Source organism: Scomber scombrus, chromosome 11, assembly GCF_963691925.1.
Source record: "Scomber scombrus chromosome 11, fScoSco1.1, whole genome shotgun sequence".
In the NCBI taxonomy this organism is placed as follows: domain Eukaryota; kingdom Metazoa; phylum Chordata; class Actinopteri; order Scombriformes; family Scombridae; genus Scomber; species Scomber scombrus.
Window position 1 is genome coordinate 15,324,091 of NC_084980.1, and position 119,360 is coordinate 15,443,450.

The window sequence follows — 119,360 nt, forward strand, 5'->3', positions numbered from 1 at the left end:
GCTCTTTGTACCCAGTGACACACTACATGGTGCAGAGCACCGCCTGGAGAATGCCACACAAGGGCACTCCTGCTGCTGATTTACAGGTTTAAATCTCAAGCTTGGAAGGGTTTTCTTAATGCTGAGATGAAGTTACACACAGAATCACAAGATGGATATATGGAAAGCGGGTCAGGAGCATTGTTATCCCAGTTTTAAGTCACAAATTAGGGTTTTTAGTTAGCCAAACAATCTTCTTTCTCTATCTTCTCCAGATCATATACACCGCAACATTTTTTGTTTCCTTGAAGAGATAAACTTCCCGCCCCTGGGGGAGAAAACAAATCTTTATGACAGGCTTTATTTCTGTCCAAGCCAAAAGACAAGACAGAGCTATTTACTACCTGCTCAGAAGTAACAGCTTTATACTGAGGACTTTAGACAAGGACTCTGACTTTTACTGTGGGCCCTTTAAATAGCAGAGATTTTAGTCATAACAGGCTAATCATATCTCTTGGCAGTGGAGGGACAGAAACAGAAAGAGGGAGGGTTGCAGATGCTATCCTGCTTCTGCATAATCCACATTTTCACTCCAAAAAATTCAAAGTAGAACACATGACAGCTGAATGGGTCAAGAAATGGGTGCAATCAAAGCACAACAGGAACTGATCGTTGTGCAGTGTGGTGGCCATTGGCCTCAGGCCTCACATTATCTGATTAGACCTAAAAGTCTATTAGCCCAATGAATTGGTATTGAACTGCACATAGTGTGTGTCCCCAATAATCTGTCTGGATCTTTCACCCTACATAATTAAACACACATACACACACACACACACACACACACACACACACATTCTCGTCATGTTTCAGATGCTGCATATTCTTAAAGAGGATCTTTTAAAAAGCATGCAGACACTGTGTCTGTGTGGGCGGCTCTCACACGGAGGCGACTGGTCAGCAAAGTGGAACATGTTTGCATTTCCCCTTCAGATCCACACTTGTGAAGCACCACAGTCCCCACCTTTTCAAAAGTCTGCTCATGTCATTTAACACCAACTCACTACTTCCTCTACTCCCTCTGTGTGTGTGTGTGTGTGTGTGTGTGTGTGTGTGTGTGTGTGTGTGTGTGTGTGTGTGTGTGTGTGTGTGTGTGTGTGTGTGTGTGTGTGTGTGTGTGTGTGTGTGTGTGTGTGTGTGTGTGTGTGTGTGTGTGTGTGTGTGTGTGTGTTTGTGCACCCTTATCCTAGTCTCTACTGGTGGACAACGCCTCTGGCCATGTTGTCCTCCATTGTACCACACTTCCTGTGAACTTCCAAAGGAATGCAAGGCTGACCCTTTGAGAAATTATGGACGCTTTGAAAAAGTCATTACAGGAGATGAACATGTAAAATGGCACGCCACAAAAATTCCTCATTGTCTGTACGTAGACCCCGGACCAGACAAAACTTACATTTCACAAGTTATTCCTTGTTTGTGCACAGAAGAGTGGCATGGAGGAATACTTGAGGACACCCAGCAAAAGAAAACCCAATGTTGTGTTGCTATACACAGTAAAAGCTGATTGCTTTTGAGGTTTTGGTGGAAACATGAGCACAAATGAGGCAACATTGAGTGTAGTCAAACTACCAGTTACACAACTGGAAACAGTCTGATTCTAAATTTGTCCTTCCGAGCTATGTGTTAAAGTCAGTATAAAATGTCTTTGTCAAAGTGAGGGATGCAGGAAGACAAATGTCTGTATGTGTGTGTGAACAGAGGGGGGGCCCTTAAAGGTACAAACTACTATTTCTGTAATACGCTCTTTAATTAAATTACTTTATCAACATGTATTGATTTTAAATTCATCAATGCGCCTCCAGTACAAAGGTCAATTAAATTACACACACACATCATAAGTTTATTTCAGTAATGTGTTAAAAATGATTAAATGAATCTTTTTTGCAACTAACAGGACAAGAAATTAGGTAACCCAATAGTAGATATGTACATACTGTAAATCACTTGCATTTACTTTAGTAAGGGGAGATTATTAAACTACATGTTATGTAATATTTAGTTATAGTTGGATAAGAAAATGAGGAGGTGATTTTCATAATATGTTGTTGACAGAGGTTAAAACATAGGTGACGTTATATCTGATCAGATAAGATCAATGTAACATCAATTATATGGCGTTTTAACAACACAGAGGCTATCAAGCAAAGATGCAGAGAACAAAACAAAGTTTTCATGATTATTATGCTATTCTTACTTTATTTTCATGTGAATTTGTGAATTATGTATTTTGTGAATAAAACAAGTTCATGACCTGAAGTTTCAGTGCCATTCAGTTTAGTATTTGAAGGTTACAATCAATCACACATTTGACAGTTTTCCCCAGGTTTATCTCCATATCATGAAAAATGATTAGTCACTCTGGTTCGGACTTGCAAAATGTGCATTTCCTTGTTCCTCACTTTCAAAGTACATCTCACAGCCCGACTAAATCTGTATTCACTTATCAGATGCAAAGGGGTCAACACGTCATGCCCTCGGGTGGGCTACAGTTCAGAAGCCAAAACATTGTGCTTCACTAACTGCAGCAATGACCTTCATGAGTTAATCAGCTTTGGAACATTGGAACATTACAACATAAACTGAAGGCAGAACCAGTCACTTCTGCAGTGGTTTCAGTTTCTGGCATTGATTTGAAACATCACAGCGTGTTCACACAGTAAATCTGTAAAGTATTTAATTAAACGTTGTTTATCTTACCTCAAAATTATAACCCACAAGCTCTGCTGCTGCTGATATGGCAAATAATCAGACCTGTTCAAACACTGTCAGGTTAAATGTTAGAAGGTGGTACTCAGTGTGTAGATCTGATGTTGGTCTATATGAAACACAGCAAACATCTCTTGTGTGTCTGTGAACTTACACTCAGTGGGATGAAATATGGGTAAACATTGCAAATGAGCATAACACAGAAAAAAAGAACACAATGCTCATTTAAAGAAATAGAAAGTTGCTGGCAAACACACAGCATGAGTTTCTAAATGAACTTTGATACTAGTGTTTCCCAACTTGGGAGTTTAGACCCCCACAAGGCCTCTTGAGATACATTTGAGGGGTTGAAAGAAGGTCACTGGGGTGGGAAAGCTGAAAAACATTTTTAAAACACAAAATTCATTCCTTTTTTTCAGATTTTGTATTCTTATCTTTGCTTTTGGTTAGTTAAATACTTGAGGACCTTTTCTTCTTCAGACCTATGTTCAAATAAAACAAAGGAAAAAAGGCCAATTGGATGGATTTATCGTTTCTCTGTCTTTCAAGAGTGACATTTGAGTGACAGATCCAAACAGAGAGGACATAATATTCAACAGACGTGCATTGCTTTGTAAGCCAAGTCAATTTTATTCACATAGTGCCAAATCACAACCGAAGTTATCGCAGGGCACTTATCACATACAGGTCTAGACTGTACTCTTTAATTTACAGAGAGCCAACATTCCCCAATGAGCAAGCACTTGGCGACAGCGGCAGCGAAAAAACTCCCTTTTAACAAGAAGAGACCTGGAGGAGAATCTAGGTTGGGTGTAACTGAAATCTATTTTTGATGTATTTTACTCTGGTATGGTATAAAATTAGCTGGAATTATTTTGGCTACTCCATTAGGAAACACAGAGGCTGAAGGCTGTTTCAGTTGTCATGCTTTTAGATAAGTGATTATCTGAAGAGAAATGTGTCTTATTGTCAAACTGAAGACCAAACAACAAGATGTTTGACTCTCCGTCTATTGCTCTGTCGCTCTCCTTCTATCTCTCCCAGGTTTGTTTTGTTCCCTCCTGCAAGTTAAAATCTGTAGATTACTTTGGACTCAGGGATTATCTAGGTCTTTGATGACTGGTGTGGGTTTGAGATATAGTTAAAGAGGATGGATTGAACAGGATGCATGTTACAGTGATGGACTGTGTGGGAAAGAGTGAGACAGAATAGAAGACAAGGTCACCTGATATGGCAGGATTGGTGACGAATGTAACTGATAGTGTTGGAAGGAGTGGGATGGATTCCTCTCCTTGGCTCTCATATCTATAGTCAGCTTCCTTATTCACACAATACACAATACACAATAGACAAGGTGCGCTGCACTGAAGTGGTGTCCTGTTCTCAGGAAAACGCTGACGAAAAACTTCCCAAGTATTCGTATGTCACAACAGCTCAGATTGTGAAGTTATGTCAGGGTTGGCTACCACATGAAATTATGCTGAGGCATGCAGATCTGCTGAACTCTTTGACACCTGTTAAGAGTAAAAGGAACGATTGGTTTATTATTTGTCTGATGAGCAAAGAGTCGAGAAATCACTGCGTGTCGCAGCAAGTCGAGCTGCATTAAAGGGAATTTCCAGACGTTCAACAGACTTCAGATGTGAGTCACAAGAGTCGAATCTGTAAAGTTTGCGAAGATGTGTAGCACAGTCATAGGTGGGACAGGTTTTGCTATGTCATCTCATATAAGTAATTGAAAGGAGGTGAGAGAAATCAGTGCCATTCTGTGGGCAACATGAGGCCAAAAACGGTTGGTTGAAAATTGGTTGGTTCAAAATTAATGACAAATACACTTTCACTTCCTTCCTGAGAGTTAGAGGAGAAGATATCGCTTTGAAAACTCACAAACCAAGATATGAGAGATACCACTCCTATGTCTGAGAGTTGTATCATCTAACTCTAATCTAACTCTGTCAAATGTCAAACTATTCTTTTAACTTGACTCAATGTGTATATGGCTACACATCAGAGCAGCAGATTTAACACTGAGAAAGTTTTACATTTCTAGTATACAAAAATAATTATTTCAGTCTGTCTTCTGCTTAAACTGACTGCAACCGTAATGTTCAGGTGTGCTTTCAAACGGACCCCATGCACCCAACCCTTTCTGCCAAACTGGAAAATCCACATTTTTCTCCTCAGTCATGATATCTGAGAAGTCTTCTTGTGTATTGTGCTATCTACACTGTGTGGAAGTCACTGTTACCAGAATTCAAAAATGAAAGGATGACTATAATAAGATATGCTATGTGTTTCATTTCTTAAAAGCATTTACAGCACAATGTTTTAATGGCTGTAACAATAACCAGCAAAACATACTGGAGTCAGTAATTTTGGTTAAGTAATAGTCAGGAGTCATAACAGAGAGGTAAAAGCAAGCTAATTAGAGCAGATATTTAATAGAAATGCCTGGCAGAAAAATGTCAGATACAAGGCAAAGCATGTCTTCAGATAAAACACTTTCCTTCATCTATTTTTGAGTAGGTAAATTTTTCGGGCAGCAGAGATACAAATTGGTATGTGACTTTTCAAAGCCAGTAATCTCAGTGATCAACCAATTTTGTGCTACTGGGTGTTAAATCGCTTACATGTTTCACTTTTAAACCATGCTGTTTACATGTTGACATCACCATGGCAACTTTACTGTTTCTTTTTGTCTCAGCGTTCTGAGTATGTGGCCTCAGCTCTCAGACGTATTACTCATGCAGCGCTGAAGGCAAATAGTTGAGTGTCACCGTAATCATTTTCTTCCCATCCTGTATTTCTCCTCTTTTCTTCCAGTTCTCTTTGAGTTCAAAACTACATTTGCAGCTTCTCTTGAGTTCATAGTATTTCTGCTATTTGACAGAAATTTTGACAGGTCAAGTGTCAAGATGGAAAATGAGTCGTAAAGTTGCACGATAAAACATTCTTGTGGGTCATAATGCACCAGAACTTAGTCTGTGCTGATTGGTCACATTTATCCAGCCTTTGAGAATAGAAAAGCTGGACTTGAATCAAAGAAGAGATCATGTTTTTTCATTCCCCTCTTCAGGGCAAAACTGAACTAAAATGAGAACCGTTACTCCAAGAGATAGCTCTGAAGCCCTTTATAAATACCAGACCTAACTGCCCTTTTGAGGTGTGAAAGCTTTTTGCAGTCATCTGCCCTGGAGATAACACGCCTGCCGCAGACGAATGACACAGCAACGAGCAATGACACCCTGTCCTAAAACAGCCTTCCACCCCAGCGGTCCGCTGCCATCCTGGGAGGTCACCAGAATGCCAGTCATTCATTCGGGCCCCAGCATGTGTTCCCCACAGCAAATAGCTGCGCTCCTCTGCTGCTGAGGCTGCACATAGCATGTGATCTGATGGCTGGCTTTGGCCGGTGGCATGGTGGAAAGACAGAGAGAGAGAGAGAGAGAGAGAGAGAGAGAGAGAGAGAGAGAGATAGAGAGAGAGAGAGAGAGAGAGAGAGTTATAGAGAGGGGGGCTCTCTGTCTGTATATGAGCTCAGCAGCTCTGAAAATGTACCAGGGGCTTTCCATGGTCCAGAAGCAATGAAGGGAATGTGGGCTGGGGTAGTGAGTGGGGGGTGTGGTGCATGTGTGAGGGTTCAGAGAGGGGTGAAAAGAGAGGATGAGCAGGTAGGTGATGGACATGAAAGGCTAGAGGGGGTCGGGATGTGATGGAAAGATGAAAAGAGTGGATGTGAGCATTTTACTTTAAATGAAGTCGGAAAAGTAATTATGAATTATTTAAAATATAAGTGCAGATTCTCAAAGTGTTTTCGTATCAAGGGTGTTTACATCCAATCTGCGGGTTGAAACATGATCTGTTGTTGATCATAATCTGTATTGTGACTCTTTACATAGTCACTACTCAGCTATTTGCTCTCCCTCATTCATTATATTGTGCAACAATTAATGCAATGCAGTGAGTATTTTTTGCCATTGTGCAATACTCCATTGTCATTGTGCAACACTACATGCTATGCCATCAAACATTTTACACTCACCGGAGAAACTCCACATACAGAGTTTAAAGTAGATTATTTCAAACTTCTTTTTTAACTATTTTTAATCACATTTAAACTATAACTATAAGTTATTTGCTTTTGCCATTTGCTCTTTTTTATTTTGTTATCTGTGCTTAGTTTTCTTTTTTGTGTGTGTTATGTTGCTTTTTGTGAAGTATTTTGGAATCCCTTATTCTAATAATGGTAAATAATAGTAGTAATAATAGTTTTCTGTACTTAAGTTTCACATCTGCCTCTTAAATATCTGCTGCCATCCCAATGTAAAAGATAGAAATGGTAAATGCAATATCTTTTTTTTCATGTTATTAAAGCTCAAAAAAGATATGTCTTTTCAGTGAGTAACGTGTCCCCATTACTCACTGTAATTGCTATCTACACTTTTCACAGGGACTATTTCTTTGGTAGGAAGCACTTTTATACATAAAATAAATATATGCAAGACCAAATAGTACCAGGGGCAAATAAAAAAATTAAGCCAATTAAACAGACTTTAACAATGAATTTGTTCAAACTTTTAAACACTGACTAGGTAGTGTGGTGTCTGTCAAGTTACCACAACTTCTATGGCTGTGATAGGGGAGCAGATATCACCCTGAGATGACACCTTCAACACTAACACATAGTTTAACCAACATGTTTCAAATTGTTAACTCCCACTGCGTGTCTCGTTGTATGCCTATTGTGTACATCAAACAATTTCTAAAAGTGTCAACTGGAAAAATCTATTATCTTCCAGCTTTGGTGTAACTTTCAGTAACTGATGGTGATTCAGCTGTGAGATATGTTAATGGTCGCTGTTCTAGGCCTGAATGTGTCTGCTGATACACAAGGACGGTATTGTTTTGACTAAAAGAAGATCATTGTCTTATTTTACACAGACTGTCTATTTTTAAAGCTGGGGGGAATAAGCCAGGGGGAAAATTACTATTCTGAGATTAATTCAAAGGCCAATAATATGAAATGGAAAGAAAAAAAAAATGAAGAGAAATCAAAGAAAAGTCACATTGTGCATTGACCCAGATAGATAAAGCAGTCAGTGGATCTGCTGTGTCTGCACTGTGTAGTTAGTGTCCTTGGAAAAACAGCAGAATCAGCAACATGTTTTTGATATTGACTAAATTTCACGACATATTTCTCCACTATCTCCTTGTTTACTGATTCCAGATTTGTCATAATTGTCTGTCTTAATCTTCACCCAAATTACATCTGAGCACAAATGACCCCAGTTTTGTTCAGATGTGGAGAAAATGTCAAGATCCCTCCCACCCTGATCAAGATGAAAATAAACCTTAATGTTTTGAATGTTTTGTACTAATCCCAATGATAACTTAGCTGGAATAAGGATCTACAGCTGTAACATCTGATTATTTTTAATTCTGAGAGAAGAATTGTTTTTTATGATCAACTTCTGAGTGATCTGATCTTCAGTTTAAAATCCCCCACGTGTCAAGTGTAGTGACATGGCTTCAGTTTATGTTTGCTTGAATTTACTCAAAACAAATCCTTTTGAATGAGAACATATTATGTCAATATTACACAATGTTCCAAATGCACCATGACACTGAGGTCAACTTTGTACCAACATGGCCTCATTTCAACTTACAATAGAGACATACACGCTCATGTTTAAACAGTCAAACAAATTCTGACTTTTAAAATATGATGTTTTGACTTGATTTCTCCACTCCCATATTTACTGAATAAGTTTTTGATTCAGAGCCATACTGACAAATGATTATCCCCTCATAAGTTGATACTGTGAGGCCTATACTATACACATCGAGCTACATTAGCATTAATTTGGAGGGATGTTTCTGTCCTCCTGAGGAAATAGGCCTACAAGCCCAGTGTTCTTTCTCCTATTAGTTCTGTTTTGTTCGCCAACAACTAATGAGACAAATCTGACTCTTCTGCTCCACTGTGTTTACCAGTTAGTCGCTAACTTTGTCTGTTTGTCTGCTGGTCATGTAGCATACAGCTGGTTTATCATAGCTTTTTTTCCTCTGAAAACTGCTAGAAACCAGATTGACCTGAAAGATGCTAAAACACTCCAGAGTGGGGAACTGTACAATGATAATCTTCCCTGGGTTTGTATCTACAGGCATTTTTCCTTTCACAATACATAATTTGATCCATTGTTGATATCAAGACTAAGAAACTACAGCCATGCTAACAGCTCTGTGAGGCTGCACTTAAGCACAGTAGTGCTTTGAGGTAAATGCTGAGTCAGCATGCTAAAATGTTCACTTTGACAATGCTAATATGTTCATTTTTACCATCTTACTTTAGCATTTTAGCATGCTAACATTTGTTATTTCCCACAAAATAACAAAAGTACACCTGAAAATGATGTGAACGTCTTTAGTTTTGCAGACATGTGTTGGATTAACTGTAATTGTGACCTGAAGACGGCACTTGATGAAAAGAAAAGGCATAACCAAGTCTTTATTATTCACCCTGAGGGGAACTTATTGTCTGTGCCACATTTCATGCCAATCCATGTAATAGCTGTAAGCCATAAAAGAAGGAGGAGGTTACATCATGAGGGAACCATGCATGTCATGTAAAAATAAGGTGTAAAATAAAGATGCTGAGATATTTCACCAGATAAATGCACCACATAAAAGTAGCAGATTAACCATTTTATACCACCGATTTATACTCTCAGCGCTTTTGATATATGCCCTACATCTCATGGCAATTCATTCAATTGTTGTTGAAATATTATAGTCTGAATTAAAGTGGTGGACTGACCAACTAGCCAACACTGACATCCCTAAAAATATTGATTTATGCAGCTTTAAAGACTTCGTTGGAGGAAACTTTACAACCTTAATCTTGTAAAACCCTGTAAAATTATATGATCGACCCTGCCATGTATGAATTGCTGTCCGAAGTTTTTATCTGTATACCTGTGCTCATCACCACTGCCCAGTTCATGATGTGCAGAGGAATGTTCAACATCTGCGAGCCCTCCTTACCCCTTATATAATTCTCACTCGGGACAGGGCAGCGATCACAAGCAACTCTGTTAGCGCTGCTGTCCCAAAGCAAGAATGCAAACACCCAAGAGGCTCTTCCAAGAATCCCAAGTTGAGGACCTTTCTGGAATGTCCTAACGAGCCTTCTCCGCTGTGTTTACAGTTCCAGGCCGATGGCAACCCTGCAATTTGTCCTGCCAGCGTATCATTATCTGGCCTCCTCAGGGGACACAGAGAGCACCAGAGAGAGTTAGAGGAGTTTTCTTCACCAGCGGTTTAGATGTTAGTCTTCATTGCTGACCATGTTAAACAGAAGGAGACAGAGACGAGAGGCAACCACAGACAGTGACTTCATGAATTTTAATAAATTGCAGCAAACCACTTAAGATTACGGAGATGTCTAGACAAATAGCAAGATGCTGGTGAGCCGTCTTGTCACATTAATCTCATTGTATTGTGGTTACTGAGTGTGTTGGGTCATGGCTGCTTAGTGCAAAAGAAAAGGCCTTCATTCATTGTAAAGCCGAGCAAAATGATTTTTGTTTTTGACTTCAGTCCGGTGTCAGATTATAGATGGAGCATCAATCAAAGCAGGAAAGAAAACTAACCTAAAACTAAAGGACATCACAAAGGTGAAACAACTCCATTCTGTCCATCTTTGTCAATCCTCAAACTTTTCGCCTATTTTAAAAGAGGAAAACTTGTGTTTTTGGGCCATATTGTGTAGGACATGGAAGTAACTGTGTTATTATGTGTGTGTGTGTGTGTGTGTGTGTGTGTGTGTGTGTGTGTGTGTGTGTGTGTGTGTGTGTGTGTGTGTGTGTGTGTGTGTGTGTGTGTGTGTGTGTGTGTGTGTGTGTGTGTGTGTGTGTGTGTGTGTGTGTACCAGGTATTCCTGTGAGGACTCGCCTCACTTATGGAGACAAAAAGCAAGGTAACATAATGTAAATCATTAATTTTGGTATTAAGATTTGGTTTAAAGTTAAGGTTAGTATGGATAATTAATAAGGATAATTATTTTTTAATTAATGTAAATCAATGTAATGTCCTCTGAAACCATCGAAACACAACTGTGTGTGTGTGTGTGTGTGTGTGTGTGTGTGTGTGTGTGTGTGTGTGTGTGTGTGTGTGTGTGTGTGTGTGTGTGTGTGTGTGTGTTGACCTCTTGCAAACAGTATGTTCTGATCTACTTCAGTGAAAATCAAAAACACAAATAAGAACTCAGACCTTATTGACTGCAGACCTCTCTTATGTAACACTGAAATGTTGGAACTGGACCATATCAATAAAAAAAACAAGTAAAAAAGAAGCAGAGGTTACAATCTAAAAAATGCTGTCGTGTCTCTTTTCAAATACAATTGCGCAAAAAATATTGTGAACAAACAGACTTTCAATACATAATCAGTGTGTAACATTCTGGTTTCATTCAGAAAATCATATAGATGTTGAGTAAATTTCAGGAGGCCACAGGTTGTGTCTTCATTGTATTGGATGTTATGTTTTTTTCATAATAATGTTGTTATTACATCTCCCTTTGTTTGTTTGTTTGTGTCTGTGTGTGTGTGTGTGTGTGTGTGTGTGTGTGTGTGTGTGTGTGTGTGTGTGTGTGTGTGTGTGTGTGTGTGTGTGTGTGTGTGTGTGTGTGTGTGTGTGTGTGTGTGTGTGTGTTTGTTTGTTTGTTTAGATAATCCTTTTTCAGTGGTGAAAGAAGTAGTTGAATCCACAGTCAAGTACAAGCAGCAATCAAACAGTGTAGAAATACTCTGCAAGTATTAACAATTAAAAGCCACACATGAAAACTTTTAATAAGTAAAACTACAAAAGCATTATCTGTCAAATATATCAAAAGCAACAATAAATCATATTTTATAACTTAATGAAATACGTATATGTTTATAATATGATCAATTTGCAAGTTGACTTGTAAACTAACCAGTAACTGTAGATGAATGTAGTGGGGTAAAAAGCACAATATTTCTTTCTATGTAGTGAAGCTTACATGGAAATGTTGTAGAGACACTTAAGTGAAGTACATGTACACCTCAGATTTGTACTAGGTAGATGTACTTAGGTCTACCACTACAAATTAGCTCATCTTTAGTATTGAAGATAGCTCAGATAACTTACTTTTATTCTACTTTCTTGCAGTAAGAAAAATCACACCACACTTGTTAAATTGCTTACTGTTCTCTGTACATGTGGGCAATAAAAAGATGCCTGCCTTATAAAATATAGATTGTCTGACTGCACAGAATGATTGGTGTTATAGAATATGTGCAGGGTTTTAGTTATATGATTTGATAGGGTTTTTTTTTTATCAGATATGGTAGTGAGCAGAAGTTGGAAGGACACTCAACCCAACTGATTTAACCCAGTAAAAACATATTTTTTAACTTTGAAATCCTCAACCATGAAAAAAAGAATCTCACTCATATATATATATATATACTCGTATAATGACTTTTATTGGATACACTTCAAATAAACAACCAGCACAGCACCACATGTGTATATAAAATCAACCATCAGAGCAGACCAACTATCCCCACAAGTTCAGATCATCATTCAATTATTTAAAAGAAATCATGTCACTGGGGTCTTCAAATTGTAAACTTCACCACATTTACAAAAGTAACTAATTTAAATCATCAGACTCAACAACTTAATATAGAAGTACGAGCTAGATCTCATACAATATCATATAATAGTAAAACAGTGTCGAAGTAGCTGAATTTGACAATAGTATGAAAAGTGATTTATTAGTTCAGGCTAAAATTTAAAAAAGAGCGTAGCATAAAGCCTTCTGGTAACTGTAAGCAAAACCTCAAAAGAACCTAATCCTTTGAGTAAACAACTAAACTGTATTTACACTGAACACAACATACAAAGTTTCCTTTAGTGCTTTAAGCTGAAGTATGTGCTTCTTTTACTCAGTGGTTCAGACAGTTTCTACTCTGAGACCTCATGCCAAGACAATGTGGGGCCAATTTCCTGACCACAACAATACTATAAAGAGAGACTGAGGAGTGACTAGAAGTCACAGAGGCTTCACCTCCTCAGATACCCCGTAGCCGTGGCCAAGCAGGAACACAGACTGGAAAGCTGCCCACGATTATAAAGTGCCAAAAAATGTGAGGAGCGGATGCCCAAAGCGTGGGAATTTCACCTATCATATTTTTCCAGTCATGACAGGATGTGTGAGTGTGTGTGTGTGTGTGTGTTTGAGGAATTCGGACTTGTGATTTCACTCTGACACAGAAAATGGGGTTTGTACGTAAAGTATGTGTTTTACTGTTATGATTTTGATTAACTCTTGCTCAGTAACTTCCTAAACATTAAACTGTCATCTGAGAAACACAAAGGTCCGCCAGAATAAGCACAACAATATTTTCTTATCAGCCTCATGAAACTGTGAGAAATGTGCAGGGAAAGAGACACAAAATATGTGTTTTATGTGTGAAATTTCTCTGTCATAATTACCACATAAAAATGTTGTGCATTCTAGTCTTTAAATCAACATTAGGCCCAAAAAACATAGCATGCTTTATACAGTACACTTCTAATACTCTTGACATTTTCTGACATTTCTGCTTGGTTAGACATCATACAGGAATGCAGTGTGGCAGGAAATCAGATATGTAAGATTAGGGAGAAGATATGATGCAAAAGAGGTGTTGACCAAGAATCAAGCCTATCCAATATGGCACTACATGGGAAACATCTATAAATACAATAGTTTAAAATATTTGTATGCCTTTTGAAGACTGCAAACCAGTGTACAGAATACCAACTAGAAGAAAAAATAGGCATGTACAATGCTGTATGGTATCTGTCAGTGGTGGAGCCTCCAGTAAAGTAGAAGTCAGGGTACAGTAATGTAGAATAATTCCTTCATTCAGAGGTAGAGTTAGGGACCTACAGAAATCAAAGGAGTAAAAGGTATAAAAAGTGTCAATAGTGCTCATTGACAGCAGAAAGGCCCTCATCAGTGTCTCTTTGACATTGGATTAGTGTCACTGATGTACCAAAATGTAAGAAGCATTTTAATGTCAATGTCTGATTAACGAGACATTGTATTTTAATCTGTAACAATACATTAAAAAAATATGATGCAATATTTCCTTCTGAAATGTATTGAAGTAGACGGATGAAGTAGGATAAAATTAAGATTTTCACACACTAAATAAATTGCCCCAAAACTGTAATTAAGTGCAGAAATTTCCAACACTGGTTTGTTTATACACTCCTTCCATTAAACATATTTTCCTCATACTCTTCATACAATTTATTTGTGTTGGAAATAGTTGTGACAGATGCCCTTTGTTGTGATGAAATGTGGGTAATTCCCACTTCTGCGAACACAAACACTGTTTTGTGAAAGTAACGACATCCTCTTTTCATATTGTTATGATTACTTGACCGTGTAACTGAGTGTTGAACTGCATCACTCTCAGATGGGTGCCACCTAGTGGAGAGAGGTCATCCACCTTCTTTTTTTTTAATACAAAAGAGGAAGTTCTTGGGATATTTGATTAGTTTCTGGTGTGGTATGCAGTTTCAAACAGGTGAAACCTGAGTGATGACAGAGTAGGAGTCATGATAAAAACAAACACAATAAAAGAAGTAATGCAAGCAGCTTTTTTAAATGCAAATATTCACTCAGCTGGAATGAAGAAAATCATTAAGGATGCTACTTGAACACAAATTCTGAGTGGAGCTGTGCCAACACAAACTTTGACAATACTTCATGATTTGTTTTAGTGATTGTTCTCCCTCATAGTTTTAAAAAAAGATTCAAAGAAAACATTTAGTCTCTCTGTCAGTGATGTTGCTTCCTCTGCAAGGATACAGATCCCTCAAGTATGCAGGATGTTTCATGAGCCATTTAGAAAGTGGATTCATAAATAAACACATGCACAGATACACACTCTGGAGCGAACATGTTTCACATCCTCTGTTTGGGGCCTGTAGGAGCAGGGAGCCATGACAACCAAATACCGAGGGGAGAAAAATCTGTGTGCTGCCTGGCGGCGCTCCATCCCTCTGGCAGTCATGCTAAAACTCCTGAATCCCATGACAAAAACAACATTCCACATCTAAGTGATAGTCTTCAAGGAATTCCTGTTAAACAGAGGCATTTCTCAGTGTGCATACCTCATCGTATTGAAACCATCTGCTCTAATGTGTGAATGTGAATTTCCCTCCAGATCTGCACAGAGACAATGAGAAACTGTCTTTGTGTACACAAGTGGAAGTTTGCATCGTCTCTTTTATACCACTCAATATGTGTGCGTGCATGGGTATGTTTATTTGCCATGATGAGACACTGATCTTGTCCAACACACACACACACACACACACACACACACACACACACACACACACACACACACACACACACACACACACACACACACACACACACACACACACACACACACACACATAATAACACAGTTACCTCCATGTCCTACACAATATGGCCCAAAAACACAAGTTTTCCTCTTTTAAAATAGGCAAAAAGGTTTGAGGATAATTGACAAAGATGGACAGAAAAACCTGGAGTTGTTTCACCTTCGTGATGTCCTTTGTTCAAACCAGCTTCATAAACAGTACAGGCACAAAGCAACCATGGCTCAGGAGGTAGAGCTTGTTGTCCACTAATTGGAAGATCGGCAGTTGGATTTCCGACTCCTTTAGTCCACAAGTCAAAGTGTCCCTGGGCAAGATACTGAATCCCATAATTGCTCCCAAATGTGGGCAGGTTGGCACCTTGAAAGTCAGCCTCTGCCATCAGCATATGTGTGTGTGTGAATGGGTGAATGTAGCTTGTAGTGTGGCTTGTAGTGTAAAGGCACTTTCAATGCTCGGAAGAGTAGAAAGGCGCAATACAAATGCTGTCAATTAGCCATGGTTAACCAGCAACGTTACTAGGAATACCTGGTACACACACACACACACACACACACACACACACACACACACAAACACACACACACACATAATAACGCAGTTACTTCCATGTCCTACACAATATGGCCCAAAAACACAAGTTTTCCTCTTTTAAAATAGGCGAAAAGTTTGAGGATTGACAAAGATGGACAGTCAGTTGGTTTTGATTAATTGCAAATTATTTCCTCAAAATGTCAATTTATTATTATAGTTTATACATTTCTCACATGGTGTATTTTCTTAAATAAAAGTATGTTTTATAAAACATCTATAAACTAAAGCAAATTCAGTGGCCTATTAATCCAACATAGACTTGCTTCACTGGATTCGATGGGAACTGAGAGGCATACACGTTGCATGCAGGGCAGGAAGGTCAGTCCATAACATGTCAATCCAGGCCTGCATTACAGTAAAATTGACAGTTTTGACACTCCAAAAACACATTTACTTTGATTTGGAGATTTGATTCCAGTGTACTGCTAGAAATGCTGCCAAGAAACTGGATGAAAAAGTGGACATTTTATATTACTTATATGTAGATGAGTTTCCAAATTTATTAAAAGCCTCTGTCAATATTGACTGCTTCCTTGTTTGTAAATCAACTGACAATCATCTTAGCACCCTTTGTTTGAAAGCTGTTGCACACAAAATATAAAAAACATTAAAATATTAAAACAAAAAATAAGAAGTCTAAAATAAACCATTGGATTGTTACTTGTATTCAGTAGGACCACTTTAATGAGCTCCTCAGTGTCACCTTACAATATTACTTCAAAATGTGTGAATGCAGGCACGGTATTCAGTCACTGGTAGCATCCTTGAGAGTCTGGAAGAGGGCAAGAGATGTTGTGAAAGGCCCACTGCAAGATGCCATCGATGGAGCCCTGCTGAGAGACAAAGAACAATAAAAATCACACACATACACACGTAGACACACAGAGGACACAAAAGGCCGAGCCCTTGGTGACATCATCTGGTAAGCATGCATATGATATCATGGACAACAATCTTTAGAAGTTTATTATTGCAGTTATCAAGTGATCTGAGGTTATGTTTTCAGTTTTGGAGATAAATGTCCCCCCGCCCCCTTTTTTTTTGTTTTGTTTTGTCATCCACACTGCATTTCACCACGACAGCTCATCTTGGTGTGCATGATAAGAAGTGCAGTCATCTCGTGTCTGTCATGTAACTGAGCCCCACTCACGTCTCCCAGGATGGAGTCCAGGTCATCTTTGTGGAGGACGGTCTCAGTGACAGAGGAGCTCTGTTCAGGACTCTGTGTATTTTGTTCCACCGGGGCGAGCTGAAAGAACACACAAACAAACGCATTAAAACTCAATCATATCCACATAATCTGTTCAAATTTACTGTGTGCACATGTGCAGACGTACCTGCAAACTTCTGGATTCAGGCTCCTTCTCTGCAGAGCTTCCCCAGGGCCTGGAGCAGGACCAGCAGATGGATCTCCCTCTAGAGCAAACACAGGGACACTGTGAGAGTCTTTTCTGTGCTGTATAATGTTACTGTCAATCAATATCTGATCCCCAAACAAATTACAGATTGCAGAGGAAGAGGTTGAGACCCTTACAGACGGGAACCTAAATTAATAACATTTTATATCGTGTAACTCGTAAATAACATTGAAATAAATGAAAATATTTGAAGTAATGATTTTTATTCTAATAAAATGAACTATTGCACAGAAGCACTTGGGAATCCAGTTGAATAAATGGTGTGATCTTAACATAGATTGAGCTTTCATTCATCATCCGTATCATTTTTTTAAAGTCATTGATCCTCTTTACAGTATACATTATACTGCACACTTTGCTTCAGGGGTCCATTTAAAGTCCATTAGGCACCATTAGCTGGATAATGGTTGTTGTAAGCGCACACCCTTAATGCATGTTGTTGATCAATACTAACATCAGTAGGAATCCACAGGAAGTCTTTTGCCAGGAGGAAGTATGTTCACACTGTGTTGTATATACGATGAGGCTAAAATTAGGGTTTGAGATGAATAGATGTCTTACTTGGAAAAGTTGCAGTGTACATGGTAGTGCTTCAAACACTGCAGGCAGTGTGTCAGGTCTCCTCCCCTGAGGTGACAAACAGCACACACCTCCCTCACACTGACCGGCTCTCCACCTGAGCACTGGTTACACGTTTTATACGTTCAAGCAAACAAGAAAATAGAAAAAAAAGAATGAAATAACAGAGGGAGAGGCTGCCATTCAACCAGAATTAATGGCAACATGGTTTAAATAATTAAAATGAAGTTTACCTGGTTTCTGCCATTGGTGAGAGAGGAGGACGACAGTGAGGAGAAGAAGGAGACATCTATGGTGGAGTTACTGGAGCTCGTGTTTGTCTGCTGAGGCTGAGGAACGAGTGGCTGTCATAGAAAATATTATAACTGGGGTCAATATTAGAGCTTGTAGAGTATCAATGTCATCTAAGACCCTGCAGGAATTTTACATATGGTGGGGATGATTACATTTTATTGCACAACCATGATGCTTTGAAGCACTGCAACCATCATTTTTACTGTACATATGACAATTACTGGAAATGTGAGGGATTCTTTTTCAGGAAGCAGATGGTCCATAGAGTTAATTACATCACCTTTTCCATTCATTAAGTCATGAGTCAATCAATATGATCAAAATTGTAGTTGTGATAAATCAATATTTTTTATTAAAAAAGAAAATAAGTAATTCTAATGTTCTTATTAATAATTTTCCTTCATATACTTACTTGTAAAGGTTGTTGGGCTTTCTCTTTTTTCACTATGTTGCAACGGCACCACTCACACTGCCAAGAGCCACTGCAGATAAAAAATGGATATGACATTAAAGCTTTTTCTCAGACCAAGAAAAAACACCCCTGATTGATTGAAAAATATTGTGTGTGTAGTCAGAGGTTTCACAGCCTTTGCATATAGATAGATAGATAGATAGATAGATAGATAGATAGATAGATAGATAGATAGATAGATAGATAGATAGATAGATAGATAGATAGATAGATAGATAGATAGATAGATAGATAGATAGATAGATAGATAGATAGATAGATAGATAGATAGATACCTTGGTATACATATGAGTGGGGGGTCCAGGCAGGTCAGATGATAAGCTCGAGGACAACCATCACAACATATCAACTCCCCTCCATCCTTACACAACGTACACTCGTCGTCATTATAATGAACCTACACACACACACACACACACACACACAATACGTTTGAGATACAAAATCAAATACACAGAGTCAGATCAAGTTTATGTGACCATTGTGGAGATTGAGTGGCTGTTGGGACTTCTACCTCTGTGTTTGTCTCCCCCCTGTGGTGATATGTGGTCTTAGCAGCTTTGGATGCTCCCGTCATATCTTCTGATGTACCACATGAGTAAAACTCCCCTCCAACTTTAATGGACTTTCTCGCATCACCTGAAGAATGAGACTTTTAAAGGAATTTGCATAAAGAGCAATCACTGTTATACTTATTATGTATATTAAGTGCTGGGAAAAAACGTCAACACAATGGCCCATCTAAGGTCTGTTTTGGCCTAATTTAACAAACATTAGTGTTTCAGTCGAGTTTAATTCAAACATTCAGATTCAGTTTTGCCAGTATTTGTGACCATAAACTCAGGAATGCAGATATTTAGCCAGTGGCTCACCGTCTGAGCCAAACATTTGCTTGATATGGATCTTCTCTCTGGACTCATGGCTGACTGGTGGCTCACTGGAGGAGGACAGGGTGACTCCTCTCTGGACTGAGGAGGACGCCGTCACACCTGAGGCAGAATTTTGACTCAATTGGTAATTACTATTTCCAGATGGTAACTGCAGGGCTGGAGCTTCACTCTTCACTCTGTACAGCTTCACTTTACCCCCTGCGGCAAACACAGAAATACAATTTAATGTTTCTTTTATTTCTACAGACAGTCAGGCTAATTGTTCATGAATGCACAACCATGTGATTGCAAAAGTAACTGTTGCATTGTCTCCAAAAGAAACTATTTTAAGAAGTTAAATGTCATTCTTACTGGCCAGCAGGGAGGGAAATTTCATTTTTCATTTTTCTTTCTTTTCTGTCTGTTTTTTAATCTATATTGTTGGACAGTGGTGTCAGAGCAGATGTATTATGAGAGAAAACCTGGTTCATCGCTTGTCTTGGCATGATACTGTGAAAGTTGATCACTGGAGTTAGTCCCTCTATCCTCGTGGCTCCTCTTCTTGCTGTGAGGTGTTTTGTGATCTCTGGAGGATTTCTTCTCACTTCGGAGACCTGCAGCATCCCTTTCTGTCAGCAATAATACATAAAAATAAAAATTCAACTTAAAATACAAATTATTATGAATGTCCTAAATAGTTGTAGATAGATTAGTCTGTCCTAGGGCAGATTTTCAATAAATAATTATTGCAGCCAAAGGAATTGTAAATACCGGTATATCATGACACCCGTTAAAGTTTCTGTTTAGATCCTCATTTGGGCAAAACCATACAAATGAGATTTTAATGCCAATGAGCTGATTTGAATGAAAATTGGGTTATGTAAGAGAATATGTGCTCGGAGTTTGAGTAAAGTCCTGCTATATACAGTTCAATCAATTAATGATTAAACAGAAAGAAAAAGTCAAAAAGTTTGACAAATATTTTGATGAGACTTTACATACTAGACGTTACATACTAGTATGCAGGTTAGTGAGCAGTGTCTGCAACTTGGGGTAGCTGTCCAGGTTGTAGTCTTTGGTCAAGTTGCTCCAGAAGGTCTGGACAATGGATCTGCTCTGCTCCAAGACCCAGGACAGGAGGGTGTACATGGCCTTGTGGATTCCTTCTCTGCTCTCCTTCTCCAGAGTGTCCTACAGATCCACACAAACAGAAAGAGGTTTATAACTCGTGTAAAAATCCAAATGCATGTCATAATTTATTATTGTTATATTGGAGACAAGCAAATTACCTTTAGGTGGCACAACTCTTGATAGTAAAAATATTAATTTATTTGAGGGCTATGAAGGATTAATGAAAAAAGGTGACTATACTAAAAATAATTAATTTCCTCACTGTTTTGTGCATGTGTATGCTTATAAAGAGAACTGAGAAACAAGTTACATACAGTAACTTAAACACTGATCTTAAGTTGAGCTCTCAAAAGTGTTTCTATGACTCACCTTGAGCAGTTGGTCAGTGATGATGTTTTTGTCCGCCAAACCAAAGACAAGAGGAAAAGGGTCATCTACAGCCATTGCAATATCAGTACGCAACTCCTTCAGCAGAGAGCGAAGGTTTGTGTCCCTAAAAGCCTCCACTCTGGACATGATCCACTTTGAGAGCAAATGAGATCCAAAGAGACATGGACTTGAGAGCATACAAGTGGTGTTTTGGATGGAAGAGGTGTGTCCTTCTCATATACGGAAATATTGTACAGGCACATTGTTTTATACTGACTGGGTATGTGGAAAATCCTGAATCATTTGTATCTGAAAAATCTTGTTTAACATGATCCAGTGATTCTAGTTTCAATTCATGCTCACCAACACATTTAGACATAATCATACTAAGAGTGGAGTTCAACTCTGATGCCACTCATTTTTACTGGATTTTAGCTACACACAGTGAAGTTTTCATACTTGAGAAAATCCAAGCAAGGCCACCTCACCATCTCTTGTCTCTGTGGAGTTCATCTGTCCAGGATTAATTGCCTCTGTCCGCCCGTTGACCCCCAGGGGGATCAAATGACGTGGTGTCTGTCCAGGGGAATACCTGTCCTCTTACATCAGGAGAGCTGAGTGTAAGAGAACTGACACACAGTGTCACAGTGACAGTTTTCTTCATAAAAGGTTCTTTCCAACTCAACTTCCCCTTACCGATCAGGCTTTCGAACAGTGACTCAGCACAGAACACGATAATTATGACTTTACAATAGCAAGGGGGAAATTAACACAGTAAACAATTGATTTATTGACTGCTATGCTCTCGGTTGGTGTTACTGCATCACTTTTTTCTCATTAAGTAAAGGGTTCAATGCGGAACACTAGAGTTCCCAAACCAAAGAATATTTTGCCTCAAAATGGGTCAATGTTAGATTTGTACAGAACCCTTTTATGTTCCCTGTCTTTCGGCCTACTGAGCTGCAGTGCTGTGCCTCTGCATTCCCAATTTATACCAACCTAGGTCGTTTGCTTTTTTTGATTCGGGTATTTGTCTTGCACTTAAAAGGAATAGTTTGGGAAAATGTGTTTTATTACCAAGAGTTAGACTAGAAGATGGATACCACTCTAATGTTAAGAAATATATTTAAGCAGCTTGGATTATGAAGAATAAACCAAAATTAAAAAAAAAAAAAAAAAAGTATATATTACCAGTTATGTTACTTTTTGAATAGAAAACGTGTTGCTTGTTATTTACAAAAAGATAAAGGACAAGAGGAAAATCTTCAGAACAGCGGTGAATATTGTTATGTGAATCTGCTGCTTTTTTTTTCAAATGAATGAGTATATTGGGTTTTTTTTTAGAAAATTGCATAACTCTGTGACTCTGGTGTAATGCTAATTTAAAGCTAACCACAACTTACCTTTTTCTCTTTCAGTTTGTTGGTTTCTATATGCTACAGGGATGTGAAACTTTGTGTAAGGAGGATCAACATTCTTTATATTAAAACAGTATAACCAGAGATAAAGTGCATTAAATAGAGTAGACCATTTTGCTACCAGGTAAATGTTGATGGTTAGGAGAGTGAAGCCCTTTAATCTGTAATTTATTAATCATTAAACATTATTACATTATTCATACTGGTGAACAAGGACCACTTCTACAGAGGGACGTTCACAACATACATATTACATTATTATATACAGTGCAGTGCATTACAGTGGATCGTTATATGTGTATTACCGGGATGAAGGGATGGGGACATTGGAGGAAGAGAGGGATAGAAGGAGAAGGGGGAGAAAGAGAGGAGTGGTTGGAGGGAGGGGGAGTTGTGAGAGTAAGTTGTCTTTTTATTACTTCTTTTTTTTAACCACAGTACAGTTTGTTCTATAAAAGTTAAAGCCATAGAGAGAGAGAGAGAGAGAGAGAGAGAGAGAGAGAGAGAGAGAGAGAGAGAGAGAGAGAGAGAGAGAGAGTGCCACGTTTTCACAGCTACTGTTAGGTGAACCTACTGGAAGTTGAATCTTGTGGGAATATCAAATGAAATAACGTTTGTCATGAGATGCTATAGAGAGATGCTATAAAACATTCTAAGATAGTCAACCTCCTTCCAGAGCGGGAAGACCCTGGATGGCAGGCCAAAGGTCAAAGGTCAAAGGTCAAAGATCAGATCAGCGTGCATGCGTGCTGCAGACATTCAGATGTGTTCGGCCATTTTGAAAAATGGCTGATCACCCCACACTATTTCTCCTTCTATGTTTAGGCATCATTTTTGGTGCTTTCCCTTTTTATATATAAAAAATACAAAACATAACAGCGAAAAGAACTCCATTGGTTGTCCCATTATTCTCCCTTTTTCCATTTTTCCAAAACTGTTTTGTTCGTTTTCGTTTCGACGTTTGTTTTTTGTTTTTGTTTTTTTTGTTTTTCCCTTCTCTCCTCCAGTCAGTTACATATTGACAAAGTATACAATATTTTACAACTGAACAAGACTGAAAGATAACATTTGATTTGTCCAATCAGATACAAGGCCCGGATGCTATATCCAATTAGAGAAGTCAACTGGAAGCTAACCAGTAATAAGCAACACAACAAGCCTATGGTGTGAAGGGAGCTGTCCAATCACAGCTCTGCATTAACATGAGCATCCGCCTTCGGGGACAGTCGGCTCTGCTGGTTTGTCGAGCTTGATGTCAATCACTGGGAGTTGTCCAGTTAAGGAAAAAGTCAAATATCCTGACCTGACATGCCATCAACTGTTTTATGACTTATACGAAACATAATTTCACATTCTTGCATGAATTAATTCACCTTCATCAATAAGTTATTAAACATCCATCCTCTATCATACATTCTTGGCATGTGTCACTGCCCAGACAACCACTATGTGGTGCTGCACCAGTACATCCACACAACCTTCCTGGCTCTGTGCATTTCTTCTTTATTAAGCAAAAAAGATTAATTGGCTGATGCTTGTGTAGACAGTCAGTAGGCTGGGCTGTCTGTCTGTACTTATGCCAACAAGCACTAAGAGATTAAAAATAAGCTGCCTATTTCACGTCTGTTTGGCTCCTGGCACAGTGAGTCACAGCGGATGTAAAGGATACTGCCTTCAGGATTTGCATCGTCCAAGCTTTCCATTCCAGGAAGGGCTGCTGCAACCCGACGAAACAGCTAGGAGATGAGAAGAGGGATGGAAGAGAGATAGAGTGGAGGATGAGAAGAGGAAAAAAGAGAGGGAGGGAAAGAGGACAGCATGAGTAAGAAGGTTAAAAAATATGCAAACATATGTATTACATATGTCCTGCATAGACCACAGAATATTCTGTGTTTTATGAACACAGTTTGGTTTTTTAAAAATCCATAATGGGTGTAATTTTGTATCATTTCCTAGTATTGATCTCCTAGTTGTAAATGGATCTGTCATTATTTTGCCCGAATATAAGTCATGTTTGCCTGACACAGACTTTGAGTGTCGTGTTGTTGCATCACTAAATTTCTGAGCAGTGAAGGACGAATTCAAATACTTTACTTAAGTAAAAGTAGCAGCACTGCCAAGTAAAAGTATGGAAGTGTTATCTACAAAATGCATTTAAAGTATCAGAAGTTCTCAATGCAGGAAAATGTTTTACTCAATTATTTATTAGAGTATAAGATTATTGTAATGTGTAAGTAGCATTTTACAGTGGTAATAGGTCGAGGTGCCCTTAATTTCAGTTTCATTTCAGAGTAGTTTTATCTGTAACTATTCAGTATATTTTATACGCTGATCAAATGTTTTTTCATGTAAAATCTTAATTTGTGAAATAAATAGTAATTTTAGCTGTAAGATTAATGTAGTGCAGTAAAAAGTACAATATTTCCCTCTAATTGTAATGGAGTAGAAGTAGTAGTATTATTAAGAACAAGTACCTCCAATTTTTATTAAGTGCAGCATTTGAGTAAATGCACTCAGGCACCCCGGTAGCCTGTGCTTAAGACACACACTACATAACCATAATTGCGATGTCAGAGGCTTGATTGATGCCAAATGAAGGCAAAATGCCCAAAAAATCATCTTAAAAACGCACTTAGTCATTTTCCAGCACTGCACTTTGTCAGCATTCAATGTTCAGTCCTTTGTATGCTATTCTTGTTCTGCACTTGTACCAAACTGGGCTTGAATGTGATCTCTGTTACTCATATTTACACACAGAAATTTAATTTCTTCTTTTAGTCACTCGATCACCTTGGAGACACACAAAAATGGCAGAGAATCTCAGAGCAACTGAAGCCCACAATGCTGTGAAATATGGCGAAACTGCAGGAATCACCTGTTTGACATTGCAGCCTGTCTTGGCACTGGTCTCGATGAACATGACGTTCAGTTCTTTGGCTCTCTGCTCTCCTTCCTCAATCGTGATTTGCCTACAGGAAAATTGAACCAGTATCAGCATCTTGATGTTTAAAGGGCTAATTTATTCATACTGACATTTTTCATTTACTGCAACAAGACCACATTAACTGTAACTGTATCTTAGAGTCAACCATAAACTATGTCTATGTATAGTAAGTCTATACATCCTCACCTCTTCTCCTCCAGATCTGTTTTGTTGCCAACTAGCATGATTATGACATCACTTCCTCTCTCTGTCCTAACATCATCAATCCATTTGCAGGTCTGCTGGAAAGAGTTAACATCTGTGGAGGCAGACAACTGCTTTATATCCAGGGTTTTGTTTTTTATTGCACTTTTACTGTATTTTAGGCAGAAAACTAACTGATAAACACTTTAACACAACATGGATACATAAATACAGTATATTCATGCATGTACATGCAGCCAGGTTTCTGCTCACTTGTAATGTCATAGACGACCACAGCTACTGTAGAGTCTCGTATGTAGCTAGGGATGAGGCTCCGGAAACGCTCTTGTCCTGCAGTATCCCACAGCTGCAGCCTTACCTGTATTTACGCACAAAAACACACACCTTTAGCATCTGAACATGATACTACACATACACACAGACCATAGAGATGTAAGGCTCTGTAAGCACACAACCGAAAGGATAAGCCAGTATCACCTTGTGTGCAGGCTGGCTGACAGAGCATAATATTCTGACAAAGAAATAGTATTAATACTAGCTAAAGTAGATGATCCAGGGAAAGGCTTTGACGAGTTAGGGCTAGAAAAGCCAAAGCACCCAAGCTATTACTTGCAGAAATAACCTTTGGATAATCATGTTAGTCTGTGAAGAGAGCAGTAATTAAGCAAATCAAATCAAGGATTAGTCAAAACAGGGTGGAAATTGGAAGGTTCCCTGCTCAGGATTTTGACTAGTGAAAAAGACAAAAGTAGGCTACACTATAATTCATCTTTACATGTGAATCTACATGTGAATTTTAAATGACAATCAAGGCTTCCTACTGTTCGGTCTTCCAGGTACATCGTCTTTGATAGGAAGTCTATTCCGATGGTCGCCTGTTGTAAATAAAGAATAAAAGAGGGGGAAAAATATTCAGTAGAGTCCAGACCTTAAAAACTAAATGTCTCTCTGCACCATCAGTAGTTACCAGAAGTGTTTAAGAGGTGAAAAATAAACCAAAAAGCTATTACGAAAAAAAACCAATAAGCACAAAAAATTGAATCAGACTGAAAAACTAATTTCATTTGTATTGCCCTAGGGGCTCAGTCATTAAGACGTGTTACCTAACTTCTGTGAAAGGAAAGAAAGAAGAATCTATATACTGTTTTTAAGATAATATTGAAACAATAACATTTACTTTTGCACTGACAACATTGTCTTACATGGACCCTGACAGTAATTCTTTTGATCTGATCTTTTGGCCCAAAAACACTCATTGTAATGTTATTCAGTTGTTGATCAGTCACTCTTATACCATACAAGGCCTAACATGTTGTAGATGTACAGTGTGATTGTTCTTATTATTCCATTTATTCAGACATCGGAGACAGTGTAGTTTTCATAAAATATGGCTTCAATCAAGGACAAGTGGTAACAGAGACTCAACCATTGCTTCTCAAGTACATTTATTGAATATATTTGTATTCAGGCATTACATGCTTCTAAATATCTTCTTTTTTTATCATTTGGTTCTGGATCTGGTCTGAGTCTCACCTGATATGTGTTGTCGAAACTGTCATACATGAATCTAGTGATGAGAGATGTTTTCCCCACTGGAACAGAGCACACAGATGTCTATTAATTGGTGAAGCTTTAGTTCAGATTGACAACCTGAACACACAAATACACAATCACATTTTAAATTCAACATAATGATACAGCATATGTGTCACAAAATGGACAGACAAGAACGTGCTCTCCAACATTCATCCACTACTACCATAAGCATTGTTATCAAACTGATCAAAAAATCAAATAAAAATCAAAAAGTGAAGGCAAAAAATCAATAGTAAGATCTGAAAGTCTGTGGTGTTATCTTAAAATGTCTTGTTTCATCTCAAATAAACATCCAAAATCCCAAAGATGTTTAGTCGACACAAATTATACAAAGCCAAGCCTGTGAATTTAGAGAGTTTTGGTTGATTAAAACAAATTAATCAGTTATTAAATGTATTATCGATCAGCTATCAACACTCTTTTATTCTTGGGAGGATCAGTAAGAGAAATGCTGTCACTGCACAGTTGAGAAAACAGAGGTCTGGTCCAAAAAATGCCCCATGATTTAAAGAAACAGACACAAAATACATAAAGATTTGAGATATTTAGTGGTTCTAACAAGCCAGATCTGTGACATCTCAGAGTATCAAGGTGAGCCTTCAGTAGCGAGCCCCATTTTTAAAATTTACATCCCACCCAGCACCATCTTTAGCACCATTTTATATCAGATCCACAACACAGGTGAGGACTGGACTTTTCCAGCAAGGCCCCGGGCTCTCATGCAGACAGCAGCAGTTCTGAAGCCAGCAATGGGCAGTGGCCACACCAGGCCTCGATTCAGCACCATAGACAGCAACATTGCAGTACAGGCCACACAAACACGGAGGGAGGATTTCACTCAGCCAACACAGTCTCCACTCACTCACTCTCTCTCTCTCTCTCTCTCTCTCTCTCTCTCTCTCTCTCTCTCTCTCTCTCTCTCTCTCTCTCTGTCACACACACACACACACACACACACACACACACACACACACACACACACACACACACACACAAACATAAGCATCACAATATAAGACACAAGCACCAGTTTGCCACATAAGACTTCAATTATGTGCATTCTGATCTTTGCGGCTGTATTTTACGGGTTATGGGATCCTCTGCTGCCACTCTGGATGTCTGATGTCTGAACACGTATTCAGGCAGCCTTACAGCGCTAAACCGTTATCGATCAGCACCTCCTGAATTTGTGCCATCACATCAAACCACATACACAGCCATTCCCACCAAGAATAAATGGATTATTGAATATATAGTATAATGTTATGGCGCTGTCAAGCCGTTTTTATTTGATGATTTATGGGACCGAACCGGAGACTGCGAGGTTCAGAAACGCTACAGACAACGCCAGCCTAGGGTGTGTCCCGAACTGACACATGGGGGACTGTTTATTATCTTTTCTCGCAGGGAAAAAAGAAAACAAGTGGTGGAAAAAAAACACAGTAGACACTGTCATGCAATAAAATAAAGGATTGTTCGTGTCAGAAATGACCGATGAAGTGTTATAAACGCGTTTTGTGGAGACAAGCTGAGCGTATTTGTCGGTCACTGCAGCACATGAAAATATCCTAATTCATATCGCCTGCTATGATGCGAATTATGGCAATTTGCTATAATAATATATGTGTTGTAATTAGCGTTCATTTTTAATTGATCACAATGGTCGTTATGTGTAATCCAAGGGTGCAGTTTATGTGTATGCGGCTTTTTTTTTTTTTCTTTTCTGTTTTTTTTCTCCTCCGGCTAATCAAATTTTCAGCCACATATTGTGCCAAGAGCTGCATGGGCGTCAAATAAACAAAAAACAGCCAGCACATCCTCGGGATTCAGCTCAAACTTTCAAAATCAACAAAGATTACATACATGGCCTTCAACATATACGCATGTTTGTCATTGGAGGAGGATAACCAAACCTCCCCGAGCTCTGACTCACCGCTCTGCTCTCCCAAAAATACGAGTTTAAATTTCCTCAGGGGGTTCCCCAAATCTCCTCCAGCTGACATGGTCGCAGATAAAGAGCTCAACTTGGATTATTTCTATATGTTCTTATCGTACGGCGTCTCCTCCGTTGTGGGTGCGCAGGGGATCCTCTTCTCCTCACAGACTGATGTGAATGCAGTTCAGCGTCCTCCTGTCAATTTAGGGAGCTTCTGCGCCTGCGCGACCTCACCTTTTTCAATCCTTCACCTTTCTATTTCTATATTTTTATGACATTGATATAAGCTAATAAAGACATGTATGAATGTTACATTGAGGTAAACAATATGTCTATTAAGGTAAGTTAAGTAGATACATCTACTGACATATGTACAATTTTGAGGTATTTGTACTTATTTGATGCTAAGTCTGCAACTTGAAAGCTGTAGTTACTTTATAGGTTAGATTATAGATAAATCATTATCTTCTAAAATGATGATGATTTTTTATAAATTAAAGTTCCCACATATGAACTTGTTCAAAATTACAGCTGAAATTATTTTTGGCTAAATTGTTTAGTCAGTCAACAAAACCAAGTTGCTCCTTAACAATCAGCAACATGACTACACTAATTTCATTAATAACAATCTGTTAATACTGTGTGTAGTATAAATATATAATATACTTCTGATCCTTGAAATACATTTTACTGCTCATGCTGGAGTTTAAACAAACCACAAGAATCCTCTAAGATCTTCATCTTTTCTGTGACCCTGCTGTCAGATTAGAAAAAGTACTTCCTTTTGAAGCTACAGGTCTCTCTGGTGCACCATGAGACCTGGGAGGTGTGGGTGTGGGTTGAAGGTATTACAAGATTGGACACATAAGTTAGAGGACAAAAAAAGGACAAAACTTTTTCGTAAACAACCATCAATTAATTTTGCAATAATACTACATTAAAAAAGCATTCACAATAAAATTTTATTAAGCTCCTGTCAATTTGCCAAATTAAGCACACCAACACCATCATCATTTTGTGCAAAAATGTCAAATTTAACACTGTGACTATTGTTCAAAATCAAACAGCTCTGCCTCCTTCTCTTTCCAGAAAACAAAGCTGCGGTCAATATATTTACAAATGTCTTCATTGTTGAAACAGGAGACGTCTGTGTCACTGCTGCCCTCATCTGGAGTAGCAGTTTGAACTATAACCTTAGGTACAAGTCTGGAATCTGGCAACAGTGATGATGGCGATGATGATGATGGTGGACAGCGACACGGTCTCGAGTCCCCAAAGAAGCAAACTTTGATGTCCTCGAAGCCGTCACACCACTGTCGCCTCCCAGCCTGGATTTCCTGAAGAACAGCCTTGTGGAAGTCCCGCACCTCCTCCCAGGGGAAACTGCCCACATGGTCAAAGACTTCAAAGCAGAGGAGATGCCTCATCTTCCTCTCCTCAGGTGATAGCTCTTGTTCTAAGATGTGGAAATATCCCAACATGAATAAATCAAGGGTCAAGCTATCATGGGCCATTTCAACGCCATCCACATCTGGCAGGAATTGCTCAGGGGAATAGGTTGTCTGAGTGGTTGGATTATGCGAGGCATTATTGGATGACAAACAAGACATTTGTGCATCTTTGAGTTCTAATTTATTCCTCCAAGAGTTTAGCATCTTGTCCACAGCACCTCGCTGTTGGCAGAACTGAAACATGGAGGTGATCCTCTGCTGAGGCGGTGCTGCTGTCACTCTCTCTGACACTGCCTCCTGTCCCTGTCTCTGCATCGCTGCTCTCACTGAAATAGCATATGCAGACTTCTTCCAGTGACTAAGGAACAGCACTACAATCCGCTCCTTCCTTAAGCTGGTAGTCTCCATCACCGGTACAAGTTTTTTAGGAGAATCAATGTTACTAACCTCACAGCTGAGGCCTGTGTTGGCATTCTGATTGTTTATTCCTGAAGCTCCAACCGTTAATTGGTTCTTGAACCCCTGGCCTCCTTTCATAACTCCAGCAAAGGGATAAATACTTCCAATCTGACCTTCAAAGTTGGATCTGAGGTTTCTCACTGAGACCCCAGACTGTTGGATCTCCCTCTGCACCCTCTCTCTCCGTGTTTTGCTGTAGCTGTTGCTCTCCAAACGATGGCTAAAAGCTGACGCCATCCCTATGTGAGGTATCCGACATCCAGTAGAAGTCTCCCCATGTACTGGCACTGTCTCTTGACCCTGGCCCAGGTCGATTCCTAAGCTGTCCCTTACCCCCTGCAACCCCTTCATCCCCTCCATCATGCCTTCCATTATGCTCCTCTCACCCTCTCCCTCTGTGGTTTGGCTCAGATTAGCCACCAGCACTGACATACTCTTGACAATCTCTGAGACACGACTGCACCACACTGGGAGGGTCAGGCGACCTTCTGTGTCCATCTGCTTGAGGACGTCTTTGTTAAGGGAAATGTTTACGATGGGGTCGGGTAGAATCGCTCTCAGTTCCTCGGTCAGCCTGGTCAGCTCCAGCTCATAGGCCTGGTAGCGCTTCTGCAGTGACACATTCTCGATCTGTTGCTGCAGGTACACCAGGTCATCTTCTGTTAGGAGCTCACCAAAGGGCCCCAAGACTGCGTTGTGGGCTTGGGAGTACTTCCAGTCATCCACAGGTGTGTAGCAATTAGTCATGTCCTGTTAGAGAGAGATTAGAGAGCAGATTGTAGTGAACAATCCTGAGAGGAGAAATCATCTAGACCAGAACATCATGCTTTTTCTATATTTGAGCTAATTTTACTGCATGTCTCGTAAAAGGAGGCAGGTTTCCTTTACAGTATCCTTAATTTCTGTTTTAGCCATGCTAGCTGTGTGGCTCAGGATATGGCAATTTGACACTGTCGGTCATTCAATTGAAATCTTGTATGCACATTCATGGTTAGGATGAAACCTAACTTAATAATGGACAGTTGTCTCCCCTGCAGGACTTGTGATCCCCTGAGTTATCCTCATGTGCTATTGCCAGGTAAAATTTAATAATTTAGTTTATGACTAAATACTTTATAAAGTAATGACACTTCCATCAGCCTCAGGTAAGTAACACCACTTTGAGCTGATTACTGCTAATTAGCAAATGTTAACTTCCCTAACTAAGGTGAACGTATTAGACATTGTACCTGCAAAGCATCAGCATTATAATCATGAACATTTTAGGTGATATTAGCAGTTTTTCCTTAAAAGCCCCACTGTGCAGTAAGTACATAGCTGCTAGCATGGCTGTATATTCTTAGTCTTGTTTTTATGTTTTGTTTGAGACTTTTCTAATTACTGGGTTAAAACATGTAAAATGTACAAGCTCTCCAATGTGATTTAGACTGTATCTTCTTCTCCTAATCCTGCCAAAGATGATCATGCACACACATTTGTGTTCATTCATACATATATTACACATTACAGGTTACTTGTATGTACAGTGCAAATGTATAGCTGAGGAGTACCTGTCTCCTCTGCTCCTCCTCATCCTGCAGCCTAATCTGCAGCTGCCGCACCATCACCTGTCGTTTCCATTCTGCTATGGGGCGACCAGCTTCATCGTGAGTAGGCACCAGGGAGTCGATGTCGGCTAGGATCACATCGACGATTGGTACCTCCTCCAACATTTCCTCACTGTCAAGCTTCTGTCAGCATTCAACAATGTAAGACAGCCTGTCAGAGTGTCACTGCTGAGCTCGGCACCATGGCACATGACACTTTTTCACTAATAACATGATTATCATATCATGCAAACCCCATAAGGCTCAACATTTTCTAATACTCTTTATGTCGTCTGAGGGATTACATAAACGATTATCAGCTATGCTAGTGTCATTACCCAAACACTATGACATGACAAAATGAGGCAGAATAATGCAAATGAAGCTCCATCCAACTACAACCTGAGCAGAGACCATTTAGCCATTTTTTCAAAACCAAACACACAAGAGCAAAATTGTCAGGAATGGATTAAAACAGTGTCGTTGTCTGGATTTACATAAACTGCAAATGTAAACATAAGTCTGTTAACTGGCTTACTACCTGGCCTATCATTACCATATTAACAATAGTAGCTCTGCAGTGAGTGCTGCTTTAGGTTTAGTGATTACTAAGAAGTCTGAAACCTCCATTTTTATGCTAAACAGAGATTTTATGAATTTGGTAATAACCCAGGTCATCTCCTGTCACTGCTGGCCAAATAGAGCAGGGAAATTAATGTTATTCCATCCATTAGGGCAGCATAGATCTCCAATATTAATAGAAATCTGAAAATATTTTACCAAAAATTGTATTCATCTGAATGTATTGCTTCAGATGAAAAAATGAATACTTCCCTGGATGAAATTACCCTTCCCACAATGTCTGGGGACCAGAAAGAGAATTAGTGCAGGCCTGTTACAGAGAAAGAAGTTGCGGAGACTATTAATCAATTGAAGGGAGATAAAGCCCTGGTCTAGATGGATTTTGCTTGAAGTTATAAGACGTTTAGTAAAATAATTGTAAGAACACTAAAAAATATGTACCAATATTCCTTTGATCAGGGTTATTTACCACATTCTCTTAATATGGCCAACACATTGCTTGAAAGGGCAAAGTATCTGATTAATGTGGCTCATACCACCGAGTCAGCTTAATTGGGGTTGATAACAAATTATCATTCAAGGTACTGGCCAAAATACTAGAAAGGCTGACCAAAGCTCATAAATCCAGATCGAACCGGATTTATCCACGACTGAATCTCAGCATCCAACGTCAGAAGGCTTATCAATATTATTCATTTTGCTAAGTAGAAAGGAAGTATACCTTGCTGTATCACTGAATGCCAGAACATCTTTGTTAGGGTGAAATGGCATTATTTGTTTAATTTGTTATAGAGGTTTGGGCATGGAGGTAATTTTTTTTTAATTATGTCCCAGTGGCTGGAGTAAATACTAGAGGTCTGCTAGCTGAACCTTTTCCACTTTCCAGGAGCACAAGACAAGACAAAAATGAAAGCATTTGAGAAGAGACACTGAACTGTGATAAATGATGAACTGATGATGGGCCTAAAAGCTAAAGTCTTCTTAGACAACAATATTTATGGTGGGGCTGGACTTTTCTGGACAGATTTGTATCTATTGTTATGTTTTCTGTTGATATGGGTTTGTTTTATATAAAAATCTATACAATTACTGTATGTTATAGCCACTGCCAACCCCCTGCGTTATGTCAATATGTATACAACTTTGTGCAGCCTGTATGGTCCCAAGGTTCGGCTGCTCATCCCACTTCCTGACTTCCTGAACCTGTGTGCCTTGATGTGAGGAGCTCGTTGCTGTGTCTCTCAAACTACCTTTCCTAGAAAGTGTTGACTCTGTATAGGTTCGGTATCAGTATTAATTGAGGCACCAGATAATTACCTGAGGACTGAGGCAGGTATAGACTTCACTGATTACTGATAACTCACACTGAGCATCCTCTTTTCAGACACACAAGTCAAGTAAGGTCTTGGTCAAGTAAGAGTTAGACAGTGAGGTATTATTTTCACTTTGGTTTCTTTTAAATAAAGATTGTTGAAGCTCTTTTTTTAAAGCCCTCTTTTGGTTGTATTTGGTTACTGATTTGAACAGCACTCACAGGCACTTCTCCTTGTGTTTTTGTATTAAACTTTTTAAGTTTGTTGTTAATAAATCACCTTGTTTTACCAAATACATTTTGTTTTATGTTGCTTCCCTTTCCCATAACGAGCAATCAGTCGTAGCAATTGTCATAAAAAAACAGCAGTAGCTCTGTCCTGCTTATCATTTGGTCTGTGGTTAAGTTAATACTGTACGTTATTCAGCATACTAAGGTTGCAATACATTTAACGCTCATTGGTTATTTCTCATCCTCAATTCCCCTTTTCTTGAAAAAGAGAAAAAGAATGTTGAAAATATGAACAATGGCGCAAAAACCTAGAAAATGTTCCCTACCCAAGTTTATTCATCTATTGTAAGCATCCAAGCAAGGTTATTTGGGACATTTTTTACATTTTACCTTATAATATTGTTGTACAACACTGGAAACTAAGCACTTGGGCCTGGCCTCAATCTTTTCATATTGAATCATGTATGTAGTCATCAGGAGCACAACACTTACAAGGTTCTAGCTTTAAAACTGCTGGAAACCTCAAGTTCTCAACCATTTCACAGAGCTAGCATGAAAAACCTTGTAGTTACTATTTTAGTTATGAGCATGAAACAAACTTAACATGATAACAAAAAACATATCACCCATGTACAGTGCATTTGTCTGTGAACTGGCAACCTCAAGGCAATATCAGCTGTCTTTATTGCATCAAAGGGATTTTTTGCAGCTTTTACAGGCTGTTTGTTGGGCTTGAAGGCTATAACTGGCTCACTGTTTGTCCTGTGAAGACCGCAGTGAAGCCCGCCTGCCTCAGGGACTTGATAGACTTCATATGGGACATCAGGGTGAGATCCCTTTCTGGCAGCTTCAGATGGTTAAACGATGTCACCACTGTAAACATAATGTATCAACAAAGGTCAAAAGTCAAAACATTTATGTTACAAATGAGTGAATATTTCTCTATATTTAAACAGACAGTACAAGTTATTTTAAGATCTTTAGTCTTTAGCTAATTTCCATCTGCAGTCTCTGGGCAGATACACACAGCAATCATCAGATATTAACAACATTAATTTATATACAACCATTACATAGTGACACGTGTACAGACAAATCTAAAAAAAAACACATCAACATATTAGGCTACATTCATCCAATACAACTGACAATAGAATGACAATTTAAAATCTGAATCACCATGAAATTAATGTTGACAACTGGTTGCTCAAAAACCTTTTTTTCCACCATCAGAAAAAGAATGAAAGTCCGTGTAAGTTTTAAGCTCAGCTGGAAGCATATTCCTGTGTTTGATGGTCGTAAATGAGAAAGCAGACAGTGTAAAGTCAGTCCGCCACACAGGAATGTTTGAGTCTGAGTTTGGAGCAGATCGAGAGGTTCTGCTCATTTGCTCAGAGCGGAGCCGAAAAAAGCTCTTCAGTGGTGGAACATTGTGAAATATCTTGAATACTAATAAAACTTCTAAAAAGCAGAATGAGATTTAATGATTTCAATAATAAATTTCAAGGCTTGTTTAAAAAGACTCTCCATTGAATCTAAATGCAACCATGAATAAAAAATGTTCACTTTTCACAATCCCTTTTGAAACATTTAGATAATATTACAAAGTATACTGTTAATCACCTGAGGAGGCAACCTGTACGTGCTGCATGGAGCCTGTTGTTTTTGAAGTGGCAGCCAGAGTCTCACAGAAGGGGGTCATGGCAGGAAGTGGGACAGGGTGGCGAGGCAGGGGGAGCACCTCCTTCACTGGCTGCTGGGAACATACATACAGCAGGGGTGAGCCATGCTTAAAGGGACAGTTCACACAAATCACACAGAATACAACATCCTTTACTACCTACTCCAAAAACATACAAATTGTTTTTGATTTTATGCAGATGTTTTGTGATTCGGTCTGATCATTTCCGGAACACCCGTTCCTTCAAGGATCCAGTATTTTATTTTAATTTTGGTGCTTAATTGTTATGTAAACATTTTTATTTACCATGGAGGAAAGGGGTATACAACAGTATTTTTTATTCAGGAGGCTCGGTTTTGAATAAGTTTGAATTATATTAGTGGTTATTTAATTAAATCAGCTGATCAGCCAGAGGTCTTTTTTTTTGTCTTTTGTTATAAGCATTTCCTGTTAGTTTAGCACTGTACAGTGTGAAATCATTTCAGCAGATGATATTATAAAACTGTAAGCACTGGTTCACAACCTTTACTTTCATGTTCCCCTCTCATAGTAAACTTTTTGGTTTATCATAGTAGGAGAAGCATATGTGTAGCTGGTAACATTAATGATGACTCCTTGCCATTAATTACTTTAATGCAACCAAGCAATTAGTGATGTTATTAATAACACCTGTGTTTGATGGGTCAAAGTGTCTGCTGTGGAAAAGGTCTATTCACTTTTCTGGACAAAATGGATTAAACTTAATTTTTGTGTTTGTTTAATTTACACAAATTCAAATTTTCAAAATTATCCAAAAGTCTTAAGTTACTAAAGTTACTTTCTCAGTAAGAGAAAGAGAATGAATTAACAACCTTTTTCATGACCTTCTTTTCTAACAATTTCCACACTTAATACACCATTTAATATTTAATGATATTATTGTATTTGTTTTTTATTTGTTTCTTTTAGCTTTATCTTTTCCTCTTTTTCCTGTGTCATATTTCCTCAGTTGTCCATACTCTAACACTAATCTTGTTCCCTGTCATGATTGTACATTTTGATATTATGCAGTAAGAAAAGAGTGTTATTCAGTCACTGCACTGATGTTTGGTCACCTTGCTGTTCTCCATCTTGATTCTGCTCATTCACTGATGAATCAAAGCAGTTCCTCTTTCTGAAAATGACAACAATAAAGTGATATATATATATATATATATATATATATATATATATATATATATATATATATATACTGTATATATATATAACAACAACAACATGACATGTAAAGTGAGCACCACCAGGAGGGCAATGGGTCACAGAGCATCAGCCAGCAGCAATAGCCACTGTATAAATGCTTTGAAAGTAATCTTCTAAGAGACTGAGACCCCCCCTGATGACACACACACAAACACACACACACACACACACACACACACACACACACACACACACACACACACACACACACATGCTTAACGTAAAGAACACAGGCCATGGTTACACTTGGAGAAGAAACAAGGAGTGGTGAAACAGGATCTTGGTCAGTGAATGCAGCGTATCCCACACGGAGTGCGGGAGAAAGCGTGTTAGAGTTTGGAGAGATATGATATCCCGCTTCAAGGTAACCTTACTGATTCACAGTATTTTTACACAAGCGCCATGCCATTCAATAGCCCAAATACTTCAAATACTACAAGGACAAATGCAGTGTTTAGCCCAATTACATGGGTACCCAAAAAGTCCGATGTCTTCTCAGTGGTAACTTTGTAAATGTCTATACATAAAAATAGTTACAACAATGTGGATCAACCTAATTAATTTAGTACACTGGCATCTACTATCCTGAGTTGACCTACAATTAGGAACAGCTTGCAATATATCTTATATATTCTTATATATTTATATGCTTAATATGCTGTTTTTAATCCAGTTACGCCTTTTTATTCCAACCGTTACTGACAATTATATGTAACATAGTTTCAAACAATCCTACAAGTAATCTTTGTCTTTTTTTTTTGGCATAAAAAAAGTAGCTGTTATGGCAAAAAACTCCACTTTACAATACAATATGTGTGTGTATGTATATAGTATATAATATACAGCATGTTCCCTACATTGTAGGACTTTTTAATTTAAACAAATCATCATTACAGCTGGCATATTCATCTCATTATAAAGACATGCGATACTTACAATATGGTAAAACGCAGCAGTAACAATAGATGAATCCTGATAGGTTTAAAAAAAACAAAACAATGATAATTTAAAAAAACCCTGAAGCTGTTTGTCTCTTCACTCCAGAGCAGCCAATAATCACCAAGACCAAGGAGCAGCATCGCCTGGACCCAAACCTCAGATGGGGGGCGTTCTTACTGTGCATAATTAAAGAGGTGGGATAGGGTGACCTGCACCTGGAAGTATAGAACAGTAGCTCTGTGAATGTATGTAGGAGATATAACGTATAACGTACTGTAAACTGGTGTGTGTGTGTGTGTGTGTGTGTGTGTGTGTGTGTGTGTGTGTGCGTGTGTGTGTGTGTGTGTGTGTGTGTGTGTGTGTGTGTGTGTGTGTGTGTGTGTGTGTGCGTGTGTGTGTGTGCGTGTGTGTGTGTGCGTGTGTGTGTGTGTGTGTGTGTGTGTGTGTGTGCACTCATGTACACCTTCTCACATGTTCAGATCTGTGGCGTTAGTGTGTTCACACTTACGACACCACTCGACACTTTCACACTACACGTGTGGCTTTTGGGCAAAACAGAGTTTTGTATGAGAATATCATTGCTAAAAAATGGTTTAGTTTGTTACATAAAATGGGTAATATAGAGTTGAATAAAAAAGGACAAACATTGATCTCGTATAAACCAGACCTATTATACCAAATGTACCGTCTGTCATGAAGGGCACCACACTGCTGAATGGTTGGCTGTAACCCCAGTCCAGGGCCTTTGTATCAAGTCCAGTATTTCTGCCTCTGTTATTAGGGGATTAGTCTGACTGGCTCTGCTGCAGCTGAGCACATGGTGAGTACATAATCAATAATGGAAGGCTGCACGAACGCAGCAGAACAACCTCACACAAGCATAGCACATGTGTTCACCCGTTACGCAACAGACATGAGAGGACCATTATGTTACTTGCATTGGTGGAAATTCATCCATTATGTTGCTCTGTCAGCAAAAAACCCTGTCTAGTTGGTTTCATGTTCTAACAGATTTTTTTTAATCTTTGTTTATATCAAGAGAAAGGTTAGAACTGGTGACTTTGGACAGAGCAAGCTTTATTTACAATGCACAGCACAAGACATTTGGGCAACATGGAAATACACAATCGGGTTTTTCTGCCTCAACCTGTAACAAAAAGACTCCAAAAAGACAACTTTTTAAAAAATGACATCAGGGGTTGTACTTATGCTGCAGATAAAATCTGTGAAAATCATGATTTGAGGAGAAGTGATATTACTTTAAGGGTATAACTTATCGAGGGTATGATCAAAAGATACCACAGTTGATGATAGTTTAATAAATTTAACAGTAACATATCAGGAAACTTTCCAAAATATGGAATCACAGATCCATACTTTCTGTGACTAATTTGGTTTGACATTGAACACTAATTATCATCAGTTAATACATTTCAGGATAAACTATGGGACAAATAGTTTACTACAAGAGGTATCCAAGGAGCTAGATTGCTTCATCTTAATTTTTCATGTTAGTTTATATACCTGTATATCTGGAAAATCAAAACAAAACAAAAAAATTCAGAGACCAAGAGTCAATATTATACCATATTAGTCACCTCTTGGGTTCAACAACAATAACATTGGGATTATAGCCTTGTTTATAGAAAAGGGCAAGAAACCAATTATTTATTTAATTAGTGACTTAACAGTGCCCAGGATTGCAGTTATATTAATAACGCTGATACATTAATTGTGGGTGATGTAGCCCAGTGGCAACATGAACAAACATGCACATGGGACCAGAAATTGATCCCTGGGGAACTCCACACATAATTTCAACCATCCCAGAGAAAAATGACTACCATAAGACATAAAAACATTTTAAAAACGTTTTTTCAATTAAAAATTCTTTGTAGATTTAATCCAGTATTTATAGGCCTAGTATGTTTACATTTGACTACTTTTAAGCCAAAAAATATAAAAAAGATAACAAATTGCAATATTTCCCCATCAGAACTTAATTCTTGGCAGTGTGCTTAAGGGCTAGCAGGGCTTAAAACTGCATTTAGTTAGATCTTCAAGTTGGAAGAAAAAAAACCTAACAGTAAATATAAGAGAACATCTATTCTAGAAGTTCTATTTAATAGGATGCCTATTGTGGAGACCAGAAATCTATAGGTGATCATCTTTGAGAAATATGACATACATATGACTGACACACTTGTAGCTTATATTAAATATGAATGCATTATAGCACTTTTTCTTGTAGATGTCAAGGTACAGTATATCTGCAGTTAGGTGGGTCATTGGGACAATTTGATTATAAGTCACACCTACAAGATGATTAACAAGATGACAAGTACAACAAATCTGTAATTACCACAGACCACATGGACTGGCCCATACCATAATATTAAGTTTTACATAGTGCATCACCTCAAGCCTTGTGAATAACAAACATGAATAAAAACAACAAATAAACACACAACACTAAAATGTTGCATAAGTTTCAACACTCATTTATTTATTCGCCTTATTTTTTTCTTGACAACTTTTGTTATGTGTCCACAGACATGGGAAAGAACTCCAGAACACTCAAAAGATAAACGTGAGCACTGATATTAAGACTTCATCACAGGCTGGGACCTGTTTTCTGTTTCTGTCAAGCAACTCGGAGCAAGAGTGCAGACCTGGGGTCATCTACCTGGTCCTTGTCAACCACCTCACCCATACTGAGCTGAAATGTGCAAAACGGATCCCTGATCAGCACTCTGAACTCTGGGGTGACTCTTGACAAAGCAGCAGGTCAATTATTCTTATTCATTGTGGTATACAGAGGAAGAGAGAGTTAATATCATCTGTGTGATGAGACCCAACACAGAAATCTCCATTTATATACAAGACAGAGCCAAGAGGAAGGTTTCCAGTTAGTCATTACAAGGATCGTGAATGACAATACTTTACAAGCAGCACTTCAGGGGGGGAAAGCTGTTGTCATTAGCAAGCAATAAGTCAGGAGAGAGGGACGGAGTATAGCAGAAGATAAGTGGACCTGCATGCTTTGATCCAGAGCTATGACAGTTAAAAAGCAGCCAAATATAAATTAACTCATTTACCTTCCAACAATTACTGGCCAATGAACTAAAACTGTTTACAACTTGTTTTTAACATTATATCCTTGAACTATAAGGGTTGGAAGTCATCTGCATGCTGTAAACTTAAAAATAAATAAATGTAATTTTGGTGCAGTGTTAGCATTTTGATTGCTAAAGCGAAAATGGCACAGTTTCAGAAAATAGTCTTCTTGTTCTTCCAGGACAGGGCCATAACATCTTAAAACACAAATATTTTCAGTACAATGTAAAAACATCTTATGAAATCATATTAAATAAAGATGCTTTGTGCAATATATATTTTAACAACTTTAAAAATAAAACTTTCCATGTCTTCTCTTCCAGTAGGCAACATAGAGTTACAACATACAGTACAAACAAACCCCCCCCAAAAAACAAACTGATTATACCAAGATGACCCAAAACATTCAGAAATAACAAATGGTGCCATCCCTTTTAATTTACTCCAGACAACAACAAAAACGTGCCTAAATCAAAGCAAATTAAACAAAGAAATAAAGTGAAATAAAATACACTTTGTTACATGTTAGATTTAATATATGCAATAACTGTGTTGTAATGAAATGAAAACATATGTTAAAAGGACATTTATTTAGCTGCTGATTGAAGTGAAGACGTGTAGTTTTGTATCTACTTTGTTTTCTGTGTTGTGATTTGATTTTAAAGTAGCATGGAAAATTAAGGTCACAATGAAAAACAGTTCATTCAGTTATTAATTACAAAAAACTAAATAATTGTCCTTTTAAAATGTTCATTTAAATATGACAGTGAGTGCCTACATAAAAAGAAAATACACATTCCACTGTGTATTGTGTTTCACTTTTTTCTTTGTTTGATTTGTTTTAATCTTGGCATTTTAAATCTTCCATAAAAAGCACAACAAATCTAGAATTCAATGTAAAATACAACCTTCTTGTTACTGTAGATTATGTAAAATGGGGTCAAATTTAAGGTGAGGTTTCACAGTATGAGGCTGTATTGCTCAACAGGTTGTCTGGCCTGTGGCGTTTACAGAGTCCTCAATGCTTTCTGTTGACTGATTGTAACTCAGATTTGATTTTTTTTAAAGCTGAAATGGGAAAAACTGAACGGTTGGCAGACCATGTCTATGGTATAATATGTAAAAACTAAAAAAAAATTGAAAAAGGTGTACTTTGCCAGCGTGGACAGATGTAGAAAATAATACAATACAAACATAACATTCTATCACTGATAAGGTGAAGATTTGTTTTTTGGGTTGTTTTTTTTTTTTGGTTAAACACTAATTTTAAAACTGAAATGTGGGGTCATCTTGGCACAGTGCAGGCAGACAAAAGCAACTATAAACCATCCCTGGATATGAAGGTCATAACAACACCAAGCTGATCTCACTGTACTGGGTTCTGACAGAAGTATCAGACTGTCAAATTTCTAGCAGCTACAGTACAAAAGCTAAGAGGAGAATTGGCTTTTAAATGCAACATTTACAGTAAATGGTACAGTAGTGCTGTACTGTACTGTTACAGACTATACCAACATACTATAGAGCATCATTGATAATATTCACTCTCCAAAACATTGACATTGATAATCGATATAAAAAAGATCCATAGCATTTACTATTACTCTACATAAAAGCTTCATCTTGGAGACATGTAACTAATTTCTGTGTTGATGTCACAGACAATGAGAAATGAGACAAAGGAAGGAAAAGAGGTGAAGAAAGGGAGGCACTAGCTGGTGCATGGACAACACACTTTCCCACTCAAAGCAACTGCCCTCAACAGATTACAGGTCCATGGTTAATTAAAACTTTCCATTCAGCTACAAAAGACTTAAATAGTCTTAAACGTATTTAATGTAGCAACTCTACTGGCCCATAACAAACAGAATAAGTGCTCATTTGATTAAAAAAAATATAGCAACCACATACAGTACAGTTGTCCTGGTGTATTTACCATATAAGTTATCTTAGGTCAATTTAGGCGCATTGATTAGTTTAAAGGAATAGTTGTTATTTGCTTTCTTGCTGAGAGTTAGATGAGAAGATCAATTGAAACTTGGCAAGCTTAGCATAAAGACTGAAAACAGGAGAAAATAGCTACCCTGGCTCTGTCTAAAGGTTAAAAGAAATCACTGTCAGTACAAGTTACATGTCTTTGTATCTTTGTTTATCCTGTAAGTCACTGCGCCTGGCTAAGAAATACTTCAGCACATAACTCCCCATAAAATCGTAACTTCTTTTTTTTACATTTTGGGGTTTTTTTATCAACGTGTTAATTAGTGAGCTTTACAGGTGTTGGTAGTTGGATTTTATTGTTTCCAGACTTTATGCTAAGCTATGCTAACCAACTGCTAGCTTCGGCTTTAGTATCAATCTTGTCTTCTGGCAAGAACCCAAATCAGAGCATTTCCTAAAATGTCGACCTATTCCTTTAAAATCATATTCTTCTCAGGAAATGTCAGCTAATATAACTGCACAGTGGAAATTGTTTGCAACATTTAAAACTACAAAACATCGCTTTGGTCAAAACAACTGAGTAAATGATACAAGACATTAACTCAAAAAAGACAATAAAGTGCAATGCAACAAAACTGGTCAGTGGTCCCGTCACAAATAAATAACAGTGCAGAGAACATACAAGAGCAACAATAAATAATATTGTTATTTATAGTAATATGCACAAGGGATTATTAAAAAAAAAAAAGCACATGCCGAAAACAAGGCAAGGACATAATCTCTCCTGATATTCTTTTGCTTCAGTCTAGCCAACAGACTCAGTATTCAAAGATCCAGTTAAACAACTTTTAAATAAACTGACACAGAAACGACAACTTATCCTTTCGTCCTAACAAATCCCTCATGCTACTTCAGTGTTTTAAGTGATAAGCAACAGCAATCTACCTGTTTGCTATCTGAAATGTCTGCAGGGAAACAAATACTCTATATGCTGTAGAGCACCAAGCCATTCCAAACTCAGGTAATGTACAGTATATGGATGTATGTGACGCTATCATCCCTGCACTTACCACACTTTTGCACAGAGAAACATCAGGTTTGATGGCTACAAACGAGATGTTTTAATCCCCCCCACAGACACACACACACCTGATGGTGATAACTAGAAATACATGAATGGTTGGTTTTCAGTGAAGATGAATAAATTAGGGGCTGATCACAAAGTAAACAGTTGTTTACATCTATCTTTTTACACAGGAACTGGTAGCCTCACAGGTTACAGCTCTACATGTATATGAAAACCTAAAACTAATCTGAACTAGTCCCAATGCCCAGCAGAGGTAAGTTAATCGGCTGGTTTGGGTCGTTAGTTTGTCTCATGTTTTCATCTAAAGGTCAGGAGGGAGCACACCATGCAGGGTTCGAGGGGGCTACTGGGAGGAACTGCAAAAAGAGAGAAGGACAGCTTTGTTGGGTTTCAGTATGAACGATCGACTGATGTTTCAGACTGGGGTGGTCGTTGTATAGGAAGTTATTTAAATGGTTTATGTATAAGTTTGTTTATATGGTCTATGTTCAATAGAGCAGGATAATGAGTGGAGCTTTTAGATTGTAATTTTGTGTTGGTTTGTTGTTTTTAACCGGGCTGGTTCCCTTCTCACATCCTCTGAGCAGTTGGGATCGGCGGCATGGACTGGACCGACTTTCTCCGGGAAAGCTTTGATCTGAGGAAATCAAAGGAGAAGTTACATTTCCAAATAATTTCCGGGGACGTTTCCTGAAAAAAAGTTTTGTAAATTGGTACTAAATATAGAGAAAATGGAGACAATAATCTGAGACTATTATTTAACCATTTTTAACACTTTTACAAGTTATTTTAGGGTGACATTTCCGTCATTATCACACACTGTTTGCACCACTCACCTAATGGTGCCGGCTAACAGAGGATTAAATGCGTACAGCCAGTCGTGCATCTCTTTATCATTGGTGGCCTGAAGCAGTATCCCACGATGCTCAGTGCACACAGCAAACGTGTTGGGAGTCTGGAGACATGAAATACTCTGAGGTTAATGTTTATTTAAATACTCAGGATTCAGTTTTAATATTGAACTGAAGCTCAGTCGTACCCGTAGTAAGGTCTGTTTGTCTTCGCTGTATTCCACCTTTGCAGAGGACAGATTGATGACAGCTCGCTCCACGCTGTCCCTCTCATTGCGGTACAGGTAGACATAGGGCCTGCGCACCACCACATAGCGCTTTACCCAGCCACTGGTGTGAGGCTCCAGAAAGTGCAGGTAGCCCTTCTTTGACACAATGGGGCTGCACACCATCAAAAGAAAAGTAATGTGAGACAGCAACTAATAAAACCAGACCACCACCTTCATTAAATAACAAATATAAGATGAGCTTCTTAATCTAAAGTACTCAATCAGAGAAGTAATCAATGTTATGATGAGTAGCGCCTGACCTGACGCGGATCTCCTGTATGTCAGGAACAAAGGTGCATCCTCTGAAAGCTTTCTTTCTGTCCACCGGGCTGTATGGGTCCAGATCTGGGGTGGACGCTCCTGAACTGGGATCAGTGTGTCTACACAACATTAACAACAAGTTTTTATTAACCAAATGTACTGGGCCTGTCAATCACCCACCATTTTTAAAGTCTCCGTCTCGAAATGAATGATACCACATCAAGTAGAGATTTTACATATATAAAGTGGAGATTTTGTACTTGTCAAATGTGCATTTTAGACTATAATGTACATTATTTTGTACTGTACTGCTGTTATATTGTTTATATGAATCAGGTAAGGCAAGTTATCTACAATTAATTGAGAGATAAATGAAAGAGAGAGATATAACTGATCAAAACAGATCAATTACAAAGGATATTAATGCATTCCTTGCATTTTTCACCTCCCTTTACTCCCCCATGGCTCCTGAAATAGGAGTTTTTTTTTACTTGAATTAGCTGAGGAGAAGTCTGCAAGAACCTCATTAGAAAATCAAAGAGGGCCAGCAGCAGCCGCGTATGCAATATTATAAGTATGCTAGCATGTGAATGTTTAGGAAATAAACAGAGCATGGGGAGAAGCTCAGTTTCATGTTATGCTTCTTTTCTTTTTACATTTATTTGACAATTATAATTACTGGTTACTTCGCAGTTTAAGATTTTAACAGTTTGTAAAATATGATAAATTGAGGTCAAAACTCAACACTATGAGGAGTAACAGTATGTACAGTGGTTGCATACCTGATGTCATAGTTTCCCTCGACCAGTGAGGGGCAGGTAGAGGATGGAGTGAGCGTGCTCAGTCCAGAAGACGATGACTCTCTCATTAGCGATGCAGACATCTCAGAAAGCTAAAACACACACACACACACAGAAATACATTCACAACAAATCATGCACAGAGAAGCACAGAAAAGACAAAAAAAGGACAAATACATACACAGACGAAACGTACCAGCAAACGATTAAGCACGTACAACACGGACATGCATTCAGAAAACACTTCAATCAGACAATTTGTCACTTTTTCTACAGTAGAACCATTACTGTACGATTGTGACACAAATCCTCTTTATGTCTAAGAGCCCCTCGCTGGTTAGCATGTTAAATAGGACATGCAGGATTAATATCAGGTTAGTGGAAGCCTCGCAGTCTCTACAGAGGGAGGAAGTAGGATAAAGAAGGAGGAGTAACTAAAATATTTCAGGGGTTAAAATATGGATGCATGCGTTTTGGAAGAGAGTTAAGCTGCAGGCCTGAGCCCAACATTAATCGGAAATCATCAAGCTGGTTCAAACAAACTTACTGTTATTTGTAAAAGGAATTATTTGTTAAACAGGGTGCATAAATTTACTTACTTTACTTTTAATATATATCACATTTTTGTTTGTACTTCAAAGCTGTACATAGCAGTAATTCCTTGTAATATCAATGATCAACTAACATGATCTGGACCCAGTTTATTGGCAGAAAATGGATAGAGGTATTAACCAATAGCAAAAATAATCAATTGATTTGAGCTAGTATTTTTTACTTGTCCATTATGATTGTATGAGCGTCCTAGCTATTGTAGCTAGCAGTAGCTACTGACAGTGTTAGCTACAGGTCTGATTGTGCTGAATAGGGTTAGGGTTAGGGTTAGCCCAGGTCTGCTGAGTAAAAAGGGGGAGAAAGTATACGGTTAAATATAAGATAATTGAAATCAGATAAGGAATGAAAACAAAAATTTGAAAACAGACAGGAATATTTTGTGTACGAATAAAAATGATGAATGGATGCAATGGCAGAGAGTAGGCTGAGAGCGGGGCTTTATGACTTTGTTAAGGTAAAACAGCTCTAAAGGTTCAGAAGGATTAACGGGCCGGGTTAGAGGGCCTAGGCTGGGGCTCACCTTGCTCTCACTGGCACTGCTGCTCACCTGGCTGTACTCCCTGTTGAAGGTGTGCATCAGCAGACGCAGACACTGGAAGCAGGAAGAGTGCAAAACAGTCTTTTTAAAAAATTAAATAAAAGCTAAAAATAATGAGTAAGTTAAGATGAAAGCCATGAAATTAAGAACTTCTGGGGGTGTCAAAGACATCAAGTCACCTTGGCAGCCAGCTCCCTTTGCCTCTGGTTGGGGCTGTCAAAGGCCGGGCTGCTGCCGGGACTGTGGCTGAGGATGGGACTCTTTGCAAAGTTGCTGATGTCGCTGCTCTTGTAGAGCGCTTCCTGTCCTGCCTGCAGGGTCGCCTCCAGCTTCTCCCTCAGCAGCAGGTAGTGCCTGGTCTTCTCCACCTGAAACACACGCAAATTTTACTTCACTAGTTGTTACCTGTAAAGGCTCAAAGGGTGTTTGACTAAGACATGCAATATTTTAAGTAAGTTGTAAGGAAGATGATTCACAAAAGCTTTGTCTTTTGTCTTTGCTTCCAATTCTCAGATCAATATATTACAGTTGTTCTGGAAGTGTCTCACAGAGTATTTACAAAATGTTGTTTCTGCATAAAGTAAATTGATATTAGGACACACAACTACAGCTATAACTGCTTTAAAAACAGTAGATGTTCATAGGTTTGGATAGGCAGCAATTTCTGTTTTAGGTGTCGGCTATCCTACCAACTCTTTCAATATACAAACTCACCTCCTGCAGTAAACTGAGTTTTTCCAGCTCCCACTGGTGATCGAGGATGAGGCTGTCACTGCGAGGCCTCCATCCAGCCAGGTTCTCCTCTCCTCGGACGTAAGCTACCGAGGTGTCCAGCACACGTCTGCGACGACGCTGCATGCCTGGAGAACAGGATGAAAACATGTTTTAGTCATAAAACAAAATATAAAATACTTTGTTTCTGAATGTTTTCATGAATTAACCTGATCTAACCTGGACTTCCATTGTCCGCCACATGGCAGAGAGTCACTTCATAGACCCCGGTTACACGGTTACTGAGAAGGAAAGGGACAAAATTTGCATTTTAGGGAAGGGCAACTGGTTCAACTAACAATTTAACATAAAATTACATTTAAGTCTTCTAGTCCAGAATCAGTGTAAGATTCAGACGATTCATTCTTGTGTGAATCCATAAATCTGTACCTCTCAGAGGGCCTTAGGCAACCAGTGCTGAAGAGGTTTCTTATGGAGCGGGAGGCCGGCAACTTCGTGTCGCGGGAGTAAAACACCATGCAGAAGTCTTTGGTGATCACTGTCGGCTGAGTACAGTTCTCCATCTAGTTTAAATATACAAAACATTGACACGTTATAATCCATTAGAATAAAGTAAAGTGCCTTTATTTTAAATAAATCATTGACAAAAACCTCTAATACCTCTAGATAAGCAGAGAGGGTGATGTAGATCTTCTCTCCATAAGGAGTTACTCTGTTCAGAAGCAGAGAGTTGTGCATGGAGCTGTCCCACGCTGCCTCAAATCGGTAGAAAGTTCTGGTGTGAGAAAAATAAACGTTATCATCTATCTACATGCTGTTGAAAGAAGAAAAGTGTGAACCTCTTGAGAAGCCTGTGAGCAAATTGACATTTTGTTAGCAGAAACAAATTGAAAGGATAAAGAAAAATGATTTTCATTATACCTATGATCAACTCCCAAGGAGACGCTGCCATTAACAAAGAATACAGAGAAACAGGACACGAGTTAGAAACTTTTAACTGTAGCTGTTAAAAGTTTGAACTCAGCAAACTATATTGATCCATGCAAACTGAAAACTGCACTGAAGCAAAATGATATTACATTATAAAAGATATGTTCAAGCAATGTTAAAAGAACAGCAAACAAAGCATATAATCTGTTTAGATAATACAGGTCTGTAAACAAATGAAAGAATGTAACTATTGCTGACGAGCTAAAACATCAAAAAGGTAAATATAGAGAGAGGAAAAATAATAATATTTTTCAATTAATGAAAAAATCTGCCTAAAATGCATACTTGTCATCATGTTTTGGCCAGAAATATCCAGAGGACAGGATGTTGAGGGAAAGGATGTTGGGGTCTATGATGGTTTCATCAGCCTCCGGTGTGTTTCGAATACGACCTGAGGTCAAACAAGTCATGATGAGATCGTTTTGATTTCTGATTTTCTGCCACTAAAATCTGACAGACTAAAGATTGGTGTTTTTTGGACATTGTCTCATCACTCACCGATAACCAGCTCTTTCACCTCTTTCCATTCAATATAATTTCCTGTTTCATGAGCGATGGTAACTGTGATCCTCCTCTGGATGCCCTGTGGAGTCCAGAAAAGCAGAAGGTTGACCAGCTTGTTTAGTTGTGAAGACAGGTGGAGGTCAAAGAGCTGAATACACATCACCCAGGGGAGCAACAGCTGGGTTACCCTTCAATTTAATTGTCATTTCTTTCATGCTTTATGCTTTATCACTACAATTCTGAAGACATTTTAAATATACTGTATATCTGTTAGTTTATGATATTGAACGTCTTTGAATACATAATAAGGACATAAGAATCATGATGTGAGATGTGGTCAGACCTGATGTAACAGGTATGTGCCGTGGCAGGGCATCCCGCCTCTGTGGTCAACAACAGCAGGGATGTAGCTAGAGACAAGAAAATAATCAGCACATTACAAGATTAGAAGATACTTTACCTTGTGGCTGATATGACCTGCACTAAACAGCTTGTATTCAAAAGATATTCATTGTGTATGTAATTTACTGTGTCCTGTGTTTTACAGTATCCAAAGTGGATGCAACTCACTCTCCGTTCGCTTCCAGCTCACAGATCTCAAAGAAGACCATGAGGTCGTATTTGGCGTGACAAGGTCCTGCAGTGGAACGACTCAGCGTGCTGAGCTTGGTGGCTGGCACTGAGCGAACAGACAGAGAGCAGATGAAAGTGTGACGGACTGGATCAGAGTATACCTGACTGAACAGAATATCAAATGATTCAATCATTCAACTTAGACAAGGATTCAGTGTTTGAACCAATGCTGAAATTATCAATGGACTGACTGACTGACTGATCCTGACATTGATGGATGACAGTTCTGATGATCCTTTGAGTCATTTTTCAAGTGAAAAAACAAGATTGTTCCACTAATCTGGGTGGTCATGATTAACTTTAGGTATTATGACTTTTAGGAATCATAAAACTCTGATCTTGTGCTTAGCAAAGGGCCATTTGTCACCCTTATTCACATGTTATAAACTAAATAATTTGCTAACCTGGTTTGGATAAGGGCATCACTCTGGGGAACTGCCTCCTGGAAGGTCTCAGTGGACTAAAAGACAAAAACATCAAATGTTGTGAAACTTTATTTCCATCTAAAAAATACAGACTCATAATTAGCTATCAGCTGATGGGAAGCACTTCCTGACCTGATCAGGTCTTTGCAGAGCGGAGGGAAAGGCTGTTTCTGATAGTGGCCAAACACCTCGAAGACGATGGGCTGAGTCTTGATGTACTCCACAAAGGACTTGGTCACCTCCACTGTGATCTAACAGAAGAGAGAAAATGTCATCAAAGTCATCCCAACCTTCAGACAACATCATAATTAACCAGTATGACATAGAAACAACATTATCACAGCCTAAATATTGTGGGAACAGACATGTATGTAGAAATCAGTAATATTAACTGATGAATAGGACTGAATGTGTTGTTCAGTTCTTACATTTTGTACGTGGTAGAAGCCCAGCGGTGGTCCTCTGCCGGTGTTCTTCAGAGGTTCAGTGGAGAAAGCTTCATCATGGCGGTGGATGAAGCTGGGGGAAAAAGCACTATATGTCACTCAAAAACCTCAAACTGTCCAAATCACAAACATTTAAGATCAGTAAACATTGAATACCAAAAATATAAACATAGTCTGTTATTTTATTGTGGTCATTTAATTGTCAGTTATCTTTCTGGTGTACAATGTGGTGAAATTATGTTTCTTTGTGCCTTCAGTGGATTGTTCACAGAATAAGGTGAGATTTGTGAAAAAAAAGACAGATATACAGCTTATACTGCACATTAATATTGAATACACCGTATCTGTGTGACAGGCTGTGATAAAGACATGCAGTGCTCCAGTGCTGCTGCTCACTCACTTGAACTGGCAGAAGATGTCGGCGTACTCGGCTGAGATGCTGGATGCCTGCAAGACGGTGACTCTGAAAGTGAAGGTGCTGCCAATCTTCAGGTGGGACAGAGCCTTCTCTGGAGAGAGGTCCAGAGGAAGATCTAGACCCAGACCTAAACTCTTCACTGGGCTCTGGGGAGGATCCTGGGTGGCTACATGGGACAAAGGATGTTCTTTTTAAGATGGTTTCTTATTAAATAGAGACCTAATTAGAAGAGGCTGTGCATAGCAGGGCAGATTATACAGTTTGTTTTGGTTTTCATCAAACCTATGTCAAAGGTGATGTATAATAAAAACACAATTTAATCAGCATTAAAGCATTAAATATCAAATTAGCAGCATTATAACAACAAAGTATAATTTACAAAACATAAATAACATCAGTTTTAAAAAAAAAAAAAGCAAGGGAATGAAAATCCACAGTAAATTTTAGAATTCCCACCTCCCTCACCTTCACAGGTGTTGTTGTTGACTTCGTCTGCAGAGATTCCTATCTCCACGTTCTGTCCTTCTCCCTCGACAATTCGCAGCTCCTCCTGGGAGGTGTTGGAGTGGGGGAGAACACCAGGAGAGGTCTCTGTCTGGAACTAGACATGAAATCAAAAGCTTAACCCTGCATCAACATTCGAGTGCAAGAAACAGTTGCATCTCAGTTATGTATATAGTAGTCCTTCCAAAAGAGGAAATTCATATCATGAGCCTCTTCTTTTTGCCTCTGCAACAGTGTTTCAATGACATGTCTGATTTTATGGCTCACATTATCTATACTTAGTCACTGTAAAAACAGCAATCAGAATATACCAAAACATATCCCTATCCATAAGCACCTTTTCAAACTGTTTGTCTTCAAATGAGATCTTGGCAGTGCCTGACTGCCTCACACCAGAGCCGTAATCAGGGGCCTCCTCGTCAGCTGGAGAGAGACAAACAGAGAACGAGATTTTACATCAAAGTGTCACAATCATTTTCAAATACATAACAACCTCAAACTAACAGCCTGAGGGCTCTTTTCTTGAGCAACAACACAATATTTTTTGACGTAATTATACCCTCACCTGAGATGGCCTGCACAGCCACTCTGAGGAAGCCCTTCACCTCTCCTTTTTCGCTGACGATGGCCACACGATGTACCAGGGGCACCGGATACAACAGGTTACTCAGGTACACAAAAGCCCTGAGGAGGACGGTTGGAGGGGAGAGATGAGGGGTTATACAGAGCTATAAAAGGATTCAAATCATTTGTGGCTGCAAGAGGGGAACAGCGTCTGCAGGCGACTGACCTGCCAACCAGACGGAACCAGGGGAAGCGGTCGTAGAAGGGGTCGCCTCCGGTCAGGGCGTGGTCACAGTCCTCTACAGCACTGCTGGGGAGCTCGGCAGCGCGGTCGTACATTTCTCTCATCAGGTCCAGCCTCTGCCTGCAGAGGGCAGTATAAAATTAGCAAACATATTGAGGGCCTGCTTGACCATATAGCAGCAGCAAGAAAGTATTAAAAAATTAAAACTAAAGCCATGACAATTTTGTTTTCCAGGTTGGATTACAAACCAGACAAAGCAGATCACAAAAGCCCAGATTTACTCAATATCATTTGGGTTTACTACATAATTTAATTAAGTGAAAACTTGTACCACTATATCAGGTATCATGGGTCCATCATCTTCTATCTTATGGTCCTGGTCTTGAAGAGAGACTGCATGTGCTGTATCTATATTTGTACGTTTTATCTAATATATAGCAATATATTATAACCAGTGATGTATGACAAGAATTTGAGATGTTCTTATGGACAAATAACTATAAACTTGACAATGCATTCAGCTTTAACCCACAAATCCACTTTCTTAAAGACAAAACCAAAGTACCTGAGTTTCTCCAGAGTCCAGTAATGTGTGGCTCCGTTTTTCTGATCCTGCACTTCAACTGCTACAATGGTCCGAGGGAAAGGTCGTCTCTCCCTCTCTTTGGACACGCTGGGAGGCAGCAGATCAGGAGGCAGAGGAGAGTACAGAGTGTCTGTCAACAGGACAAACTGGAACTGGACCTGCAGATAACATCATTTAAAACATTGGTGAGTGATTGATTAACGTCCCACTGAACCATACCTGCAACATCAAGTTAGCATTTCACTATTCTTAAAAGATTATTTAAAAAAAAAAGCTCATCATATTCATATCCCTAATCACTAACTGAACTATACTTGATATAGAGCATTGTGATGGCCCACAGAACCAAATCACTGTGGTGAGTCTAGACAGTCAATTACTTTTCAAGAGACTCGTACTGATGCAAATCCAATTAAATTCACAGCAGTCGACACTTCATATTCTGCACTCTGCTTCCAGTCTTGACTGAAGAGAAAACTCTTTATGCAATGGTCAACCAGCATCACATTTATATAAAATTGACTTTAAAAATGATTACTCTTAACTAGTGCAATGATTACATGATTTTAGAGTGGGCTGATACCAAAGTAAAACGTCTGATTTTAGTCACTCAAATCAAGAAAGTTAACTAGATCTAGTTACTTTAATAAAAAACTCTTCTTCTGTGCTTTAAAAAAAAATTAGATCTAAAAAGATATAAAATCTGTTGTAAATGCTTCAAGTTCTTATGTTTTCACACCTTCTTCTTCAGCTCCACACTGATAGCATTAGCCTCCTTGAGAAAGATGGCGTTGCCCCAAAGCAGATCCCTGAGAGACGTGAACTGGTAGAAACGCCACTTTCTGAAAGCCCACAGAGCCAGCTCGGTCTCTTGCTTGGTCCAAGGCACTGACAGGCAAGACAGACGATGTGTGAATAAAACGTGATCAAATAAAGCCGACATCAGATAAATTCACAGTTTTTCAAGTCTGTCTTAAAAAAAACTGTTTCAAAATGTCCGAATAACATTCATATGGGCATCTGAAAGAAATGAAAACTGAAGTAAAGAAAATATGTATAAAGGGATCACTGGTCCCTCATAATTAGAAAAAAATAAACAGTGTATTGAAGGATATAATCTGATGTATCTTTGTTAAATAAAAGTGATGAATGCTTGATAAGACAAAAACATTTAAATGTTGCAGTATCACCTTCCTCTTCAGGCTCCTCCTCCTCCTCAGGTGACTCCAGGTACCTAGAGTCCACCTGTTTCTGAAGAGCCTCCAGTTTACTCTCATAGTCCTTAAAGAAAACACATCATCCAGATCAGGATTATGGCCCCTTTAATGGAACAATACATCAATGTCAAGACTGGACTGGAATGATGCTCACCAGCCTCTGCTGTTCTAGCAGGTTACTGGCTTCTTCTCTTTCTTTGCGGTACTGATCCTCAAGCTCTTGAAGCCTGAAAGTGATTCAACAAGACTTAATCTTAGTCAATACCAACATACTATGCTAATAATAACAATAATGATATTAATTGTATCAGTAGTCTTCAAAATAGAACGCAAACTACACGGTTATTTATTCAAAAAAAGTACAACAATAACATCAATCACAGTCATCCTCATTATTTTGACATCCTTCCTCACACACCTCTGCTCCATCTCCTGTTTCATGTCGATGCCTTGTTTCTCCAGCAGCTCTCTCTGAGCAAAGGCCCAGTCAACAGGCTCCACCGGAGTCTCGGCGCATGGCGTCCTCTCTCGCTCCAGCCGAGCCTGCTCCGGGTCATTGAAGCGAAACACGTGACTCTTGCCCATAATGATGCGGTTCCCTAAAAGACATTAGGGTTACGGTTAGCATAAAAGATTACATTATTTACAGATTACACCTTTGTTATGGTACATTTATGTTTCAATTAATGACATTTTTTATGTTTTCCAAGATGACTGAAATTCTTTTGCACTTTTTCCAAAATTGTTATAAGGTTGTGACACACACTTATCTCCCAATAGATTTCTGTTTATTTTGTTGGCACAATTGCTTTGTTTTCCACCATTTTTCACAAAAGCTTCACACGTACCAGACCGCAAGATGATGGGCGATGTCACCTTCTTTCCGTTGACATATGTCTCTGAGCCCTCACATGGCTCCAAGATGACACAGCCTGTTCCACAAAAGATTTATAAAACCATGACAACTGAAATGCCTAATATGAAGAGATGCTGGGCTTAACTTTTAATAGATTTTAAACTTAAATATATTTATTAAACATTGTAATTTCACGTTAAGTCACAGAAACGCAGCCAGCCTCTACCTTCTCCCTGAGGTCCCGTACTGCTGCTGAAAGTGCAGTGTTCATCTTTGATAAAATGGCCACTGAGAACAATATCCTGGCGAGTCTTGGCATTTTCACGGCCAACCCTGACGGAAGATAAGGTAATCGAATTAAGATAAATACCTCGACACAGCACAGTATCTGAAGTGAATCTTAAAAAGGAAAACATTGAAAACCTTACTTGGTGATGCCATCTTTGATATAATACAGCAGACACTCTGACATCAACGGGTCCTCATTAAGGTTCACCAGATGAGGGGTCTAAAAGGGGAAATAATTACAAGTATGGCTTAGTGTTTGTGTCAGTTTGGAGAGTTTTTAAGTAAGTGTTGTACATCTTTTCTTGAGGTGTTTGAATGGTTTAAGTACATGCAACAGCAAATCAGTACCTTACCTTTTTCGGGGAGAAGACGCCAACAGTGCCTCCGTCTTCTCTCATGGCAACACCCATCTCAGCCAGCAGGGCCTCTCTGCAAGAACAGTCACATAATAAGCATCATAACATGTTCATAAAATTAAGGTCAGAGCTGTTAAAAAAGCAGGATTAAGGAAAAAGCACTTCATTTATTACATCGGTAAACACTTTCCTAATGATTTTTTGGTCTCTATCCCTAGCCTCAAGTCTTCTTCAATAGAGCATGATGTTTATTTTGTTAATTATGGTCCCATTTACAGTAAATGGCCTTGCAGCAGGGTATGTTTAGGGCGTGGCTACATTGTGATTGACAAGTTGCTACAGGTGACAATGTTCAATAGATAATGTTAACATAGCATAACCCCAGATTCACAGAGTATAGTCATTGCCATAGTATCCCTATTTCAGTGTGTTTCCAGTTCATGAAAGTTAATTGTAACATTTTGGTCACCTAAAAAGTCTTGTTGGTAGCATTTGGTTGAACTAAAAGACCCTCTAAGGACTCTGAAGTTCAGTTTTTGTGGTAAATATGTTCCATTTTAATATTTTTAAGCCTGTTTTTCACTGGCAAAAATTAGCATTAGCAATATTATAGTTAACCATGGACTAAATTCACAGTGCTAACCAAGCTAGCAGCTAGTGTTAGGGTCAGCTCCACCCTCGTGTCTTAATATGGTCACTTCTCATCACTTCTGGCTCCAAAAATCCAGGATGGCAATGGTCAAAATGCCAAATTCAAGGCCCCTGCCCTCCCTGGAGGACATTGCAGACTCTCGGGGGCTTAACAGGGCTAGGAAGATCCTGTCTGACCCATCTCACCCCGGCCAAGGCCTCTTCAAACTTCTGCCCTCTGGCAGAAGATACAGGGTCCTGAGGAGCCGCACAAACCGGCTCAGAAACACTTTTTATCCCTGGGCTATCAGGCTCCTGAACAATTAACCACCCACCCCCACCCTCACCTCAGCACCTTGTATACCTAACAGTATCCAACATCTACCTCATGTAACATATGCAACAAGTGCAACATGTGCAACAGACTGTGTGTGTGTGTGTGTGTGTGTGTGTGTGTGTGTGTGTGTGTGTGTGTGTGTGTGTGTGTGTGTGTGTGTGTGTGTGTAAAAAGCTCTTAGAGTATTTGATTGTTTTTATGTATAATATTTATTTTGACTTTTTATTGCACCACGGGAAGAGATCCCGAACCAATCTCGTTGTGACACCTGTTGTACAATGACAATAAAGGATATTCTATTCTATTCTATTCTATTCTATTCTATTCTATTCTATTCGAAAATGCAATTCCACCAATCAGTGGGTGACATCATGGTGGCTACATCAGTTGTTTCCACACAGTCAATGGTATCAAGAGAATAATCTTTTCAATCATATTCAAAAACTACACTGTGTTGTGTAAATAATCCAGGTACAATACACAGCAGAGTATAAAAACAGGGTGTCTTACTTTCTTCAAGGCCTGATGTCCAACAATGTAATAAAACCTTCGAAACTAAGGAGTCTAATGATCAAATATAGTCCATTTGTCTTCATTTAGGCTGACTTGCCCAAAATCCAGGTTGTTAAATGGTTAAAAATGACAATACATAATATAATAAAATAACCCTTTTGCTATGTAGATGAGGAGGCTGCGAGAATAAGAGTTGTGGTCAGTTCTTACATCTAAATTAATGCCATAAAACTATGCATGAATGTTTCTGACCAACCTCTCCATGCGAATTGCCTCAGTACGTCGCAACTTCTCTTCCCAGGTCTCATTGAGCTCTGCGATGATTTTCTCGGTTTCCTGTTGAGGATGATGAAATGAGGACACTTTACTCATTCTCTTACTTATAAAGAGCATTTCCACTCACCTTTATTTTGTTTAACCAACATATCCAACTCTCTACTTTGCCACAGTCAACATTCCCCATCCCTATATCTCTCCTACCTTGAGCCTTTCGATGGCCTCTTCACTGGCCGGACTGAAGATGCGATCATGGAGGTTGTTGATGGACCCAGCGCGACTGGACAGGACGGAGAGCGAGGGGGAGGGGCTCATTCCCGTCATGGCATTGGTCACTGTGGAGAGATCACCCCCTTGATTGACAGCCTGGCGATTATTCACAAAGTTCTTGTAATCGCACAGGTCTGCCAGAGAGAGAGGCGACGCATGGAAGAAAGCAAGAGAGAAAGGGAAGGAAGAAAGGAAGGAAGGACGGAAGGAAGGAAGGACAGAAGGTAGGAGCCGACGCCGGGTAATTGAGGAGACATTGGGGATTGAGAGGAACACGCAGAGAAACAAAATGGGAGAACGACAGGGAGGAGTACAAAAAAGAAGAGAAAGCTCAAATAATGGATCAAAGAAGCAAAAGTTATTTGCTTACCAAAGCCATCACAAACAGAGAGAAAGGAGCAACTCAAACTGATAGAGCACAAAATGCCAAGACAAGGCTTTTTTTTCTCAGACTACACATAGACATACCAACAAGCGCGCAAGCATGGCTATGAGAAGGAAAACTGAAAATATATACATCAATACAATGCATGTAGACCAATTACAGGCTGAGTTGTTTTTTTTTTTTATTTGAGGCATGTCCTCATGTCTGTGAGATGTTCAGCTTTTGTTTGCTTGGCTCCTGGCAGTGCAGGCCTCTAAGCTTGTGACTCAGCTTCAAATAACTCCACACACAGAGAACCAGGATGCAGAGGAAAGAGCTCCTCAGCAATCTAAAATGGCGTCCTCCCAGTCAGTCCTTTCTTCCATGATCACTAATAAAGTGAAGTAAAATATTGCATGCTTTATGCCAACCCTGGCTTTGAATCTATTTGTGCAATACGGGAGAGAAACCAAGAGTTGAGCAGAACAGATTCTGAATGAATTGCCATGAGATCACGGTGCAAGCTTCCCACCCAATTTAAAATTGTGTTACAACAGTGAAACCATTAAGATGTCGGGCTTCTGTGATTAAAAAAGAGAGGGAAAACATGGAAACCAGAACTAACGGAAAGAAAAAGGAGGCCATTTTGCTGAATTCCTGAGAAAAAGTAATGGATTACAGCAACAACGTCCTGATTTTAGTGTTGCTCTAAATAATTATTATATATTTTCTGTTTAATCTATGTTTTAGACTAGACTAGACATATACTGTTTTGGGCTTGTTAGTGAGGTCTCTGGTGTGGTGCAGGAGGAAGGCCGGCTCAGGATTAATTTCTTTTGGTTGCAAAGCGCAGGCTTGCAAGAGTTATACACACATTTCAAACCAGCGATGACCGGGCCGGTGCCGCGATACGCTGATAGGACAGAGGAGAGAAGAGATTGTGTGTGAGAGACACACCCACACCCCAAGTTTTACTGTCATCCTCTGTCGTGAGTGTACAGAGAGAAAAACAAACCTGCACAAAAGCAGGTTAAAATGCAGGTTTTGTCTGTGTAAATGGGTGTATGCATTCATATGAGTATTTCCTATGAATAGAGAATCATTCTGGTGTTTTACTCACTCTCTATGATGTCTCCCAGGCCCTGAGAGTACAGCAAGTCTTTGAGGCGAGCCACCTCCTCTTTAAGCTCACGCACCAGGCGGTTGCTGGGGTCCTCATTGATCACGGCGTTACAGCGGATCTGTTTGGCACGATCAGCGTATCTGGAGGGACGAAGGCCATGAAGGTCAAGAAACAACCGAGGTAAAATTTCAAAGTACATTTCCCATGACTCGCCATACAGTGACATAATAAAGACAAAACTGTAAACTCCACAGCGTATATTAAACCTTTTCCACAGTAATATGTTATTAATGCAGAAAAATGCTCCAGAATCTATTGTGCTCAATCTACATATTGAACGTGACATAGAAGAAAATCTCAGATGTAATGATCTTTAAAAAGAGAAGTCATTGATCATTTTTCTCACCGGAGGGTACTGAGGGTTTCATCGTAGTTAATGTCAGCAGGGCTGAGAGCAGCCACCATGGCCGTACGAGAGTTTCCTCCTGAAGACAGAAAAAAAAACAATGCAGAACTTGCTGCAGAAATCTGTGTTTGAACAAAGGTTTCTTTTTATATTTCTTGTATTACATACCTAAGTTCTCCCTCAGTAGCCAAGTCAGAACTGAATCTCTGTAAGGAATGAAACTTTCCACCTTCTTCTTTTTCTTGTTCTGTACACAGAAATAATGACGTGTATTTGCTAATCACCTCAGAAACAGTATTGAATATATCCTATTTGTTGTTTCAGATATGTGTTAGTTTTACTAACCTTGTTTGGTGCTGAGGCCTGTCAGGGGAGGGAAAAATGTCAACATTTGTTATATGAACAACAGGAAATAAGAACTAGCCGCAGTATATTTTTGATGATGACTCACCAGTTCAGCTAAACCAGAAATAACTTTGCCCAGTGTGGTCAGAGATTTGTTGATGTTTGCTCCTTCCTGCAGGTACAAAGAAATAAACATCAGTCATGTGTAGCATTGGTCCATTGAAATATTTATTACAATCACTTTAAAAATATTTTCTGCCTCACTAGCCCGTATGCAGAAAATATAAACACTCGGCTGTCTCCGCTCACCTTCAGTCTGGTTCCTTTTGCTCCAGTTGAGTCGGCCCGCTCACTGCCAGCCAAGTCCACCAGGCTGATCTTGCTGACCTGTGATAATACACAATATATCTTTTAGTCTGCCACAGCACCCCAACTGCCCCCCCTCCCAACTTAAGACTTATGTTATTTATTACCTCTGCCACATGGTCACTGTTCATCTATCATGTATTGTCTTATATGTCCTTTTACTGTGCCAGCATCAGGAAATGCTTTTCAGAATTTATTTTAGCGTTGGTTAATAATCAATACACAACAGATGGCCTGCACTCAGGTCATAAAAGTTTTAAAATCATTCCTGCATCGTAACATCTCTCTTTTAGCTGCTGCACAGCAACAAGGTTCAGTTTGTGGAAACGATTCTTCTTATTGATTTGTTGAGCTGAGCTTGGTGTCTGCACCTTTTCTAATGTGTTGTCTGTGTCCGAATCATGTTTTTTCTGTGTGAAGATGATGTTAAAGACTGCGTGGGACCGGCTGCTGGTCTCGTTCATGTTGGTAGCAGCCACAGTCCTGAAAAAAAGGAAAAATGTTGCTTTAGGCGCTTCATCCATCCATGATTTATAATCAGTTTGTTAATCCTGAGAGGAGTCGGTCGTTAACATTCAGTCTCATTCTGTTACCTGGCCTTGTTACCAGAATCCATCAGATCCTGGATGTCATTGTAGGATGTGACAGCTAGTTTCGACAAATCTTCAACGTAGGGTCCCATCAGAGGGTGCTCTCTGACACGCAGGTTTCCTTTGTTTTTGGGGTTGAGCAGGTCACGCACACGCTCACAGTAGATTTCCATGTAGCTCACCTAGAGGAGAGCAAGAGGTGATTATGTCTTTCGTTAGCAATTATGCAAATCTTATATGAATTATATTATGTTTTTATCAATGTCACAAAAGTTATTTTTTGGCCTTCTGTGATATCTGTTCACTGCAGCACCATCTGCTACTGAAAGGTTGTCAGTGTAAGAGTTTCACTCACCTCCACAGAGTACGACATGCTGTTTTCATTATTGCTGCCACTGATTTTGGTGAAAAGGTCTTCACAAAGCTAGAAAACAAAAAACAGACTGTCATTGTGGGCAAAGTTATATATTTAGATCAGGCTGTGTTAAATTTAGCAACACCTTTTTTCTTTGTAGATATCCATTTTCTATAGCAGACACTTTCCAGGTTATCACATTCATCAGTCAATTAAACTGTTTGGTTTTTTTTTTACCAGAGGTATGATCCCCTGCTGGTCTTGCTCCTGTCGTCCCATCATAGTGTAGCTTTTGCCTGCTCCTGTCTGTCCGTATGCAAATATGCACACATTGTAGCCTTCAAAAGCATGAAGCAACATCTCCTCTCCAATGTCCTTGTACACCTGCATCTGGTTCGCATAGTTGATGTCCTCAGGCTGCAGACATGGAAGGAACAGAGTGGAAGTACAAGAAAAAGTTGAGAGACACAGAATACATAATTTTTAAATGAGATAAAACTTGACCAGAAAATACATTTGTACATCAAAAACACATTGGATGCTGAAGCAAACACATTTTTCCCTATGTGGTTGAGTCAAGATCAATACTTGTCAATTATTGTTAAGAATTACGAACCTGACTAGTAGTAAATGTATTTAGTTACTGAAAGAAGTAAAAACTGAATGAGTCAAAGAAACTCACCGTGGTGTGTGACCAGTAAGAAAAGTCAAAGTTAAAACTCTTGTTTTCTTTCGGCTGTTTTGGGTTCAGGATTGCTACAACAGAGAGAAAAACAGACAGTACAAGTTAGAGGCATCAACATGAAAATATTCATGCTGAGACAGTCTCTGTGATGTTCAATCTGTGATTATAGTTTCCTTATTGTTCCTGAAAGCTCTCCATTAGGTGAAGGATGCAGAGTGAAAATCTGAAAACGTCTTTCAACACAAACTTTCTCTCACACCCTTTGTCTCGTCACGCCTCGACCAAATCATTACAATGTCCTAACACACGCCACACACACACACACAACACACACACACACACACACACACACACACACACACACACACACACACACACACTTAACTGATCACATTTGAAAAAACCTGTTCCATCACAATCACTTCAATCGAGCTGTGTCTCATGGTCTTGATTATGTACAATTATTTTATGTGATTAGTCATCCTGGTCAACAAGTGGTTGAGACACAAACGTATCTTGCTTCCTGTTACCTCTTTACTGCCCACTTTCAAATAAAGGCTTCAAAAAACCATACAACAATGATATAATCAGTATGACTAACTAAAGCATGTCCTACAGCTCAGTCTGTTTATCAGTGTCTCCACATCTACATTACTATTATTAATACTTGGTACCTTCATTAAAGAAATGCACCATCATAAAATGGTACAAAACCTCTTTAACACAAACAAATGACCCTCATTAGAAATAATTTCTCCTCTAACCAAGAACAACTTAGAGCGGACTGTATTACAGTTAGTATCAATAGCAGCAGTTTTAAATGCACCACTCATCCTTTTTAAATATGGCAGGGGTGTTGTTTCATGTGGACAATGAAACAAGAACTGAGCAGGAGCAGTCTCTTTTAGCTGTAAATTAAATCCACTGCATCACCTACTGTGGAAAAGTTCAACATGGCAGCAACTAGGTCCTGCTGATGTTTCAGGAAAGCTTGACAGAACAGCCACTCAACATGAACAACACAGTGTGGCCATAATGCAGAAAAATATCTGAAAACAATCAGTGTTGGAACCTGTGAGCACTCACATTCAGAGTCAGTGAGGTTAATGAGTTAAAATAATGAAAGTTTGCATCTTTGGCTCTAATGAGATCATTAAAAACACCAACAGGCACAACGGGCTGACATACTCCTCTCTTTCTCCTTCACTTGCATCAGCTGACTCTGTGTCTGGGCTCAACCAGAACAACGAGGCCTTGTTAGTCCCCGCAGCTCGTATGATGGGAGAAAAGAGCTGCAGCGGTCACTACATCCTACACACACTGACAGGCGTCAGTCGCCAGGCTTGACTGAAGCTTTTGTTTCCTTCCTTAACTGCCAAGACGCTGCGTGCCTCCCTGTCCAGTGCCCACTCTCTGGTTGCCGGAGGGTAAGCCGTCCGAGAGACAAATAGCTGAGGTGAAATGCTAAACTTGTCTAAATGTAGGTCACAGGAATATGATGAAAACTGCATCAGAACAGCCTTTTTTCCTCTGTGTTTCACACTTTAAAGTCATGAGTCTGAACATAAAGAGGTCGCCTTTACATATACAGCCATGCCTCATACATGATCTTACAACTGGGCCTCAATTATTTATTATATGAACATGTTGTGAATCAGGTTAGCAGACTGGAAAATCACCTCACTGGAGCGCCTTTCAAGAACTCATCAATAATTGTCATTTTCAGAATCTACTACACATCAATTTAAGTTGAAGATTTGACAACAGAAAACAATCCGATTTATCTTTTTATAATCCAAATGTTAAAATGGTCTCTATTATCTGTTTCCAATCAATAATCCCTTACAGGGTGTAAAGACTAAGATGACTTAGATTTTTTTTTTTTAAAGGGAAGAAACACATCACTGCAGTATTTAACACATTACATACAAAATGCATGTTTTTCTGCATGTTTACATGTAATATATCACATTTCCTGATACAATCATCCAAATGTGCATTTTATTTAAATCGTCTATGTATATTTTCTGTGACTGTAGTATCTTTTTTTAATTATTCTGAATGTATAAAGTTTAGCTGCTTTAATCCATTCATATGAGCATCACTGGGTCAAATGTCATTTTTGATACAACCACCTGGGGCAGCAAACTTAGACATTTTCAAATTCTAGACATTGCAGTTTTAAATGATTTAGGAAAAATATTAAATATACTTTTTTTATAACAATAATAATAATATGATACAGTTTACGTATATAGCACTTTTTAAAACCACTGTTATAAAGTGCTTTACACCCAACAAACAATAAAAACATGATGACATACATAAATAAAAAGGCATTAACCAGTAAAAACATATTATGGTGTCACAGTGTGTGGGAGTTACATTTGTGTTTAGTTCAGTGAAAAACTTCAGTTTGTATTTTGTTAAAATGTTTATGTACATTTATATATGTTCATTGGAGAAGTTAATTAATGCTAATTTGTTAGAGGACAAATAATGATTATTTGATTTAATTAATGTTGAAGTAAGCATGATATTTTGTAAAACACAACATTATAAACGTTCTGTTAAAATGTAAGTTAATGTCACTTTAAGAGTTTTCTGTCACTTGTGTTAACTGTAGCGAACCTGTGGTTTGGTTGAGGCTCAAGTAAGGACTGAGCAACATAGTTTTCTTACAGTTTGCTGATTAGTAGAATTTAGCTTTGAATGCTCTTGTACGAAAATACTACAAATTGTGGAATAATGCTCTTGTACGAAAATACTACAAATTGTGGAATAAATACTTGTTTAATTCCTTTTTACATTAGAGTCCTGTGGAGGTTTTTCCTCCTCAAGTTAAGGTGCACAAATAAGGCCAAGGCCCTTGTTGAACTTTAATCAATACAAAATGATTTAAAAGGAGACAATGACTTGGTTAGTCTGAGCTCCTCAAGCAGATCGTTTCAGTGTTTTGGAGGCCTGACAGCAAAGGAATGATCCTCTAGTCTTATATATAATCTTTTTGTGGGGAAAGTTACTGTTCCAAGGATTAATGTGCACTTCTTTTGCTCACAATACAATAAAAACAAAGCGTGCTGCTGCTCAAAATATGCAAAGCAGGATCCACATAATCTCTCAACACAATATGTAACATTTATTCACATCCATCACTTCTACATCCATATCAGAAAACAGTCCAGTCAAGTAAACCCCAAATCATTTATGAGGTTGAAGTCTGGATGTATACTCACTTGTGGTGTTTCCTGACATCTGAATGATGCATTTGCTGTCCTTCGCCATCTCTCTGGAGTTGAAGGGTCGGACCCTCACCGCCACCTTCACTGAAGCTCCCGCCATGTTACCGGTGGGTGTGGGAGTGAGCGAAGGAGCTGAAGATCTGTGAGGCTACACAGACACACACCTGGCACCTGCACAGGTAGATGATGATGAGGATTATACCTTTGTATCACATACAGAATAATGTTACATCTAAAAAAATCTACTTGACAGTGATAATTTCAGTTATGAATGGCTTCTTGATGGGCTTAAGACAAGGCCTTGATGGGCTCAAACAGCTGACACACACTTCATTTTCAGGCCCTTTAATCAGTCAGTTTGGCTGCAAGCTCAGACTCACATCTCCTGAATCATAGTGAGTAAATGATGGGCCATCACTTGGCAGGAACATCAGCAGCATTACGGTTATTATACAGTAAAATGGCTGCTTACTCTTGCTTCATCTATCCCGGTTGAGGCCTTGTGATGAACTGCATCTCCTCGCTGCTTCACACCAAAACAGATAAACAGGTTCCTGCTTGTAGGCTACTTCAAATTCTGCTGAGCTTCTGTTGTTTCTCGATTTTTTTTTTTACAACAATCCGCAGGTTTTGTTGGTAGCTCTTAGGTTGGACTTCATTTTTTTCTCTCTTCGTGATCATGTATAATGATTTTATGACGATATATTTGCGTCAACACTGCGCGGCGCACATCCCATCCATCTACCCAACCTCAGCCGATGAAACATACAATTCCTCTTCAGCATCTTCTATTATAACATATTCTCTGCCCAGAATAAATGCAGCGAGGACACAAATCTGACGTGACATTAGCAGTAGAGACTGTTCAGATTTATAGCCTATAAGCCATGTAAATATTGTCTCCTCCATCTTACTTTGCTTGCCGCACCTCAAAAGCAGGCCGCGTAAACATGAACGGCACAGAAACCAAATCAGCAAACACTGCGTCAGAAAGGAGGTCAGTGCACATTATTAAAGCTTTAATTGCATTTGGGGCTTTTGTCGAATTGATATGGAGGGCCAGTGGTGTAAATTTCTCGACAGATGGATTTTTAACAATTGTTGACAGCAGACACGTCAAACATCAAACGCACCTGACGCAGCGTCTTTATTTACCTGACTCACATGTACAAAAGGGCCCTAGATCACAAACACACACACCGACTGTCCTCCTCAAGGCGTGACACCCTTTGGCACCGATGCTGTGCCGTGAAAAACATCTCATCCAGGGAGCGGAGTAGCCGTATCTTACCTCAGCAGCTCAGACTCGACGACCACAGAGGGTGAATCCTCTGCCCATTCACAACAGCGCCAGGATCCTTCTTGATTCTCCTCAGAAGCCTGTATTTTTTTCCGCCTTTCTCTGTCTTTGGTCAGCCTACAGCATCCCTTTTCTGGGCGCATCCATACATGGAGGATCTGCCGTGGGAAGGCGAGAGGTAGTCTGCGTCAATGAGAGAAGAGTGGGAGACAGCAGGAGGGAGGAGCGATGGGCAGATGGATAAACAGACGGATGGGTGCGGGATGCTCCAGAGGCCCGCCGTCAGTCCGTCCGCCAGTCGGTCAGTCTGAAAATAGGGGAAATGGCGGTGCTGCTGTGCCAGGGATGCTGGGAGGAGGTGATGACATCAGCATCAGCATCATCAGCAGCATCGGCAGGCAGCCATGAGGCAGCGCGATGCAGCACAGAGACACAGCGGAGGAGGAAGAGGAGGAGGAGGAGGAGGAGGAGGAGGGAGAGCAACAGAGATGGACTATGATAGGCCTCAGACAAACAAATCATGGGTGACAATAACAGACTAGAGTATGAGCCTCAAAGAGAACAGAAATGTCAGAGTCAGGAAACAAAGAGACTGTTGTGTTATTATTTCTTTCATTCTGAATTATGCTCAAATAGTGAGTCTTGTTTTGTCAACACTGCACTCAAGCATGACCATGACTGTCACAGTAAAGCAAATATGAATTTGAAAATAAGAAAGAGACAGAGAGAGAGAATTATAGTAACATGTTAAATACTGGTTAAATTTGCCTTTATTAAGGGACAAACTCAAACACGTCATCAAACCACTTCTTTAAGTGAAACTAGACATCTGACTGTGGCTGTAGGGATCCAACATTTCCAATCATTTCTGTGGAAGAGTGCTGTTAAGAGCTATGTACAAATGTTGGGTAAACAGGATTTTTCTTAAAAGAAAGCTTTCTTATAAACCCAAATAATTAATCATTCATTTCAATAATGGTTATTTTACTCTCTTGTGGTGAAATTTTACAATTTTGCATGTTCACTTGACAAGCTGCACACTGACAAACATGCTCTAGGTTGTACTGGCACAAATAACTGGAAGTGTACTGCCTCAACACTGTTTTTTAACGAGTACCTAATTACATACTGTAGGTGTCTCCAGGAACCATGTTGGAAATTATAAGGAAGGTGTTCAGAAATTACAGTTGTGTAAAGTAAAACGGCATCCTCATGTCCTGAAATGACACAACTAACGTTCACATATTGTTTAGGGTCAAACCCAGTTTCATATTAAATGGTAAAAACCACCATATACACATTTCTTTTAGTCAGACTTTTCCCTAAATGTGAATTATAGTTTACAAAAATAGAAATAAAATGCATCTTTTTTATTTTTGTGCAGCTGATACACATTTTTGTTAATGCAAAATTTGATTGTTTTGTTGTTTTAGGATTAATCAAACATGTATTAGTGACTGATGGGGTATTTATGAATGTGAACCAGTGTAGAGACTAATTATGAGTCAGAGTATAAATGTAATGGTTAAAATTAAATCAAATGATCATGATTTTAGTATGGCAGTTGTTAGTCTTTTATTTTTTTACTGTTTAAAACTAAAAAAATTGGATGGTTTGATTCTGCAGCTTTGATTTACTGTTTAGTCCCCCGTCAGTCAAAAATGTGCTTTTCTTATTTTTACTTCACTTGTATGTTTGAGCTTCACTGTGCAGAATCATGCATGTGCAGAGGCTAGCACATTTAATATGATATGGATTAGATATAATTGGAAGGATTAACACAAATTATGATAAGTATTTGTATGCATCCGAGAAACATGTCTGGAGAATATCTTAAAATAAAAATCCACTCTTTAGAGTCAACTTTTAAAAATTGTGTTTTATTTTTGAAAGTAACCCAACATCTTAATCCATATAAAACGCAACCATGTCTAAAGCATATGACCCAATGGGAAAACATTACTGAGTGGTTAAACAGTTACTAATTAGTATGAAGAACTTTAGATCATGTTAAGAAAAATTAACTGACTATCTCTCCAAATTGGTCGTTCAATAGTAGGTCATGCTCAATTTGCCTTTTTAAAAACAGACTTTGACTTGTCTTAGTATCAAAAGCACAGGAGTTTCTAATAAAACATTAACAATGTTAACGATGTATGCATAACACCAGGACCCAGAAACTGAAGCAGCTAAATGCTGTTCTACCATAATTCATTCTTATCATTTGCACCTGAAGTCAAATGTCTTCAGTGACAAAGATCCTCAACTACTTTCATCTTAATTTCCATTTCAGAATTTCATATATAAACTGTTCAGTTTTTTATGAAATACTCAAATTTTATTTAAAAATATACCTATATTGCTGTCATTTAAACTGGCATAAGATTGGTTGAATCTGTTTAATTCTTGTTTAAATGTCCATGGCACCACAGCTGTTTGTTTTATGACTCCCCCTGTGAAGGAACTTGCATTACATCTCTCTCTCTCTCTCTCTCTCTCTCTCTCTCTCTCTCTCTCTCTCTCTCTCTCTCTCTCTCTCTCTCTCTCTCTCTCCTCTCTCTCTCTCTCTCTCTCTCTCTCTCTATCTCTCTCTCTCTCTCTCTCTCTCTCTCTCTCTCTCTCTCTCTCTCTCTCTCTCTCTCTCTCTCTCTCTCTCTCTCTCTCCTCCCTCCCCAGCTCCTCCTCCTGCTCTGTTTGGGCAGATTTTGAGTGTTCTGTCCAGAGCAAAGGCCAATGAGGGGGTAAAGCTGAGTCCTATTTATTTGCCAGAGGTGTAATTATTGACCAAGTCAAACTCAGAGCAGGGCACCTTTATTCTGACCCTGCTCACTGTGACTTAACAGTTTTTAAAAGAAGCCAAAAGTATGAAATTCTATTTATTTTCTATTTAAAAAATAATGAATCTAACTTTTCTCACATTTAAAAGAAGGCAAATGTATAAATGTATATATAAGGAATATGTAAATGGTTGACCTGAATGGTTTGGAGTTTGGAGTTATTTTATGTTTGGTGTCATTATGACTCCTATCAATCTTTAACATTCATAAAAACACATTTGCAATGATTTCTTCCGCTTCATACTTAATAACTTAGCCTTCATTCACAACAACAACTGGCTGACATTGATATTTATGATGTTCTGGTTGGAAAACACGTTGACAAAAACTGTTATGTAAGAATAAAATGAGAGGAAAGAGTTTTGCATATTTCTATTTGCGCTAATCATTAGATAATTATGCTCAGAACTCATTACTGACAGCATAAACTTGCTGATGCTTCCCTCTCACTACGATGTTTTGTTTTGGGAATTACAAGCCACTACAATATTACACAACTGTTATCATGGCCTTTCTTACTTGGCATGGACACACTTGGCACTAAACTGAATCTGGAGTGATCCAGTCACAGCAGAACAGATGTGAGGTGCCTAAAACAGAACCGGGCACGTTAAGATCTATAGACACATTCACAGGTTGTCAGATAAGGACCACATAATCTGAGTTCAGGATCATATTGTCAATTTAGTAGTGCTCTTTTATTAATGTAACAAAGAAAAACATCTACATGGGAGCATGTGTCACTGTTGTATGACATTTGGGAAAGCAACACCAATCCCAATGAAAGTGCTCATCTCAAACATCACGAACAAGGTTTTGAGTTCCTATATATGTAATGTATCAAACAACCACTGCGTGTCTCTATTTTAATTGAGAATTTCTGTGTATTTCTGTTCTGTTTTTTTAGTTTGACTTGTTTAATATTATATGTAAAAAATAAACCACACTTTTTATTTTTTAACTGTACTGTTGCTTAGTTTTGCACATTACACAATAAAACATCATTTTTGTGGTGTGTGCTGATGTGTTGATATGTGTGAGCATGTGTGTTTGTGGCTGTATATTTGCCTGTCCCTCCTCCTCTGTGAGTGCAGATTGGCTCTCTGAGAGGAGACTCCTCTTTACAAACCCAATGCTGCTGTGACTGCAGGGACACTCAAAATCAATAAACCACCTACCAGCTACCCTGAACCGGTTTGTAAGCTGCCCAGTGCACGTACTAAGTTTTCCACAAGAGTTCAAGAGCCAAATGCTATGGACCAAAGCAGAATGATTCACAACAGTCCAAATGGATCCAAAATATAACAAAATTAACATGCACTTATAATATTACATCTTTTAAATTAAAACATTGGATCGAAAAAGATCAAGCATTGTTTGACTTATAGGGATTGAATGTTAAGACACTGTAGATGCTGCCTGGTGTTTATATGATTTGTATTTGCAGGTGCTACATATAGTTTTATCCAACTCAGCAGAAAGGCCTTGAGATTTTGAGAACGTTTCTAGTTTTATAACTTAAAATATTCATGCTAGTATTTGCAGAAAAGAAATACATAAAATTATAATACATTATAAAAACACATTAAGTTTCCCTTTACTACAGTAATTTGATATTCCATTGCGCCCCTCATTTGCCAACCCCTCAGTTAAGTGACGCACACCGCCCCGTGGGGTCAAAGACCTGTTTGTTTTAAATCTTTACCCAAAACTCTCATGTTCAGCTTCAGTCTGTGACCTAGTGATTTGACTCGGTGCAGGCTTCCCAGGAACCAGGACACCATCCGTGATGCAGCGGGCTTTGTTCAGCCGGAGCGCGCTGCTCGCTCAGCAGGCAGCTGCAGCCCTCGACAGTCCCCTGGCCGCGAGGTGCGCGCCCCAGCTGCAGCGACTGGACCGCTCCATGTCCTCCGTCACCATCCCGCCACCGGCATGCATGCTCCGGCCGCTAGAAGCGCCTTACCGGTACCTGTTCGGACCGGGACCCTCAAACGTTCCTCCACGTATCTTAGCAGCAGGGGGCAAGCCGATAATTGGTCACCTGCATCCAGAAATGTATGAGGTAAATGCTTAGTTTGGCATTCAGACTGAGTTGTATTGAAATTACTTTAAGGTAGAAACAACTTTTACTCAAGCAACCCGGACTTGGGTCAAAGTCTGCAGGTCCAGGTACTTTAATTTACGTTTTATGGCACATTTTGGCTGGTCTGGAGCAAAAGTACTTTTATAGCCTATATCATTATTAATATTATTTTAAATGTATTTTTAACATTTATGATTGCTTTCTGCTTGATTGAAGGTTTGAATACTATTGGTTTTATCGGACTAACTTTAACTTAATGCTTTGTTGTGGCGCACACATTATTCATGCTAATTAACTAATAATTAATTCCTTAATATTTTACTTTAAATAGATTTACAGCCAATAGATATTCATGGTATGGATAAAAACATCAAACTTCGGTTTTTGAGTTTTCGGTGACAATTTAGGCTAAATCATGGCTTTCATTTGTGCTTCTCAGATCATGAATGACATCAAGCGAGGGATCCAGTACGCCTTTCAGACAGAGAACAATATGACTATATCGATGAGTGGCTCCGGGCACGCGGCTATGGAGTGCGCGGTATTCAACACGGTGGAGCCCGGAGAGAGCGTGCTCGTCGGCATCAACGGAATATGGGGGGAGCGCGTTGCAGAAATTGCAGAAAGAATGGGTGCGTCTTTACGCACGGTTTTACGCACGAACACAGTGGGTCTCCAAAGAGAACATAAGAACTATAGGCTACTGATACAATATGAATCTGTTAATTTGTCCACCGTTCATTTCCTTAATTATTAAATAATGAATGTTTGTTTTGTGTTTTTCTATAGGTGCCAATGTACATAGACTGGTGAAAACACCTGGAAGACATTTCAGCAATCAGGAAATTGAACAGGTAGGCACAGTGTCTGTATACCAGCCCATAATTTACTAAAGGTACCACAATAAAAAATACATATATAACAGCTCTAACTATTGTTGAATTATTACGCCAATATGACTTTTTACACATTTTCAATATCAAGAACTCACCTCAGTATAATTAAACTCCTTCGTCTTTCTTTTGTGTGCAGGCCATAGCAAAACACAAGCCTGTCTTGTTTTTCCTCACACATGGAGAGTCCTCTGCTGGTCTCTGTCACCCCGTTGATGGCATTGGAGACATCTGCAGAAAGTGAGCCTCTTACTGTATCTGTCTCAGAGCACAATACTACATGTGGTTACACAGCACAGTGTCATATTATTTCACACTATGTGTCATATCCCTCCAGACATAACTGCCTCTTCCTGGTCGACACAGTTGCATCACTCGGGGCAGCACCAATTTTTATGGACAAGCAAAGTAAGGCAGTGACATAAGATCAGATGAATCTGTCTTCTACTGTGTGATTGTGTGTGATATAACCGGCCTATTGTTTTGTGCTGTTAGATATTGACATCCTGTACACTGGTTCTCAGAAGGCTCTGAACTCTCCTCCTGGCACAGCACCCATCTCTTTTAATGACAGAGCATGGTAAGGAGGGCCTGTGTTTGTTCCTGCATGCATGTTTCCAAAAATGAAGAACAAAATATGAAGAAAAACCACCTCTTTGTCTCTCTGTTCCCTCCACACAGCCACAAGATGTTTAACAGGAAAACAAAACCAGTATCCTATCTCTTTGACATGACACATTTGTCCAACTACTGGGGTTGTGATGGCAAACCAGCCAGAGCGTAAGTTCACTATCCGATAGCAATATCATTCATGACAAAAAATGTGTATCCTAGTTTCCTTCATAACCACCTAAACCATCATTTAACTGAGGTTGTGACTCATGTAGAGCTTCTGTGGGTGTCACTGTGCTTGAAGGTTTCATAATTCAACAGAGAAAGGTTTTTGTTTACACTTGGTAAAAAAATTGTATTTAATCAAGAGTGGTTTGTTTTTTAGATACCACCACACTGGCCCAGTGTCTGGATTCTTTGCCTTGAGAGAAAGTCTGGCAATTCTCGCTGAGAAGGTAAAGGTCTTTCAAATTAATTCAATTTGAAATCCTTTGTTAAAGTTTTATTCATACAGTTGGAATTTGCAGCAGGGAGTTCGGCACTTTTCACTCCATGACACATTTACTTGACAAATCATGAACTGTGCACTCACCATCGTCTACTGTTTGGGCAGATTATTACTTTTTACAACATGACCTAAAGGAACTGACTTCTCTATTAATGCCTCTATTCTATATTGAAGTCATTTAAACAAGCCATGCCAACTTCCATGACCACACTTGTCTTATGATATTTAGACTCCACTTCAAATTGTTATTATCATCAAAAATAGATATTACTGTGCAAAATATTTAGGTTTAAATGAAGCCAAACAGTAACAGCAACAAATCTCAAAAGGAGGGTAACATATTGTCATTCTTGCCTTTTTTGCCTCTTGTGAGTTGGCATTACTGGTGCTGGCAGGTCTGAGTAGACCTCTCTTCCCCTTAATTTTTTAACAGATTATTTTAGCTGAACATTTATCTTTGTCTCCCTCTAGGGGCTGGAGGAGTCCTGGAGGAAACACAAGGAGGTTGCAGCTTACCTTTACAAAGGACTTGAGGACTTGGGTCTGAACCTCTTCATCCCTGATAAGGTAAGGAAGAGAAATAAGAAAACAATATGCTGTGTGACTGAAGTATTCGGGACATCAAGGATAATCAAAACAAACCACAGCAAGAATATACATACAAATAGTTAGTATGTAGCCCAGTATGTCATATTTCGTATAAGGTTATTACGGAAACATTTCCTTGTGTTGACCAAAGACATTTTTTTAAATGTTCTGCAGGATTTGAGGCTTCCTTCAGTTACCACCATTTCCATTCCTGAGGGCTACGACTGGAGGGAGATGCTGGCCTACATCATGAAACACCACCAGATGGAGATGACTGGAGGCCTCGGCCCTTCTTTGGGCATGGTGAGTTAATGTCAGCATTTTCAACCCTGCACAGTGAATAAAGTGTCTTTAACACTGACATCATGATCATCATGTGTGCTTTGTGGTGAGTGACAGCAAGGAGGAGCAATTCAGATTCATGTAATTATATATACAATATACAATTTCTGGTACCCGAGACTGAGTTTCACACCAAATTAATCCTGACAAAAACAAATTGAACAGTTACAACAAGAGCAACGTCATCAGTTTGGTGTTTTTACAGCTTTCTGAATCACCCTGCTGAGTCACTGGAGACGTGGTTTCACACACTAGTCTAATATAATGTACTTTCCACCACTCTTTTCATTAGGTGATGCGGATCGGATTGATGGGATACAACTGCGAGAAGGCTAATGCTGACATGGCACTGCATGCCCTGGCAGATGCTCTCAAGAACTGCAAAAAGAGCAAGGCTTAAGAGACCAGATTCCCAGACCACTGACCACATGCTCATTCATTAGGGAATAAAAAAATAAAAAAATGTCCCCAAAGTTCAAAGTGCAGGATATTTAGAACAGTGCATTTTCAAGAGTTTTAATGATATATCTGTGTTTTTGTCTGCAGATTTTGTAAAACACAGACCATGTGTTATTCCTTATAGATAGGTTTAAAGTAAAGAAGCAAAAATTGTCATATGGACCATTCTGAGTGCACTGAAAGATGTCAATAAAGTGTGCATTATTTTATCAAACACCTTCTGCCTCTTTGTGTTGTGACAGTACTAAATTATTTCAGGAAAAGATTATCATTATTAGCCAAAGTCATGTTCATTCAAGGTCGTTTATGCCTTTACAGCGTAAACTACATCTCCCAGAATGCACGTGTGCCCGACCGTCATAAAAGATGAAGCGTCCTTGAGAAGTTTTTTTTACCCCCCCCCCCCCCCCCCCTGCATTCCGTGAAGACCCGCCCCTACTCTGCCTCTGACCAATCGAACCAACGAAGGCAAGCGAGTGCCAGCCAATAAGAGGCGGAGGAGGGCGAGTCTTTGCGGAATGCGGCTGTGAAAGTAAATAAGGACACGGACAGCAGGGTCGGGCATTTGTTATTTATGCAAGTAAGTGAAACAACTTTACATTGTCTGTGAACGTAAGAACTAAAACCAGGACCTATGTATGCTTGGGCCACCACGACTCACCTCATGACACCGGGACTGTCCGGCTGGTCTTATTGAGTCACCTTTAAAAGGGCTTTTCGGGGGAAGTTTTTCCTTATTGGGAACGAGGGTATCATATGTTTTTTTGCTATACAGATTATAAAGCCCCCTGAGGCAAATGTATGACTTTTATTTCATAAAATAAAGTTATGACATAACACTGGAGAAATGAGGACAAGTATCAATCTTTGCTCGTATGTATGTATGTATGTATGTATGTATGTATGTATGTATGTATGTATGTATGTATGTATGTATGTATGTATGTATGTATGTATGTATGTATGTATGTATGTATGTATGTATGTATGTTCTCTCATGTGGCTTAACTGTGTGTGAGATTTTGAAGATGGAAGGACTTCATTATTGCATAAGATATTGTTTCCCATCCCAGCTGCATTTTTGCTCATAAAAAATTCTTCAGTTCAATTTTATGGTAAATCTACTTTGCACAAAGGCACAGCAGAGACAAAAAGAGCAAGTTAAAAAATCTGAGACAAAACAGTCCAACAGTCAAGATAATTCAATACAATTTTATTACATTTCAGTAAATTGTGTCTCTGTAAGGGCCATGTTGACTGGTGATCACAAATATGTTGCTGATAGAGAGTAATGTGATTTCTTTATCCATGTTTGTATCTAGTGGCTGGAATACAAACTGCTCCTGATTCCTGTCATGTAGAAACTGTTTTGACAGTCCTCAGGTGACACCTCACTTTGTTGACAGGTTCAATGCTTTCCATGCAGAGTCGAAGAAGCCTCTGCACAGAGAGTGTGGCTTCATCCGAATGCAGCCGGGAACCAACAGAGTGGCATTCATCATTGCACAGAACTCAGGTAGATATATTTGATATATTCATCTCACTGGACATAACCCTGCTTTCTGGAATTTTTTTGCAGTTTTTAAATTATTATTAGAAGCAGGGAGTTTTTACAGTATTAGTAGTCATTTAACAGTAGTAAACACTGTATTTTACAATGTGTTTTGCATTTATTATATGAGGTCTGACTGGTATTAGGCTCGTAGTAGGCTTGGGCGGTATCTGTTTCATACTTTCATACCTTCCTGACGATGGGGCGCTAATTGTAAAATTTCAGGTGCAGTTTTATAGCTGATATATTTTGAATATTTAGCTCACTTTACTCCCCACAGTGGAGAAACCGCTGAATAAATGCCAGGAACAAAGTTACTGATGCCACAAGATGAATATCAGCTCAAGCAAAGATAATTATTGTTAGTTTCAGTCACCACAAACATAACAAGACACAAATAACTCATATTTCTGCTAAAGTTTTCAGCAAAGTTAGAAATGTTGAATCAATCCTTCTGCAGTGTTCACTTCCTGAGGATACAATTAGAGCAAATACAGACAGCGCCACTTTGTGGTCAGAGTAGGAACTACATGCTGCCTTCTAGTGCTCCTTGTAAACTTCAGGTTTATTCGGAGTCTACATTTTTGACAGTGTTGAAAATCATACCATCGAATTTCTAAAAAATCATGGTATACCATGATACATATGCTCAAACATAGTCCACACAAAGGCAGACATGATGCAGAAATGTAGTTACCAGACAGTCACACATATATCAGGCAATTGATTATTTTGAAAGCTGAGTGTTTTCAAATCATTTCAAATATAATTTTAGGAATGCAAAAGTAAGATATAAGGACATTTACTTCATTACCATTATAAAGTAAAACATTCAGAGTGTATATAATGTCAGAATAAGTATTATTTACCTACTTTTTCATGGCAGACAGTGTGTTAAGTCTCGGTGTGTGTTCTTGTGCAGGTCTGGTGGAGATTGAGGAGGGAGAGCTGACAGGGCAGCAGCTGAACCTGCAAAGCCAGACTCTGGGCAGGATCTCTTTTGCCAAGAAGCCGCATGTACAGCAGGTATAACAGTTTGATCCTGAATCTTGCACTAATTGTCAATAATATTCTACTCATTTATTCACTTAGATCAATAAATCTTTGCATAACTGTTCACCAAAGACCGCAGAATACTAACAGGACTCCTCTCAATGATAAAATAATTCAATTGCAATGACCTCGCCTGCTCTCCTCCATCTTTCAGATCTCTCGAGTGTTTCAGCTCTGACCAGATGGGAGACTGGAGCAGACAGTTTCCATGGCAACAGACAACCAGTCACTGATGCAGCACTTGCACATCACCTACCGTCGGTCATCTTGACCCAAACAGGCTCCCAGGCTTTGGAGAATAAATGACAAATGTTGCTTAAAAAAGATCATTAATGACAGATGACCCAGATGGTAAAGATTTATACTAGTAGGAAATAACTTTCTAATTTAATTATTTAAATAAAGTTAAGTGTAATTATAAATAATAATGTTTGCATAAACGCAGTAAAAACTGAAAGACGTTATTAACCAGGAAGCTTTGTTGGTATCTGAGCTGAGTGTCAGTTACAAAAGATTTAAGTTAGTCAAATTCAAACATTTAATTTCACATTGTATTTAAATTACATTGTTAAACTTATAGGTGCTTTAATTGTGTTCATATGAATCGTCCAGATATTTAATATTTAAGTTGTAAAAGATGATGAATTTGTGTTAAGTATATCATTGTCTTATCTTTAACCTTCATTGCACTAAAATTGAAAGGAAAAGTACCTGTGTTTTTTCTAGAGTCAATGCACTGTCTGCAGGGAGGGAGATTCAGAGTTAAAGGGATTTGTTCTCATACTGGATGACATTGAATGTAAAAGTATGATTAATGCCAGAAAATATGACTTTGAGGTTTACAGAGTTGCTTTCATTTGTTTCAATATGTCCATGTGTTCTGTCCTGCTGGATTTAATGTTTCTTGTAAACTGCAAAGAAGTCTTCCTTCTGAATAATAATTAAAAATTGCCTGTAAATTGTTTTTGCCTGTTTCTCATTTTTGCAGTTTATTCTTAAACTCCACTGACTCACATGGCAGCTTAATCTGCTGGTCACCAGTTTTTGTTATTTACCACAAAGGAAAAGTCCACTATTTTCAACTTTTAAGGGTTTGTCATTGTCAAGCTGTCTGACATTCATTCAGAAGGGTAAAACATCAATAAAATAGACACTAATAAAAAGTCAATGGTTTAAGATTTTAAGTTTATTGTGGATTTTAAAAAACATTCAGACACACATTTATAAATTAACACTGTGAAAGTGACAACTTTCAGGCATGCCACACAACCATTCTGAAGAGCCGTCGTAGTGGCCGTCTTTATACTGCTGTGGCTTCAATTAAAAGTAATAATCCAAATATAAAATCATAAATAAGCTATTTACAGATTGCAAGTGAATCAAAACCTGCACATTCAGGATTTAACATTCTTCTGTCGTCAAGTTCTTTGGCCAAAAAAGGGCACTGAAAGTCAACCCAACATTACTTTGTAAATCTTGTCAAAAATTGCAGTCAAGTTTTTAATAGTTGACAACATTTTGGATCATATTTGGTCACTTTACGTGCTTTGGTGAAGTACAATAGCGTAGATTATAGCCATTTAGTGTAAGCAGTTACTACCGCCTGGTATTGTTCTTGGGTATAAACTCGCTCCTGAGTGAAATATGTTTGCTTTTTCATTTGATATCAGTCCTTTTCAGACTGACTTCCACCTTCACTTAGACAAAAACTCAGACCCAGCCAGCTGAGCATGTGCAGAGCATCAATTTTTATAACAAACATACATGATAGCTCTCACCTCCGTCACTCCTTTGGGTATATTTTCGGAGACAAGCATGGCATTAAGCATCAGATGTTTATCTCAGGAGTGAACACCATCATGAATTACAGTTACAACACTGAAGAAGGCTGACATACTGCACTGGAAATATGAAGAAGAGGTAAAGAGATAATCTTGTACCACCGCCATATATGCTCTTAAATATCACTGTGACTACTCTCTGAATGAAGGATAATCACTCACAGACTCGTCTGAAACCAAGATAACACAAATACGATGCTGATGAAACATTTGCTGATGGCCCATTCAGCAACAGAGTGATATCTGCTGGAAGTGGGACCATCTCCACTCAATGTTCTATTGACAAGTCTGAGATTTTAAATCTCATATCAAACACGATGACGACTCTGGTGCTCTCCTATGTCTCAGCTGTTCACGGTTCCTTCATGATGTAGACGTACATTGTGGTGAGGAAGTACTTAAGAGACTCTATGGCAGAGGAGAGCAAGTGGTTTTCTGGGGTGAGATCCTTCTTCACCACACATTTTGTAATTTCCGCCTAGAAAAATCAAATTGAGAAATATTTTTAAAATGACATTCCAATAAAACTTCAAGTATTAAATATAATACATACTTGACCGAACACATTTCAGATATCAGTAGGAAGAAGAAACAGCAACGTGTTTCTTTCCACCAAAACAAATCGAGGTCAAACAGATTTGTGGTGTTAGCTCTTATGTATGGAGGCCAAAACATGACTTATTGTCAAATTTTGAATTTGGTGTCAATATTGATGATGTATCAGGGAATACATTGTATTATGTATGTATCTGGCTCTGGTATGAACACTTTTGAGATCCTAAACTGCCACACGTGTACAGATTTAACTGAAATGTGAGCTGCATGTGTATCAGAACAACAACAAGAGTAGGTCAAAACTTAGTGTAGAGCTGGGCTATGTATGGTCAATGTGTGAAATGATGGCCACTTTGTTACAGAGATAGTCAGCAGTTGTGTCAATAATGTGAATTCCTAGATATTACATGTTCATCTGCAATTTTCTGTAGTGGTCCCAGTAATGTTTGTTGTTTAAGTGTAGCATATCACATAACATGGGTTAAACCACATTTGATTAAAAAAAAAAACATATCATTTCCACTGTTATTTTGGAATGTTTGATTTTAAGAGAACTTTTTATTCTGATTATAACTATACTAACTCCCCCTGCTCTTCCATCTGTTTCTATCAGCAGATGTCTCTCCATTTTCTAAGACTCACTCTGTATTGAGTGTTCTGTCAGAGTGATCATTATTTGAACTGATCACAGGACTATAGTCAACCCTGCTCTCTTACTCTTATTACTGATGCACAAAGCTGAGCTGACTGATTCAAGATTCCTTTTATAGTCATTGTAAAAAAAATTTTAAAAAAATACAACGAAATTTCATTGCAACAAGTGAGGACGGATCTCATCTCTGATGCACATGCTACTGATATCTTTTGCCTGGTTTGCTCAGATGATTTGTGCTTTACAGGAAATGTAGCACCTTCAGCCTCATTAACATACACACATAAATACATAACTGAATAAGTTACATAACTAAATAAGTTACACAACTAAATAAATTCAGAAATACATAGATGAATGTACAAAAGTCAAACTGTCAACTACAGAAATAAATATAGATTTGCAGAAATGTATTATTTATTGTAAATTATTTCCTTTAATTACCAACACCAATTACAAAATTAATTTACTGATGTTCACATATGAAACACGTGAACAGTTTATTAGGGATGGGCCAGATGTTTGACAAAGAAAAAAACTGAAAATATTTATGTATTAATTTCAGCATTTAGATGTTTATTCTTTGCTTAAAATGTGTATTTATTGAAAACAATAATACATCCATACTGATGAAGGAATCACACAGAAGTGTGTCAGCAGTTTAATTTAGACATTAAATCATAAAATTAGATTCACTAAAATGATTAAGACATGAGGTTATGCTCCCCTTTTTTTTTTAAACACTCAATTTGCCTTATTTTGGTTTGAAGAAACAAATATTTCAAGTATGCCTGACTGGCATTTATAACACAAGTCTGTCTGGGTCAAGCATAACAAGACCTTATTAAGTATTTTAACCAACAGAGAGTCACAGTATCAAATAATATCACAGGATATCTTTGTATCAGATCAGCCAACAGGAAGCTATTTCAGGAAGAACATAACTGGGCCTTCCTGAACAAGTTATCATCAGATTTCATGCAGCTCCCCTCTGATTATCAGAACTTATGTAAGCAAACTGAGCTCTGATCCACAAACAAGATAAAGTATTCATCGTGATGCTGTATATTACCAGATTGTTGCCATGTTTCATCCCCAGATAAATTAGATGCAGGCAGTGTCTTAAATATCCCCATGCTTATTTTCAAGTTGAAGTTTGTCATCTCAACAGTGAAAATGCAAAGTCAAAATAAAATAATGTTTCTTACGAACAAGAGTAAAACAAAAACTGAAAAAAACATAAAAAACTTCATACAAACTTTCATTCAATCTTTGTCCAAAATGTCTCTCTATTAAACCAACCATGCAGCAACATTGAACCATCATGTATCAATGAAAAGTAAAAACGTTGCTTCACAATGCCGCTCATATATCACAGCTTTAAACAATCATTATTATAAGCACATATAGCAGTGGTCACTTACCCATCCTCCCCGTCTCTTCAGCCAGTGCACCAGGTACTTCCGGACAAACTGGCCCAGACTGTCCACTAAGATGTGAACTGTGGTCGGATGACCTTGTCTGACACAATCCACTGCAAGGGCTCCGGCTACTGCATACATGGATACCACCTTTCCCCACGTTATACCTATAGCACAAAAAACAGTTAGGTTTTAAGTCTTTATTAATGCATATCAAGCACTGATGCTTGTTCTTAGCGTAAAGCCAACAAAATATTATATTATAACACTTCAGCAAGCAGATATTGATTCTGCCTTTCAGTCACAGTGTACTTGTTTGATAAGTGAGAAGCAGAAGATACACTTCATCCAGAAGATTTGACCTTTAAGCCTCCGTGGTAGCAGAATTTCCTGACTGGAATCGATAAAGTGCCATATTTATCCCACTATAAACACTCCTTTCCTGTTCTTGAGGGTGCCAATTTCAGTCCATGGCAACCATTAATACCAATTTGCACTGTAGTTTCTGTTTCCTCAAAGTCTGTTACATATTTTGTCACCTGACATGGAGCATGTCGGTGGACCTTGTACTGAAATAAATGGTACAACCCCCGGTTTAAGTCAACAAACTGATCTGATGTGTTAAGTAGCTGATAAGACATCTTACTGCCTTATGTGCCAGTTGTAAAATAAAAAAAGATCAGAGTGAGGCTGCCTTAGCTGAGAGGTGGGTGAAAAATACTGGTGCAGTTTCTCATGCGGAGAGTTCAATGCGTTTAGGAAATGATCTTGCATTCAACACACAGAATTGAGTCATGATGCTATAAATAAGATAATTCTTTGTCCTTTTTTCTACTTCAACTGACCTTTAGATAATCTAGTTGGGTAATTAAGGGCAATTAAAGGCATCTGGTCATTTCTAGGTACTGTTTCCAGGGCAGCAGGGATTGTTAATTTGACTGCCAGTGATGCACAGCAGGACCTAATGGTATTAGCCTCCTTTAGGTCAGCTTTCATTGTCAACGTTGTTCAGAGCTGACCTACAGTGTCTGACTGTGGCTATAAGTGGATAAAGCTCCAGGCAAGCTTAAATGAGATAACTGTCCGCGGAAACTGTCAGTACACGTCATGTCTCACTCTATACTGAGAAGCTGGCCAAGAATAGAGACAAGATTGTGAGGGATAAAGCTGGAGGAGAGGAGGGCGGAAAGAGAAAGAACAGAAGTAGGAGGCAGGATAAGATAGATGGAGGAGTGACGAGCCATGTTGATTTTACTGAGGGAGTCCACAGTACAGATGGCTGTGCAACTGCCTCCAAAAAGATATGCTGTTATGATACATGCTCCAGTATGTGTACACTCTTTGGGAACATTATCATTCCTTTGTGGTCTCTAAATTTATGTTAAGCACTTGGAGGCTCGATAAGGAATGACAAAAAGCTAAATTGGTAGCTATAAAACAAATTCCAGACAGCAGGGAAAAAGAGCGTACATGTGGTTCTACTATTTTTATCCGGTTTTCGACCCGTCCCAGAAGGCTGGGGCAGCCTGGGTTCACCAGTTTGTTATTCTTCAGGAGGAATCCCACGCTGTTTCCAAAAATGACATCCCAGTGACGTCCAAACAAGCACAAGTTAAGCTAGAACACAGGCAAGAAAATTAAATTAAGCAAGCCCGTTTTTGATCTTTCCTGGAAATATGCCAGATCTGAGTTGTTCCTTACACTGTAACCAGACTTATCTATCCCAAAGGCTCATATAGAGGACATACAGTTGCTTTTTTTTTGTATACTTAAACATGTCAATGCTGCTTGTGACTGTGTACAAAGCTGAGCTCTTGACCACAAGTTCAAGACCAGACCAGAAGTTCCAGTGAAGTGAAGCATTTGTTAACATAAAAATGATGGTGGGGATGAGTATGTGACACACCTCTGATATCAGAAGCACCATCATATAAAGCTTATGTCGCCTTTCAGAGACGCAACAGGATTAATCTTCAATATGCTCACGTCACACCTTTTTCATCCGTTAAAATAATCCCCTTGCTATTTTATACTCTTCAAAGTTTTAGAAAACCCAACAATGTCTATAAAGAACAATATGAAAAATCCTGACTGGACTTGGTCAAGAAGATATAAAACCAAAAGGCTGACACCAGATAAAGACCACAAATCTAATTAAAGACCAAGTTTAAAATACCTAAAAAGTGGGGCTGGGCAATACGGAAAAAATTAAAAATCTAAATATTTTTGACCAAATACCTCGATATTGATACTGCAACAATATTGTAGGGGGTCACAAATGTTGCTTTCACAAAACATTAACATAATTATTATTATTATTTTGAGAAATAAACATCAGTAATGTGGATATAATGTGGGTATGTAGGTAAAGCCAAATAATAAAACAGCTGGAATAGTCTGGTGGTCAGAAAATTACATCACTTTACCGTAATGCAGCCTTTAATACCAAGAAAAGAAAATACTTACAACATATCATGATATTACAATATCCAAAATCTAGGACAATATCTGGTCTCATATCATGCTATCAATACAATATCGATATATAGCCCAGCCCTAATAAAAAGATCAAAGACACTGGGACCCAATTCATGATGAGAGCAGAAGAGGACAGACAGAAAAGGACATAGACGGACCTCAAGATAAGCCATATTTTTGTAAAATCACAATATCTGCATCCACAGTTAATGTGCCTATTCATTAAAGTAAATAAGGAGACATTTAGGAATAGAGCATGGCTGTGTGTGAATTGTATTTGAGTGTCTCGAGTCTGAAATGTTTCTGCTACATAATGCCCTAATAAATTCCTACAATGGAACAAAGAAAGTCAAGTCCATGGCATCTACAAAACATAGCGTACTGCCTCACATAATATAGCTGTGAAAATCAAGATGCAAAATCTCAGTTTACTACTCACTATAGAGTAAATTACTGAGTGTCCATTATATACTACGCTGCCTATCAAGCCAGTGCAGCCACTCTTGGCACATTTTAATGTGTAGTGATAACTAGGGAGAAGTAAGAGTGAATAAGGAAGTGATTTTAGACACAGCCCATGTTTGTGATTCAAAACGTAATGACATGCCAACAGCATCTTACAATCAGTTTTACACTAAGCACTATTAAGAAATGATAGATTATCACACAATCAGCAACTAGCTGCAATTCCAAAAGAGCATCAGGCTGAAAAAAGGCAATTTTATTTAAACCTGGTATTGTTTGAGCCTTACAATGCCTCAAGTCAAACCAGAAAGTACAGAAGGAATACACTCTTGTTCTGATGGTAAAGAATCGAAATATCTTCAAACTGTAAAGTAATCAATGCCATCTGTTTAGGAAACCACGGAGTGTTTAAACTTAGCACTTCCGGGTAGATGTAGGAGCAATTATGTGTTTTGGATGAAATTTCACTACACCTACAGTATGTGTGATTTACACCCACTCACTCTCAACTGAAAGCAGCTCGCAGCCAAAGGGACCTGATGGAAAACTGCACAGGAACACCCGATTAATCACAGTAACTGCCTTCATCAGTAGTCTGAGAGACACCACGGAAGTGTAAAACACTTCCTGAGCTGGCTGAAGACTACATTTTAGTTTAGTTTCCAGCAGGACAGCCTTTGGATCGCATACAGCGTAATACATTATCACGTACACCTTCAGGTCCAGAGCCAGTTACGTTACTGTACCTGTTGAGAAGATCTCTGTTGCCACGCCAATGAAGGCATCCGATACCATGTTCTCCATGGCAACAGAAATGTTAAGCTGCCGTGCCACGTTCCTGTACAGACTGGGCTGTATGCACTCCAGCTCGTCACCTAGGTAACAGAGGGAGAGCGTAGACAAAAAGAGAGAGAAAAGGGCACAGGAAGACCACAGTTAATCTGAATTAATTAAACCAAAACACAGTCAGTTGAATCCAACTATTCAAATACTCTGGGTAATGCAAACTACCATAAAATCTAACCATTTGACCAACTTAAACGGTGAGTGTCACAGATTTAAGTAAAACATGTTTCACTGCTGATTTCTCTTAAAAACAAACTGGACACTTGTTAAGTCAAATAAATCTTCCAGATGTAATCACCTGGCTCAAAAAGTCCAAGCACACAAACACATAATCTTCAATTAACACATAATTGTGTTTAATTGTTTATTTAAATAGCTGAAAAAATATACACCTACACCTCCAACTGCAAAATCAGTCAAAAATTATTGCAATTAGATATTTGTTGTAAAGCCCTACATACAATACAAGTAGAAAATGATAAACAGGTAATCAGTCTGGTTTCTGATGTGTATCAATTATCTTTTCCATCTCTGCTGAGTCATCACAGATTGCAAACTTTCTTACTAATCAGAAGTACGTTAAAAAGCAGCAGCTAAGCCTTTTGACCCATAGCAGTGATCACATCTCAATCACAACAGTCACCTCCCTCAGGCTTCCAGTCGAAGTCACACAAGACAATGAAAGTCTAACGATATATCAATATATCGATTGTTTTCCATGTTAGATTACAGTGCGGCTCATTCATATTGTGCAGGACTTCAGAAAGGCTTCTACAGTCTTAAAATCAAAATCTAAACCTGCAAATAAAAATAAAAAACCCAACAAAACTTTTATTAGATTAATGTTTTACTCTCATTAACTGGTCATTTTTTACTGGTAGAATCAAACATGGAGTCTGTGTCTTCCAAGTTGACCCTCCTCTTGTTTTATAGTATGCTGCAACAGTTGAAACTTCCACCAAGGACATTACCATGAGTGTCAAAGATGGCAACTTAGCAGCAAATAAAACCCACAAAAAAATATAAGAGTACATTCTATCTTCTCCTGCATTTATGAGGAAAAGTCAATCAACTCCACAAAGATGACAGCCATGGCCTTGGATACGCTTACGTGCTGCTAAAAGATGCCAATTTGCCTCCTTAAGTGGCTCATTTGATTAATTTCGATGTTCACTACTTTTCTGTGGCTGTGCAGCAGTTCACATTTCTCTTACCGAGACAGAGGAGCACCAAAGACACCTCAGAGAGCGCTGCATTTGAAGGAGACAAATTGAGTTCAGTTTTGGACCATCCCAGCCCATTCTGGTTGAGCCTGGAGAGGATGTAGTCTCTACACAGGGCTTTGGACTGAGACACCAGCTCCTTCTCAGTAAACGATCGGTCAAACACATCCAGGACCTCTGCGGCAAACACAGAAGACCGCCGCAAGACCTCCATGTCCTCCTTCAGAGGGACCTGGGTCAGGGAGCGACTGACCTCTTCAGATCAGCTGTGCCTCAGTCTGTCCTCTCTTTATCCTCGGAGGACCAAACTTTAACACTGAAGGCAATATGGCAGCTGTGAGGATAATAAAGGAAAAAAATCTCATTTAGATACAGTCAGTTATTTGGTCACAAAAAACACACTTAAACACAATTAAACCATTTGAGCTAGAAATGTGTCCACAAACCAGAGAGATAGAGACACTTTTTTTCTCCTTTTTTTTCTTTCTTTTTTTATATCTACATTGAATGTGGGTGTATGCTCTCTATCAGAATTTGAATCAGACCAGAACCTTACATAATAAAATGATGGAGGCGTTATTGTTGTGAGTCACATGGTGGGACAGTCAAGATATTGCTACACTTCTTGCATTATGCAAGCATTGATACCACAAATAATATCCTGCCATCAGCAACAGCTCTATCTTGATTTGAAATAAAATGTGCAAATCCCACGAGGCTTCAGTGCAAACTTAAGCAACCTTAACCTTAAGTAACCATTTCAATGTGCTTGTTAACATTTTTGTCAATTAAGACTGCTTACCATCAACATGTTCATGCACAAAGATGTCCTCACTCTGACAGCAGCGACTTGTCCGATAATGGACCACTGAGTCAGAAAACCTCAAATCAGCTCTCTGAAGAGTCTCACAGCCAAAAAAAATAGTCCGACCTTAAGAACAGTAAAGCTCGTCTAAACTAGTCACACAATTAGTAATAACCCACAGGGTGGAGTGGCTCACGTCTCGTTTCACGTTGTGGTCTTGTGGAGCCGCTTCCTTGAAAAGGCTCAGACAGACTGAGCTGTGGGACTCAGTCGGAGGACGCCTACCTGTTGTTCCACCTTCTCATTGGCGCTCACTGGGTGCGTTGGATTTGTGGTCAAAAAAATCCCGGAGACGGGGTTTGACGCCTGCGCCGCAACCACTGAACAAGCCCACCCCTACTACGGCAGACAAGGGGAGACAAATCAACTGCATCCATATTTTCATTCACAATTTTCTGTTAATTAGCCTGCAACAATCCTCTGAAAGAATAGTTTTCTTGTTATTTTGTTAACATTTTGTTTTTGTGCATTAAAGCCAACAGGCAGTGATGCAATCTGGCGTGTGAGTAATTATAGTCTAATGGGAGGTTACTAGTAGGCTACAGCTCTAACCCTGTAGCTGATCTCCGACTAAGGTTTGTGTAAGTGTGCCTTTCACAAGCCAGAAGTGGCGCACGTTTAATCCGCAGCAGGGCAGATAATTATAGATGTCCTGAAGTTACAGAACTGACACAAAGTTCACTGGGATCCATGGTGTTTCTTGTATCATATAGTTGTGTATGTTATTACAGTATTTTAGATCATATCAAAATACTCCTAAATGACTTATCATATTATTTATTTTCATTCTGTTTTCAGGTGTTGACCTAATTGGTTTATTTTTCAGGCCTAATTGATTATTTTTTTCAGGTGTAGGCCTAATTGACTTCACTGGCTGTTGTTTTTTTGAAAGGTGAAAGTGTCGAAATATTTTATCACAAAACGAAGAAAACAAGGTCAGTCAGAGGACCCTGACATACACAATGTCCCTGTTTAAATAAATCAGATGCTTATCAGTTTATTTCACTCTCTGACACGCCTGTTTTTCTTACTTGCTATATCAATATATACCAAGCAAAAAATAACAAAAGTTTTTATCCCAGCCTCACTCAGCTGAGAAAATAACGGTTACAAAGCGAAATTTATAGTTACACCTCACTACACTTTTTTAATCTAGTTAAGTGTTTGGCCGCTAGGTGTCGCTGATATTCATTTTATACATTCATTGTCAGGAATATCTAAGGGGGCAAAAAAGGCAATGTTAACTTTTCTGGGTTGAAGTGACAATTTATTCAAGATAGTTTCTCACTTGGGTCATATTTTCATATTTGATTCCATTATTACAGGATCAAATCCTCGTTTTGGTCAAATATTCACTCTATAATACAATACAGTTCAATGTTAATACTTCTTGGCCTGGTTTGTAACATGTAATAGTCTCAGCAACGCTGGCAGCAGATTAGACATTCAACCCAAGGTCAGTGGTTGTCTGCACAAACTATAAAGTTAAATGGCTAATATAAAGTATCAAGTATCTAAGTAAATTAGCTCAAATTCTGAATGCAAAGAACATAATATGAAAAACAAAAGACTGTCATATTACAAAAAGAAAAATAATCCCTTTTTCCCATCTTGGAGAGGCTGGTGTTTCAGTAATTTACATTTATTAGACCAGTTTCTGAAATGATTCTGTTTCAAACAAAGTGTGTTCAAGAAAGAAAAAAATCACCCCCTTTTAACGATGATGAGACAGTGTTCACATTCATTTGTCAGATAAGAAACCTGAACTTTCAAGTATGAACACTGCTGTCTCTATTGTCCCCAGACCGCAGAGACCACTATTTTTGTCGTCTGTAATAATTGGGGGGCAAAACAAAAGATGGTCACAAGAAGAATACAGAGTGTGTTGTAGCTTGTAGTAATTTGGCAGCCATGAGAAACAGCCACATAATGTCACTTCAACCTCCATACATCAGAATAAAGATGAGTTTTGGTCATATTTTGTTCTTTTGCACAGTTTTAGAGAATAAAAAGCAGTAATATTGTTTAGGTAAATAAATAAAGGCTCCAACTCTTTGCCCTCCAGTTATAGACACACTAACTGTTGTTATTATAGATCCTTGGCTGCACATGAATGCAACCAACTTTGAAAGAAATACTTCAGTGAAGCCTTTTCTTTGCAAGTGCAGTTCCCTCACTCCCTTTAGAATTCACTGGGTGAAACTGAGCTGTTAATTATGTTAACAAGCATTGTTTCTCTTGCATTTCAGATTTAGGTGGCTGAAAGCAATTGAGACAGAGAGCAACACCTTGAAGTGGCTACTGGTCAAGTTTTAGCCATACTTTTTATTTTAAAAAGTTTAAATTGTATGACACAAATGCACCCGACTGATGTTGCCTCCCCACCCAAATTTCCTTTGTGAATTTACTTTTAGTTTGAATTTTGTGCAATACAAGTTAAATGGTTTAATTTTCATGATTTTCATGCCTGCACTTCACTGAAGAACCACCATGTGCTAAACTGTCAAATGCCATGTAAACAGATGATGATTCTTCCCTCTCTCTTGCTCCTACATGGATGGGTTTCTTTCATCTAATCTAACATTCAGGTGCTGGAGGTCTAAACTTTCAAGTGCTCTCTAAGTCTCACGCCTTTCCTCATCCGTGCTCAGGGAACAGGTAATACAGGACTTCAACCTGGCCTCTTGTGTCACAAAAGCGGAAGGGATGGGCAACAGAAAATGTGACATCAGGTTTGTGAACGTATGATATTTGACTTCACCTTTAGCACAAATTGTTTGTATGACTTTGGCGTTTTCTGAATGTATGACCACAGCTGAGTTTACTTTTAGTGAAATACTCAATCTTATGAGATTGGCAAAACGGTTAAACAGTTTTTTTACTCTGATAAAAACAATGAAATTTAGAAAATGTCAAAATATATATATGACAAAAAACGAAAAGAAAAACAATTTTTTTTTTCTCTCCATCTTGGAGAAAAACTGATTCTGTTAAAGAGAAAGTGTGTTCCCTTTTGACCATCATTTGTTAGATGACCAACATGATTTTTCAAATTCTAACACTGTTAGTTGTCAGCTCCAGATTATTCTGGGCATCAGTGATCTTATACTTAGACTATTAGAAAACTGTGATAACCCCACGTGGAATCTAGTTTCGTCTCTTTATCGAACAACCCAAAAGTGCGATGGACCAGTTTCCAGCAATGTCGATGTCAGTGTCACTGAAAAGCGAATTTATAAATCTTGATGTCACTTGTGTTAGGCAATCTTACTATTTCGTAACAATCATACTGAGAAATACATGTTCACATTCTAGTTTAATGAGTCCATTCATTCATTTCAGCATCTCAAGCAGCCATGCTCAATCTCTCACATCCAGAGGTATCTGACCTGTCTAATTTCTCACAATCATCTGTAATTGAGGACAACTGACATCTCAAAGATGCTGTGTATTCTCCGGTTATTAAATTTTGCTATTGGGCGAAGCCTAGACAATATGAATAGTCACAAGACCAAGAAGAATATAGGTAGTGTGTTGTGTGTAGTAATTTGGCAGCTATGAGAAACAGCTGACCATGAAGTTAGCCTGACCGCACATTCACATCCACTTAATGCCACTTCAACCTCCATCAGTCAGAATAATGACAAGTTTTGGTCATATTTTGTTCTTTTGCACACAGTTTTAATGAATAAAAAGCAGGAACGCATCAAAGAACTGTTACGTTAAATATATCAAGGTTATAGTACTTGGCCCACTAAAAATTAGATGCACTTCTTGCTGTAACAGATCCTTGGCTGCACATAAATGCAACCAGCTTTGGTAGACATGTTGCAGTGTAGCCTCCTCAGCAGAAACACTTGCTTAGCAAGCAGCTGCAGTCTCCTCACTCTCTTTAGAGATAAAGGACTGAAACTAAGCTGTTAAATATGTTAACAAACTTGGTTTCTCTTCCATTTCGGATTTAGATGACCTAAGGCAAGTGACGCCAAGAGCCACACCTTAAAGTGGTCATAAGGCCACTGTGCAAGTTTTGGGAATACTTTTCATTTAAAAAAGCAGTCATTTCTTGAAACCTTTAAAAAAGCACATGATGCCCCTACATCAGTGAAAGCTAAATGTTGTCCCTTTAATCCCTTTAGCTCCCCCACCCCCCAACTTTTCATTTCTAGGATTGTATTTAGGGGCCACCATGTGTCAAACCCAATTTATAGATGTGATGATGATGATGATGATGATGATGATGATGATGATGATGATGATGATGATGATGATGATGATGATGATGATGATGATTACCCTCTCTCTTTCTACTTCTCTTTCTCAAATTCAAATTGTCTTTATTGGCGTGAATGTCACAACAACAACATTGCCAAAGCGTTAAGAGTCAATGAAACAAATGAGCATTAACATAACATTAAGATTGACATATATTCATAATTTTTTTAAATTACACATTTTATTTATAGAGCGCTTTTAACAATACTCAAAGACGCTTTACAAAATCAAACACAATTGAAAACAGTAAAACCATACAGAATAAATGAAAACAAAAATACAATAAAAGCAATGCACAGAAAAAGAAACAAAACAGAGTGTGTGTGTTTGTCTGTCTAGGTCAATAATTGTCCCTCAGGTTGTGGCATGTTGGTACCTATTGGGCAGCCAAATATGTCTTGTTCTCCTAGGAGTATTTTTAAATTTGGGGGGATTATCTGCAATCTGCAATTTCAGAGTTGAACTTGGTAAAATAAATGTCCCTCATTTTGTGTATTGCTTTCTCTCTCTTGTTGTTCCCCTCTCTCTCATGCATGGATTCTTTTCATACCAGTCAACTTTTCAGCCCAACATACAGGTGGTGGAAGACTAAACTGTCAACTGCTCTCCAAGCCTCACACCCTTCATCGCTGATGCTCGAGGAACAGGTAAAACCAGAGGCACAGGAGAGCTCGTCATAGCAGCAAGGATTGGCCCAGAGCCTCTTGTGCCACAAAGGTGTAAGGGATGGGTGTCACAAAATGTGACATACGGTTTGCGAATGTATAATATATCACATTTCACCTTTGGCACAGATTGTGTGTGTATGTGTGTGAGGAACATGGTTGAAATAACTGGAATGGTACAATTTTTTAGAGCATGTTTTGACACTCGAAAGACATTTGATATATTTTCTGTCTCATTTTGTTTCAGTCTTTCACATGAGGTTAGTTTGTTTTTGTTTTTTTCTTGCACTGTTTAATGGGCAGTCTTTGAATAACAATGGGGCCATTGACTCCTGGGTCTTGGTTTCTTTAACTGGGGCCTGCAGCTCTCTGACCCCATCCCCTTCATCACCATTGATGAAACAGTCCAATCACAAACAGCCTAAATGGGGATATGAAGGTGGAGCTTAGCATGAAACAGGGTGTGGTCTGAAACTAGCAAGGTCTGTAGTAATGCCTTGGGGTTTAAATTGAATGATCTCAGTGCCATAGTTGTCATAGCTGGCCTCTTGCTTTCTCTCTCCCTCTCTCTTCTCTCTCTTTCAGCTCTTGTTGTTGTTGTTGTGTGTGAACATATCTCCACATTACACACTGTTCTCAGCTTCAACCTATAAAGAAACGCTTTGCATTTTTTCTGGTTTGCACCTGATTGGTGTGACTGATTTGTTTGATCCTCTGGATTGAGTGCTGCCTGCTGTGGCTGTGCAGCTGCTTTCCTCACAAACAGTGAGGGCTGAGGACTTGTGCTGAGCCGGTGAGTCACTTTCTACTTACACAACAGCAGATTTTTAACCGTTGTTGTCATACTGGCTAAACTGTTAAAAAGAGTGTACTATTTTGTGACTGAAAGGGCATGCCTCTCTTGGATTGTGGTTAGACGAGTGTCTTTTTGTTTCAAACACTCCTTCAGTTTAAGGGTAAAGTCATCATATAGGGGAGGGAACCATTAATTCTGATGCTTTAAACATTTTCTTTTGGTTGTTTGGTAGTTTTATATCCTGAGAAACTGATCATCTCATATCTTGGTAGCCCATGTGGTTGGTTAGCCATATGGGCCAGTTTCTCTGCCTCACCTGTTTGACTTGATCTGTTAGTCAGCAAGAGAGTATTTCATTGTTTTTAAACTCACAGCAAATTCCAGATGTTTTACAATTCCTCTATCATTCACATAAATCGTCATTTTTAATACTGAACAGTGTTTTGTTTTTGACTAAATACAGCAAGGCCTTTTCTTTTGAATGAAGCTAGTTTGTGCCAGTTTTTCCATGATTTTGATCTACCATTAGGTCGTGAAAGGAGGGCCTAATATAGATTTCCTCAACATGTTTTTTATTTTTATAAAGGTTGTAGCAAAGGGCACTCAGAGCTGTTTGATGAGCTGGTGCAGCTGTCTCCTGTTTGTTCAGTCTGTAAGGAAGCAGGTGGGCAGGTCGCTTTGTTGCTCACCTGCCCAGCGAGCCTCACTCATGCCAGCTCCTGATACTGTCTTTACATTGTCTTTTTTTTTTTTGTCAGGGGTTTTGTTCAAGAAGAAGAAGCAAGCAGTCACCATGCTGCGAGGAGTCGTGCCCAACCCTTTAGAAATCTACAATAATCTACTATCGAAAATCGGTAAGCTTCATTTGTCTCTTTTACAAATTTACATTTAACATTTGATGTATTTATCTCCATGTAAACAGTGATGTACAACATATAAACTGATATGTTAAAAAAAATAGAACAATGACACCATTAATCTACTTAAAACTGTGGATAAACTGAAGTGTATGTTACAGTGATGAATGTGTGTTTTGCAGATGACAGAATCGTAGGCTACCCACTGATGCAGGATCCACTACAGATGACCGCCATCCTGTTGGGCTATGTCTTCTTCGCAGTGTACGCTGGTCCACGCATGATGGCAAACCGCAAGCCCTTCCATCTAAACTCAGCCATGATCGCCTACAACCTTAGCATGGTTTTATTGAATGGTTACATAGTGTATGAGGTGAGAAAAGTGATGACTCAACAAAACCCTTGAGGAGATTTAGTACTCGTGCTTCTCTAATCCTTCACAAACCAAAGCGCTTGTAAAGTTGATAATAACCGTCGCTGCTGTCTTTTGGTGCCTAGTTCCTGATGTCTGGATGGGCTACTACCTTTACATGGAGATGTGACCTTATTGATACCTCGAGGAGCCCGCAGGCACTTAGGGTAAGGTGGCAAAAATTTGTCAAGAGCCATCATTTAGCCATCCTGACAAGGCCTGAAGAAAAACTACTCATACATATACTTTTTTATCAGAAAAAATGAAGATTAGTGTCCTCATCTCCTCAAAACAAATCCACTGGTACATCACAGTTAAATATCTGACATCTTCTTCCTTTTCGTTCTCCAGATGGTTCGAGTGGCTTGGTTGTTTTATTTTTCAAAATACGTCGAACTACTTGACACAGTAAGTACTTTTTGATCTCTTCAAACTTTTTTTTGATTCCCTTTTCCAGCGACTTTCATTGTTTGACTTTTTTGTAACCTAACCTTTGCTTTATGTTGGCTTCTTTTTAGGTATTCTTTGTGTTGAGAAAGAAACAAAACCAGATCACATTTCTCCATGTCTTCCATCACTCCTTCATGCCCTGGTCGTGGTGGTGGGGTGTCGTCCAGACTCCTGGTGAGGTTTACTTAGCATAATATCCATGTAAAGCACATCATACATTATATGCATACTTTATTTATTATTCATTTACTTGTATAGCACATTTCAAAAACAAAGTTACAAGGTGCTTTTACAAGGAAAAACAGATAATGCAAGTAAATAACATCCAAAACAAAGATACAGATGAGATAAAATAATTTAAATACTTACGACAATTGCCATCAGTTAAGAAAAACCCATGAAAAAAACAATAAAAGTGACTCTTAAGAAGAGATTTAAGAGGACTCTGAGTCTGCTAGTCTGAGCTCCACAGCTGAGGTGCCCGAACAACAAAGGCCCAGTCTGCTTTAGTGACCAGTCCAGATTTTGGAGCTATTAGTAAGTCTGCAGATAAAAGGAAGGACCTGGATTTTGGTTGGCTGTCTTAATTGGGCAAAGCAGAATTGCAGCACTTTGGTCACCGGAGCATCACACTTTAAGTATAAACAAAGTTATGAAAAAGAGGTAGTGGTGTGCTTGAAGACTGTTTTATCATATAAAACTCACGTGGAGGGTAATCACGTGGAAGAAAAACAAATCTCAGGCACTCATGCATGGAGCAGTAACAAAGTTAATTACACTTAATCCTGGGGTTTTTGTTACTGCTCCATGCATGAGTGCCTGAGATTTGCTTTTCCTTCCATTGAATTATTTTAGCTTTAAGATGTGACTTAAAATCGGATAAATTTATATGTGATTCTTGACTGTAATTGCTCCATTTCACATTTGTGTTCAAATATCTTATGAAATGCATAATTTCCTCCCTTTTTTTTCTCTCTCTAAAGGTGGAGGAATGGGCTCCTTCCACGCCTTGGTGAATTCAACAGTCCACGTTATCATGTACTCTTACTACGGACTCTCTGCTGCAGGACCTCGCTTCCAGAAATACCTATGGTGGAAGAAGTACATGACTGCCATCCAGCTTGTATGTCCCCTTACTTATTAATTTTATTTATTTATTTATTGTGAAATTACTACAGTTTTGGATTGGCATCAGATTTACAACCATTTAATTTGTGCTCCCTTGATAATTTTTTTAAAATCCCTTGTTGTTTTACAGGCGCAGTTTGTTCTGGTCTCTATTCACATCAGCCAATACTATTTCATGGAAAAGTGTGACTACCAGGCTCCCCTGTGGATCCACCTTATCTGGATGTATGGTGTTCTCTTCTTCATCCTCTTTTCCCACTTTTGGGTGCAGGCCTACATAAAGGGAAACCGGCTCCCTCAGACAAAAGACAAGCCAAAACAGAACGGTTCAACCAGTGAACACACTGTGCAGGCCAATGGTAAACACCTGGAGAACGGGAATGCGCCCCACCAAACCAATGGAAAAGTCATCATGCGAAAAGTCAAGGACATCTAATTTGGTGACTCTGAAAATTAGAAGTAGGCATAAGAGGAGGCCTCCTTGAATATGTCGTTCATCATCCATATAGTAGCATATTGGGATGGCACCTATACCACTATAAAGTCTCGTCTTTTTTTTTTGTTTTTAATGTATGCACACTTTGTGGGATATAAATGGCATTTTGTGTTTTGCCAGCGATATCTTCATGCCACACTGCGTTTGTTAGTTGTGAAAACTATTAACTGTGACACACTGTGTCAAGACTGGTGCTCATTTAGTCACTTATAGTATTCTTTAACTCAGGCTTCACCCACACGCTTGACAGACACTGCGGTTCGACTGGCATGACCCTTATTGCTTGGGAGTATCACACAGTTTCCACTGAAGACCAGCACATGTAAATAACTGCAAAAGCTTATGCCAAAAAAAAGGTTTTCGTTGTAAATGTTGAATATTTAGTTTTTTCCTGCTTTTATTTATCTTAAATAAAATTAAACAAATTTTAGATAAAGGTCTCTGTCATTTGGAAAGCAATTATGGTGTGTACTTTACACCAAGGTTTTTCAATTTTAATAATTTTGGAAAGCATTTCTTTTACTGTATATTACAGTATTGATGAATTTTGTAATTTTGCATAACAACATAAGGACATACACAGCTATATGTGTACATCCTCAGTTTATCAATATGTTGCAAAATTGTATCATGGTCTATTTTTTTCAGCACACTGTGTGGGAAATTAATAGAAATATAGAAACTTTGCTTTCTATTAAAATTTGGATTTAAAAGTAAATGGTTGTCTTAATTTCACTGAAGTATGTGTATTAACCTACCAGAGTTTATGCTGTTTTAGAAAATTAGAAAAAGTCACTGGAAAGATGCTCTCGTCTTAAGTCTTTGATAGACATTTTCAAATTAAGCTATTTAAGTTTATTCATGTATTTATATTTTACCTTTAATCTTCAAACCAAGATTAACATTGACTTAAACAAATAAAATCCTATAAATATTAAAATCTCTATTGTGTAGGTAATGAGTACATTTGGAACTGGAGAATGGTTTGTCACATCATAAAAATTGCACACATGCAGAGCATTCAAAAGCATATTGTGATTGTCACAGCCACAAATTGATATTGTAAAAAGTATCAAAGGAAATGAGTCAAATTACATCACTCAACATTAAACCTGCTTATAAATAGAAGTATGCTGTGAAAGTCAAACTTGGATCATTTTTCTCCCAATTGATCCTAAATGTAAAATGTAGCAAAAGTAACTGTTGAACAGGTCATTTTGGGTCCCATGTTACCCCTCATGTCATTAAGACCAGTGTTTAAGAAGGCCTTGCATGTTCAGCAAATCTAGGGTCAGGTTTGTGGTTTTTATTGATAGTGGAATTTGATCAGTCATGTGTCAAACCATTTTAACACACAAATGATTGCCTTAGCCCTTCGGTTTGCAATACCATTAAGGGGGAAAAGAGGACTCTCAGAAGCAGATATGGTAAACAAACCATTTATTTCATAACCCAGTTCAATATATGCAATGGACCCTGATTATTAAAAGCTAATGGCGCTTTTCCACTATAGTTATGACTGAAAGTCATACATTTTAACAAGACAAGGTGCTGATAGTGTATGTAAGCTGACATTTCATTTAAAAACGAAATGTGACACGACTGACAAATGTAACTTTGCTCAGTCAGTCAACTCGTGTTTATAAGGCTGGCACTGCTATTGCCTTCCAGCCAAAACAAAAACAGCTTAAAATCTAATAAACTACATTTATGCTGTAAACAGTATCAGACCTGTACACACAATTGATGAACAAACCATTAAACCACTAACAGGAGAAGTAAGATGCCAGTTATGGCTAAAACACTGGGTTGAAATCTTTATTGTGGATTAAATAAAAACATTTGTACATAATTTGCCATCGACCAAAAAACCTCAGCAGCAGATCCCAATAAATAAATTCATCTGATTGATTGATGAATCGCACTGTTAGACACTGCCCTCTCTTTGGCCTTCTTCTTAATAGGGTCCATTTCGAAGCTCTTCCACAGACGAATCGTCTCATCTCCAGCAATAGTGGCGACAGTAGAGCTGTCTGGGCTCAGAGTCAAACTGAGAACTCTGTCTTCATGGCCTGAAATATAAAAGTATTAAACGTTTAGACAAGCAGAAACATTAAGGAGCCGTTTCCAGTTCACTGGAGGCATGACGTAAAACAGACCCAATCCACTAGACCGTTACATACCGTTGAGCTCTGTGACTTTGACAAGAGAGGGGTACTTCCAGATTGTGAGATTGTTGTGGGCATATCCATGAGCAGAAACCAGCTCTTTGTAGTTTGGTGCAAACACCAAAGAGGAGATCTGAAAAATCAAAGTTATGTTTAGCTTGAGAAAAGTCTTCACTACCAGGTTAAATAAAGTCTGATTTCTGTGAAATGTCGACTTAAAACCACTAAAAAACTTTAAGGTTCAGATCAGTTTGTTTACCTGAGACTGAGTGTCAAGTGAAGTGATGCAGGAGCCACTGTTTACATTCCAGATGCGGATGTGACGGTCACTGGTACCGCCTCCAGATGCAAGGATATTTGGCTGCCATGGACACCAGGCCAAAGCCTAGAATAATTACAAATGAGTAAATCTTGACACATGCTGATTATTCATGAAGTGTATTTACAAGTTATCCTGGTGTTTTTAAAAATATTCTTAATATAAGCAATGTCCAGATATCCATATTGTCCTGAATACTTGGCAAGTTGTTAAATAGCTTATTCAGATTTTGTGTGCTAGCGTAAGTGTGAAACTGCTCACCTTAACAGCTCCTTGATGTTCGCTCCAGCAGTGGACTGCCTGGCTTTCGTTGCTGACGCTGCCCTCCTGCATGCGGGGCCATACACACACCAAGTTGTCATTGCCTCCACTGGCCAGGTATCGCCCATCTGGGGACCACTTCAGCCCACAAACCTCCTGCGAGTGACCAGTCAGCGTAGAGATGTGATGGTTTGCTACCCTCACATCATGATGGTGGATGTGTCCCGATCTGGAGCCACTGTGGAAGGAAGAGAAATTACATTCGAGCTCATAAAAGCAAAAAAAGGGAATTGTTAGTTAAAAAATAAAATTTGAAATAATTTTTTTTTTAAAAGAAAAAAAGAAAAATCAGATGAAGGAGCAACTTTACCTGGAAAGGACATGGTCGTTCCAGCTCAGACTACCAACTCTCGCTGTGTGGCTGGACATGCTGCGTAAACGCTTCAAATTCTCAACATCCCACAACTGAAGAAATAAAAATATACCGTTAAAGCAAAATAGGAAGCAATGTTTTGAGGGCTGCGTGTCATTATGAACTGAGACAGGTTTTATTAGCAGCACACTGACCTGAACTTTGCAGTCACTGGTGCCAATAGCAAGGTAGCTTCCTTCTTTGGTCCATGACAGCGAGCAGATGTAGTCCTCTTCAGAGTCCAACTTCATGAGAAGAATGATGTCTCCTTGCGAGGCATCCCACAGGTACACGCTGTTGTGAAGAGCCACAGCGAGAACGTTTCGGCTGCTCCAGTCTAGCAGATTCAAATCTTGGGAAGAAACAAAATAACAAAAACATTGATTTTTAAAATATATTTAGTATGAAGACTAATGTGTTTATCATATTAGTTCAATATTCACACTCAGTGGATTACTGGGATTTTAAGGTGTGATTAATAGCTGTTGTCACAATGGACTGAGACACGAATGTTATTAGGAACAACGTCTAAAATGTCCAACTTACAGAAATCATTTCGAAGCTGCGGAGCATCCAAGATTCTGTCAGGAGCTGAAGATATATATCTTGTCTTTTTGGTGGAGACTGGAGTTGTAACCTGACTGTAGAGGACTTTCAAGTTGTTCTGATATCCTGTAAATTACACCATGAATTTAAAAAAAAAAAGAAAAAATACACTTATTATGTTCATACAATATTGTTGGCCAGTGCTCTTACCCTCTGGAGCATTCAGTGGTTTTCCACCAAGATGTAAGATCTTTGCTTCTTCAATGTTGTATCCATTCAATGTCATGGACCAGGCTTTCTGGCTTTCCTAACAAAAAGCAAATGGTTAATAAATTGCTAGTAGTTTTAATAAAGTGTTATTTATGAAGGTAGGTAGTTTGTATCAAAGTTCAAAATCCTCACTGATGTTCCTGCTGCATTGTTTGTGTTCACTGGCTCGTTCTCCCTTGAGAGCAAGAAACTCGCCACATCCATTTGTTTGCTGTTTCTGGTGGGAATAAAACGGTCTCCTCCCATCTTAGAGGGAGTTTGTTTTTTATTTTTTCCTAAAACATAAAGAGGTTATCAGTGGTTAATATTTATGAAGATGTAGTTACAAAGTGTTGTCCAAGAAGTCTGCTGGTGATCATTAACTCAGTACTACCGTATTGAGACAGTGTGTAAAACATTACCTGGTGTTTTGCTGGGTGTTTTTGATAAACTCTGCGATACATTAGCACTTTTTCCAGGTGTTAAGGCGGATGTGTTTGATGAGCTGGCTTTTCTCTGCCACCTCGCCATAGGAGCGTTTGTAATGGGCATATCCAGCTTCAAGATACTGTGGATGTCGTTCTCAAACCCAAACTGTGCCATCTTTGTCACGTTTCACACGACCTGGACATCAATGCAAATAAAAATAAACCCAACGTGTAGCAGTTGCTGGATATTATTTCTGATAGACCTGGTTTTAAGTTAATTTTGGATTAGCTCGACTTCAATGAACGCTGCTGCCATAACACAGGCCGGAATATATAAGCACAAATTAAGGTTTTACCGCTTTAAAAAATACCGTAATCACTGTCGAAAACCAAAATAAGTCATGCTGTTTTACGGGCCATCAAAAGAATCACTTCTACAACTTTAAATCAAACGAAATGGTCTCACCTCTTCAGTAGAAACGTGTCTCGCCACTGATGCACCTCTTTACTCTCCTCGCCTTGGTTAAAAAAATTTGAATTTCGTGACGATGACGCTACACGGTTTAAATGCCAGAAAGCGCTCCTGTGATTGGTCCGTTCAAGGAGCTGCCGTTATCGCTGTGGTAACGTTTACGAATGCGATCTTGCGATTGGTTGGAGGACACTTCCTGCCAGAGCAGCGTCTGAATAGTCAAAAACTGTCAAAAAAAGACATACCGTCCTCTGCTGGCCTAAAGATGTTATCAGTGTTTGATTTATGGTTTAGTTTTGTGAGATGCAGGGTTGGGACCTTCCCAACCCTCATTTACTTTGGATATGTAATAGGTTAAGATTACTAGTTACCCTGTTTAAAATTTAATAGGTAATGTAACTATTTCAATTATTTAATCAAAATAATGTAACTTATTACATTTATTTTTCAAATTTTCTAACAAATGTTTTCAACTCTTGGGTCAACTGTACCCATTTAGCCCTAGTTAAATTCAGGTTTTTTTTCATGGATACTACATGATTTATAAGGGAGATCATTTGCTATGAAACAAGATGTATCTCTCATTTAAAAATGTATTCATTAGTTCATGTAGATCTTGGAATATAAAATAAAGAAAAACTCTGACACAATGCAAGCCCATGTGTGCTCCAAATAAGCCAACGTCATGGTTTATTTACAAACTATACATGTTCTCAGACAGGTTTTTTAGCTTTGACTGGCAATGTGGATTGATTTCATTGGCAGGCCTGAGGCGCTGCAAATTGAAACAAGAGAACCAGAGCGATAGATAGAACAAGAGAACCAATCAAAAGCATCAGAATAGCATCAAATGGCTTTACTTAATGGCTTTGACTGGAAATTGCAAAATAAGGCATTGTGTACATTAAAAACATGCAAGCAACAAAATGAATATTATTCAACATATAGCCTGAGCTTTTACAGAAAATATTCAGATGTAACCCCCTTTGTAATCAACATTTTCATAAATTATTGTGCTTTAATTACTTCTTTTTTTCTCAGTAACTGAAATGGATTGCAGTTTATTTTGTAATTAAATTACATAATGCTGTTACATGTAACTAGTTACTCCCCAACACTGGTGAGATGTAAAGTATTCAATATAAACAAATACCACTACTCAATGTCTAAACAAATTGACGTGTAGCTTCTTTATTTTAAAATGTTAAATCAAGTTAAATCCATCATGTGTCTTTAATCTGATTATTTACATTTCAAGCAATTTATGTATATTAAACTGGGGGGGGGGGAATAATGATGTACACAGTGTACTTTTATTGAATTGCAGAGACTCCAGCATAACATCTTAAAGACATCTTAAAATTAAATGAATTCAGATAAGCATCAAAAAGTTAAAGTATGTAGCCTGTTTTTATATATTGCAGATTTTACAAAGAGACTGTTTACTTAGTATTTTATTTTATTTTTATTTTATCCCATACTACTTGTGTTAAAAGTTTAACTTCACATTTTCATGATTCAAAAATCACTTTATTGTAATTTCACTGAGTATTTGCATACACATAATGAAACTGTTTGCCATGAATATGTCAAAAAGAAAACTTTAGTTAAAGAATCTTTGAGAAGTCTATTTTTGTACAGGAACAAGACTATACACAGTTTCTGTATACTGTGTTATATAATAAGCATTGTATACTATATACTTTGACATCCAATATTAATTACATTGTATTTGTTCATTGACAAGGTCCATAATGAATATCATTTGGTATTTATCTGGTTTGATTGAGAAGAAAAAAAGTCATCACAATCCTCAGGAGATAATTTGATTTGAACAGCTCAGTAGGCCTAAACAGGGGGTTACAGTCAAGGCTGGATTAGTCCCCTCAGGGACCCCGGGGCACTGACACTCATGGACCCCCCCACACCGTCTCGCTGCACAAATCATGCCCACCCGATGTTACCCACCCTGCCCATTCAAGTCCACCTTAATTATTTGGAGCTTCCAGTCAAGCTGACATGTCAAATCACATACCTGTTGGTCAAAAGATTAATCAGTAGTTCAGCTGAGCTGGGAGCAGGTCTGCCTTTACAGCTCAATAGACCAAGTGCTGAAATATTGTCATTTCACTCACAAATCACAAGACAAGGATAGAATGGATTAAATCATCTCAAAGAAGTGTAAGACTCAAGATGATGGTAATATCAGTGTTCTCTGAAAACCACCCAAGCAGACAGCACAATGGTTATTACTGATACATGTGACTGAATATACAACAATGCCATCTTGAGATACACACAGAACAGCTGAATAGTAGTTTCAATAAGAGTCAAGTGAGCTAGGCAACTTCACACACTGCAAAAGCCAACATATAATGCACTGGACAAATCAACACCCACACACAGGCTTATAACGGCGTCACACCACAGTGATGCAAAACACTTTAAGCAAAAGTGGATGAACAGACAACATTATCTTCCTTTTTTCTTTCTTTGGCTTCCCCACTGGGCTTTTGGTTACAGCTGGCACTGCCCATTTTCCAATAAGTGATCATTTTTCCCACACACCAGTTGATACAAACTAACCACAGCGCAATATGACATGCTGACCAATCATCACTTTCCCAGCCGTCATGTGACTTGATTTTCATCGCATGAAAGTGACAATAGATATCAACATCAAGAGAGTGTGTCTATTTCTGTGGAGCCTGTCCGTGTTTGTGTGTGTGTGTGTGTGTGTGTGTGTGTGTGTGTGTGTGTGTGTGTGTGTGTGTGTGTGTGTGTGTGTGTGTGTGTGTGTGTGTGTGTGTGTGTGTGTGTGTGTGTGTGTGTGTGTGTGTGTGTGTGTGTGAATATTAAACACACAAGTGTGAAGTGTGACAGATGTAGTTTAAAGTGCATAAAATATTTAGCCTAAAATCCAGACCATATGATGGCTATGATATCCATAGCCTTTTGTTTCTTGAGGCATTTCTGTGATGTCCTTCGGAGGCATTTCATACAATGGTGTTAGGTGAGTAATGTATAATTGAGCCAATAACACCTGCAAAGAAGTCAAAGATCACAAATTATTCTTTAAAAAAAAAACAGGCCAACATAACTCAACTCAACTGTCACTAATGTGGGATCAAGTGTGCTGGAGATCACTTATATTTAACTTGCTTTGGTAACATAACTCAACTGTCACTAATGTAGGATAGTGTGCTAGAGATCACTTACAATTTACATTTCTTATGGTATCCATAAACTGAAATGTTGTGGATCTTTGAACTATCATGTCTCTGTCACTGGCTAACCTGGAAACTGCAGTAATATTCAGTCATAATAAAACTGATATCATATAGTCTAAGAGTCAATCAGGTTGTATGAAATCACTTGACTGACACCTTACAAGTTAAATTAACATGCTGTGGGTTTGATGTTCAGAGCTCCTTTAACATGTTTAATTTCTATCAGTCTTCTTCTATGATTAATAACTGAGATGTTTACAGCGACTGAAGAGAAAACATAGGGAGTGTTGTTTTCTTACCTCCAGGGTGTGGATTACCTAAGTGAGAGTGAGAGAAAGACAAAACACATGACTGTGCTTTATATTTCCTCATGAGTATGAGACTCCATACCAAAATCATGTGACATGATGTGGATGAATAGGTAAAGAATAAATATTTTCTACTTATACAGCACATGACCAGATTCCACTCTGTACAACTTGTTTTATTATTAACCAAATGGAGTTTAAACATCTCATTTACTCACCCAGTTTTTTGTAGAGGAAGAGGCTGATAATGATAAGTCCTATAAAGACCAACAGAGCCAAGACTGGGATCAAAAACCTAGGCAAATGATTTCCTGCAATTAGAAAAACAGGCCAACAACTGTAAACTGATTGCATGTCAAACAAAACTTGTTAAAAGTGTATCTCATGTGGAGGTGAACTGTTAGCAACAACAGGGACAAACTATTAATTTAATTTAGAATGAAGTCTTTCTTTGTTTAAAACACATTCAAACTTTTTTCTTCATTTTCAACCTGATAGTAGGTTGTAGGTATAGCCAAAACTACAAGACAGCTGCCAATCCTGAATAATACAAATATAATAATACAGTGATTAATTCTATCACTAATCACTAATATTTTTTAAAAAGTGAATACATAAAGTGGAATTGGTCTTCTATTACAAAAAAAGCTGCACCTGATAATTCTCTCTTTCACTTTCATTTTCAAAATAAGTCTGATGTCCTGATCTCTAATCCATCATTATAGTTATTGTTCAGTTTAAGAAAAAATGCAACTAATCAGGTTATTTGATTGTAAATATTGGCAGCTGGTGTCCACAGAATAATAATGCAGTATCAACAGATGAAGAAAAGTTGCAGTAGGAGCTCAATGACCTCTAGAAAGAATATATATACCTGACTGCTCCTCAGAAAGCTTTAATTCTCTCATCAGCTTGATGCATCCCTCCTGAAGGCGGATCCTCTCAGTCCTTGTGCGCTGCTCTGCCTGGTCCCACAGCACTTTGAGGGCCAGTGCTTGTGGTATGTGGGCTGTCCAGGTATCATTGTGGTCCAGAGTCAGGTAGACCTCTCCATCATAGAGCACACGGTCAGTCCAGTGCAGCTGAGACCCCTCCAGTATGCACTCACGAGACCGAAGAACAGTGTAATTTCCTAGGGAGCGAGATAACAGCAATAATATAAAACATTAAGTTAAACATTTGAATGATCCTGAGATTTGATCAGGTTTGAGTACTTACATTCATTAATAGTAAAGGATTAATTTCTTACTCAGTTCTGTAATCTGGTTGAGGCTCATAAGTGTTGGAAGGAGTTCATCAGCTGACATGGTTTTGATAATGCTGCTGACTTCCTTGCTTGCTCCAGTAAGAGGGACTCCATTGAGAAGGACCTGCTCCACGACCTGCTGGGCACCCACCACACTCCACTGCTGGACCTGAACTATGATTGTATCTAATGGGAGAGGATTATGTTAATGTTGGGAATGTTTTCAGAAATGTAACAGGAGATGCAAAATAGATCCAAATATAACTCAATTTCTTAAATAAAAGTAGTAACAAGTCTGTTCATGTGGCACTAAATCCAACTACTTAAGGTTTGGTAGCTTTCACTATTGCAATGCACTGTGCATAGTGCATATTACATCACTGCACGTCATTGCTTTTGTCAAATGAATGCTGTTTCACCAGTTTTTGACTTGCTCAAGTTTTACAATCTAATGCAACCAAATGAAGTGAATCAACAATACTTGTTTGTCCTGATACTGTCACAATGTCAGACAGATGCTGATTTACTTATGTAGTGATGTTCCTCTTTTTGGCGCTGAGAGGTGTTTCTTATAAATTCTCCTTATGTTTATAAATGGGGTGGATGATAGGAGCGGCTTTGAATATGATGCAGTCCAATACAGCACCACCACTAACTATATGGCTTCATAAATAACCACAGAGTGGAACCAACAACCTTTCTGACAGTGTCAACAAAAACTGGACACTGACGCTCAGAAAAACAGGATTTACAGTTTGGATGTTGTACTGACATTGTACAGGTGATACTCTTCTTTGTACTAATTAATTTCCCTGTCTGTTGAAAATACTGGAGTAAAAGTACACAGTTAAAAGTATCAAGTCTTACTGCACCCAGGCTGAAAGCCATGAGTATAAAATAAACTGTAACCTATGAGCAAGCTAACTTTAGTTTGTTGCTATGGTTACGTCCCAATTCGTAGACGTAAAGTCGTCCTGCCGTTGACTTTACAGTCCGATTTCAGGTTTAGGTGTGTTGTTATCATTTTTCTAATCTTTAGGATCCCCTGATAAGCAATTGCAATACAAAGAGACAGCTTCTTACCTACTGTGTGGACCAACATTAACACAAGAATAGCAGCGAGATGCATTTCCAGCGTTACTTGTTTCCAGCCTTCAAATAATAGAAATAAACTCCTTTTCCCATCCTTTTAGCCATTTAAATCGCGCACCAACTAATACATCCCGACCCAGAGCGAAAACGTAATAGAAACAGACAGCAGGTACCTTCACTTTCATCATCTCTCTTCGTTTCGCTTTCACTACAGTATTGTCTTTGGTTGGCTGATGCAGCTGGGCGAGGGCAGGTGTTGTATCGAGCTCTGTTTCCCCGTCGAGATGTGTTTCCCCTAGTCCCGCCCTGACAGCTTGGAATAATACTATCAGATACTGTCAGGATGCGTTCCCCCTGTTTTAAATGGTCAAATTTAATGATATCAGCCTGAAAATCACAGGACTTATCTGTTGTGGGGAAATGAGTCAGCAGTATGAATTTGAAAGATGTGTGAGCCTCCTTTCATATGGAACAGAGGGGGAACATTATCTGACAGTAATATTCCAAGCTGTCAGGATGTGCTTTACCTGTTATATGGAGCTGCATTTAAGACAAATATGATAGAATAGCTATTTAAATTTAGCCTATAAATGAATGAGCACACTTCCTTCCAAAAGTCCATAACATTCCAAATGAAAAGTCTCTCACAAAAATAATATTTTTTATTGATAGAAATGACAGTCGTTGGTTGTGTTAATAAAGACATAAAAACGCAAACATATGTGCAGTTTAACAATATAACTAGACAGTCATGAAAGTTGGATTTCACTTCTACAATACAACATCTTCAGATAAAACTCGCTAAAAAAGTCAGTTTTGAACCTTAGCTCTCTCCAAAGTGCCTCTGTGGTACGAGCACAGCAGCTCGTGGGCGAGCTTTTTGTGAACGCGCGCTTCCTTCGCCTTTCGGGTCATTTCGGACGGGGGCGGGACTAGGGGAAACACATCTCGACGGGGAAACAGAGTCGATACAACACCGGTGCTCACCTCCTCGCACCCATGCTGTAAATGTATCATCACCTTGACAATTTGTTTTTGGCCATGCCTGTCATTTTCAAGTTTTTCAAATAGCTAATGTCTATTGACGGAGTTAAAACTTAATTAGTGTTATCTGTACATTTATCACTTGTAATGCAATGCAATCCAATAGTCCTGCAATAAATCCTATGACTGTGAAGTTTATATTGAGATTTTAACTAATCTTTGTGGTGATTTCAAGGCAGCATTTAGGCTATGTGTCATATAGCATTGCTTAATATTGACAGATGTTACTGATATTCTGTTGTCTTCAAGTATGTAAATGAGAGTGGACAAAATCTATAAAATGAATGACCAACATCATCTTATTGCTTTGTGAAATAGATTAGTTGTGATAGATTTAAAAACAAAATATGTGTATATAATCATATGAATAAACATGTAGACTTACATAAAATAATTTACTGGTGTACAACTTAGAGGGTATAAACACCACAGTTGCTGCAGATATAATTAACAAATCATGACAGAGTACTTCTAGCTTCATCTCAGCTGTACTGGTATTTACTGGATACAGTGACTCAGCAGGAGCAGGCTGTGCCTTGTTGGACAGCATGATTAAGCATAATAAATCGATCTCACCTCCCTCTTGAGTTTCCATGTTCTCACAGAAAGAATATACGAGAATATAAACACCAAAAAACTAAAACAACCAAAACATTCAGATAGTTTTATGGCATAATCAAATAGGCTATTCAATAGGACCTACTTTGTTCCTTACCTGTATGATGGGAAGATGCTAAAGCAGAGTCGGGTGAGCCACAAATCAGTCATCTTCAACTCAAACTTTCCACACATATCAGGTGGCCAGGGTGGTGTCAGAAGGACAGGACAGAGGAAGTATGGAAGACAACACTTTAAAAGGAAAGGTAGCAAGAGAGGTTATAGCACAGAAACACCTGGCACACCTGAGACACCCGAGACACCCGAGAAAGTTTAAATTAGCTTTGTTTGATTACATTTTTCAATTCCTGTCTCAAAGAGGTTATGTTAATCAGATGAATCTGCCTGCAAAGTATTTAAGCAATCAGAGTATAAATAAAGAGTTTGTGTAGCAACAGTTTATACAGTTATACCCAACCACTGGACTATGGGGGGGCTGCAAAACTTTTATTTATTAAGTTTTTCTGTTGTTGTGTTTATGGTGTCTTACTGCCATCTAGTGGAAAAAATATGGACCTCTAAAGCAATTCTTAGAAAGGTCCCATGTTCCCAAGTTTTTCTTGTTGTTGTTTCGATTGTATTTTTTCACATAATTTATGTTATATGCAAATTATTTTCCCTCCCAGATCTTTGAAAATACAGCTTGTTTGCTTTATTGGAGCAAAATGATCAGCACTGTGTGAGGACAACATCTACATGCCAACATCTGTGGACCATGATGGGATGTAAGCCAGGGCTTAAATTTCCCCACAGTGTGTTATGAAAGAAGTGGACTGAACCATTGGTAGCACTTTTTAGTTTCTTCAGTATAGACTAGACTTAAAATAGACTTTCCTTTACAGCATTGTGGAAGATTAATTTGAAGGAGCTGTGTTCATGGAAAATGTATGTGTCGTAGAATAAAGTGTGCCATCTCTCCCTGGATAGATACTCCCCACTGACTGACCTGGCCCAACTGATGCAGATGGTGGTGTGGATGCTGCAATGATGCCTGCTGATCCAACTGCACACCCATGTCTGCCTGTGGGTACCACCCAGCGAAGATGAGCCCAGGTTAAGGAATGAAAAACCCTCACTGCCTACTGTCTCATGGTTGATTTACACAGCTAATTATTCATTAACTGTGCATCTCTCAACCCATTTTTTCTAGCTGTTATGCTGTCTGCTTCTACACTGCTGCACTATTTCCAGGAGACATCACCAGGTGGGAGAGATTCTGGACAATGAGCGCATTGGGCGCTCCCTGCTCAAGACACTGTTTACAAGGTTCTGCAGTCTCCTTGTGGTGATCAACCATGAAGATCCTATTATTTCAATCGTTCAGTCACCCATGGAGTGGTTGCACAGAGATGTGGCCATGAATGACCACAGCATGGGGCAGGTATTTCAACTTTATATCACCATGGCTGGGTAATGCTTTTACCTTGACTAGACAGGTTCATACAGAGGTAGATGCTGGTACATGATAGACGGATAGATTGTGCCTGTTCTCATGAACATGGCCATTCATTAGTGTCTTTGTGCGTTTTCCTCCTGCTCAGTATGAAGCTTTGTCCTCTCCTCTGAGGTACGCTTCAGTCTCCACTACTCATCCTCTCGGCTCAGTACCATCCTCACACCTGTGGACCAACTACTGCAGAGACAAGACAGATTATCTTTTCACACAGCTGTCACAATTTAAAAGGACTGAGATGATTGGCCAAGTAATTGAGCAACTGAAAATAAACTGGCAACAATTTTAATAATTGATTTTTTTTTTAATCTATTGAATTTTTAATTTTGATAATTGATTAATCATAAATGGCAGATAGGCTAATCACAGGTTGAAGCTTGTCGTAGACTATGTGAATATTTTCTGGTTTTCTTAGTCTTCTATCCTAGTAATCTGAATATCTGGGTTTTTGACAGCTGATGAGAGAAAACAAGAAGTCACCATGGACCCTGGGAAATTAATTAGCATTTTATATACAAAGCGATTAATTGATTGGTTGAGAAACCACCAGGTGGCGATCAAGATGCTTTGGTTTCACTTTCGTAGAGCTGTCATGATGTCTCTACAATACGGCAATCTGGGCAAGACACACTCTCTTGATGTTGATAATTATTGTCGCTTTCATTCATTCATTTTGGACGGCTGGGAAAGTGATGATTGGTCAGACTGTCACAATGCGCTGTGGTTAGTTTGTATCAACTGGTGTGTGGGGAAAATGATCACTTAGTGGAAAATGGACAATGCCAGCTGTAACCAAAAGCCCAGTGGAAAAGCCAAAAGGAAGAAAAAAATGAAGAATAAAAAAAATTTAAAATCCCGTGAATAAAGTCGTATTTGTAGTAAAGAGGCTTTCGGCGCTCTGTTTGATGTGTATGCATTTAGTAGAAGCCTATCTGTTGTGACTAGGTGATCAGATAATGTCTAATATATACATATATTTGTGGATGAGTTTATTTGATAAGCTGTTTGCTTAAAGTGTTTTGCATCACTGTGGTGTGCTGCTACTACAGGCCTGTGTGTGGGATTTGTTGATTTGTCAAGTGCATTGTATGTTGGTTTTTGCAGTGGGAAGTTGCGTCGCTCACTTAGTGACCCTTATTTTGAAATCTGCAATCAGCTGTGCTGTGTGTGCCTCGGGATGGCATTGTTGTATATTCAGTCACATGTATCAGTAATAACGGTTGTGCTGTATGGTTGGGTGGTTTTCAAAGAACAATATTACCGTCTTCTTGAGCCATACACTGATTTGTGAGTGAAATGACAGTATTTTAGCTCTTGGTTTATTGAGCTGTACAGGCAGAACTGCTCCCAGCCTAGCTCAGCTATTTGGCCAACAGGTGTGCGATCTGACATGTCAGCTTGACTGGAAGCTCCAAATAATTAAGCTGAATGTTAATGGCCCGGGTGGGTAACATCGGGTGGATGTGATTTGTGCAGCGAGACTGTGTGGGGGTGCATGAGCGTCAGTGCCCAGGGGCCCCTGAGGTACTAATCCAGCTTTGCCTATACAGTCGATGGTTGTAAATGATAACTTGTCTTTTATTTCCAGCAAAATAATTAGACTTTTTATCCATAAATATGTTATGCATATACTTACAGATTTGTCGCCACATTCACAAGTCTCTTTAACTTGCAAAAAAATAGAGATTACAAATATGATTATGCACATGCTGATTGAGATACAGTTACAGCACTCTCCACAAATATTTGCAGATATTATATGTAAATAATTGTTGCTACAATAATAGCCCCATACCTTTAACCCTAGGATGAGGACCTCCCAGTCCTTGTGCCAGCTGCATCAGCCAATCAGAGGCGGACATTTAAAGAAAACTAGCGACAACTAAACGGAGAGGAGTACAGTGAGAGAGGAGGGAAGTAACTGCTGCGACTCTTGCTTTTACGTTTTGGCTTACGTTCAGGATGTATTAGTTGGTGCTCATGTTACGCTTAAATGGATTAGAAGAATCCTGACTATTTATAACTCCAAAGAGTTTTTTTTCTATTCTTTGAAGGCTTAAAGCTTGCTGGACATCGAGCTGAAAACAAGCAACGCTGGAAATGCATCTTGCTGTCATTCTTGTGTTAATGTTGGGCCACTTGTCTGGGGCTTTCCGGGCCCCAGTAGGTAAGAGGCTTGTCTCTTTGCATTGCAGTTGCTTACTAAGGGATCTTAAAGATTTGTTTTTAAATAGTAATGATTATTATATACAAGCCTGAAATCGGACTGTAGAGTTAACGACAGGACAATTTTAGTCTACGGAGGGACGTAACCATAGTAACCAACTAAAGTTAGCTTGCTCATAGGTTACAGTGTATTTTATTCTCATGTCTTTCAGTCTGGTGCAGTAAGACTTCATAATTGTAACTGTGTACTTTTTTTTACTGCTGTACTTTCACAGGAGTAGTTATTTTACTACTGAATTAGTACAAAGAAGAGTATCACCTGTACAATGTCAGTACAACATCGAAACTGTAAATCCTGTTTTTCTGAGCGTCAGTGTCCAGTTTTTGTTGACATTGTCAGAAAGGTTGTTGCTTCCACTCTGTGGTTATTTATGAAGCCATATAGTTAGTGGTGGTGCTGTATTGGACTGCATCATATTCAAAGCCGCTCCTATCATCCACCCCATTTATAAACATAAGGGGAATTTATCAGAAACACCTCTCAGCGCCAAAAAGAGGAACATCACTACATAAGTAAATCAGCATCTGTCTGACATTGTGACAGTATCAGGACAAACAAGTATTGTTGAACCACTTCATTTGGTTGCATTAGATTGTAAAACTTGAGCAGGTCAAAAACTAGTGACAAAAGCAATGACGTGCAGTGATGCAATATGCACTATGCACAGTGCATTGCAATAGTGAAAGCTACCAAACCTTAAGTAGTTGGATTTAGTGCCACATGAACGGCATAAAACCATTTTATCTGAACCTCTTACAAATGATCACACTGAAGAGGATCATTCAGAGGATGAGTGGTTTTACTTTTCATTTCAGTTATTATTTATGCATGTTTGCTATAGAAACATTTAAATGAAGGTCTACTTTCAAATGATCAATTTAACATTGTGGCAGACTTGTTACTACTTTTATTTATGGAATTGAGTTACATTTGGATCTATTTTGCATCTCCTGTTACATTACTGAAAACATTCCCAACATTAACATAATCCTCTCCCATTAGATACAATCATAGTTCAGGTCCAGCAGTGGAGTGTGGTGGGTGCTGAGCGGGTCGTGGAGCAGGTTCTTCTCAATGGAGTCCCTCTTACTGGAGCAAGCAAGGAAGTCAGCGGCATTATCAAAACCATGTCAGCTGATGAACTCCTTCCAACACTTATGAGCCTCAACCAGATTGCAGAACTGAGTAAGAAATTAACCCTGTACTATTAATGAATGTAAGGACTCAAACCTGATCAAATCTCAGGGTATTTCATATAATTGCTGTTATCTCGTTCCCTAGGAAATTACACTGTTCTTCGGTCTCGTGAGTGCATACTGGAGGGGTCTCAGCTGCACTGGACTGACCGTGTGCTCTATGATGGAGAGGTCTACCTGACTCTGGACCACAATGATACCTGGACAGCCCACATACCACAAGCACTGGCCCTCAAAGTGCTGTGGGACCAGGCAGAGCAGCGCACAAGGACTGAGAGGATCCGCCTTCAGGAGGGATGCATCAAGCTGATGAGAGAATTAAAGCTTTCTGAGGAGCAGTCAGGTATATATATTCTTTCTAGAGGTCATTGAGCTCCTACTGCAACTTTTCTTCATCTGTTGATACTGCATTATTATTCTGTGGACACCAGCTGCCAATATTTACAATCAAATAACCTGATTAGTTGCATTTTTTCTTAAACTGAGTAATAGCTATAATGATATATTTAGAGAAACTATCATGATGCCAAATTTTTACTCATTTCAATCAGGACAGTTTATAGAAATCCCTTCCTACTTTTGATTTTAAGTGTTTGAAAATAAAGAAAATGCTTGAATGTGTCTGTGCATATAATACAATGGAGGCTAAAACAAGGAAAGATTTCATTCTAAAGTAAATTAATAGTTTGTCCCTGTTGTTGCTAACAGTTCACCTCCACATGAGATACACTTTTAACAAGTTTTGTTTGACATGTAATCAGTTTACAGTTGTTGGCCATTTTTTCTAGTTGCAGGAAATCATTTGCCTCAGTTTCTGATCCCAGTCTTGGCTATGTTGGCCTTTACCGGACTTATCATTATCAGCCTCCTCCTCTCCAAGAAACAGGGTGAGTAAATGAGATGTTTAAACTCCATTTGGATAATATTAAAACAAGTTGTAAAACGTGTAATATGATTGTGTGCTGTATAAGTAGAAACTATTTAATCTTTACCTCATCATCCACATTCTCATAAAGGGCAGCATTACTGGGATTTATTTTAAAACATGTCATGTCACATGATTTTGGTATGGAGTCTCATACTCGAGGAAATATAAAGCACAGTCATGTGTTTTGTCTTTCTCTCACTCTCACTTAGGTAATCCACACCCTGGAGGTAAGAAAACAACACTCCCTATGTTTTCTCTTCAGTCTCTGTAAACATCTCAGTTATTAATCGTAGAAGAAGATTGATAGAAATTAAACATGTTAAAGGAGCTCTGAACAATAAACCCACAGCATGTTAATTTAACTTGTATGTGATTTTATACAACCTGATTGACTCTTATACTATATGATCTCAGTTTTATTATGACTGAATATGACTGCAGTTTCCAGGTTAGCCAGTGACAGAGACATGATAGTTCAAAGATCCACAACAATTCAGTTTATGGATACCAAAACAAGTTAATTATAAGTGATCTCCAGCACACTTGATCCTACATTAGTGACAGTTGAGTTGAGTTATGTTGGCTTGTTGTTAAAGACTTATTTGTGATCTTTGACTTCTTTGCAGGTGTTATTGGCTCAATTGTACATTACCCAAAGGACATCACAGAAACGCCTCAAGAAACAAAAGGCTGTGGATATCATACACTGTAATTCAAAGCTGTGGCTCATTAACATGTTCACATTGCAGCTCTCTAATGTTTGACGACTGTTGAATGACCATCACTGATCTAAGACTTTTCCTTTTCTGTATGGACAGTGTCGCTCCATGAGTGTAACAAAACCTTTGCTCTGTTACCAGCAGCCCACTGTAATGAACCAAATATGTGTCTGGATTTTAGGCTAAGTAATTTTATGCACTTTAAACTAAATCTGTCACACTTCACACTTGTGCTTGTGTTATTTAATATTCACACACACACACACACACACACACACACACACACACACACACACACACACACACACACACACACACACACACACACACACACACACACACACACACAAATGTGTTCACTGCCTGCAGTAATTTACAAGCTGCTTTTTGCACAATTAAGAACTCTGAGGGCAGACGTTTTCACAATCTATGGACTAAGCTATTTATGTAAAGAACATACTTAAGTAAATATTCTGCAATGGAAATATTCTGTGTCAAGCACACTCAGTATAACATTTAATGCAAGTTAAGACAGAGAATGTCATAGATTGTCTCACAATCTGTAGATAAAGCCCTGCTGAAATCAAGAATTTTTTCTGGTCACTGATCCAATGACAGCGATACTCTGCCAAAACCAGTGTGTCCAGTCATCCAATGGTTGACTGTGATATGCTGTTTGATTTGTTATACCATCCTTATGGATAATATTTCTTTGTGATACAATTGGTGTGATTGTCTTGTGTTTTTTCCTATTGTGTATTCATGTAAAATGTACAGAAATTATTTGATTAAAGATACTTTTATGGCATGTTTGTGTTATATTGTCATTTAATTTTTATAACTGAGTGTGAATTCACAAATGTGTCTGCACATGCACACATCTCAATACACTTAAGATAAGATAAGATATGTATCTTTATTGATTCCCTTGGTAGAAATTCAAACTGACACAGCAGTACCGTGGGGGAAAAAAAGTAGCAACGTAAGGGTGAACGTGATAGAATAAATCTAAATGAAGATTTTGAGATTCTTTTACACATTTACAAATCCGATTACGCACACATAGATTGAGATACTGTTACACAACTCTACACACTTATTTGCAAATAATTCTGCTACAATAATACTCCTGTACAAAGAGGTAGTGCTCCAGGAAGTGAGTTAAACCATCAAACACCGACAGACGTAATTCAGATTTGCTTTGATGACATGAACTTTCCAACAAATGAAAATATCAACCTTATTCAGGATGAAACAACAGATTAATTAGCACATTATTAAACTACAGTCCTACATTTTGCTGGTCTCTGTGAATTTTTGTTTTAGATGATAATGTTGAATTATAGCTTTCACTTTCTTTTATATTGCTCAATATCTACTCAAGATAAACTCATAAGGACAGAGTCTGTCCACTTGTCTTGAACTTCAATAATATGTGAGATAAGTCCAAAAACTCCCTCAGAAAAGGAAGATTATTTCAGGCTCATAACATCAGTCCCCAGTTACCTCACCAAAAGACAATATGATATCTGTTTCTGGAAAGAAAAACCCTGGCTTCCCCTCAAGCTTTTTGTTTCTGCAATAGGCCCCCACAGAATGGGAGCAGATAACCTTTGAAGGATTTGGACAGTATTACTAAAAAGAAAAAGATAAAAACAAACTTAATACTTCATACTTATATATCTGAATTTAATTGTATCCATTTACAATATTATCTCTTCTGGAACTACCACAAATATTTAAGTTAAAGACTTAAGGTATGTTTAAGCTTGCTGTACAGTGGCGTTATATGACCTCATGGTATTTGTTTTTAAATGTATCCATACAATACTCTCATTATATTCACACAAAGAGCTGTTATTTTTCTATGCCTGCATAACATCCACACAGATAGCCCATTCTGTCTTTTTTTCTGTTACATATACTTTTAAAAGGTTAATAAGTGAGTTTAACTGTTGTCTGGTTCGTCAATGATTCTGTGTCACACATCTTTCAAAAATGTTTAGGCATTCGTCCAGTTAAACTGGATTTTGTCAGCTATTGTACATTTTAGTAGGCAGAAAAATGTGTGGTTTCTCTTACTGTCATTCTGGTTGACAAAGTCTGATGATTTTCATTGGAACATTTTGTTTATGTCTATCTCTCAGTCAGTATATCCACACAACAGGTCAAGTATGAATTCTGTGTTCCTGCTTGAATCATCTCTGATAAAAAATGTATGATATCAATAAAAGATGCAATATGTGCGAACATGGATTAGATATTTTGTACAAGTATTTTCCTGTGTTTACTTTGTGAATGTGTGTTTATGTAAGATGTTTTGTAATGTTGTCTTATAACTTAACGATAATGATTTACGTACTGACATCGTCACCACACCTTGAGACTAAGTACCCCATTCTTATACAAGCCCACTCTTAAAATGGAAGGTATGTGAGTCAGATGGGAAGTTACTATATAAACATTGTGCTGTGAGAGTGCAGGCTAATTCACAGAGAGAAGGGATTTTG

At 38.6% G+C, this 119,360-nt stretch overlaps 10 protein-coding genes across 12 annotated transcripts; 3 read left to right on the forward strand and 7 right to left on the reverse strand.

The window, feature by feature from the left end:
* Window positions 1–16,544: 16,544 nt before the first annotated feature.
* On the reverse strand, window positions 16,545–21,074 carry aire (autoimmune regulator). Its single transcript, XM_062428198.1, has 12 exons — window positions 20,928–21,074; window positions 20,444–20,618; window positions 19,910–20,056; window positions 19,431–19,646; window positions 19,073–19,197; window positions 18,834–18,955; window positions 18,499–18,568; window positions 18,026–18,136; window positions 17,775–17,896; window positions 17,133–17,211; window positions 16,946–17,044; window positions 16,545–16,628 (listed from the first exon to the last, which is right to left on the reverse strand). The coding sequence occupies exons 1-12, from the start codon at window positions 21,072–21,074 to the stop codon at window positions 16,545–16,547; spliced, it is 1,497 nt and encodes a 498-aa protein (XP_062284182.1).
* Window positions 21,075–23,542: 2,468 nt separating this feature from the next.
* On the reverse strand, window positions 23,543–29,092 carry rab6bb (RAB6B, member RAS oncogene family b). Of its 2 annotated transcripts, XM_062428944.1 has the most exons (8): window positions 29,023–29,092; window positions 27,027–27,085; window positions 26,315–26,368; window positions 25,746–25,851; window positions 25,476–25,587; window positions 25,221–25,314; window positions 24,015–24,081; window positions 23,543–23,607 (listed from the first exon to the last, which is right to left on the reverse strand). In XM_062428944.1, the coding sequence occupies exons 1-8, from the start codon at window positions 29,090–29,092 to the stop codon at window positions 23,543–23,545; spliced, it is 627 nt and encodes a 208-aa protein (XP_062284928.1). The 2 variants fall into 2 exon arrangements, with proteins under 2 accessions (XP_062284928.1, XP_062284929.1); XM_062428945.1 differs by lacking the exons at window positions 25,221–25,314; window positions 25,476–25,587; window positions 25,746–25,851.
* A 979-nt stretch (window positions 29,093–30,071) lies between these two features.
* Window positions 30,072–37,436, reverse strand: espnlb (espin like b). The gene is made up of 7 exons (XM_062428199.1): window positions 37,422–37,436; window positions 36,270–36,435; window positions 35,401–35,519; window positions 33,573–33,578; window positions 32,486–32,662; window positions 31,322–31,685; window positions 30,072–31,228 (listed from the first exon to the last, which is right to left on the reverse strand). Exons 1-7 carry the CDS (start codon window positions 37,434–37,436, stop codon window positions 30,072–30,074), a joined length of 2,004 nt encoding a protein of 667 aa, XP_062284183.1.
* A 5,284-nt stretch (window positions 37,437–42,720) lies between these two features.
* Window positions 42,721–66,343, reverse strand: kif1ab (kinesin family member 1Ab). 2 transcript variants are annotated; one of them, XM_062428424.1, is made up of 48 exons: window positions 66,238–66,343; window positions 62,999–63,072; window positions 62,554–62,733; window positions 62,317–62,385; window positions 61,965–62,143; window positions 61,743–61,854; window positions 61,315–61,392; window positions 61,112–61,177; window positions 61,006–61,023; window positions 60,829–60,907; window positions 60,661–60,739; window positions 60,252–60,394; window positions 60,006–60,044; window positions 58,702–58,901; window positions 58,478–58,557; window positions 56,739–56,814; window positions 56,526–56,605; window positions 56,324–56,430; window positions 56,090–56,173; window positions 55,660–55,840; window positions 55,396–55,468; window positions 55,215–55,305; window positions 54,764–54,912; window positions 54,004–54,182; window positions 53,421–53,558; window positions 53,196–53,314; window positions 52,968–53,053; window positions 52,592–52,727; window positions 52,109–52,292; window positions 51,691–51,781; window positions 51,395–51,513; window positions 51,242–51,297; window positions 50,775–50,883; window positions 50,548–50,614; window positions 50,199–50,283; window positions 49,986–50,091; window positions 49,632–49,655; window positions 49,371–49,485; window positions 49,140–49,273; window positions 48,930–48,991; window positions 48,693–48,838; window positions 48,158–48,346; window positions 47,961–48,032; window positions 46,811–46,920; window positions 46,028–46,147; window positions 45,687–45,879; window positions 45,484–45,602; window positions 42,721–45,284 (listed from the first exon to the last, which is right to left on the reverse strand). In XM_062428424.1, the coding sequence occupies exons 1-48, from the start codon at window positions 66,341–66,343 to the stop codon at window positions 45,218–45,220; spliced, it is 5,169 nt and encodes a 1,722-aa protein (XP_062284408.1). In that variant the 3' UTR covers window positions 42,721–45,217. The 2 variants fall into 2 exon arrangements, with proteins under 2 accessions (XP_062284408.1, XP_062284409.1); XM_062428425.1 differs by lacking the exon at window positions 60,006–60,044.
* Window positions 66,344–72,095: 5,752 nt separating this feature from the next.
* Window positions 72,096–76,079, forward strand: agxtb (alanine--glyoxylate and serine--pyruvate aminotransferase b). Its single transcript, XM_062428623.1, has 11 exons — window positions 72,096–72,442; window positions 72,903–73,095; window positions 73,253–73,317; window positions 73,496–73,596; window positions 73,694–73,764; window positions 73,852–73,936; window positions 74,038–74,136; window positions 74,354–74,423; window positions 74,948–75,043; window positions 75,239–75,367; window positions 75,699–76,079. The coding sequence occupies exons 1-11, from the start codon at window positions 72,170–72,172 to the stop codon at window positions 75,804–75,806; spliced, it is 1,290 nt and encodes a 429-aa protein (XP_062284607.1). The 5' UTR covers window positions 72,096–72,169; the 3' UTR covers window positions 75,807–76,079.
* Window positions 76,080–76,171: 92 nt separating this feature from the next.
* On the forward strand, window positions 76,172–79,420 carry thap4 (THAP domain containing 4). The gene is given in 5 exon segments (XM_062428200.1): window positions 76,172–76,209; window positions 76,407–76,445; window positions 77,272–77,381; window positions 78,340–78,443; window positions 78,625–79,420. Coding segments are annotated over 5 exon segments (408 nt in total). The 3' UTR covers window positions 78,742–79,420.
* Window positions 79,421–79,606: 186 nt separating this feature from the next.
* bokb (BCL2 family apoptosis regulator BOK b) lies at window positions 79,607–88,972 on the reverse strand. Its single transcript, XM_062428907.1, has 5 exons — window positions 88,754–88,972; window positions 87,943–88,285; window positions 86,629–86,757; window positions 82,943–83,106; window positions 79,607–80,789 (listed from the first exon to the last, which is right to left on the reverse strand). The coding sequence occupies exons 2-5, from the start codon at window positions 88,163–88,165 to the stop codon at window positions 80,664–80,666; spliced, it is 642 nt and encodes a 213-aa protein (XP_062284891.1). The 5' UTR covers window positions 88,166–88,285; window positions 88,754–88,972; the 3' UTR covers window positions 79,607–80,663.
* Window positions 88,973–95,345: 6,373 nt separating this feature from the next.
* Window positions 95,346–97,835, forward strand: elovl1a (ELOVL fatty acid elongase 1a). Its single transcript, XM_062428951.1, has 7 exons — window positions 95,346–95,406; window positions 95,592–95,782; window positions 95,908–95,988; window positions 96,173–96,229; window positions 96,340–96,445; window positions 97,255–97,394; window positions 97,530–97,835. Exons 1-7 carry the CDS (start codon window positions 95,346–95,348, stop codon window positions 97,833–97,835), a joined length of 942 nt encoding a protein of 313 aa, XP_062284935.1.
* Window positions 97,836–99,326: 1,491 nt separating this feature from the next.
* Window positions 99,327–102,781, reverse strand: cdc20 (cell division cycle 20 homolog). The gene is made up of 11 exons (XM_062429073.1): window positions 102,745–102,781; window positions 102,273–102,474; window positions 102,004–102,146; window positions 101,812–101,908; window positions 101,602–101,727; window positions 101,211–101,407; window positions 101,014–101,108; window positions 100,644–100,881; window positions 100,323–100,448; window positions 100,079–100,196; window positions 99,327–99,967 (listed from the first exon to the last, which is right to left on the reverse strand). The coding sequence occupies exons 2-11, from the start codon at window positions 102,451–102,453 to the stop codon at window positions 99,795–99,797; spliced, it is 1,494 nt and encodes a 497-aa protein (XP_062285057.1). The 5' UTR covers window positions 102,454–102,474; window positions 102,745–102,781; the 3' UTR covers window positions 99,327–99,794.
* A 2,897-nt stretch (window positions 102,782–105,678) lies between these two features.
* On the reverse strand, window positions 105,679–108,748 carry LOC133991083 (uncharacterized). Its single transcript, XM_062429548.1, has 6 exons — window positions 108,618–108,748; window positions 107,538–107,720; window positions 107,163–107,420; window positions 106,507–106,605; window positions 106,280–106,297; window positions 105,679–105,793 (listed from the first exon to the last, which is right to left on the reverse strand). The coding sequence occupies exons 1-6, from the start codon at window positions 108,661–108,663 to the stop codon at window positions 105,747–105,749; spliced, it is 651 nt and encodes a 216-aa protein (XP_062285532.1). The 5' UTR covers window positions 108,664–108,748; the 3' UTR covers window positions 105,679–105,746.
* Window positions 108,749–119,360: the final 10,612 nt, after the last annotated feature.

Bases quoted from the DNA above. Each gene is read 5' to 3' on its own strand.
- aire (XM_062428198.1), bottom strand. From the start codon at position 21,074: ATGTCCAGAGTGGAGGCTTTTAGGGACACAAACCTTCGCTCTCTGCTG. The intron at 18,956-19,072 runs GTAGAAGTCCCA...GTGTGTGTGTAG, and splicing joins GGGGGGAGACAAACACAGAG to GTTCATTATAATGACGACGA. The intron at 17,897-18,025 runs GTAAACTTCATT...ACGTGTAACCAG, and splicing joins TCACCAATGGCAGAAACCAG to TGCTCAGGTGGAGAGCCGGT.
- rab6bb (XM_062428944.1), bottom strand. From the start codon at position 29,092: ATGTCAGCTGGAGGAGATTTGGGGAACCCCCTGAGGAAATTTAAACTC. The intron at 25,852-26,314 runs GTAGGAAGCCTT...GCGTAAATACAG, and splicing joins TGTACCTGGAAGACCGAACA to GTAAGGCTGCAGCTGTGGGA. The intron at 23,608-24,014 runs GTATCCTTTACA...GACAACTCCCAG, and splicing joins CGATGCAAATCCTGAAGGCA to TGATTGACATCAAGCTCGAC.
- espnlb (XM_062428199.1), bottom strand. The intron at 35,520-36,269 runs GTGATTAACAGT...TTATGTTTACAG, and splicing joins CGTACAGGTTGCCTCCTCAG to TGGTGACATCGTTTAACCAT. The intron at 31,229-31,321 runs GTGAGAGGAGCA...GCCAGGGTCAAG, and splicing joins CCAAACCACAGAGGGAGAGG to AGACAGTGCCAGTACATGGG.
- kif1ab (XM_062428424.1), bottom strand. From the start codon at position 66,343: ATGGCGGGAGCTTCAGTGAAGGTGGCGGTGAGGGTCCGACCCTTCAAC. The intron at 62,386-62,553 runs GTAAAAAAAAAA...TTTGTTTTCTAG, and splicing joins AGCAGGGGATCATACCTCTG to CTTTGTGAAGACCTTTTCAC. The intron at 51,298-51,394 runs GTCAGGAAGTGC...TTTGTCTTTTAG, and splicing joins CTCTGCAAAGACCTGATCAG to TCCACTGAGACCTTCCAGGA.
- agxtb (XM_062428623.1), top strand. From the start codon at position 72,170: ATGCAGCGGGCTTTGTTCAGCCGGAGCGCGCTGCTCGCTCAGCAGGCA. The intron at 73,096-73,252 runs GTGCGTCTTTAC...GTTTTTCTATAG, and splicing joins AGAAATTGCAGAAAGAATGG to GTGCCAATGTACATAGACTG. The intron at 73,318-73,495 runs GTAGGCACAGTG...TTTTGTGTGCAG, and splicing joins GCAATCAGGAAATTGAACAG to GCCATAGCAAAACACAAGCC.
- bokb (XM_062428907.1), bottom strand. From the start codon at position 88,165: ATGGAGGTCTTGCGGCGGTCTTCTGTGTTTGCCGCAGAGGTCCTGGAT. The intron at 86,758-87,942 runs GTAAGAGAAATG...TCTGTTACCTAG, and splicing joins TTTGGTGCTCCTCTGTCTCG to GTGACGAGCTGGAGTGCATA. The intron at 80,790-82,942 runs GTAAGTGACCAC...TGATTTTTCTAG, and splicing joins TGAAGAGACGGGGAGGATGG to GCGGAAATTACAAAATGTGT.
- elovl1a (XM_062428951.1), top strand. From the start codon at position 95,346: ATGCTGCGAGGAGTCGTGCCCAACCCTTTAGAAATCTACAATAATCTA. The intron at 95,407-95,591 runs GTAAGCTTCATT...TGTGTTTTGCAG, and splicing joins TAATCTACTATCGAAAATCG to ATGACAGAATCGTAGGCTAC. The intron at 96,230-96,339 runs GTAAGTACTTTT...GCTTCTTTTTAG, and splicing joins ACGTCGAACTACTTGACACA to GTATTCTTTGTGTTGAGAAA.
- cdc20 (XM_062429073.1), bottom strand. From the start codon at position 102,453: ATGGCACAGTTTGGGTTTGAGAACGACATCCACAGTATCTTGAAGCTG. The intron at 101,109-101,210 runs GTCAGTGTGCTG...TTATTTCTTCAG, and splicing joins CCAGTGACTGCAAAGTTCAG to TTGTGGGATGTTGAGAATTT. The intron at 100,882-101,013 runs GTAAAGTTGCTC...TTCCTTCCACAG, and splicing joins AACGACCATGTCCTTTCCAG to TGGCTCCAGATCGGGACACA.
- LOC133991083 (XM_062429548.1), bottom strand. From the start codon at position 108,663: ATGCATCTCGCTGCTATTCTTGTGTTAATGTTGGTCCACACAGTAG. The intron at 107,721-108,617 runs GTAAGAAGCTGT...CTCTCCCATTAG, and splicing joins AATGTTGGTCCACACAGTAG to ATACAATCATAGTTCAGGTC. The intron at 106,606-107,162 runs GTATATATATTC...CTGTTTTTCTAA, and splicing joins GCTTTCTGAGGAGCAGTCAG to TTGCAGGAAATCATTTGCCT.